Here is a 117,774-nt window from a genome sequence, read left to right as displayed (position 1 = left end):
ATAGTACTTTCCTTTCCGGTTATAGAAATGGGGGTGTCCATTAAGTATGATTTTCTTTCAAAGCCACTATCTAGTAGAATTTTAATGATTAACAACCCGCAGTAGAATTAATTCTCAGTATGATTTTTAAATGTATAAAGTTGCTGGCCAGTTGTGTTTTTATTTTACCCATTTGAGACAACAATATGCGAGATTCACGATACAATATATGGCAATATTCAACGTATGATGAAGATCACTTTCAAAACAGATGGCAATTGCTACTAATGATGGATACATTTTTAGTTTTCCTGTTTATTTTGAGTATGACATACATTCAGCATGTTCTATGCATGTTAATGGGGTTTGAAAGAAAGAAATGTTTTATTTAACAATGCACTCAACACATTTTATTTATGGTTATATGGTGTCCGACATACAGTTAAGGACCACACAGATTGTGAGAGGAAACCCGCTGTCGCCACTACATGGGCTACTCTTTCCGATTAGCAGCAAGGGATCTTTTATTTGCGCTTCCCAAAGGCAGGATAGTACAAACCATGGCCTTTGTTGAACCAGTTATGGATCATTGGTCGGTGCAAGTGGTTTACTCCTACCCATTGAGCCTTGCGGAGCACTCACTCGGGGTTTGGAGTCTGTATCTGGATTAAAAATCCCATGCCTCGACTGGGATCCGAACCCATTACCTACCAGCCTGTAGATGGTCTAACCACAAAGCCACAGAGGCCGGTGAAGAAAGTATATTCAACACGTTCAGAACGGCAGTTGCCATATCAGTATACTTATTATGTGCAACTCCCATTACCCACTGTATATTTCATGCTGAGGTGTCCTTAAACATTCATTCTATTCTCTAGAATACATGAGAAAACAAACACTAGCAATGAAATACATCCACCCCCTTGAGAAAACACTAGCAATGAAATACATCCACCCCCTTGAGAAAACACCAACAATGAAATACATCCACCCCCTTGAGAAAACACTAGCAATGAAATACATCCACCTTCTTGAGAAAACACTAGCAATGAAATACATCCACCCCCTTGAGAAAACACTAGCAATGAAATACAGCCACCTCCTTGAGAAAACACCAACAATGAAATACATCCACCCCCTTGAGAAAACACCAACAAATGAAATACATCCACCCCCTTGAGAAAACACCAGCAATGAAATACATCCACCCCCTTGAAAAAACACCAGCAATGAAATACATCCACCCCTTGAGAAAACACCAGCAATGAAATACATCCACCCCCTTGAGAAAACACCAACAATGAAATACATCCACCCCCTTGAGAAAACACTAGCAATGAAATACATCCACCCCCTTGAGAAAACACCAACAATGAAATACATCCACCCCCTTGAGAAAACATTAGCAATGAAATACATCCACCTTCTTGAGAAAACACTAGCAATGAAATACATCCACCTACTTGAGAAAACACCAACAATGAAATACATCCACCCCCTTGAGAAAACACTAGCAATGAAATACATCCACCCCCTTGAGAAAACACTAGCAATGAAATACAGCCACCTCCTTGAGAAAACACCAACAATGAAATACATCCACCCCCTTGAGAAAACACAAACAAATGAAATACATCCACCCCCTTGAGAAAACACCAGCAATGAAATACATCCACACCCTTGAAAAAACACCAGCAATGAAATACATCCACCCCTTGAGAAAACACCAGCAATGAAATACATCCACCCCCTTGAGAAAACACCAACAATGAAATACATCCACCCACTTGAGAAAACACCAACAATGAAATACATCCACCCCCTAGAGAAAACACCAACAATGAAATACATCCACCCCCTTGAGAAAACACTAGCAATGAAATACATCCACCCCCTTGAGAAAACACTAGCAATGAAATACAGCCACCTCCTTGAGAAAACACCAACAATGAAATACATCCACCCCCTTGAGAAAACACAAACAAATGAAATACATCCACCCCCTTGAGAAAACACCAGCAATGAAATACATCCACCCCCTTGAAAAAACACCAGCAATGAAATACATCCACCCCTTGAGAAAACACCAGCAATGAAATACATCCACCCCCTTGAGAAAACACCAACAATGAAATACATCCACCCACTTGAGAAAACACCAACAATGAAATACATCCACCCCCTAGAGAAAACACTAGCAATGAAATACATCCACCCCCTTGAGAAAACACTAGCAATGAAATGCATCCACCCCCTTGAGAAAACACCAACAATGAAATACATCCACCCCCTTGAGAAAACACCAACAATGAAATACATCCACCCCCTTGAGAAAACAATAGCAATGAAATACATCCACCCCTTGAGAAAACACCAACAATGAAATACATCCACCCCCTTGAGAAAACACTAGCAATGAAATGCATCCACCCCCTTGAGAAAACACCAACAATGAAATACATCCACCCCCTTGAGAAAACACCAACAATGAAATACATCCACCCCCTTGAGAAAACAATAGCAATGAAATACATCCACCCCTTGAGAAAACACCAATAATGAAATACATCCACCCCCTTGTGAAAACACTACCACTGAAATACATCCACCCCCTTGAGAAAACACTACCAATAAAATACACTCCCCTCTGGGAAAACACTACCAATAAAATACATCTACCCCCTTGGGAAAACACTGCCAATAAAATACATCCACCCCCTGGAGAAAATACTACCAATAAAACACATCCACCTCCTGGAGAAAACACTACCAATAAAATACATCGAACCATTAAGAAAACACTACCAATAAAATACATACATCCCCCCCCCCCCCCCCCGGGAAAACACTACCAATAAAATACATCCACCCCCTGGAGAAAACACTACCAATGAAATACATCCAGCCATTAAGAAAACACTACCAATGAAATACATCCAACCATTAAGAAAACACTACCAATGAAATACATCCAACCATTAAGAAAACACTACAAATGAAATACATCCAGCCATTAAGAAAACACTACCAATGAAATACATCCAACCATTAAGAAAACACTACCAATGAAATACATCCAACCATTAAGAAAACACTACCAATGAAATACATCCAACCATTAAGAAAACACTACCAATGAAATACATCCAACCACTAAGAAAACACTACCAATAAAATACATCCAGCTATTAAGAAAACACTACCAATGAAATACATCCAACCATTAAGAAAACACTACCAATAAAATACATCCAACCATTAAGAAAACACTACCAATAAAATACATCCTCCCCCCCCCAACCAAAAAAAAAAAAAAAACCCACTAGCAATGAAATACATCCATTCCTTTCCATCACTGTGGCTTGCTTGTCTGTTGGAGGTGATTACACACTTTCCATTAACACAAAACAAAATTAAATTGTATCAGGAAACAGGTTTATTTTATAAAATACATTGCATTTAAAAATACCACCTACATTAAAAGAAAAAAATTAAGCAATAATTTTTACACTTAAAAACAGTTCAACTAAAATTACAATAAATCCTTGAGTTACTATCTTACGTTTAATTCAAATTAAGAAAAGAACCTGAAATTTGTTAAAAACTTTATTATGGATTTGCAAATGAATATAATCAAAATGATTTGAACTCTATTATAGAAAGGTAAATATTAATATTAAATTTCATTCTAAGGTATTTTTATTGTTAAGCCTAGTTAACAGACACTGAATGATTTAAAATAGCCAAACATATTTCAAGGATTTAAAATAATTTAGTTGTTTTAACAAATATATGTAGGGGACAAGCACACATGATAAGAGGACAGTGTAAAATGGGTGATGGCAATATGTACATCAACAAGTATAAACTACATACAAACACCTTCAGCCTGAGATTGGTTCACAAAAACACAATAAAACATGTTCCAGTGGACACATCTATATATGAAGCAAACATTATCCGTTTCAATTTAATCTTAGTTTTTTTTCTCCACAGGTAGGGTTTTTATATAAAGTGCAATATCATAGTTTTACGGGTCATCTTAGGCAGTTTTACATGTACATGCGGTAACTACATGCAACTACAAATGAATTAATCCCACACATTTGCAGCATTCACTCAAAATTATTAAAATTGTAATGTGCCACTCAATGCAAAATGTTTTCCTCAAGTAAACAGAAAATTTTGCTATACATCCATGAAAATAGCAACCAATGCTTTGCAAACTTATGAGTAAACAATGTGTGCGAAACACATAACTTTCACCTATTCACTTTTCATTTAAAATGTTAGTTTAATTTTAGCAATAAAAGACAAAGAGAACAAAACCTAATTTCAAACTATAGAAAATCTAATCCATGCCAAGCAGTAATCTTTTTAAAATGAAAACCTCTTGCATTACTTACCGGTATGCTTTAATCCATTTACTGTACTGTATTAATGGATATAGGGCAACATAGGGGAAGTTTCGAGAACACACTCAAAACTCATGCAGTTTCTTGTAGGAATGTAGTAGTTTTTGTTCACTTCAAGCATTTAGCAGTACTTTAGTTCAAGCTCCATGCCATAGCCAGGTGTATTTTAGGAGAAGGTAATACCGGACACGTTTGTTGGTAAAACAGCATATTAATTTTAGATATAGTACAATCTGTCAATAAATGATATTCAAAGAATCAACTCAATTTGGCCTTTATACAGTTAAAATACATTGGTTTATTTTCCCAAACACTTGGTTTTAATTAACTTGATATTACTACTTATAGCTACATTAATTAAGATTCATTGCTATATAAGTAATTAAGGTTGAAACATTGTTGTCCTAGACAGTATACCTCAACTATATGGGCTGTCTGTCCAGGCAAGAGGTAAACGGCTAGTTGTCAGTGAGAACGTGGTATATAAAAGCCTTACACCTTCCCATTTAAATCACTGTAGGTAGGAGACAAGTATCTACCACTATGCTACTAAGTCCAGTTAAAATACAATGTACATGCATTTCTACACATAACAGTAAATGCTCTTTAGTCAGTGGCTGTTACACATGAGCTCTTTACAGACAAGTGGCTGTTACACAAGGGCTCTTTATAGACAAGTGGCTGTTACACAGAGGTTCCAATATATCAAGTTCAATATGATACTTGAACTGATCGGTAATAAATAACCAGCTTGAATACAATAACAGTTGAGACAAGTCATAAATTTAATATTTTTTATTGAGATTATTCACAAACAATAACACCAACATGAATCTTTGCAAGAAGGGGCTCCCACAAGAACCAACCTCCGAAATCCTCCCTAGCTATGGTGTCGAGCTTGATTACTGTCATTAGAAATAAAATACCAGTACCAAAACTGAATACAAAACATACACAATATTTAATACATATTCTCCAGTTTCAACTGATTGATGTTCAAAACCAAAAGCATTATACACTATGTAACGTCACCTTTAACTAACAAAAAAAGTTAAGTATATATCACATTGCTAAACATATCACCATTAAATAATACACGTAAATATATTTAAATTTGTTTACTTTTAAATGTCAAATTTTAATTACATGTATATTTAATTATTCTCAATGCCAACTTAACAAATTCTTGATTAAAATAATGTATAACATGCTTTATATTTCCATATAACATACATAAAACAAAAACTGATATGTTCCATTTTACCAAGAGATCATATAATTCAACTGTGTTCTGCTAATTATGCAATAATACAGTTAAGGTCCCTCCTATTTTATTTGCACACTGTTTTTTTTTTATAAACAACTGTATGTTTTTCATTTTGGGGTGGATGATGAAAACAAACACTATAAATATTTATCCTGCAATCACTGGCAAGATATGACAACAAGATACATTTCTGTATTTTTATATCACTGAACAAAAATAGCTTATTAGGACAGAACTACTTTTGCCTTAGTTATAATCTGCAAAGGAATGTTGACCTTTGACCCTGCAATGTTAATAAACAACATGGTGCTAAAATATCATAATAATTAATATCTTTAATTATAAAACACATTATTTGAATAAGAACTGTTTTGTTTTGGTGTATAAATATGCTAGGCAACAATGTCACCAATAAGCATGTCAAATTTATTTTTTGTATTATGTAGGATTGCAGGATAAATAAAACAACCAGTTACTGTTTTAAGATATTGATTTTTCCTGGTCAGGATAAGTGGTGAACACCACTTGGCAGAGCCTCATGGTGTTCGCAATTCTGGCGGCAGGAAAAAATTATAACTTAAAATAGTAACCAGTTCTTTTCTCTTCTTTTTTTTAACTGTTGAACAGTCATAAGACTTTAACCAATTTTTTTTTTACTTGTATATTCTAGATATCTCAAAGCAACAAAAATACTAATGAAATAAATATTAGAAATAAAGTTTATGTCTTTATGTAATTCTTCCATATAGAGGCCATGATTGTGGTTTGTTTTAAAAACTATTCTCACTGAAAACAAAACAAACTAAAGAGTGTTCTTGTGTTTACATAAATAAAATCATTAAAAAAAAACCCCTAAAAACTTAAAAAACACATTTTTACAATTTGTTTTGTCTAAACTACTGACTTAACATGGATAAATATAAATAAATAAATATTTCATTCAAAAATTTACATTTTCAAAATATACAAATAATAACATCAATTTTTCACACTATATAAACCTTTAACCACAGAAAATCAACAAAAAGGGATAAATATATTTACCACTTCACTGAGTACCATATTTGATTTATGCAACTTAAAACTATATCAAATGTTAAAGTTTAAGTGACATATTTTATTAGTAAAAAAAATTGTGACACATCACACTTTTAAAGTTTATCGTTGTTTTAAAACAAAATGTACATAGACGAAGTCTGAAACATAATAATAATAATAATAAAAAATTTTTTACAGAATATTTTTGTATAAAAGTGATCAAATACCAATGTTACTCGGCTTCTGTAAAGAATTCTGCTGAACATCTAAATAACTGAAAGCCTGATATTTTAACACAAAATGAATTAAACTCTGTTCTTTAAACATAAAACCTTTAAAACATCACACAATTATTAATTCAGTTACAAACAACATGCCACACCCTATTTTTAAACAAATGATATTATCTAATATATAACAATATTAAAGTAGCACTATCAAATTGAGATTTTCTTTTTTTGCAGAATTTTCAATTACTTTATAATTATAATACTATATACAATTTTTCTTCACAGCAATCATTATTATTGGGACATCATATTTTAAAATAATACAAGGATTTTCTCGAATTAAAATTATTATTATTATATTTAGTATGTAGAATTAGATTTTTCTGCTTATTTTAGTATAAAGAATACCTCTGTCAGAAATGTATATGATGTATATTATAGAACTGAATCTCCGACAGTGCTACTTTAAAGTAATTCAAATACTATATATTTTTTTAGTAGTTTACAAACAGAACAGTAATTTCAACAACTAGACAAAACACACCAACAACAAAGTCACTGTAGAAACAATATAGAAACATGGGCGGATAATGTTGTGGACACACAGTCTACAGATAATATTTATACAAACATATACAAAGAGAGCACTGTTTCCATGTACCGAGTGCATTATGCCAATACAATGAGGTGTACATGTGCCTTCATACTTTCACCAAGACTACACTATCTATTATATCATGTTGGACAACCAACAAGAATGAAAACCCCCTAAAAACACTACCAATTTTGTCCATAAAATCCCTGAAAAAGTTTAAAATAAAAAATGTAAATTTATGTCTAAGCTTGTGCATTACAATCGGAATTGGGCTCAAATCTATGGCATTAAAAGTCTGTGGTCGTTGGTACATTGAAAGATCATGCTTTTGAATTGAATACAAGATGCTTAAAGCAAAATAATCTGCCATTTAAAAATGAAATATAAAGTTCTTTCAATTCATAACTATTCTTGCATTATATAATCACCAAGGGTCAAAAAATGGCAACTGAACGGTGCAAAAATATAATGGCCCAAATGTTTTCTTCATAAAATATTTCAAATATTAAAAACTTAATTTTCTGTTTCATTTTAAAACCATCACAAAATTATTGCTGCAAACATGTGTCACTAATTATGTCATGAATTAAAACGTAATGTTTTAGCCTGCCATAGCATCTAAACCGTATAGTGAAAACGGCCTTGTTTAAATGTTAAATACAAAAGTTATTTTATACAATATATTTTAAATAAAGGGAATCTTGTTTCTTACTGTCAGAGTAATGATCAAGCAATAGCCATACTACAAAAAAAGATGCAAATGCAATGTATATATAAGTGTGTATATTTATAAGCACAAGGCAGGGATGAATGGACACTATATTTAACAGGACACAGGTAACTGGAATCTTATCCCAAAATCATATTACATTAATTATTGCATATCATATTAGAATTTTTTTTTTTTTTTTAAATAGAAATAAAGGTTTTTAAAGACTATTTTACAAAGATCTTGAACAATATTCAAGCCATGCGGTCTTGGTCTGATATTGGACCCAACACCATAACTATAGAATGCTAAGTATGAAAAAATACAGTTAAAGTATGCCATGTCAAAATAAAGAGTTTAAAAAATACAACATACACACAAATCTACAGATATGTCATGTGGCCATTTACATTCACTGTCTGAAATTGCAGGTAGGTGTATCTACTTTTGCCAACATTCAAGCAAACATTAAAACATGATGAGTTTTCTCATTCTTAGTGTAAAAAGGCCAAATTAAAAGTCCAAAATATCCCCCAGTATGGAACAGTTGTTGTCATTTAATTTAAGAGGAAAAGTATTTAAATTAATAATTGAAATCATGACTCAGACTGCAATTACGTAAATGTTTTTGGGTTTTTTGTGTCACCATAGCCTTAAACATAATAATTATTATGTACATATATATATATATAAAACAATTTAGCTTTGCATATTATATTACTGAGAATAACTAAAATAGGTGGATTTATACATTTGTTTAACCCAAGGATCTTCAATATTAAACTGAAATAGCCTAATAAATTAATAGATTCAAAAATAGTCAGATTACAATAAAGAAAACAAATCTGTACTATTTATGATACAATTCAGTTCTAAATAGCTTTTAAAATATTGAATAGTAATAATACCATTAAAGAGTGAAAAGATCTCAAGGAAATGGTGTCAAAACATAGAAATAGTTTCATTAAACATTGTGAAAAGTATAAAAACAACTCCCCAAAAAAGAATACAAATCATAAAACTGTAAATGTTATGGCTAAGCTGTATCTTATTTAATTTCACAAAACACTAAATTCTTCACAAACATATTACTTAGAGGTAATATGCTGATACAACTAACTAAATATTGTGTCAGGTCACGTGAATAAGAAACCATTAAAAAAGTGTTTTAAATTCTGTATAATATAATTTAAAGGTGGGATTAAAATTATTATCATGTTCAATTCCTAAAAAGCATGTTAATACACTTAATTCATTTTGCAAATGTATAAAACGGCTAAAAAGGAAAATCAATATACATGTTTAATGAGCAATTTACACCAGAAATGACAATGCCTAATGAAAAATTATAAAATTTTGATAGCATTTATACAAATAAAACTGCAAAATGTGCAAGAAATAAATCAACTAAATTCTTATTTTTAAAAGCAATGTTATGGTAAAAGAAGCAAATGCAACCAAACACAAAGAGTACCATTACTTCAACTGCACAATTACAAGTCTAATAATAATAAATGCAGGATGAAATCTGAGAATATAGTCTTTCCCTCAAATGAAAAAAAAAAGACCCCACCCACTCAGTGCTAAAAAACGGACCCTTAAATGATCAGTAATCAAAATACCAAAATGCAATTTTAGTTGTAAAAACTCTCCAAACAATATCAGAAAAGAAAATTATTGGTTCAACATCCAAAATAGCCCACAATCGCTCTTAAAAATAATCTTACCAAAAAAGAAAGAAATGTTTGAGCTACTTTGAAAAACATATTTCAAATTAAATCATTAAATACAAAATTGTTAACCACTATCAGAGATTCAAACAATATACAATTATGTGGTCGTTTAGAAAATATAATATATCAACTGAAAACATTACTAAACCAGATTCAACCAGTTTGTTCAAGCCATTCACTATATCACAGATAGGTCACATTGTAAAAATATAACAATCAATTTGCAGTAATATTTACAACCTCATCTTTAAAAAAAGTGCTATCAAATGAGCCATACATCAGGGATTGCTACTTATAATTCAAAGATTCATAAGTAAATAATAAGACCGAGTCAACTATCTAATGTGGTAACCTATCAGCTTCCTGTTGAATCATATTTGAAACAAAGACTTACTAATTACTTGCAATTTAAGGTACCTGTTACCCCATGTGTTGAAATCACTTCGACATAAAAAACTAAACTGCTCACTTCTAATACATCTTGATAATGTGAGACAAAAGTATATATGAGAAATCATATACACACAGGGGCTAAAAACTGGCTAGGTTTAAGTAGAATTCCCTTGATACTGCAGACAGTTCCAATCATCTAAAATGCATCACCAAAACGAACTCTACTAGCAGTCCTCGACATACATCACAAGATGACAATTTGTCAACAATTCTGGGTTTTTAAAAACCTACAAAAAGCACCCACCCAACCCAAAGAACCATCAACACATACCGTAATTTATTGTGTATTGCCCGCATGCACCAGATAAGCCACACTTGGCAATAAAGGTTTGCCCACTCTGATAGAAAGCCTACAATAGTTTGAACAGTCACTGCCTAACCATGTTACTTATATTGTAATTTTGCTCTGGGGGCAAGTGTAAATTAGTGAACACAATTTGTAAGTTAGAATTTCTATGACTGAATTAGCCCTCATTTGCGATATTAGACCTAACATGGATACCGGTTTTCCATTGAGCCCGATGACAGGCAAGAAATGAAAAAGAAGAAGGGTGTATGCACAGAGCTTCATATGGGGAAGTTGTGAACTGGGTTGTTAAACTTAACTCAAGTGTGGGAGGCAATAGACAACAGGATAATTATTGAATTATTGAAATCTTGGAAATAAGTGATAACAGGGATAGTAACGATGATGTTCCCCTATCTATCATAGAAGTGCAGCTGGAATGAACACAATTCCAGCTATCTCAAAGTACACTGGAAAGTTCGGACTTTAGTGGTGTATGATATCAATATATATCAATTTCAGAGTTTGTCAGTCTTGAAATAAATTTTGACATTTTGTTATATTCCGGTTTGGTTTTTTTTATTTCTGGTCTGAATGGGTCCAATAACCTGCAGTGGTAGATAAGCTGCAGTGGGAAATTTTAATGTTTCCAAACGTATATAGCCCACTGGCAATACACAGGAATTTACGGTATTCTACCTGTAACCACCATTACTAGTAAAATAAAGTAGCATATACAGAAGCAAAAGGACTTGGGAAAATATTACAAATGGTGTTCATCCTCAAAATCAACAATTAAGTTGCAAGGTTACAGACCCTTGTGTCCTCAAAGATACGCCATACCACTAATAAATATACATATGTAAAGCAACTGTTTGTTGAAAAGGATATAAAACAAAAACTTGAATTCATGTCTATTTAAAGTGAACATCTCTATTCAATTAACAATCAAATCAACTGCAAAGAGGAATGACAGGTCTGTACCATGCAGGTACCCAGCAACTGTAATGCAGTCTTTTAAATCCCGTATTATGTGATCACTGAACATGCCAGTAATATTAAGAAATCTTTAAAAATATATCAAATATACAAAAAGAATGTCAACTTAAAAGGAATATGGAATGCTTATTGAAAGTGGATCAGTTAACCGTGTCATCAACTCAGTGTTGAAGGGCCAAAACAAAACAGCCTAAGATGATGGTGAGTCAAGAGACACACAACAGATGTTAGTCAACATTATGCCATCAGATATTTCTGGACCTCGAGATGTCCTGGGCTGACAAAATAACAAGTGGTCAAAATAACGTTTCACCGTGTATGCGTAAACATACACATACACACAACACACACACATACACCACTCATACTTGTCTGTTTCATGACACTGTTGTGTTATTTATATCAAACAAATATTCTCGGCACTACAATAGACCGTTTCAGTAGAATTCAATGCAAAATTGGTATCAATAATTTGTACTATAATTTGTTTTCTTCATACATTAAGATTCTAAAATGTTTTGTTTTTTAATCTTTTTCTATCTATATACAATTATTTTGTCCATACATGTATATACAACATAAAAATAAGTTACTAATTGTGAAAGAAAACTGGAGACATTTTCAAATATCTAGTAAATTTAAAGTTATTTTTTATCAATGGAGTCTGTAATTCGTGTTCCGAGTTATCTCCACTAACTTCAAAAGAATTGTTTCCAGCAAAATGATGAATTACACAATGTCAAGTATCGGTCTGTGTGCAACATTACAAACAAATTGAGCAGAGACAAAACAAACAAGTTGAGGAAAGCTGGTGAAAATGCATGTTGATGATGCAGTCCATCATTTAGTAAAACCATGTGAATGAAACTCTAGATCTGACTTAGTAATGCAGTGAAAACTGTCAAAAGCAGGAATATGTGCTGATGATTGTGTGCATCAATAGAAATCACACAATTTGTCATGTATAATAAAGAACGGTTCCTGGAAACATATTTGTGGTTATGATACCATTTAACATTTTAATGCAAGCAAGTGAATGAAAATCTAAAATTGTGGTGATGTCACTCTGTCTGTCTATCTGTCCAGGACACTGAATGGAAATCTGTATTGATGATGTTGTTTTAATACAAGACTGCAGACGGAAATCTGTATTGATGATGTTGTTTTAATAGAAGACTGCAGAAGGAAATCTGTATTGATGTTGTTGTTGTTTTAATACAAGACTGCAGACGGAAATCTGTATTGATGATGTTGTTTTAATACAAGACTGCAGACGGAAATCTGTATTGATGATATTGTTTTAATAGAAGACTGCAGATGGAAATCTGTATTGATGTTGTTGTTTTAATACAAGACTGCAGAAGGAAATCTGTATTGATGATGTTGTTTTAATACAAGACTGCAAAAGGAAATCTGTATTGATGATGTTGTTTTAATACAAGACTGCAGACGGAAATCTGTATTGATAATGTTGTTTTAATACAAGACTGCAGACAGAAATCTGTATTGATAATGTTGTTTTAATACAAGACTGCAGACAGAAATCTGTAAATTGATGATGTTTTAATACAAGACTGCAGAAGGAAATCTGTATTGATGATATTGTATCAGTACAGGACAGCTAATACAAATCTGTTGATGTCATGTTAGTACAGGATTGCAGATGAAAATCTGTGTTAATGATGTTATTTTTTAATACAAGACTGCAGATGGGAATCTGTATTGATGATGTTGCATCAGTGCAGGACAACAGACGGAAATCTGTGTTGATGATGTCATGTTAGTACAGGAGTTGGATGGAAATCTGTTGATAATGTCATGTCAGTACAGAACTTGGATGGAAATAGTATAGGACAGCAGATGGAAATCTGTTGAGGATGTCATGTTAGTACAGAACTTGGATGGAAATCTGTGTTGATGATGTTGTTGGTCTTGTAACCCAGGACGGTGGATAGAACACTGTGTCTATGCTGTGGTCTCTACAGCGTATTTACTACCAGATGGATCATCAGCCTTCCAGAACTTCATGTTGGACATTTTCGTTTTCAGCTGGCTTGGACGATGCTGGAAGTATACAAATATACAGGTTTTAACAGCAATGAGGTAAACAGGATAATTATAGTTTAATTTTATTATTATTATTATTAATACAACGAGAGCAAATACATAGTCTCTCAAAATGTTTGACACTTCAAAGACAATGATTTAACAAATGGGGTGGGACAGGTGTTAAAAGTGTCTATCTATCCGAGTTTGATTCATGTTTTTTTTTTTTTTTGCTTTGTCAGGTATGTTTTCACAGAAGTATTATCAAATAATTATTAATTTAATAATTAAATAAAGGTAATTTTTATTCATATTACTTTTAAAAAGACCATGGTCGAGTAAATTTTTAGCAAAAGTTCCACCAGAACAAATATATCAGTGTTACAAGTTTTTGATAGGATAAGTGAAAGACATTAACAAAAAGTTAAAGATAATGTAAAAAATTAGGAAAGACACAGAGCTTGAACTTAACAATGGCACCAACGACAATTGCTGTCATTGTGATATAAATTGCCATAGGTGATGGGTTTCACTGACAGCACTTGTGCCGTGGGATATAAATTAGTGCCATTGCAGTAAAGCTCACCAATAATGGCAAAATGTATACAGCAAAATGTGTACACAATTCTGTACATTTGAAAAAAAAAAGAGAAAAAAAAAGTTTGTTTTGTTTAACTGGAGCACATCGATTAATTAATCATCAGCTATTGGATGTCAAACATTTGTTAATTCTGACTCGTAGTCATCAGAGGAAAGCCACTACATTGTTTTCTAATGCAGCAAGGGATCTTTTATATCCACTTTTCCACAGACAGGAAAACACATACCACAGTCTTTGACCAGTTGTGGTGCACTGGTTGGAATGAGAAAAAAACCCAATCAGCTGAATGGATCCACCGAGGTGGTTCGATCCTGCAACACAAGGACCTCAAGTGAGCCTCCATTTGAAAATGACTGCATACAGCAAAATATCCTTTCAGTTATTTTTATTAGCTATTTAAAATACAAAGTGCCAAAGAGGGGTTCACAATTGCCGTCGGTGGGTGGGCCGTTTCACCTACAGCAGTTTAAAAAAAAATTGCAGTGGGTTACAAATTTTTAAGTTCGAGCCCTAAAACATACAAGTATGTCGCCATGTTTTATAATATTATATAACAAAAAACAGTGCAATAGCATCCCTAATGTAAATTAGCAACTACTGCCAAAGAAAACTGAAGAATGATCTGCAATTGTAAGAAAATTAATGGGGATGGTCTGAACCAAAATCTATTTTGAACTTTGTGGTTGTGTTCAAATGCCTTACCTCCATAAGCCACAGTCCTGAGGCAGACGTGGGGTGTGTGTAGGCGTAGAATAACCAGGCACCTCCTCCACCAAACACCACCAGTAAGATGAGAACAATCGCAACCACTGCTCCAACTGGAAAATCTGAAATCATAAAAAACTTTCTGCCATGACAACAAACCATAGTGACATTCAACCATCCTAAATAAAGAAACAAGTAACATTCAGCAAATGTACTACAGAAACATGACAGAAATCAGATACTTTCAGCCAACATGGACTAGAAACCAAAGACATTCCATCATCATGATTAGATAAACTGGAGCCATTCAAACATCATACATGTAATTACTGAAACTGGAAACATTTGTAATGAGAGTTCTAAACTAGAGACATCCAATTTAACCATAATTACTGAAACTAGTGACATGCAGCCCTCTGAATTACAGAAACCAGAAACAGTCAGTCATCAGTATATATCTTTAAAAACAACAGTATCTCAGATCCACTACATGAGTACACCAAATGTTTGTCTTCATGAATTTCTGTTTATTTAAGACCATTTGTAAATACTCAAAGATAAGAAAATTCTAATCTTTAGAAGCAATCTGTCTGATACCTTCCAACTTATACCATCAGACCTCCCCATTTAAAGGGACACTCACTTCAAATATGAGCTGTGTGTATTGAAAAGATGCATACCCAACCCCTGCAATTAAGAAAATGTCTATGGCAAATAATATGCCGTCCGTGAAAAAACAGTGTCCACAGCATTTTTCCACGGCAATTTTGTTTGAAATTCTGGATTGTAAATAAATTTGAATGATTAATTTGTTATGTGTTGTTTGTCAATATGCTGTAAGATTTATTCATACCAGTGGTGGTATTCATTGATTAAAAGTTACATAACAGTTAACACGCGAATGACACGTGCATGTTCAAGAACAATGGGGTTGCAAGGAGATGACAATTTATCATATACAGCGTAGTCAGTCTGCAGTGACGTGCCAGCTCAATCTTTACATTTTAATTATATTATATCAAAGTGACAGAATATATTTAATGCACTATAGAATTAAAGTAATTTTCTTTAATAACAGCATAATTTCTGTTAGGAAATCTGTCACGAAGACCAAAACCCCTTTGAAGCCCACGTAAATCGGTAACGTTTGTTTTTTTGGGGGGTAGGCCACTTGGCACCAGAAAAGGGTAGCATATTTTGCCAATATAAATGACTGAGAAATTTTGATTAAAACTATCAAAATGATCTCTCTCTCTATATATGTATTTCTATAAATATCTCATCATCATCAAGTGACTTGTAGGAGTTTATGTTAAACATTTCACTGAAAATAAAGAATTTGTAATGTACCATAGCCACGGTTTAATGATGCATAAGCTGTCACCCACCTGCAATCCAATGGTCCCTGCAATGCATGTGCTATGAACAGTCAACCGAGTTCAATGATCTAATTGATACTTGCTTAATGCGGGTAATTTACATGTATTTACGATCATGCCCTACGATGCTGAGATTCAGATACTTAGTAATAATGGTGCAGTAACTGTTTTAATATTCACTTTTAATCTGTTTTCAGTTCACAAAGTATATTTTATTTTTAACAATAAGGAAAAAATCCATCTTGAAAAAAAAAATCCAATATAGTCCACGGCAAAAGAACTGCCAAAGAGAACGAAAAACTCTGCGGCAATCTCCATGGTAATGCCAATTGCTGTGGGCAATTGCAGGGGTTGCATACCTGGACCACCGACACATACAGACAGTTTAAGAAATGAAAAACGCATAATTTTTGAATTGACAATAAAACATGATTATTCCTGCTAACTGGGGGCAGCCATTTTTTAAATTTCTCTACCTTGAAAGGGAAGTGACGTCAGCTCCTGTCAACAACTCCTGTATGTACATTGTATATAAATGCAGTGATTTAAAGAAAGGGATTTCGCTTTTATCAGCCTGAATTGAAAAACAACATAAATGCCCTGATAATATAATAAACTATGTTACTAAACATATTTCAATGTGCATTAATAGCACGAAATGGGGTTACAGTATTTTTTTTCCTATGCAAAAATCCAAAGAAAAACAATGCATAGCCTACTAGTAAGCCTACACTGTAATTGTATGTTAAGCAAAAACGACCATCCCAGTGATAATTCGTTTTCTTTGGAACTTCGTAATTGGTCAGTTCTGTGAATTTAAACAGTCTACTTAATCAATAGTATTACAGAATAATTTACAAAAATAAACCCTGTTACTTGATGATGTCCATTACAATTTTAGGGGTGACCGGTTAGTCGGTGAGGAATATTTTAATTCTCTTCAGCAATATGGTGACATGGGTCATGATCCACTACATGCTAATACACTGTATAAGTAATAACATAAGTATCTACTTATTTTCCATACCATTAAACAAAGGCTAATGTTAGGACATGCCATAATGCAGCAGATTGGTAAAAAAAATCAGCATCACAATACCTTGTGATGTTAATGATACTTTTTGTGTCTAACCAGCGGAGACTATCAGAAAATGAAATTGCATTGTCTATTAAATCTACCAAATATACACCTGCCAATCGGGACACACAGGTGGAGGCAACAAAAAGAATATATCAATTAACTAAGTAAACAGTAATTTTATCATTTCATTAGCCTATGTAGGCATCTAAAATGAACTGCAGCTTAACGGACAAAACATGATATATTGTTGGACAGTATTTCAATTTATTTTGTAGCTAGTTCGACAATAGTGGTTTATTTTGTATTGGAAAATAATATATACTTATTGCTGGCTTACTATAATGGATATTATTACAGAACATTGCGATGCATGCCTGTTTCATCATTCTGCAAAAATCAACAGTTAATCAGTTCTAACACTAATACCTGATGTGATGCATTAAGTATTATGTAACAACTTGCTCACCAGATGACAGATTTAGTGGGGTGGAACAAAATGGCTGCGCCCATTACATATAATAGCCATCACAGGAATGATGTTTACCATTTTATTAATTACATTTACCAATATGCTTGTTGATTGTAAGCTGTATATATTAAATATTGTTGAATATATGCATACCAGTCCAAAAGCTTTGTCCAATCACTCCTTTAAGGGGAGCTATCACTCACCCTCACTCCTCATCACTCCCCTCAGTATACTTTAAGGAAAGTAATTGTTAGCTCCCTTTAGCAAGTGAATTTAAAGGTATTAGTATGTTAATATCTTAAATGGCTCTCCATAATCTAAGTTAGGGGAGCAATTAATAACTCCACTCATTTTGTTCATGGCAAGATCTGTAAGAGGATATTTCAAGTAATATGTACATAATACTCACGTTCATCTGGAATACGGCAGTGGGCCTCAGTCGAGTTCTGTGAAATAAACAAGAAACTTGTCAGCTGGACTAGTAAAAATTGTAGATATTAAAATACTTTGTAGAACTACTGGTTTTCTTCACAATCACTCTCAATATACTATATAGCATGAAGACTGTTTCTCAAGAAACTAAGGGCTATAAGAAATAACAAAATGGAATGTTTCCAATAATTACCGTAATCACAATGTACACCTTAATTACACTTGCCAACCCTCAGTATTTTTCTTTTATCTTCTTTAAAATATTAAAAACAGATCCATAGTTTTTAGATTTAGTGTTAAAAAGCTTTTGTCTTCTGACATACTTGTCAATAAAATTACAATAATCAGTGAAAGAGAAAGGAAGAATTCAATACAAAAGATACGTTTTTACAACAGGGATGGAACAGTCCTCCACCCGGTGAGTGTGTGGTACAGCACTGCTAACTCATAAGCAACAATAAACTCTAAATGCAAATATCAGTACTCTACAGCCAGTTTCTTAAAACCACATTATTCTATTAATTATAGATACACATGTACTGTATTCAGAACAAAAACATCTATTAAAATATATTACTATCCTGATAAAAACAAAAGAGTTGTTTTACAGTAGAGGCAAAAAAGAAGACAAACAAGATTGTAGCTGAAGTGTCGTGCTGGTCAACTGAAAGAACGAAACTGTGAAAATGCTAAGCAAGAAAAGAAAGGAATGTTTCAATAACAGCATGCCAGCTTCTTTCTTTAATCTGCAACTGCTAAATGGGACACACTGGACTGCAATCTATTTCAGGCATATCTGTCTGTGGAATCTGTTTCAGGCATATCAGTCCGTGGAATCTGTTTCAGGCATATCTGTCTGTGGAATCTGTTTCAGGCATATCTGTCTGTGGAATCTGTTTCAGGCATATCTGTCCATAAAAAAAATCTGTTTCAGGTGTATCTATTCGTGGAATCTGATTCAGGCATATCTGTCAGTGAAATCTGATTTAGGCATATCTGTCTGTGGAATCTATTTCAGGCATATCTGTCCGTGGAATCTGTTTCAGGCATATCTATTAGTAGAATCTGTTTCAGGCATATCTGTCTGTGGAATCTGTTTCAGGCATAATGATAATGATCTGCCTTTCTAATTTACAGCAACTGGTCCTATACATGCACTTTCCACAGATGGACCGGACATCCAAGAATCTCTGAAGACTAAAGAGAAAAACTTAAAGTTTTTCTAACACTATGTTTTCACACTTCACCCCTTTACACTGAGCTACATTTGTATTTTTGTTTTCTAAGCTACCTGTAGACATTGTAAGTGTCTGCACCGTGAATGGATAGGGATCGAGTGAACAATTTCCAGCAAAACATTACTAGGTTAATGACACTCCCGCACAAAAATAGAGACTGGCTATTGGGTGTCAAAGAATATGGTGATTTCCATTTTAAATAAAAATTGTATAATTATGTAAAACACAGTGTGTAGAATACAATAAAATATAAAGGTAAGTATATTTTAAAACTTTGTACAGAAATCAAAATGTTTTAAAAACTTTAAAATTAATTCTGGGTGGAATTTAAATGATTCCAAAATATTTCTGTTGGCAAATACATGAATACTGATTCTTGTCAGCTTCAGATGATTACAGTCAACCAAAATGTGGCATAGTTAGTGTACACAGTGTTCACACTATGTAATATAAATGAATGTGTCAAATGTGTGTGGCCAATGAAAGCACGGCTCAAGACTACCGCCTGTAGGAGAACTGCCACTATCACAGGACTGGCTTGACAGAATGAAGCTTGTTCGCAACCTAGCAGTTGTCGGATTCCATGGTAGACGTTTTTTATCATATAATGTTTTATTTTTAAAATTATTTACTAAATAATTTTCACATATAAAACATCCCTTGCTACTAATGGAAAGATGTAGCGGGTTTCCTCTCTAAGACTATATGTCAAAAATTTACCAAATGTTTGACATCCAACAGCTGATAATTAATAAATCAATGTGCTCTAGTGGTGTCATTAAACAAACAAACAAAAAATATCATGGTCGTGACTATACCAGTCTAGGGGTAACGACTGGGATGGAAAAACCCCAATCAAACAATGGTCCACTAAGGGTGTTTGATCCTACGACTGAAGCATATAAGACAAGCGCTCCACTGACTGAACTACATCCCAGCACACACAATTATTTCATGTGTAATTTTATTTATTAAAAATGCTCTATTAGAAACATTTTACAATGGCAGCAAACTCAGGACAGTCTCGTTAATTGTACATTAACGACAATAATTCATATACAGACATAATGAATCATGATGTCAAGGGAATCAAATATTTTCCCCCAAAAAAGTATTTATTAATTATGTACATGTATGTAAACAAAAATGGTAAAGGGAAATGCAGAGTATGAAAATGTTACTTCTATATATGTTCGCTTCATTTTTTTAGGTTGAAGTGCAACTACATGTAGCCGTGAGACAACATTTAATAAGCTGTGAGGATCCTTGAGGCAACATTTAATAAGCTGTGAGGATCCTTGAGGCAATGTTTAATAAGCTGTGAGGATCCTTGAGCCAATGTTTAATAAGCTGTAAGCAACCTTAAAATCCAATTTGCTTTAGTGCAGACAATAGCCACAGGAAAACCTAAAAGAGTCAGAGAAGATGAAATCTCACAGACTGTAATAATGTGAACCATAATAAAGACCTACCGTACTATTGTAACAGAAATAGCTTTTAAACAAGAATTCTGCGGATTAAATGTCTTGTCTACCATAAACGTATTCGGTGTCACTCAGAGGTATGTTCGTTCATCTCAATGCATGTTAAGTTTATTTAAATATTAAAATTTTATTTTAATAAATTTTTTAAACATGTGTGAACATTCATGGATGCAATTACATGTATGAAACAAATTGATTGATCTAAGACTTAATATTTAGTGAGACATGGACGTAATTGGAAAAACATATCATTCAGCTAATGGTAAAATATTTTAATTAAAATTCATACAATAAATATAGTCTAGCTCTTGTTTAAAACCATAAGGCAAAAATCTCAACATTTTGACAATCAAATGTTGACATCATCATGAGAAAACTAAACATAATAACCTCAGCAGTGCAGCATTTAAAACCATTAGTATAATAACACTTCAAATGAAAAAATAAAAAATAAAATTTTAAAATTAAAATGCATTGAGATGAATATACACAGGTGCAGCTATATGTATAAACCAAGTTTCACTGGTCTTGGATTTATAGGGTTTTTTAAAAATGGAGCTACAATGCGAAAATTTAACATTGAGCTAAACACTACAGTATTTTAATTAAAATTAAATTAAAAATTAAAATACAGTGTTATATATATATTTTTTTTTCTGTCAATACATACATGTAGCCTATATGCCCAAGCATATATTTCAAATTCATCTGGGTTATCTTTTTTGTTTTATTTATTTACTTTTACAATATACACAAAATGAATGTACTACAGGCGTCGAAGATGCCAACAGCAGGAGTGGGGTGGGATGAGATGGGGTGATGTGGGGTGAGGTGACTGATATATTAATTTGCCTTTCAATTGGGGATGCAGAGTTCAGAGGTAGGCAGTGAAGCGCACACTTCTTACAATATTACGGTAAGTGAAATCAACCATCTGCAATGCAGTTTCAAATTTGAACTCATATATTAATTTCGAAAATTCGAACTCCCTGAAATTCAAACTATTTCCTTGTCCCCTTGAAGATCGAGTTATCAAAGTTTGACTGTATATACATATATACATATACATGTACATGTACATGTACATTCCCCTTGAGAGAGATATACTGTATATATAATAAACTAACAGCTGATGACCAGGTCCCACTGTAAACCAGGATTTACAGTTTGTGAAAAAGGGAGTTAAACGAGAAAATTAAACATTAGAGCTACACAATGCACACAATTGCCATCGTCAGAAAAGTAATGTGTATATGTCTTTTGACTGTCAAGATGAGAGTGAGAGAAAAAACAAGAACAGGAAATAGACAACTATAGCTCATCCTACAATGTTCTAAATCAGATACATGTCAGTTGTTTGCTATCACTTAATATATTATTAAATGTAACTTCATATATATGCTATATATATTTATTATTAAAAAGACTATCCTGAGTTTGCTATCATTTTAAGATGTTTCTGACTCATATACCTACTAAAGTTACATGGGAATAAATACTCTTGTTTACACTATCAGTCCTTGAAATAATTTGTGAATGATAGATCAGGTCTTGTACTAATTACTTCATGGTGTTTTCCCATAAATGATACTATATTTATGATCACATTTTTGTTTGCAATGCCTGATTTTCAGGATTTTCTCAGGCAAGTAGCAATAATACTCAAAAGAAATAACAATTTGCTAATTATCTTTGTCATACTTTTTATCGTGCTAAAACCTATTACTAACACTATTTTTAATGTATACTAAAAGGCAAAAGTTATTGTGACATGGATTGTTTGGAGTAATACATTTGTTAATGGATTTATGGATGTAAACCAGACAAAATGTGCATGAAACAGCTTGAAGAAATGCAACCAAGCAGTTGCTGCAGTGATTGCATGCTTTGTGCAAGAAACATGGAATATTCGGGAGAAATCCTGTCCAGTGTTCACCATGAAAGGCCAAACATTCAGTCGCAAATCATTGCCACTTTGTGCAGCCTTCAGAAGTCCAGAAGTCAGAAAAACACCATTAGTGAACTGCTTGATGCAATTTTGTCATGCCACGCCTCAGTAAAAATGACATATTGTGAGTCACAGGGATGCTTGAATCTGGGACCTCGCAGCGTGACGTCGCACATCAATTCAACATCCACGTAAACACCATATGGCACTTATGTTAACGATATCAACAAACAAAACAACCAGGTCAGGGACCGTCCCCGTAGCTGCTGACCACCCGTAACAACCCCTCACCAAGACACATGGATCCGAACAGGTGTGCCTTTTTCATGGACTATTGCTCGTTTCCATACCTTCGGACATTTCTCATTCCATGTTATGTTTCATACATGGCAGTAAAAACTTATCATCAATTACCTTTATCTTTTGTGTGTCACAATAACTTTTGCCTTTTAGTATATTAACATCTTGTGGAATTTCATCTCGAGTGGAATACAGTTAAGTACAATCCATTCATTATAAATCCCTTGATATAATTTGTCTGCCATTTCTGTCATTTGAAAAGTCATGCTTCAAGATTGCTTTTCAATGACTGTGAACAGATGCTACAACTGTATCATTTAGTGCCAATAGTTAAAGTAACACCTGATTTAATTAATTGCCATGCTCAGGCTGGAGGTGTATTGATCAAACTGAGGCTAAAATAATTGTTTACATAGCATACTAGGCTATTCATATATTCTCTCCCCCACCCCCCCTCTCAGTTCCAGAGCACACTAAACCACTGCTGATGCTAGTGTTTTCTTTAATATGATCCATTAATCCCATCTTTAGTATGATCCATTCTCATGAGCAACCTATTTTGAGAGAAATATCAGTAAAGCTACTAATCAAAGTAAAGTTTGTTTTATTTAACGACGCCACTAGAGCACATTGATTTTTAATCTTATCATCAGCTATTGGACGTCAAACATATGGTCATTCTGACACTGTTTTTAGAGGAAACCCGCTGTCGCCACATAGGCTACTCTTTTTTATGACAGGCAGCAAGGGATCTTTTATTTGCACTTCCCACAGGCAGGATAGCACAAACCATGGCCTTTGTTGAACCAGTTACGGATCACTGGTCGGTGCAAGTGGTTTACACCTACCCATTGAGCCTTGCGGAGCACTCACTCAGGGTTTGGAGTCGGTATCTGGATTAAAAATCCCATGCCTCGACTGGGATCCGAACCCAGTACCTACCAGCCTGTAGACCGATGGCCTGCCACGACGCCACCGAGGCCGGTAGCTACTAATCAGTTACACTTACTACAGCTTCTTCCGAGGGCTAGACTTATCAGTATCTGTCCAACCTACACCGATGTTTACAGTAGCCCAAACTGAATTTTACCTCTCAATAAACTTATGTATAATAAAATTTATATTCTACTTCGACTGGAAAATGCTCTATTCTGATTAGTCATTTACCGTAAATTAACTATTAAACCTACATTAACCTAACTAATTTAATTAGCTGGCTTTATTCACATAGGGATAGGAATCTGTTTGTCAGTAACGATGACAGCTATATTTGACATTGGAACGCTAATGGAAATTTTCAATTCAGAAATAGGTATCCACCCCAAATGGTTTGAGGACAATATGGAACAGATTCATGGGGAACACAATGCCTGCATTACAAATCATCAAATGAAAATAAACAAAGTTAGTACATATTTTTAACAAGTCAAGTGTAAATCTAGCATTTACAATAGCAGACGATCATATTTTTTTACTCATAAAAAAACTAAAATATATATATTACCTCATTACCCCAGCGCGTATCACTTTTGATAGAATCACAGAATTTTATTATTTTTAAATGCCTACTACATTTTTTAATGTAATACATCGATACAAAAAACTAAAATAAAAACAATTCTTATAATTACAAACAGTACAGTTAATATTGTTTTTAAATTAATAAATCCCACTTTTCTTTGTCCATTTTCAGTAATGATATTATAACATCATTTTTTTGCACTTTATCCCACCTGTTCACTCTGCCTATTGAAAATAGTTTCAACTTTGACTACAGTTTAGTCATGGTAGAATGAAGATAAACATATTCTCATTTAATTTTTGAGGTAGGTTATCACAGATTTAAGAATGTTAAATGTTACATTTAAATCCTCACGCTAATGCATTTGGTTTTAAAATGACAATTAGCTTTAGTAAACCCACGATAACTTTAGTTGTTAAAAAGGCTCTTTTATTTGGAAGCATGTTTCATTGGCAGCACACTGAGGATAATCTCTAATTGACAAAATAGATACAAACTGGACAAACCTCCATAGAAGCTCATGTTATATTTCATTCACCATCTTGAACGAAACACAATTTAATAACCATAAAACTATTGAAGATAGTAATATAATGGAATTTAGGCTGGCAATTTTATTATTATTGTTTTTAACTGGTCAAACATATACATGTATGTGCATCTTCCTACTGACTATGTCTAACATTTATTAAGCTTAAAAGAATATTTCCATTGATATGCTTATCGCTATAAATACTTGATGTTTTTGTTTTTATATAGAAAAGATAAATCCAGGACATACATGCACATGTATTTCAGTTATTTTACTTGCAACATAAAAATACATACCTGTATTTTAGTGAATAAACTACTGCAGGTATTTAAATGACTGTTACTGTTTTGAGAGTTTGCAAAAAGAAATCGAGCCAAGAATTTTTTTAAAATAATAATGCAGAAGAGAAAACATATGCATGGAATTACTGAAGAAACAGAATATGTGATAAAGCACTAGCCTCAGGAGTATATGATAAGTAGTGTTCCATGGCTAGCATACCAAAGGCCATAAACAAGTGTAACAGACCCTACACTGCTACTGGAGTATATGATAAGTAGTGTTCCATGGCTAGCACACCAAAGGCCATAAACAAGTGTAACAGACCCTACACTGCTACTGGAGTATATGATAAGTAGTGTTCCATGGCTAGCATACCAAAGGCCATAAACAAGTGTAACAGACCCTACACTGCTACTGGAGTATATGATAAGTAGTGTTCCATGGCTAGCATACCAAAGGCCATAAACAAGTGTAACAGACCCTATACTGCTACTGGAGTATATGATAAGTAGTGTTCCATGGCTAGCATACCAAAGGCCATAAACAAGTGTAACAGACCCTATACTGCTACTGGAGTATATGATAAGTAGTGTTCCATGGCTAGCATACCAAAGGCCATAAACAAGTGTAACAGACCCTATACTGCTACTGGAGTATATGATAAGTAGTGTTCCATGGCTAGCATACCAAAGGCCATAAACAAGTGTAACAGACCCTACACTGCTACTGGAGTATATGATAAGTAGTGTTCCATGGCTAGCACACCAAAGGCCATAAACAAGTGTAACAGACCCTACACTGCTACTGGAGTATATGATAAGTAGTGTTCCATGGCTAGCATACCAAAGGCCATAAACAAGTGTAACAGACCCTACACTGCTACTGGAGTATATGATAAGTAGTGTTCCATGGCTAGCACACCAAAGGCCATAAACAAGTGTAACAGACCCTACACTGCTACTGGAGTATATGATAAGTAGTGTTCCATGGCTAGCACACCAAAGGCCATAAACAAGTGTAACAGACCCTACACTGCTACTGGAGTATATGATAAGTAGTGTTCCATGGCTAGCATACCAAAGGCCATAAACAAGTGTAACAGACCCTACACTGCTACTGGAGTATATGATAAGTAGTGTTCCATGGCTAGCATACCAAAGGCCATAAACAAGTGTAACAGACCCTACACTGCTACTGGAGTATATGATAAGTAGTGTTCCATGGCTAGCATACCAAAGGCCATAAACAAGTGTAACAGACCCTACACTGCTACTGGAGTATATGATAAGTAGTGTTCCATGGCTAGCACACCAAAGGCCATAAACAAGTGTAACAGACCCTACACTGCTACTGGAGTATATGATAAGTAGTGTTCCATGGCTAGCATACCAAAGGCCATAAACAAGTGTAACAGACCCTACACTGCTACTGGAGTATATGATAAGTAGTGTTCCATGGCTAGCATACCAAAGGCCATAAACAAGTGTAACAGACCCTATACTGCTACTGGAGTATGGTAGCCTATGTGGCAGCAAGTGTTTTCATTCTCAATATCAAGACCAAGTGTTACAATAACCACATGTTCGACACCAAACAGCTGTGGTACAAAAATGTGCTGAGGTGTCGTTAGACAAATATTCCTTTCCTTTCTTTAACATGGGTGCTTTTTAAATGCAGCTGCTTGAAATCTGACTGTATGTATGAGTTGAACAAATTTATTTTTAAATGTTTTCTTTTTATTATATTCCTGTTCTCATTTTCATTCTATTTTCTGTCTGTAATAAGGTGACTTCAAGCAAGAAATGAAAGCAACTTTGACTGCAATATTGATTTCCAGTGACATATGGCAGAGTCCCAGGTGATTAAACAAATTGACCTCTGTAATAAAGTAACTCAGTCTTATTGTTGTTCATGGCTGTAGCCCACTGTCCAGTGTGCCGCTCGATTCATTCCAAGCCTACACATTTAATACACAGGTGACAACCAAACGGGCAAAGACAGGTTTTCTTTACAGCATCCTTTTTCATTTTACATCTGTCAACCAAGTAAACATTCATTTTCTAAGGCCAGACAAGATATACCAAACAACTGATTAACAGAAATCATTAGATCTTTAATATGTTGGAAATTATTAATTGTTTATGAAAGGCAAAGTTATTAGAACATGCTGTCAGATGACAATATGTTATGACAAGAACTTCTGATGTGGATTCAAGACAGGTTCCAACTTGGCACCCTACCAACATTGTTCAACATTGTTCTCACCCTACCAACATTGTTCAACATTGTTCTCACCCTACCAACATTGTTCAACATTGTTCTCACCCTACCAACATTGATCAGACCCCACCAACATTGTTCAACATTGTTCTCACCCCACCAACAGTTCTTCACTCATATTTAGTATAACTCTTCCAAACAAATACTATTCATTTCTTGGTCACCTATCACAAAATCACCCCTCAACTTTATATTCTTTTATTATGGATTGAAAATTTTAAAAATAACAAATCAAAATGCTCACAAAGAAGGAAACACAAGAGAATTTATTTAAAAAAAAATTAATTTCAAGAAAACCGACTGAAAGGATAGTCCAAAATCATTAACCAATCTATCTGAAAACACACAATTTTTTTTGTTTACATTGTTATTTTAAGTTAATATAACACATAAATTACATTTTAATTCACTCTGCATGCATGTATAACGCAAAATTTGATTGGCTAATCAAATCCATTTGCGGCAGTAAAATCAGCATTAACATGTTGGAAATTTGAGGGATTCCCCAAGAGCCTCTTTACATATTCATATGCTTCTTCTTGCTGTTTATTTGAATGCAATTACTTTTAAAATACCAATGTTGAATCTTTTTTTGAAGCAAAATGCGTGCTCCTCTACATTTTATGACATAAATGCTGTTTATAAACATTTGTGTGATGTCATGTGTGTGATGTTGACAGGAATGCAGAAGTAAGTAACAGCAACAATGCCAAATTATGAATCTTTGTTATCAAGCACCAGTTGTTGTGATGAGTATTCAGAATAAGGGAAATCAATAATAATGGTTGGTATTATTGTTAATAAAACACTAAAATACAAATCAGCTTGCCCTATAATTATTTAATATTTTTTGTGACTTGAAACACGACAGTAATGACCAAGTTTTGTTTAACACTGCATTCATTCAAAAAAATGATTGTTTCCATGTTTTTAAAAAGGAAATGCATTTATTGAATTAGAATGAAGATAACGATGTTGTATTTGACCATTTGCGGATGTCAATGCTGGTTTTACAGTCACAAATATCTGTTTTATCATCTCCGCTCTGTGTCACCGGTAAAACTTAATTTTCGACTGTAAAACCAGCATTAACATTTGCAAATGGTCAAATACGATTTTCTTAATTTTCTTGCTTAAACTATTAATGTCTGCATATTCATGTGTTTCTGGTCATGCTAATCTTTGTAGTAGCTAAAACTAGATATTACCTCATAATTTGTTGTTACTATGTACAATGTAAAATCCACTTGGACTACTATAAATATCAAATGACCTGGGCCCCGTTCCATGAAAGAATTGTAGCTAAGATTTAATTGTAGTGACTTAAGGTGAGTTTTACAACTGGCACCGTAAACTTTACAGCCGTTCCACAAAGCAACCTTACTGTAGTCGTAAGTGCCCCTTTAATGATTAATATATTCTTTGCAAATAAGTTAAATAATAAATTGGTTACCGACTTTTCGGAACATCTTGGATGTATTCATTGGTATTGGACATCGATGAAGTAACTTTGTCAGTTTATGTGCTAAGCGAAAATTGCCGAATGCATGACATGAGAGTTATCTCCCATATTTTCGTGTGAAGGTCGCATGGTCTAGAATGTTTTTCATGGAACGCCGAGTTTCATAAAAAGGTATTTGGTATGTATTAGATCTATTTTTACACAATAAGTTAGTATCTTTCTTAGAAAATTATCAAATCATCATCTAACTGCCATGGTTGCGATGGTAGGTATTTACGGCGATAGTAGTGCTAAGATAGCTTCGTGGAACGGGTCCCTGGCCCCTTGCTTATTAAACTTTTAAAATTTAGACAAGTCTCTCATAACTTTTTGAGACTTTATTGTTATGGCAACGCTTACAAATTGCATATATGTAAAGTCATTAAAGATTTGAGTCTAGACTCTAAAGTTTTATATGCACTGGCCCAGAAGCAAACAGAAGCCGAGTTACTGCAATAGTTTCAGATGGACTGAAAATCTACATACCAGTATATATTTCTTTATTAAAAAAAAAATCAGTTGAAAAGCTGAAGTATCACAATGACATGTTAGTCTATATCGTACACCCATCAGCAGTATGGCAATTATGTTAGTTGAAAGAACAGCATATCACAGTCATCTAAGTGGGAATGATGTTATTTCTAAAGCCATCTGCAGTATTTCAGTTGCCTTAGTTAAAAAGATAGTATGTTTTGTAAAGCTGTATCTGAGGTATTGCAATCATCTTAGTGACAGCCAGGGAATGAAGTGACAATGACAGAGTACAGACTGCAAACATTGATCAAAGAAAACCATTTACTTCATCACACCGAGTCTTCCGGTTTGATTTCATCGGAGAAACGGTCAGGCCAATAACTTCCATAGTCGTCATTCCTTCTTGATTCGACTTTTTCGAAGTCCTGGAGCTATGCGGATATGCTACAGTCGAGGATAATAAACTAACATCCATTTTCCTGTGCGTGGATGTAACGGATGATGTTGGCTGGGTTGCCTCTATCGACACTGAACTTGATACCGGAGAAGTTGTGGAACTAATTGTAGAAGCTGTTGTTAATACCGACGAAGCTGTGCTCATTACTGTACTGGCTGGCACAGTAGATGACTTTGTTAGCAGTGATGAAGCAGTGTGTGTTGTTGTTGTCGGACTTGCTGTGGGCGTTACACTTACTATTGTTGGCCGTGGTGTCGGTACTACTGTAACCACTGCTGGCTTTGTAGAATTGCAGGAGCTCAGTGCTGATTGCTAAGAGAACCATGGTTAATAAACTACATCACTCTCCAAACATTATCATAAAAACAAGAATTTATTTCCCGTTACTATACACCCATGGGTAAATGGTTTAAAAAGGCGTCTTTTTTATTTGCTCTTAATATGGACAGATAAAAAAAATAAAGGGTAAATTGCAAATTCTGAAAAATGAAGTTTCGATAATATTCAGCTTGTAATTTAAAAAGAACAATCTTAATAAACCAGTACCTAGACAATTAGCAATTTTTTTTTTACAATTTTGTTTACATAAATTATAATTCCTCTTTATTAGCAATCATCTGCATAATTTGTTAAAATAAATGTATGACAAATGATACATCTATGAATTTCAACTGGCAGTACGTAAAGAATGTCAAATTATGTAACAATGCCGTAGCGTTTTGTATTAATATTGATCAAATGGTAACTGTGACATTTAGTCTGCAGAATATGTTGTGCTGAATGTCTGCATTCCTTTAAAACAATTTCACCACAATGTTTAATAACACTACTTTTAGATGATACATTATATATATTTCTTTTTCCAATTTATTTCGAGTTTATGCTAGCACTGGCTCCCACCCAGAATATGTTAACACCGACTTCTCTGTTACTGACCATTAAACACTGTCCTGGACAGACAATGCAAGTAGCTGTGGTGTGCCCAGGACAGCACGCTTGAATCTTGATTACAAGCATAAAAAGAAATTGAAAACAAAATCCTTTAACAGGGCTAAAAATCCTCCGATTCTAAACATTTTCAGAGAAGAACTATCAATAGTGTCCGTATATAGAATTCTGAGGCATATGCTACTAATTGTATATGGATTAAAAAAAACCCCAAAAACCTTACTATTTACTGGAAAGAATAACCAATTTGTCAGTAAAAAAAACCCCCAACTAACAGTTTTTTTAGTTGTTGGTTCCATTTTTTTCTTCATAGTCAGTGGTTTTTAGGTGTCTTACCAGCCCCAAATTTAGCCAGCAAACATTTCGCTAATGTTCGCAAGCTATTTGATTGGTTTCCAATGTGGCCATTTGGTTTACCGTGAACCGCACAAACCAGTCTAGCGGACGTTTTTTCCGCTCGGTCTGGGTGAACGCAAAAAAAGAGCAGGTAATTTAAGGTTAGGAACATAATATCAGTGAACCAACATAGAAATGTTTGATGTATTACTACATTTGGGAAAACTTAATTACTGTCTATTGTTATTATGTAAGAACTGAACAAATATGTTCCTTTCGGTTCTCTTCATTGGCAATTTGGTTCATAGAAATGGGCCAACCACCGCTTGGCTCCAGGCCAGATTTTTGAAATGTTTCACGCTAATCCAAATAGATTTGGATGTTTTATGCTTGCGCAAATCCTGGCACGAATCGGATTCGGAGATTCGTGCAAATTTTTAGCCCTGTTTAAGACATATAATTCAAATAAACTTTGTTTAACAAACTTATTTTACACAGCTGTCTGCTAATACTACATATATGTACATGTATGTATATAACCTGATCAACTATTTTTAACATGCAAATGCTAGTGGTTAGCCATGCAATGTTACAAAGAATTTCACAAACATATAAATCATACATGCATTAACAAATTTGCAAAGTTTCCTATAATGTTTGTTCTGTGAAGACAAAAATGGAACAATATTTTAAAACACTGTAACACAATTTGAATAATAGTACTAACATACTGTCTGAAAATGTGGTTATAATAGTATTAATATACTGTCTGAAAATGGGGTTATGCTCTTTAAGCAGTATATTAAGAAATGTTATCCAACTAACTACTGCATGTAGCATTAGAGAAAACAAAACTATAAAAAAAGCAATATATTTTAATTGAAAGTACAGAAATGTTCACAGGCTTGAATTAAAACCTGTCACATTTCATACAAAGAATATGGACATATCGAAATCTAAAAACAATTATATATGATTAAAAAAGGAACTTAAAATCATTACTTCTTCAGTGAAATTCTCTAATCAATTTTTTTTTTTCAAAGAGGAAAGTTTTTAATCAGCCAAAAATATATTTAAAATAAATTATGATATAAAATCAGCTGCTTATTAACAAAAAATAAATTATTCCAAAGACAGAAAAGAAAATTAAAACCAATTTAGATGAATGTAGTTTTAAATGGACAAAAAGATAGAAACTAAGACAACATAACTACATCCCTGTATAATGAAAATACATGTATATAAAAGTGCAGTCTAACAGGATGGAATAATGGAAAATAAAACTTACGATATGACTACATCCGCGTTTGAGCCACTGCTCTCTTTTCCAATCAAACCCATCAGAACACCGGTTGACGGCATTACACCACTGACAGTTGAACTTTATGTTTTTATGATTCACGCATGTTTTACAGTCCGATACAATGTTGCATGCTGAAAAAAAATAAATAAAAAATTACACTGAATTAAACACATGTACACTTAAAAAACCCACCTTATTATCAACAAGAACAATATCACATTTACCATATTTTTAAATGTTCACTTATCTATGTAATGGGAGGCCAGACTTCAAAGTGTTAACAATAACAATACTTACTTGGCAATGGTGTCAAAATAATGACTGTCCCCTGTTCGATCTGATCTAAACCAAACGACACTCGATGGTATTCATAAATTGTCCGTCGTTTTACTCCTGCAAGAAAACAGGCAAGATGATTAAAGAAAATAAGTTTACAAATAGTTATTTGCATTGCGTGAGACTTAAGTAACCACATATCAACAATTATTATTTATATTGAAACATGCCATGAACCAAGCATGTAAACCATGTCGACAGTGCAGTGGTTAAGCCATCAGACATAAGGTTGCTAGGTACTGGGTTTAAACCTGGCCCTGACTACCATCTAGTAAGTTTTATCAGCATCTAGGAAGGTGAATTGCCACTGCACCAACTTTCTCTCTCACTCACAATTAACCCACTGTCTTGGACAGACAGCCCACATGGATGAGCTGTGTGCCCAGGAAAGTAACTAATTGATACAAACACACAAATTACTTTTTAAAAAACATCCATTTTATCAGGTAATATGCATTTCCACAGAAAAAAAGCCGTGAACTAACCATGTAAGGACAACTATTATTTGTACCAACCATAATTTTTTAGTACTGTGTCAATGTAGAATGCATCAGAGAGACCGATCTTCACTGGGTGGTTCTTTTTGGAGATCGATGCCACCGAGATGGGAAGCTGCAGAACACAACACAGACTTTAAACATGTAATTTAAAGCTAGAATCTTGCCTTACCATTTGTGTGACAGCACAGCACACTCTGTCCGATATACTGAGCCTCCACACATATATCACCATTCACCAATGCTTTCATAAAACATACAAGTCTGTCAACATATTTTTAAAAATTACTCATTAACAACAACCAACTTCACCCACCCTAAAAAGCATCCTACTACTGTATTTGACAAGGTGCCCAACAACTAATTAAGAGTTTAAAGTCTGAACCACATTGTTAACGACTACGATAAATTACTCTCCTACTGACATCGTGAAAAAACCCATTACACTGACATAGATTCCACATACTAAAATGTAACCATGTCACCTATATCGACTTCGCTGACATCTCCTAGAACAAAAAACATGTAATTTGTCACTGTGTGCCATTTTGCTTTTTTATGTAATACTCAAGAGTGGTGGAAGCCTCTGAAGTATGTGACATAATTTATATAACACCATGATGATCGCCAACATCATAACATGCCATGATGTTGTTAGATTACGTATGTCACATCCTTCCACCCGTCTTCGAGAGTATTCTATAAAAAAGCAAAATGGCAGCCTACATGCTTTTTGACCTGGGAGATTTTAATGAAGTCGATATACAATTTGTAGGTGACATGTTTACCATCTAGAATGTGGAATCTATGTCACTGCAATGGTTTTTTCATGATTTGTGTCTGGACAAAATTTTCAGGACATCTAAAGGTAATAAAAGGTAGGAGAGTAATTTATTGTAGTTGTTAACAATGTGGTTCAGACTTTAGGTGGGCCTATTTCCGGACAAACACAGGAACATGTTAAAATGGAAAACACCACATTTTAAGTGAACCTAGATTTGCAAGTATATCCAAAGAGAAACGAAGAATGATGTGTGCCAGTAAAACAAATTAATATGATCTACTCTAAATGGGTAAATAATAAAAACGTGTTTGAGGTGAAACATTATAGTAATTTAGAACTGATATATTTTTTGGAAAGGTTTTCAAATTATATTTTTAAAATAGTTTAAATAGTAAAAAAATACCAGGAATGAATTAACTGAGGTGACATAAATTTTGCATTATAAAAACTATCTATAGCAAGCAATTATGTAATTCTTAACAAATTAGTGAACATAATATATATTAGAATGATAACTGGGAATAACAGATCTACAGTGATCGTAAATAATCAACTTACAGTTTTGTAAAGGAATTTGATTGTACCATCATTCATTAGGACAACTTGAAAATTAAAAGCATCAGCTGAAAGTAAAATTACAATAGCTACAATATGAATATTTAATTAAATGTCCACCAATTGAATCAAATTGTGTTCGTTAATAGTTTGTGTCTGCTCCTGACATTACTACTACTTAAGCACACCGAGTCCACAGAATTAAATGTGCCACAAGAATTTATTACCTACAGCAATTTTAAAATGTTTTTCTTGTCACAAACTGCTCACCTATAGACATTTTGAGTCTGCCTACAGCAAATTTAAATCAGTAACTGCTGCAACAAATAAATATGTAACTTATAAAGCAAACATTATCTCCACAGGTGATGACAATAATTTGTATCCAGTTGTAAAAACTGCCATCAGTAAAACCCTGACCTATGGCAATTTATATCGAAGCTACAGCAACTGCTGTCGGTGCCACTGTTAAGTTTAAGACCTGCGTCTCTCCATCCATTTGTTCCTTATTAACAGTTCATAATACACTTTTAAAAACAATGAATGAATGAATGAATGTTTAACGACACCCCAGCATGAAAAATACATCAGCTATTGGGCGTCAAACTATGGTAATGCAAATAAATAAAGTGATGATCAACATCAATATAAAAATTCAAGGTTTAAACAAAAACAGTGTAAAGAACTGTGCAAAAACACAAATATCACAGAATTTTACGGATACTGAATTTTACTCAAATCTTCAATTTTGTGCTGTATTGGCCATTCTCAAAGAAAATGTTACACCCCTGCACCACGGTGAGGTTACAGCACGCGCAGAGGCTTTTAAAAACAAGACAAATATATGAAGAAATTGAGCTAAAACAAAATAAATACATTCATTCATGTACCTAATTACAAAGAATTTTTGTTAAATTCCATTTCATAATTGGACTGTTAATGTTAGAAAAAGCAAAACATATTTTTTAAAATCCATGCCATTAACATAAAATAACATTCAAATTTAAAACATGCCGTAAGTTCCTTACAATCCGTGACAGAAGTTGGGATTACAAGTCATTACTTATATCCTAAACCAATCATGTAAACTAAACATTTATGTAAACACATACATGTAAATCCAAATGTACTTTTCTTTTTAAATAGTAATGATCAATCTTTAAATAACAACCTGCTTAGTTTAAAAATTCAAAGGAATGTAGCAGATTAGTGTTAAATTGGGCCAATTAAAAAAAAAAAAAATCTGAAAAATTGCCTTTCCATGGTTACTTTACAAATACACATAAAAAAGTATAAATGTAAAGGATTAATCTGCATTTTAGTGAATACATTTTGAACTGTATTTGGTACATGTAAATTCAACTTCAGCTTGTTACAGGCAGATGACAGATTAAATTTGGTCAATTACAAACACCTTGCTAGCAAAGACGGGCAGTCTGCAGGAGCCAAAACCTCATGCAAGAAAACTTCAAACAAGACAGGAATGTTGTCATGCCTTATCAAACACCAAAATAAACAAAACAATAAGAAAAGTTAACTGGTAATTAATACATCAACTGACTTTTTAAAAATTCTGATGTTGCATCCAAGACACAAAATTAACATTGTTAACAAAACACGTAATGAAAGATTCCATGCATGGAACCAGAGTTCTAACAGGCATCGAGTCAACTTCATCCTTCATTGGCAAACAAACTTATACAGCTGTGTCACCAATATTAAAAGTACTTGGTCCTTTTATACAACATTAAAGAATATTTCTAGTTCAGACTATTTTCACCACATCTGGTTATATGAAATTTATTTTTGAGTGAATGATTGTCTACAAATGTGTCCCATCATTCACCCACCCACCCCCCAAAAAAAGATTCTAATCTGACCACGTCATGAGTAAATGCTTATGTTCTTATCCACCATTCCTTGTATTATTACTGTGTGTGTAGCAACTTAACAAAGTCTGCTTAGGAAATAGGGCTTCGTTAAAAAAATTAAGTATTTTTTAAAGTATAATCAGAATTACTATTACAAGTAAGAAACTGTAGGTTTCAAACCAGATGTCAACCCTCGAAATCTGCCATGGCAATCAGTACTGCTGCTGCAAAATAGATCTGCAATAGCAATTTTATTGTTATCAGGTATTTACTTTGTTTTTACATGTATCTGTACTAAATTGCCATTGTAAGATGATATGAATTTTGAGGGCTAAGAAGTACAGTTGGATGTTGTATAAAGGACATGGACTTTTAACGAAGGTCTACAACATCAAAACCTAGTTAGTGGAACCCAGTACTCTTTACTACTGACCTAAAGAATGAGTGACTTCTAAACTTCTAATTAATCTGCCGCAGAGAACTCAATTATAAAATTATATTTAAAAAAGCAGTTAACAAAATTAGTACAACCAACAGGAATTTACCAGACTTGTTACACTTGGTGTTTATTTAACAAGATGTATATATCAGTTTCCTTCACTTTCTCCACTAATACTGAGATATACTTAGTACTGGAAAACAATAAATGGACATGCATGTAAATTCAATGGATATGAAAATAACCCAAACTGCTTATGTAATGTGAAATGCAGCAGCTAATTTTAAAAGATTAATAATTAAAAAAGTTACTTCATGCTGTTATTGTTCTTAGTTTAATAAAGATTTAAACCTGTGAACCACTTGAACAAGTTTGAAAGTAAGCCAAACATTTGCTTTGGTTACTCATTTTTCTGCTTAGAACTAGTGTGTGATAAAACTTTCAAAATGTTGAACCCAGACTAGACTTAATAATTAATAACCAGTCACACTGATCTCGGTGGTTCGGTTGTGTAATGGTCGAGACGTTGGACTTGAGGCAGGTACTGGGTTCATATCCCACCTAAAGCAATGGGGACTTTTCCTTCCAAAACTGGCACTAACCCAGGGTGAGTGAACCAGGCCACTTCACAGGTGTAATTATGCGTGTGTCTCCAAAGTGTACATGTATGACCTCAAGTGAAGGAGGATTATCCTGCAAGCACTGATGGGTCCATGTACTTAAGTTGAGATCATACCAAAATTGCTTGATTGACAGTAAGCATGGAGCACAGCCCTGTCAAGTGGTCCCATACCGAAAGAGCAATTTGTGGTGTCTTTAAAAAACCCCACCTTATCCAGCTTGGAATAAGGGCTAGTAGATTTGGATAACACCTTATTCTAATATGTACCATATAGTGATTGCATATTTATAAAAATGTTTTTTTAAGCAGAATACTTTAATTTTAAAATGAATGCCTTAATTTCATCTCGTAAACATATAAGATAAGAACAATCAATCATGAACGTAGTTCGAAACAAATGTATACTTTTTGAAATGATTTCAAAATACTTAACAATGCAAAAAGAAATAAGGGCACTGTTCTTATTTTCAAAAGAAACATAAAATTAAGCACACAAGACCATTAATTTCCAGACACCAATGCTATTGACTCTCTACATGCCATGCTTGTTGGGGAACCAACTTACATAATGTCCTCTTTCTTTGAGTATCTGTAAATGGCAGTAATTAGTTTGAATGATAGTTGAAAATGTGTAAAAAAAAAAAAAGTCAGATGCTGAAAATGTTGAGATACCAATGTTACAAATGAATCTAAAAACTGACATGAAACACTGTAATGAAGCACAAAATGTCGTATCCACTAAGTCATACATACAAACTACATGTCCATACAAAGCAATATATGTCCCCTACCGGGCCTAAATTTAAGGGACATAACTGTGAAAAATGGGTAAATCGCCATGAAAGTTAAACTTGATCTGTAACAGTACATGATAAAGCCAGGGCTTCTAGAATTTTTACGAAATCCACTAGCCATGGGATCAGTGATTAAAAAAATGTACTAGCCATGATTAAAAATTCACTAGCCCTACTTTACTTAATACAATTTTACTAATAGTAATAATCAGATACGTTACCTAAAGAGATTAAATACACCAATATTGGGGTCGTGGTGGGAGCAGCATATTCATATTTACAAAATAGACTTAAATGCAGCATTTAACTCTTTTTTTTTTTCACTAGCCATCAGGCATGTCAATAGTAGTTATTTACTAGTCCAACATTGAATATCACTATCCATGGGAGTGGGGCTACCATAATCTAGAAGCCCTGTAAAGCTAAATACAAAATTTCATCTCAGTATCTTCAGGTATTGCCATTTTTTTTTTTTTAAATGAGACTGATTTAAAAAAAAAAATCTCCTAAGTTCAAGGGTCATAACTCTGTGACAAATGGGTAAATTGCTATGGATGTCAAAACTGACCTGTAGAATACCACAATAAAGCTACACACAAAATTTCAGCTCAATATTTTAAGGCATTAAAAAGGTCTGCAAAACACATTTTTGTATCTTATATGTTCAAGGGCCATAACTCTGTCTAAAATCAGTAAATCACCATGAAAGTTAAACTTGATTTGTAACTGTATATGATAAAGCTATGCTCAAAATGTCAGCACAATATCTCAAACCATTGTGAAAAAAACCCATCTGGAAAACTTTGTGTGATGAAACCTATAGTCCCCCTGATTGGACTGGTAGGTTAACCCTTTGAACCCAATGTGCCGGTATACCGGCTTGAAGACACGTGTGTCGGAGACCTGACGCGCCGGTATAGCAGCTTCCACGTGGTCTTGTTTTGTTTTGCTCCTCACTTAGCAACGATCAGCCAATCAGCTATTTTTTTTACATCTATTGTATGGCTGACAAATTGAATATTAGAGTTCCGGTTCCTAAAGCTACAGAAAAGTTGATTTTGTTACGTTGGGGCATAAAATGAGTCGTAAATTTAGTACTAGTGAAGTTGTAAAGTTGATCGAAGCTAGTGATGATTCAGGTGAGGACTTAGACAATGACAGCTATGAATATTCAGAAAGTGAATCTGAACATGTTTCAAATGATATGTCTATGAGTACACATTTCATCGCCGACTCGGACGATCCAGACACTGGGAGTCCAGTGTATCCATTCCCGTATGTAATGGGAGGTCAGGGTTCAAAGGGTTAACGTGACCACAACCTCAAAATATTACTCAGAGTAGCATACATTCCCACAATATAAATGTTTCATGCTTCCCAAATCTTAGCATATGTATGCACATACATGTATATAAGAAGATAGAGGAACAAAAATAATCTAAAGCCCATTCAAGGATTAAATATGTTATAAAGATATTTAATAATAATAGCAATCTGAACAATAAATGCCTACTTTAAGGAGTTAAAAGATGACAAAAACTGATTTTAAAATAGCATTAAAAACACAACTAAATTAAAAATAATAATTTCTGAATATACAGTGAAACCTCTTAGGAATTCCCTCAAAACCGGACATTTTACAGTCCCTTTTCAAAAACAGTACATAACTTAACCTCTCTAAACTGGATGCTTCTCAATACTGGACATTTGTATTGGTCCCTAGGGTGTCCTGTTTAGAGGAGTTTTGCTGTAGTACCAAATGTAAACAATTTTGAAAGTAAATATAAATTTTTAAATTATATTTTCTGCAGACAAAAACAAATATTTTTGGAGGTTTGATGTTGATCAAATACTGCAGCTTTAAATGGGTATTTTTATTTCCCATCACTATAAAAATGTTATGAATTAAAATATTTTTGTGTTTCATTTATTAGGTAGGTACATTATGCTTAAATGTGAGGTTCTGGGGTTTTAAAAAATATATATTTCTGATACATTGTCAACAGGTGAAAATAACATTGGACCCCAAAAATACAGAACAATTTTCAGGCCTTGAAAAGTAGATGGTTACAGTGAGTTTTTCATCAAAGAATAAAGACAAGAACAGTTTATTAGTACCACTAAAATGCAAAATTCCAAGAAAACCCACTGATTTTTATCTCCAATTGTTATTAAAAATAAAACCCAAAGTCTTCTGGTGCACAGATTCCAATGACAATATTCTGTAATGTTCTGTATACAAGCAAATGAATTTGAATATCTGCAGAAGTACATGCACTTAAGCACATTCAGTTATTACTGCAGTGTTAGATACCCAACAATGTGGTGTAATCTTTGATTCCATACTGGTTGTAAATAATAAGGAGACTACATGTGCTGCATTCAAATCACACTGTCAACAAAGAGAAGTGAGTTACAAGAGTATCGTAAAAATGTGAGAAAAAAATAAAAAAGAATTAATCAATAGAATAAAGTGCCTGGACTGGGTCAACCTTAACAAAATAGTCTGTGGTAGCTTGAGAAAATCAATGAAGCCATTTTTTTTTTTTCATTTTTGTCCTGTGCATTTTTTGTTACACATTAGTTTTTTTCTTGAAATAAATTTAAGTCATGGAACATTAATTTGATTAAATCACAGAACATTTTATTAGTGATCAAAATATTTTAAGTCACATTTGGTTTACAATATGAGAGAAGAAACAATTTAATTAGCTACAAGATCGTTACCTCTCTCTCTATAAATATATATTTCATATTAACAAACAAATAAAACAATACCACATTCTTCAACGAATTAGTTGTAAAGAAGTGGCTGAAATTAGAAATCACACCATAATTCCATTAATGGGGATTGATCCTACGACCCATTCACCTACTTAAGAGCTCCTGATTACAGCAAAGCAAACTAGTTAAAGCTGACCCAGTTAAAGAGGTAGATCAATGAACTACAGTGAGTGACGTGGAGTGAGGTGATTTAACCATCACCATTATTATGAAATGAATGCTCCAAGTATGTTTAAAATAGTTTTACTAAACATACTTGTGTTCTGATCCTGAAGAAAGACATCTCTCCACTGTACAACAAATCGATCACCTGTAAAAGACATTTCAAAAAAAAAATTATTACTCACTTACTACTTAAATGTCTGAACCAAATTGTTAACAACTACCATAAATTACTCTCCTACCTTTAATTACGTTAGATTCCCCTAAATTTTGTCCAGACAAATCGTGAAAAACCCATTACAGTGACACAGATTGTACATATGAGACTGTAACGATGTCACTGATATCAACCTCGCTGAGATTGTATAGGGCAAAATACATGCACTTTTTCACTGTCTGCCACTTTGCTTTTCTGTAGAATACTCTTCAAGAGGGGTGGAAGACTTCTACGTATCTGACGTAATTAATCTGATGTCATGATGAGTGCGTTATCATATCAATCCACCCTTTTTGAAAAGTATTCCATAAACAAGCAAAATAACAGATGGCAGAAAACTGCATGTATTTTGCTCTATGCAATCTTAGTGAGACTGATATTGGTGACATCATTACAGTCTCGTATGTGGAATCTTGTCACTGTTATGGTTTTTTCAGGATTTGTGTCTGAACAAAATTTTGGCGGAATCTAACAGTAATTAAAGGTAGGAGAGTAATTTGTCATAATTGTTAACAATTTGGTTTGGATTTAGTCACTTATTAGACTGTCAATTGCTGTAGAATTATACTGGAAATAAAGTGATTGTATTAATTTTTGTCTCATTCCTTAATATTTTTGTTGTGTGTCGATATTTTATTCACTGAGGTTGATTTTAGGTTTAAAGTAAAGAAAAAACACATTTTATAAAATGATTGGAAGGCATTTGATTTGAAGTACACTTGCTGCAGTTCAAATATGCAAGTATTTTCCTACAAGTGCTAGACCAAAGAAACATTTGGTCTAGAGTCAGAGATGAAACCAACTTGTCATACATAAGCTATAAAAAGGGGTATGCCTAAGTCAGCCTGCCTAAATCTGATTTTTTTTTACAGATTAAGCTAGCAGTTTTTAACTGAATGAAAACAACTCATTTTGGGTGGGCCTCCCTATAAGATATGTTCCGACTCGGTTGTCTATATTTTAAATCTATTCATTGATATTTTCCATGTTATCGTACGTCTTTTTCTGCATGTTGAAATTATACAATGTTTATTTATTGGCTCTGCTGTTGTCCCAGGTTGAAATTTCCACCACCTATTTCATTAAATGTTTATATTAATTTTACAAAAGAAATAATTTGTCATGATTAATCCAATTAAAAAACAAAAAAATAATAATTCTGAAGCACTGGCAAAAGAAACTTACATAGCCATGTGTATTTGTTTACACTGTCAATAGAGATAGTTCCATAATTTAATTTATATCTATTTGCAACGTTATCAAATCGGAAAGTATGTGATCTGTTATTTTATTGGATACGCTATCTATTATATGATAAATACCTATAACTCGCATTTTACACTTTCTCATAGCAAGACAAAAACGAATGATTGATGAAAACGCTGCGTAAAAATAGTGTTACCAAAATCATCATAAAAGATATCAGATGCTTTCCCCATGGTAGTATCGAAGTTTGCCATCAGTGGTGCAATATACTGTGTTGCTGTCAGCCACTGATGTAGAAATGGACTGGCATAGATAAAACCTGCAAGTGGAAAAATAAAAATAATGTTCAATAGTAATTTTATCAAAACAGTTGATAGAAACAATAGCAATTTGCATGTATAAGATTAGCAATTATAACAAAAATGTTTTTAAAAGTTTAACAATTACTTGTTTTTCCAATTCAGTTTAAGACTCTGTCATTATAAATATCACTACATTAACAGCTAGATATACAGACATGTACCATAAACTGCTGAAAGTCATATATGACTTAGGGTGTCAATCACAATTACAAAAAAAAAAAAAAAAAAAAATATTGTATACTTTTAAGAAGGTGTCTTTGCACATCTAAAACTGTTGATAAAAAAAAAAAAAAATTGGTTTTAAGTTATTCAAGACAAGTGTCTCTTTTTACATTTATGTTTGGTCTTCTCTGAATAATATTAATATTAATGTTAAATGTCAGTCATTCTGTGGTTTAGAAAAAGACTAATTTGGGGAATTGAGATATAAATCAATTGTGGACTTTCAAACTCAAGACCCAAACTGCATGCACTTTGCATGGTGTTGAACAATTCTAGATTCAAAATGAACACCCAACTATTAATAAAGTTTCAATGACCTAAACTTACATTTTTGTAAATGCGAAACTTTAACGCAAAAGTTGATGCTTCAGAAAAGCAGTATCTTTACTTTGCCTCTTTATTTCTCTCTCTCTCTCTCTCTCTCTCTCTCTCTCTCTCTGTGTGTGTGTGTGTGTGTGTGTGTGTGTGTGTGTGATTTATACGTCTGTTTTGTTTACCCTGTGTTTATAACAATAACTGCTGATGGCAATCTGTTAAAAACATGGATCTCACTTTACATTCATGTGTGTTCCAGAACTGATCATAAGGCAGTGGGTGGAAGACACACTTCTAACTCATTAAGTTGTATTTATTTTTCCAGTGTTCCAGTTACTGTTAATATTTTCTAGCCATAAACACTACAAATGTTCATTGTGATCCTTGGGGAAAATATAAGGCATTATGTTGCATTATAGCTACATGTAAAAGCTACATGCTGAATATAAAGATTATGGTTTACAAATATAACAATACTTGTATATAGATTAAGTCTGGTATAACCTTCTACTCTTGACTTCTAGTGTTTTGGGCGCTATATGTAGATCATATAAACATGACATTTTCCTTGGTGGTACAATTTGATAAAGTGACCAGATGATTTGTCAATAAAAATAAATAGTTTTTGAAACATACCCTAGAAATCATCAGTAGCTATTATTCAATACCCTTATGAAAAAGACAAAGGAATCCAAAGCACCAATATCTTAGGTTTATGACATTTTTACATGATTTTGTATACGTATCTATGTATATACAATATAGGACTCAACAAAATTCCTTCATATTTTTCCAGATTCCATTACACCCAAATAAAATTCCCTGTATTTTCCCTGAATCGGACCAAAATTTCAAATTCCCTGAATTTTCCCTGCAGGGAATTTTTAAAAACCATTTTCCCCTGTTTTCCCTGTCCCTTGGGTATCGTGATATAGTAGAAACTGGCTGAAACTAATAATATAGGAACCCATACAACTGCTTTTATTTCAAACTCTAGAAATACATGTATATCTCATCTAAAAGAAAAATAATTGAAAATATTACAGGACTGCACTTGTACTAATTAGAAACACTTACCACCTGTCGCCACGGTAACTTTTGTTATATTGTGGCCGTAAAATCGAAATTTAAAGCTGAGTGGAATGGTCTGTAAAGAAAATATAAATCTCATTAGTGATTGAAGTGGTTTGTTTTACACTAGACACCCCCAAAGTGTTTAACACAGCACACTGTGTGCAACCTTTACAGTAATTACATGTGATGTCAGTGTGCTGAAGCAGTAACATCAGAAGAATGTCATGTTTTGATGCAATAAACAACTGAAAACGTTCTTATACTGAAAAACAAATTCTGTTATTAATATTATGGCAATGATCAAAAACTGTTTATAAGAGGAAATGGCAAGTTGCACAGTAAATTATAGCCACAAATTCTAATCAATATTAAAACAAAGACCAACAAAAAATTGTATTACAGTGACAATGATTCACAGTTTGCAACAGGAAATAGCAAGTTTTGCACAGCAAAATACAATCATAATTGTAACAATAATAAACAGTCTATTGTGTTCCAAATATCCTCAAGTAATCAATAGTCGCGCACATAAGAACAAACAGTAACGTCAACATGTGTAACTGAAAAGCAATAAAATAAATAGTATTGACGTAACTAGTTGGTCAAGTTCTGTGCATAACAGTTATTAATATCTACTGCTGAATTCATTTGCCGAAGAAAGTTTTTAAATAGAACCCACTTTTGGCATACTACGTAAAACGTAACAAATAATGTTCAGCAATTTTTGTCTCTGGAACCTTGTACTTGGTTTTAGAGAAAAATAAATTTTCCTTGATGAAAAAAACAAATGATGTAAATCACTTATTAAAAATTGAAAATGTTTTTTATATTAGACATATTCAACAGACCAGAAATTGTTGTTTTTTTCATTTGTTCATAAATGTGACGTCATTGGTTTGCACATGTTCATGAACTTTAGAAAAAAATGTGGCATGTGTAACTATTGCTTACATTCCATGATATACAAAACAAATATTAAATTTTTATTTTAGATGTGAGTGTTGTAAATGTGGATCAAGTAAAATGCATGAATAACACCCACATTTATCATAAATTATTATACTCACATGAATTTGTTTTAGAAAGTTACATGTGACAAAGATAATAATTTGATCCTCCTATCTCAGACACTCACTAAACGATACTTTTATTTTTATTTTCTAATTCATGAATGTAATGTTCACATTAAGACAAATACATATCAGCAGCTATTACACACATGTGCTTAGCCCATGCTACAAAACAAACCTACTGCTACATGTTCCTGTCAAGAATAATGTAATTTAGTGGTAGAGCTTTCACCTATGGTGCAATGGCTCCTTAGTTGATTGGCCCATCTCAACTAGTGTTCCATGACTGGTACGGAAAAGTACATATATAAAAGATTACTTGCTCTTTTCAGTAATAGTAGCTTATGTGCCAATCTTGGGTTTTGTTAAATAATCCTTTTCTTTCTTCTTATTATCAGTGTTTCATTCAAATGCCAGTTTGCCAAGAAAAGGAATATGAATTACATGCATTCTGGTTTATAACCAAAAGGGCATAAAAACATAAATATGCACATGCACAAACCTAACCTCCCTCCCCCCACACACCAATTCTTAACAATCTTTAAAACTGCTCCAAATCCTCAATACAAATGTATGATTTTGGGCCTCAGATGCAAAAACAAAAATCATGTATGCCATCCAGTTTCCTGGAACATACATGTATGTATGTATGTATGTATGTATGTATGTATGTATGTATGTACCCAAGCATTTGACATATGCCTTTGCACTAGCCATTATGTTCCTAATTCCCACTCTTCCTTCCAATATCCTTCCTAAAGACCAACACCGTAGATACATCAAACTAGTTATCAATAGTCCTCTGGGGAAATATTGGCTTTCCAAGGTTGCAGATCCTAACAATCCAAATTAACAAGAACGCAGTGTTCGATACATTTTAGAGTTCTTCAAAGATGAAAGAAGACATGTATCACCACATATACGAACGTAAGGCTTAAATATTGATTAACAGCAAACACTATGTACATTTAGCTTCGGGTCTTATACATGTATGGCTTCAGACCAGTCTGTGTCAACTATGTTTCTCTATAAAATCCACTAGCCATAGGATTAGTTATTTTCAAAATTCACTAGCCAACGTAACACGAGGCCCAGAGGTCATCTGAGTATATTCACAAATTTATTTTTTCTATCTGTCATTGCTTGGCATTTTCATGTCTTAGTTTTTCCCCCTTTTGGGTCCCACCCCTCAGGGGGAATGTCAGAATGAGCAAATACACAATTTTGTTTCTCCATGGGCCAAATTTGGTTTTTCTGTATAACTTCACCCCTTAATGAGGTACAGTTATGCAAAGCTTTGTATATTCAATTTGATTCCATATCTTCCCGAAGCTTTGATTCTTGCGGATTCAAAATTCCAAATATTGTGAAATACTGACAATCGAACAAACTACATGTATCTGGCTGGCGGTCAGTGTCAATAAACAATCAGTAAACGATAGCCTACACAAAATGTAAACTTGCATTAATGATTTCCCTAGAAATTTGGCAAGGCATGGTAGACCAAACACTAATGGGGCATTTTCACCATTTTCGGGGCACTTGTTTTTCATAAAAAATACACAAAAATTAATTGAAATAAACATTAATATAATTTATGTGCTTGCGTTAATAAATGAATGGCAAAAGATATAAAAGGCATATTTTATTAATTAATAATACCTTTTTAGGTGTTTTATAAAGGCAATTTTAGAATTAATTATTGATAAAGGCTTGTTTATCTCAGGGCAGCATGGTGCTGATTAAGACAAGATGGTGCTAGACTATTGAGGCATGGTGCTGCACCATGCTAAAACAAGCTAGGGAAAACACTATGCATTCTCTGTCAGTCTGTGGATTTGATGATCACTGACAGGCCACTATATGTTTTACCAAAAACATTCAAGTATGCCACATAATTAAAAAGAAAATCAATAATTTTGGTTAGCAATGAACAGTGCTTGATGTAACGATTATATTTTTGACTTTTCGAGGATTATATTTCTGAGCTAAGTCAAGAATATCCATTCGTGTTAAGTGTTGATTTTCTATTGGTGATCAATGATAATTTTCAAACGTTTATTTTAGTTGTTTTGTGATCTAACTGAAACTCAATTCGAGAATAACTAACTAGCTACAAGGAATTACAAATTATCTGTCCCGAGTGAATAAACATTGTAAAGCCAAGCCTTTGGCAAGTCTTTTCACAACATTTATTCATGAGGGACAGATAATTCTTAACTTCTTGTGGCGAGTTGGTTATTCTCTTTATTACCAATTGTCACTTTTAATTGATTTTTAAGATAAATATTCCTTTGCTGTCTACAACAAAGCCATTATCCATTACGTCATATAAACTTATGCGCATTACATGACACAATGTAAGTGACGTCATGACATAACAATGTTCTTTTAAAGCCAAATGTTTATAATACAAAATAATATAACTGTGGTTGCATTAGAAAATAAGAATTTTTCTATGCTACTAAAGCTGTTTCGTATGAAAATATACCATTTCATGAAATAAATTAGTAAAACATTTCTCTAAATATTTGTAGATCGTATGACATACATGTACATGTGTAATCTGATTCACGAATGGAAACACTAAATATGAATGAAAGTGAAGTTCTAGCTGTGGCAAATAACTAACCAAAGTTCTTTAGCCAACCAATCAGTGATTATAGAAGCCAAAATATGAAAATATTACCCCATATATATGAGCCCATATGGTTAACAAGGAATTCTCTTGTGGTATAGTTCAATTATTCAACCCATGTACATATTAGAATGGGTTTTCCAGCTACACGGCAGTGTATTATTCAAATTCTTGTTGACTGCAATTGAATAGCTAGTTGAAATGAGACAGTACATGCATTGAAAACTTGAATTGAAAGACAATCATGATTATTTATTGAGATAACACTAATTTTGAATCATTAGTCCTAAATCAAATTACGAACGACAAGATATCTTCTGTTGAATTTGGAACACTATGCCGAGATGTATGCTACTAGTAACCTCCAAATCTCTGAAATCTCTTTGCAACCAATGCAGTGAATATTTATATGTTGTTTCTAATTTCCCTTCCTGAGCTGAATATTCCTTTACAAACTGCATCCGATATGACACTTGATGAATCAGTTTCCACAAGATATTAGAGATTTCAAATTTGATTCAATTCGAACATTTTTTAATATTCAATTTAAAATTCAATAGATCAGAAATATGAGATTCGCAGGGCCCTATCCCAGGGAATCTGACATTAATGACATTCACAAATTAGATAAACTATCTATTGATTATAAATTTATGAAGACTATAGTATTCGGCTATAGCCTTTCTGGAAATAGAGAAAATATTTTTAAAAATTGGGTTAATTTTCTCCTTTTGGGCCCCACCCAGTCAAGTTCATGCACTTGTTTTTCCATGTGCCAATCAAATTTGCAACAAAATTTGGTAGAAGTTTGAGAAGATTTTTTGCTTAATTTTTCTCTTTTGGGCCCCGATTCCTCATGTGTCAGAGTGGTCAGAACAACCAAATTCATTCATTTGTTTCTCCATATGCCAAAGAAAGAGGTTTCCCTGAAAATTTGGTTGAAATTGTTAAGTGGTTTTGGAGTAGAAGTTGGAAGAAATTAGTTTAAATGCATTTTTCTATTACAACTGCATTAAACTTCACCCCACCTCAGGGACAAATGGGGCACCCAACATTAATGACATTAACCAATTAGATAATACTGATCTTTAAATATACAGGCAAACCTGTTCTAGCGGCCACCTATAATCAGCGGTCATCTGCCTTAAGCAGCCATTTTTTCCCCCTCCCAAACGATTTATAATGTAAATGCACCTGTAATAAGTGGTCACCTGTCTAACGCAGCCAACAGCCACCTAAATCGGATATTTTAACAACAGCAATAAGGTGCAGTAAATAACCGATCTTCACACCTTCAGGAATACTAGTACCCATTCAGTCCCGAATCTCTACTGTGTAGCAAGAATCCAGGACATTTGCCCCCCAGGACATTTGCCCCCCAGTCCAAAAATGGATAGGTGGACATTTGCCCCCCAGTAGAAATGTTGGCTAGGACATTTGCCCCCCAGTAGAAATGTTGGCTAGGACATTTGCCCCCCAGTATAAAAATTGGTTTAATTAACAACTTAAATTACTAACCCTAACCCTAACCCATACCCATGTGCTTTCTAATGTGCTTTTTCAACATGTGCTCAAAATGAAAATAAAGTTGTTCACAATATTTAGTGTTTTTGTTTCATTTTATCAATATAGTAGGTATCAACTGGGGGGCAAATGTCCTAGCCAACATTTCTACTGGGGGGCAAATGTCCTAGCCATCATTTTGACTGGGGGCAAATGTCCACCTATCCATTTTTGGACTGGGGGGCAAATGTCCGTATTCCGTGTAGCAATTAAGAAAGTATGATTCTGCAATGCATCTAATTGCCTCTGGGCAGGCTACACTTGACATTTGTAGATTCACTTACTATGACAATACACAGCATGAAGTAGGAATTAAATAATTAAATTGAAAAAGGGATTTAATACATTCCATTTGCATTTTTTTTAAAGAAGACAACATGTCAAAAGTTGCTTTATAGTCAACTGTGAAGCACACGTCCACTGATTAGAAGTACAGATGGTAAAACAAGAAACAACAACAAATGTTTTAAACACTATATATGTGTCAACCTGTAATCAGTGGTCACCTGTCTTAAGTGGCTACTTTTATCTACTCCTTTGTGTGATCGCTTAAGACAGGTCTGACTGTATATATAAAAAGACTATTCAATTATGGGAGTAGAGAAAAAGAATTTTTTAATTGGCTTAATTGGCTTAATTTTGGGCCCTGCTCTCAGGCTCTTGGGGTGAGGGGGCAGAATCATCAAATTTACTCCTTTATTTGAAGCTTCCCACAAAATGTGGCTGGAATTGGTACGGTAGTTTTGGACATAACCCAGTGATAAAGACCTTGCTTGATGTGTGGTTGGTCTAGGATCGATGGTGGGCTATTTTAAAAACAACCCAAATCTGAACAAAAAACGTTATAATTTTACCTGAAAATTATACCAGAGATCCATGGGGGTCACATCACCTCCCTAGAGAGGTCCAGGAGCAATGTCCTTGTGGAGTTTAGGAGCCAAAGCCCCTGATGCTATTGCTTTTTTGTATTTTAAAAGCACTAAAATGACTGTTCCACTGAATGTTACCTCGATGTATGTAGTTTTGTCATTTTCTCAAAATATCTTATGTAACTGTATTAAATTTTTTTTACTAGCCATAGGGCATTGTAATAATACACCATAACTATTTACTAGATGGACTGTAAAAAGATGCTACCTATGGGCATTCTAGAAGTCCTGCTCAAGCAGCCATCTACACATTACAGAGGTGCATCAAAACTTAATACTTAATGCAGGCCAGTCTGTATTCTATGGCAGTAAAGGATTAGATAATAAATAGTTAAAAGTCTATTTACTCGAGGTGCCCATTTGAGGTTTGACTGTAAATGCAATTTAATCTTGGTTTAATATTTATAACCAGTCATTGTGAGTAGTGGACATATTACAAAACATTATTTATTAATTGTGCAAACATTGTGCATATAGACTACTCAAAATAAATTAAGGCACTAAACATTTTCACTTACTTAATTTTATTGAAAATGTTTTAATATAAACTTTATATTTTATATATATTTCAAAAAATGGTATTGGACAGAGACAGAAAAACAAGACAATGCATGATGTACATGTATTTATCATATATGTTATATTTTCAGTGCAATCAAAGTATGTGATATTTTTCAGATAACTTTGCAAATTAGATGTAAATTAATTGAGGTCACGTCACTAGGTTTATTGACATTTAAGCAAACATACCAGGGTGGCACTCCATAATTGACGTATGCATTCATAGTCATCAAATAAAAACATTTCAATAGCAATTTTACACTGAAAGTATCCAGCGTTCAGAAAACAAAAAACACTATGCACTATTTATTTTGGTGTAAGGACATCCAAAATGATGTAATTTCCATTCAAAAAGACACCATGCCACATATTCTTACATCATTTGAATATCAAGTAATGGTAGACTGGAATTAAAAGTTGCGTGTACAGTTTACAAAAATATGTTGTATTAAGCTTGAGATTATATGATAAAGAGATTATTACCCTTGTGTGTTTCGGTATTGTCAATATCATATATTAGGAATAAAAATAACGTATTATGGGAGCCAGAGGCTCACATAATACAATTTTTATTCCTAATACATGATATTGACGATACCGAAAAACACTCTGGTAATACCCACCCTCTCTTTCTCTCTCTCCATATATATATTATTAAAAGTTGCGTGTACAGTTTACAAAAATATGTTGTATTAAGCTTGAGATTATATGATAAAGAGATTATTACCCTTGTGTGTTTCGGTATTGTCAATATCATATATTAGGAATAAAAATAACGTATTATGGGAGCCAGAGGCTCGCATAATACAATTTTTATTCCTAATACATGATATTGACGATACCGAAAAACACTTTGGTAATACCCACCCTCTCTTTCTCTCTCTCCATATATATATTATTAAAAGTTGCGTGTACAGTTTACAAAAATATGTTGTATTAAGCTTGAGATTATATGATAAAGAGATTATTACCCTTGTGTGTTTCGGTATTGTCAATATCATATATTAGGAATAAAAATAACGTATTATGGGAGCCAGAGGCTCGCATAATACAATTTTTATTCCTAATACATGATATTGACGATACCGAAAAACACTCTGGTAATACCCACCCTCTCTTTCTCTCTCTCCATATATATATTATTTGGAAGTGATAAGATTACAGTTTATTACTAGCCATGGATTTAAAAACATAATTAAATAATGTTCAGCTGTACTGTAGTCTCACACAGGTTCCATCTATATGAGTCATACTAGCTTTACTACCACAGGAAAGTAAGGATACGCTGTATAAAAGGTTGCTATTAGTATTACATCATTTACTTTGCAGCCTTTGGTACATACATATAGTTTTGTTTACTTTTCAGTATAGTGAAGCAAAGCACATTAAAATGGACTGCATATCCTAAATAGTATGGTTGAGCATGCTGAATGGGAACAGGAGGTTTTAAAAACATTATTTCCATTTTACATGTAGATCGTAAACATGGTGTCCTCAAATTGTTTTAATAAGTATAGATGTATGCAGTTTATGGCACACTGCCAGCACGGTATGTTTATATCCAAGGTGACTATTGATCAATACCCGACAACCGTAACATGTATACATGTGTGAGCTCATTAATAACTACTGGGAGTTGATATTGATTTTCAATGAATGACATGACATTGTTGTTTAGTCGCTAAAAACAAAAAACGCACAAGATAAATGAAAACAAAGAAGGAATCAAGTGGCAACACACTCTGTAAAGCAACAGATATTCATATTAACATAACACGGAGACATCTACAGTATTTGCATATAAATGGCAAAGTACTAGTGTGACACATGACACTAAATATAAAACGTGAACAACTGATAAAGCTGTGTGGCTGTCACGATTAATTCACTCATGTGTATCAATATCATAATCAGTTATTTTTAAACATACCAAGGGTTGTTCCAGATTTCATCAGAAGCAGTGGGCGGGAGGTAATGTTTTAGTTATACACGTACATTGTATACCTATCACCCACAAAATGAAATTTACTTTAAAATCACAATATGTATACCATACATACTTTAGTAAAAACCTACACAGCAGACATAAAATAATAATTATAGTGTCTCCCACCTACTGCCTTATGATCAGTTCTGGAACACACCTGAATGTAAAATTGGATCCATGTTTTTAACAGATTGCCATCAGCAGTTATTGTTATAAACACAGGGTAAACAAAACAGACATATAAATCTCACACACACACACACACACACACACACACACACACACACACACACACACACACACACACACACACAACACACACACACACACAGAGAGAGAGAGAGAGAGAGAGAGAGAGAGAGAGAGAGAGAGAGAGAGAGAGAGAGAGAGAGAGAGAGAGAGAGAGAGAGAGAGAGAGAGAGACAGAGAGACAGACAGGACAGACACAGACACACAGACATACAGACAGACAGACAGACACACGCACTATTCATTATACAGTAATCAGTATTCGAGATTAACGGTATCCCAGTATCCCGGGGATACCAGAATTTAATTTTGGATACCAGACTTCAAGAACCCAGTATCCCACCGGGATACCATATAAGGTTCTTGGTTTTATTAATCCTGCATTTTTATTTTTTGCTGAAACAGTGAAAGTCGTCATTTACTGGTGAAGTTAAGTAACAGTATTTTTGAGCTCTTACTCAGTCTAATGCTATGCCGTAACAATATCTCCCCCAACTCGTACTCAGTCTAATGCTAGGAACCGCTAAATCGCTATTGTTCTTGTTGGATGTTTCCTCCCTTCAAATTTTATTCGAGATATTGATCGATTCCACATCTGCAGAAAATTGATATAGGTAGGTTTATCGTTAGTAATGTCAGAAACACTTATTGATTACTGCTAAATATTAATTTATGTCAATAGTACGCAAAAATAGATGCAGCAACTATTTTTGCCAATTCCGTTTGATTGCGAATTTCACGAATTCTGCGATTTTGATTGCGGTGTAGCAATAGATTGGGAACGAGAACGGTGTCGTCCAAATTTGGTATGATGTTATTTATGAATTTCATTTAAGTGGGATACTAAATTATCAGGTGGGATACCAGCTTTTGAATTGTTAGTATCCAACTGGGATACTGCCCAAAACTTTTAATCTCGAACACTGGTAATGTACATTGAATGAAAACCAGGCCTCTGAGATTTGTCTTTAACATATAAAAATGTAGTGCGTCATGTAGTGCGCGTAAGATTATATGACGTAATTAATGGCTGATAGCTTTGTTGTAGACTGCAGAGGAATTTTTACATTAAAAATCAGTTAAAACTGACAATGAGTAAAAAGAGAATAACCAACTCACTACGAGGAGTTACAAATTATATGTCACTCGTGAATGAATGTTGTAAAACCCTTGCCAAAGGCTCAGGTTTACAACTTTCATTCACTCGGGACAGATAATTTGTAATTCCTTATGTAGCTCGTTAGTTAAGCTCTAAGTAATCTATTTCCTTTTTCTGTAACCCGTTATTTGGCCAGTAAATGGTGTCCTAAATTCTGTACAAAAAAAGAGTTAAGTTTCAAGTACAAGGCTGTCAAAAAAAGATGATTATAATGAACTTACAACATTTTATGTTAAAAGGTAGATGACGCAAGTGAAAACAGTCTACTGTGTTTTAATGAACTGACTGCTCCTGGTTCCCCTCCCACCATTTCACCTGCAACGTGAACACGGTGCAAAAATGCACGTACACCGTCACTCAGTAGCATGGTATGATAAGCTTGAATGACTAAATTAAATTGTTTAAATCTACCTCAGCATAAAAAATACATCACTTGTCAGTCTGCTTTCAAGACTACAAACATGATAACCTACATGTACATGTATATGTCAAGTCAATTTCTACACGTTTCAGTGATTTGTAAAGTCAATTTCTACACATTTCAGTGATTAGTGAAGTCAATTTCCAAACATTTCAGGGATTTGTGAACTAGTACAGTGCCCTTTGACAAGTTGAAATATAAATATAAGTACATGGTGCTTCAAAAACAGTAAGCAATTTGAGATGATCTGCATCGAGATTTGTCTGAAATATATCTGTACATGCATACTGTTTATGGATGATATACCCATGTTCACATAACAAATGGCTGGTACTTGGGAAATATTTAGAGTGTAGACTCCAAGTCCAACTTCTAAGAGGTCATTCTAACATCATACAATTAATCAGTGGCACTTGTGTGTCTGGCATTCATTTGGCACACACTCAGAAAGGCCACTACATGCACACATTCATATTTTATAATGTACTAGATTGTAATTTGGCTTGGTAAATTGCAATCATCTAGGATTTCTCTCGCTAAAATTTGAATTGATGCCCATGGAATTTAGAATCATTTCACATAAAACAATGATTTTGATTACATAAGAGTGATGTGAGGTTATCAAATCTGGCTTCGGTTCTGGTTTCGACAAAAGAATAGTTTTGGTTTCGATTTTGGTTTAAATTTTGGTTTTTTATTTATCTTTTAATAAAATTTGGTCTGGAAGTAAGAAACCTTAGCAATGGTCATACTATTTCAGTCTTTAAAAAATATACAACGATAAAACATGAATAAAAAACCCCAGGATATGGAACAATCGTGTTCCAGGCTTATGGAACTAGAAAATCTCCACGAGTAGTCAGCCATAATAGTCTTATGTAAATCTCCACTAGTATCACTAGCCTAAGATCACCCCCCCCCCCCCCCCCCCCCCATTTTATGAAAATTCTTTCAATATATAAAATAAACAATTTATCAGCAGTCTTGTTTTGCATCGAAAAGAAAAAAGTAGGCTAATAACAGCTCGGCTGAGGTGTGAGTAAGAATCAAATCATAGATGGCCGAGGTGTTCCAAATGGGTCAACATTTAAGTTCTCAATTAATTCCACCTTTACAACAAGATCGACCGACATCATGACAATTGTGTTCGTTAGTAACTGGATTAACTTTAACAAACAATTTATTAAAAAATCTTAATTATCATTTTGTTTTTCAATTGCAGTGCTAACAGTGAATCAAATACCTACAATTATTTCTTTAAGTTTACAAAAATAGTAAAAACCCACTCAAAATACATTGACCAAAATATCAGTACAAATCAAGGGTTACATCACTTATTAAAAATCCAATATCAGGGTTTCTGCAAAACAAAAATGGGGGTATGGCACTACGGAATTGACTTTTTATAATGCAGGTGTTGAAGGAACCTATAGACAACGAGGGTTCGGGGGGGTTCTCACCCATAAAGAAAATGGAATTTAGGATCCCGTAGACATGTTTTCCAGCCATCTATGATACAAATTCTTTGGTCCCCATCACCATCATTCGTGCACACTAGAGTTGATTTAAAAAATAAAATTCTTTCACATATGACAAAAATATTTGGGAAAATAGTGTCCAAGCATTATAAATAAAACTGTTCCAATAAAATATATCCTGTTACTGTTAGGCTGTGGATTTTTCTCCATTGAATCCACACATTAATCATACAGTAATGATAATTTTTAAAAAGGTCAAATAAAAACAATAAAATATGCAAAAAAAAATTATATTTTGGGGGATGGCATTTTACCCATTTTACCCTCTGGCAGAAAGCCTGAATATTATACAATGTTCCTATTGTATAATAAATATTTTGGTATAATTTATATCCAAAACAAATTCAATTAAAATGAGCAAATTATTTGAATGTATGTTTGAAAGAAATAATAAAATTTAGCAGATCCTAAGATTGAAGTTTGTCTTATTTAACAACACCATTAAAGCACATTGATTTATTAATCATCGACTATTGGATGTCAAACATATAATCTTAGAGAAGAAACCTGCTACATTTTTTAGATCCTAAGATATACATGTACATGTAAGAAAACGTCAAGTGGATATGGTGTGGTAAAATAGATATTAAATTCAGTGACAAATTATATCAGCCTGGTTTTTGCCACGTTAAAACAGCAATTATTTTGGAATGCAAATGATACTGCACGATGTTCAAAATGTTTTCTGAATTCAGTGATCAGTATTACAAAACTCAAAATTATGAATCACATATCAAAACAACCTCTGAATTTAAGAAGATCTCCAAGGAAAAATAATAACCTGTGGGAAAAATCCCTGAATGTACAGTAGTCCACAACAAAAAAAGTCCCACGGATAATTAAAAAGTCCATGGTAATCTCTACAGCACTGCCAATTGCAACTGCAGGGCTTGCATAACTTTTGATATCTAGCAGTCGTGGAAAGCTGAGTGGAATGTGAAATTCCCAGTAAGATAATAGTGGCATTTTAAAACTTAATTTAATTAATAATTTTTTTTTTTTTTTTACATGCCTTTATTATAACATTCAGTGATCACACAATAAATCATGTTTTATTGATCTAGGATCTATATAGTTTGACTATTGGATATCAAACAGTTAATAATTCTGACTTAATGGGAAAATGTAGTGGGTATGTAGTCTCAGAGAAAACCAGCTACATTTCCCCCCACTAGGTTAGTCAGCAATAAGGAATCTGTTAGATGCACTTTCCCAGTGACTGGACAACACCCCACACATTTTGACATACCAGTAGTAAGGCACTGGTCAGGATGGAGATAAAAACTATCATAGAAAGTGTCCACCAAGGGGGCTAAAAACAATCAAAGAAAGTGTCCACCAAGGGGGTTAAAAACTATCAAAGAAAGTGTCCACCAAGGGGGTTAAAAACTATCAAAGAAAGTGTCCACCAAGGAGGTTAAAAACTATCAAAGAAAGTGTCCACCAAGGGGGTTAAAAACTATCAAAGAAAGTGTCCACCAAGGGGGCTAAAAACTATCAAAGAAAGTGTCCACCAAGGGGGCTAAAAACTATCAAAGAAAGTGTCCACCAAGGGGGTTAAAAACTATCAAAGAAAGTGTCCACCAAGGGGGTTAAAAACTATCAAAGAAAGTGTCCACCAAGGGGGCTTTAATCTTACAAGTTACCAAAATACCTTGGGCAAATGCTTTTTAGACGGAGGCAGATCCCACTCTGGAATATGCTGAATTACTAAAAAAAAAAACAGCGTAACACCGCATACATCAGCCCTTCACGTTTGAAAAAATCAGGTGAGTAATAAAGTAATCTTCTCTTAAGTTCCAGGCGAGTGATCTGCATTACATATGTTGAATAAAGCTTGTACACAATGACACAAAGAAGTTTTAAATAGCACTGAAGCAATATAATTATACTAGTATTCAACCACTAGTGTTAAAGCAGCTACTTTTCAAGCCACCAGGGGAGGCGTGCTATAACCATGTTTTTATGTTGATTGTAACAAATTATTCTGAGATAAAATTCGGGTGCACCTGGGCATGTAAGCACATGCATGATAACATAACAAGAATACAATGTGATGATTGCATATGGACTTACAACTGCTGTTCGATGATTTTCTGACAAAGTTTTGTGTCTTTTTGCATTTTTCAGGTCCACCCAGTGATCAGTCACACTTTCAGGTACAATCCTCGATTCATAATAGGCATGATTATTCTACAACATAAAAAAACAAACAAAAGTGTTAGTAGGTCAAACTGGATTTTAGTATCTTTACCTCCCAATAATTTCATATACATGTACAAGAAAAGAAAAAAATGCTGACAGAATTTTGTTCAATAAAATATTTATCATTACAAGAAATTTATCAAATTAAAATAAAATCTGTTTTTAAAATTTGCATTTGGCGAATAGGAGAGCTAGTCCTAATCAAAAGAATCTAAAGAATTACAGAAGGTATTATCCTTAATGAGCAGCAGTGTCATGACAGAAGACTGTATATGGAGACTGTATTGTGAAGCAACCTACAGAAATAGCAGCTATTGCAACTCCTTTCACTCAAAGGTAAGCCTGTGGATGATAGGTAAGTTCACAATGACCTACATGTAAATGCTAATCAATGGGATTGGCAAGTTGATGGCACTGTACAATGTTTCTAATTAATGCCAATAATGACAGATTTGGATACTGCACTGGAAAGAACATCAAACATACTGTGTGGGCTGTAACTCCATTGTAGAATACTTTGCAAAAAAACACTGTAATATGACATTTTATAAGTAAATTATTTGAAAAAGACAAATAAGATCAACTATTTTTATACACAGGTACCAGTGAAGTCTCAGTAGTACAGTCAAGCCAAGTAAAACGTTAAGTTTTAAGGGTACTTATCAGATTTAGAGAGGACTGCAAACACGACTGGTTTTGAGGCAATTTAGATGGTTTACCAAGTCTGGTTTTCAAGAGTTTCTTTACAGTAGTAACGGCTCATAAATGGTTCCCTGGTAATCCCACCAGTACAGTTGACATTTTGTTTAGCATCGCGATTCAGATTATGTAAATCACTACATAAACTAAAGTCGACAACAGGACATTCCTTCACCATTGGTAATGTTTTGGTTTCGTAACACTGGGTTATATATTAAAAAAAGAGGTATAATACTGGTTTACGTAAAACACTGAAAACCTTTACCAAGACCTACACCCGTGGTGCATTTCACATATATTTGTTTTACCTGTGTTTGCAAAACCACGCTTTTTACATGGGTTACCTGCAAATCTGGAAAGGGACATAAGCGAGGAATAGCTTACACTTCATCATTTTGGAGTTGAAACCTCATTACCAGCATATTATTAGCATTCGCGTATGAAATGGGGGATCAGCTACCTCCTCCCCCCACAGTCTGGGGCAAACCATATTCGGGCAAAAATGATAGGAGCTGTTTGGACAAAATGAGCTGGCCTGAAAATGTTTCACCATCATTTTACTCACAATATTAGTTATAATCCATGTAAAATGCATAAAGAACCCCACATAACTGTTGGTAATAATGCAAATATGACTAAATGTTGTTATCCAGAATCAGGCATTCTCCTTTAATTCGGGCAAAAATCAGCCTGCAATCCCCCAAAAAATAAAAAAGAGACCTGTGGGCCTATCTTGCCTTTTTCCCCCTTTATTAAGACGAGACAAACACGAAAGCATGTCATTATAAGACTGCAGTCTTGTGTTAGACATCCATTGCTTTGATACCCCTTTATTAAGACGAGACAAACACGAAAGCATGTCATTATAAGACTGCAGTCTTGTGTTAGACATCCATTGCTTTGATACCCCTTTATTAAGACGAGACAAACACGAAAGCATGTCATTATAAGACTGCAGTCTTGTGTTAGACATCCATTGCTTTGATACCCCTTTATTAAGACGAGACAAACACGAAAGCATGTCATTATAAGACTGCAGTCTTGTGTTAGACATCCATTGCTTTGATACCCCTTTATTAAGACGAGACAAACACGAAAGCATGTCATTATAAGACTGCAGTCTTGTGTTAGACATCCATTGCTTTGATACCCCTTTATTAAGACGAGACAAACACGAAAGCATGTCATTATAAGACTGCAGTCTTGTGTTAGACATCCATTGCTTTGATACCCCTTTATTAAGACGAGACAAACACGAAAGCATGTCATTATAAGACTGCAGTCTTGTGTTAGACATCCATTGCTTTGATACCCCTTTATTAAGACGAGACAAACACGAAAGCATGTCATTATAAGACTGCAGTCTTGTGTTAGACATCCATTGCTTTGATACCCCTTTATTAAGACGAGACAAACACGAAAGCATGTCATTATAAGACTGCAGTCTTGTGTTAGACATCCATTGCTTTGATACCCCTTTATTAAGACGAGACAAACACGAAAGCATGTCATTATAAGACTGCAGTCTTGTGTTAGACATCCATTGCTTTGATACCCCTTTATTAAGACGAGACAAACACGAAAGCATGTCATTATAAGACTGCAGTCTTGTGTTAGACATCCATTGCTTTGATACCCCTTTATTAAGACGAGACAAACACGAAAGCATGTCATTATAAGACTGCAGTCTTGTGTTAGACATCCATTGCTTTGATACCCCTTTATTAAGACGAGACAAACACGAAAGCATGTCATTATAAGACTGCAGTCTTGTGTTAGACATCCATTGCTTTGATACCCCTTTATTAAGACGAGACAAACACGAAAGCATGTCATTATAAGACTGCAGTCTTGTGTTAGACATCCATTGCTTTGATACCCCTTTATTAAGACGAGACAAACACGAAAGCATGTCATTATAAGACTGCAGTCTTGTGTTAGACATCCATTGCTTTGATACCCCTTTATTAAGACGAGACAAACACGAAAGCATGTCATTATAAGACTGCAGTCTTGTGTTAGACATCCATTGCTTTGATACCCCTTTATTAAGACGAGACAAACACGAAAGCATGTCATTATAAGACTGCAGTCTTGTGTTAGACATCCATTGCTTTGATACCCCTTTATTAAGACGAGACAAACACGAAAGCATGTCATTATAAGACTGCAGTCTTGTGTTAGACATCCATTGCTTTGATACCCCTTTATTAAGACGAGACAAACACGAAAGCATGTCATTATAAGACTGCAGTCTTGTGTTAGACATCCATTGCTTTGATACCCCTTTATTAAGACGAGACAAACACGAAAGCATGTCATTATAAGACTGCAGTCTTGTGTTAGACATCCATTGCTTTGATACCCCTTTATTAAGACGAGACAAACACGAAAGCATGTCATTATAAGACTGCAGTCTTGTGTTAGACATCCATTGCTTTGATACCCCTTTATTAAGACGAGACAAACACGAAAGCATGTCATTATAAGACTGCAGTCTTGTGTTAGACATCCATTGCTTTGATACCCCTTTATTAAGACGAGACAAACACGAAAGCATGTCATTATAAGACTGCAGTCTTGTGTTAGACATCCATTGCTTTGATACCCCTTTATTAAGACGAGACAAACACGAAAGCATGTCATTATAAGACTGCAGTCTTGTGTTAGACATCCATTGCTTTGATACCCCTTTATTAAGACGAGACAAACACGAAAGCATGTCATTATAAGACTGCAGTCTTGTGTTAGACATCCATTGCTTTGATACCCCTTTATTAAGACGAGACAAACACGAAAGCATGTCATTATAAGACTGCAGTCTTGTGTTAGACATCCATTGCTTTGATACCCCTTTATTAAGACGAGACAAACACGAAAGCATGTCATTATAAGACTGCAGTCTTGTGTTAGACATCCATTGCTTTGATACCCCTTTATTAAGACGAGACAAACACGAAAGCATGTCATTATAAGACTGCAGTCTTGTGTTAGACATCCATTGCTTTGATACCCCTTTATTAAGACGAGACAAACACGAAAGCATGTCATTATAAGACTGCAGTCTTGTGTTAGACATCCATTGCTTTGATACCCCTTTATTAAGACGAGACAAACACGAAAGCATGTCATTATAAGACTGCAGTCTTGTGTTAGACATCCATTGCTTTGATACCCCTTTATTAAGACGAGACAAACACGAAAGCATGTCATTATAAGACTGCAGTCTTGTGTTAGACATCCATTGCTTTGATACTGGTGGTAACCAATCAACTTTGTCAGTACTAAATATAACATCATCACGATTTCGCAAACACACAAAATTATGTCAGGTAGTTTAAAGAGTTTGCATTCACGACTGTTTTAGTGTTAAATTTATAACAAAATATAATATTAATGCAATTCATTATATATATTTTTAGCAGAATAAAGAGAAATTTTGTTTTTGAAAATTATCTGTGAACGTGATTAAAATACTAAGTTACAGCAATACTCAGAACAGTGTGTAAAGTGGTTTACCTCGTTTCTATACATAAATGTGCATCTAAAATAAAGGCCTTTAGACAAAAAATAGCTGGGGTAATAAATAGAATAACAAACTTGATACCAGTTATTATAAAATTTATGTCCTGAATGAAATAATTTTCATTATAAAACTGGTATCTTGCTTATTATCATGCCTTTTGTACACCTACATGTTTGAAAACTACAAACTAACGGGTGCAGAAATAGAAAATATGTCACTAGCCTGCTGGACTAGAACCAACTACATTTAATAACCCGCCAGAATTTCTACTAGTCTGCCAGACTATAACAATATGTTACTGTTTAACAATATTATAATATACAGTCTTCACTTCAAATGATAAATATGCATTTAAATAAAAAAAATCATTATTAAGGACACTTGGTAAGTGATCAACATCACATGGCAAACGAAATCAAGTCCCAAACCTTGATTGACAAAAAATAAATTTTGAAATATTCTGGTAAAAGACTAAGTTTTTCACATTTCTTTCATATAGATTTACAATATTCAAGGGACAACCTGCAAGTATTTAACAAAACCATCTATTCAGAACACACCAATAACATACTTTCATTGTAAATATGCCATTTCTAGGGGAGTCCGGCGATTTCGCCACCGGTCGATCTCGCCCGGATGGGATCGCCGTAAATTCCATATACTGCTGGGCGAAATCGCCGTACTCTATATACATATAAGCAGACGGGAATGTCACTGTTTATTACAATAAATTGGTTATTATACTAATATTTAATTAATGTTTTGGTTTTGATACTGTTCTTTATTCCCAAGATTTAGTTTTTTCTGTCATTGCTTTTGTTCAGTTTACTCCATATCAGCAAGGTTGGGCGAGATCGCCGACGTTTTGTTTACCATTTAATTGTACACTTACTTATTGTTTGAGAACATATTAATGTAACAAATTAATAAAATTCAAACTGAAACTCCATCTGTCTGTTTTCTGTCTTATTATTATTCAGTGCATGTTTTGGGTTTGATATTGGTTTCTCAAAAAGTTGGGCGGAGTAAACAGAAACAAAAAATAATAATATATAAACATCCACACAATGAGTTTATAAGGTAATTAATGTTAGTAATATAAACATTTTAAATCATAAAATTCCTCTTTAGTTAGATATATATAGTACGGCGATTTCGCCCAGCAGTATATGGAATTTACGGCGATTTCAACCGGTGGCGAGATCGCCCTACTTCTTTCTAGGCAGTACTGACCGGCTTTGTTTTCAGAATGTTATGCTTGCATAGTTCAAAATTATTAATGCACTACATGTATTGTGTATTTCGTCATCTTTTTTAACCATTTGTTTGAATGGTTTCGAGTTTTGGCATGTGGAGTCGCAGATTTGCTGGGGGAAAAAAATTGTCAGTCAGAAAAAGACAGATCGCCCATCAAACTGGTAGTTACATTTTAAAACTCATCTGTCAGAATTTTTACTCGCATTTGGCAACATGTCTGATACAAAAAAGTTGGTACAATGTACAAGCTCACTCATCTTTTATGTACCATTGGTTAAAACGGAGATATTGTCAGTCTGACATTCATGGGTATTTGTTTTGCTGAACCGATTAAAGTTTTAATATTTGTTATTTTACTAAAGATTTCAAGATATCTGAAAAATCTTCTTTTTTTTTTTTACATGATTCCCTACTGTGGGATAAACATTTTCTGTCTTTTTTATTTCCATCTTCATTGAATGAATCGATTGCATTGATATCTCCAGCTGATGAAAAGTAGTTTTGTTTTTGTAAAGGCTGTGTATATATTATTTGGCACCCCAAATTTTTTATTTTAATGATGAACACTACCACTTATAAGTGGTGATAGCACCAAAAACATTTTAAGTTTTTAATATTTTATAAAGAATTGCTGAATAAACAAATGACAGTAAGTAAAAATCATCAGTTACGACCAATTAAATCAGCAATTGAGGATAAAATATCAGACACGAGTTAGTGGACACAAAAGACAGATTGACCGTTCTGATCACATGACATATTTGGCACCAAATAAGTGGTGTTTTTGTCGGAGAGTGGCGAAATGATAAAAATAAAATATTTTCATTGCTCAAATAAAATATAACTTTTATTGTGTATTAACCATACAAATGGATACTTGATCTTAACCAGCACAATGGCCGTCGTTGAGATATATATTGCTGTAGGCCAGGAGCATCACTGTAAAGCTCCTCAACGATGGCAAAAAGTACATTACCTGGTGTACATCATCTGCCAGTATATAACATTTGAAATATGTCTACATACAGCAAAATAACCTTTCAGTCATATTTACTTATTGCAAAATTAACTTCATTAAAAAATGTTGTATTCAGGGTCAAAATTGCCGTTGGTGGGCTATTTCAGGTACAACAATTTCTTTTAAATTAGTAAGTATGTGATTGGTAAGTTCTGTGATTTTAAATGGGACAATCGACATAACAGATAGCAACCATGCAATTAAGAAAATAACCACGGCAAAAAAAAATGCGTCTGAAAAATAGTGTCCACAGCAATTTTACCAATAACATGTTTTCAACTCTTGGTTGTAAGTAAATCTGAATGAAAAGTTTCCTATTTGTTTTGTTTGCCAAAGTGACATTACAGTTAACATGCACGATCAAGAACAATGGGATTGTAAAGGGATGACAATCTATCATATTCAGCTTAGTCAGTACACAGTGACGTGCCAGTTCAATATATGTACATCAAAGTATTAGAATATAGTTAATGCAATACAAAATTAAAATAGATTTCTTTAATAACAGCATAATTTCTATTAGGAAATCTATCACCAAGACAGAATGCTCCCTGCCTCCCAAACCAAAATAAATAGGTATAGTTGTGGGATTGTTTTTGGTTTAGACCACTCGGCACCAGAAAAGGGTAGTTAGTATATTTGTTCAATATAAATGACAGAGAAAATGTTATTAAACTATCGGCAAATATACATATCTCCATATATGTACATCTATAAATTATGAAATATATATCATCATCAGACCGACCATAACACTTCAAGTGACTTATAAGAGGGTATGTACTGAAAATGAAACACCCATACTGCACAATAGCCATGGTTCAACAATGAATAAGCCGTCATCATCCCCACACCCATGATATCCAGTGGTCCCTGCAATACATGTGTTATGAACAGTGAATAGAGTTCAATGACCTAGTTGGAACTCGCTAAATGCTGGTAATTTACATGTATTTACGAACATGACTGATGGAGCGAATATTCATACTTAGTAATTACGGTGCAGTTACTGTTTTAATATTTACTTTTACGAAGTATATTTTATTTTAACAATAAGGACAAAATACATCTTGAAACTAAAAATCTAATAGTCCACAGCGAAAAAAATTCTGCGGAGAATAAAAAACTCCACGGCAATCTCCACAGTATTGCCGATTGCCATGAGGAATTGCAGGGGTTGTATAGTAATATTACAGAATTATTTACAGTAATAAACCCTGATGGTTGATAATATGATATTGCAGGGGTGCAAGAAGTACTTTCCCACTCGTCAAATGCAAGTACAAATTCTGATGGGCGATCTGTCTTTTTCTAACTGACCAGTGTTCGAGATTAATGGTATCCCAATATCCCGGGGATACCAGATAATGTTGTTGGTTTTTTCATATTTAATCCTGCATTTTTATTTTTCGCTGAAACAATGAAAGTCGTGATTTCATTTATTGGTGAATCTAAGTAACAATATTTTCGAGCTCGTACCTAGTCTAATGCTATGCTGTAACAATATCTCCCCAAACTCATACCCAGTCTAATGCTACACTGGAATAATAAGACTGGGTAAGAGTGTAGCAATAGACTGGGAACCATTGTCGCTATTGTTTTTGTTGGATGTTTCCTCCCTTCAAATTTTATTTGAGATATTGATTCCACATATAGCTACAGAAAATTGATACAGGTAGGTTTATCAGTGTTCTAGCTAGCAATGAATAGAGGGACGCTGTGCCCTGCCCCCGTTTTGTGCCGCCCTGATGTGTTTGTTTCCGCCCCTCCCCTGATTATCGCCGCCCTGCCCAAATTCATTGTCAAACAAAAATACAAAATCTTGCTTTCCTCTCAAAGTGTGTACAGTGTTGTTACGAGTCTGAATTCCCAACTATAAAACGTTTGACAATACATTGTTTGGCCACAGTTGTGAAAGCCAACAGCAGTAACGTGGTATGTTTTTTTTCTTCTATTGTTAGTCGATATGACTGCAGACGAGCGGACAGGCAGTCTTACAAAGCTTGAATGCGAAGTAATCCTCATACCGTCACGCTCATAACCACACACCACCTAGCAAACACCTAGTTGAAAGTAGACCATCATGATAAACTTTGACAGAAGTAAATTTTTTAAAGTAATTTTTACCTTTGCAAATACCCAGACCAAGATACATATAGTTTTAACTGATGTCAGTAGTCCTTATCAATGACATATTGATAGCATCTTTATAATATGGCACAGAGTAAACTAGCAACACTGGTTATTTGGTCTATGTAGGCATAACTGTGTTTTGTTAAAAGCATGTCTGCAAAAGCTATTTAATGAAATCTATCTAGACCTTGACATGCAATAAAAAAGAAATCAAGAAATGAAAAAAAAAGGAAAATGATTAGAAATAAATATAAAGAAATAAAAGAACAAACAAATTAAAAAATTGACATACGGATATTTTTGTAAAAAGTTGCTCACTGCATTTAAAAACAGCTAAATTATTTCATTTATTTATTTTAAATTACATTTGGGCATGATATTAAATGGTATAAATACTATATATAATAGAAAAAAATAATATGATTTTTTAGGTGATCCAACCTTTTGTAAAACATTTTAATAGTTAAAGTTTGATTTTATTTAACGACACCACTAGAGCATATTGATTTATTAATAATCGGCTGTTGGATGTCAAACATTTAGTAATTTAGAAATTTAGAGACAAACCCGCTACTTTTTTTTCCATTGGTAGCAAGGGATCGTTTATATACACCATCCCACAGACAGGATAGCACATACCACGGCACATACCAGTCGTGTTGCACTGGCTGGAACGAGATTTTTTTCAATAGTGTCTATATTTAGTACATTAGTACAATAATATTGTATACTGCGATGAATGTACTGTCTCATCAAACATCCAAATTTAAGAATAATAAATCTGGGTTTAGAAGATGATTGTCCCCCTCCCTCCAAAAACGTTTTGTAAAAGCATAGATATTCCTACACATATGATATTTAAAAATGTAAACAATTCGATCATATCCAGCACTTGCCTCAAAAATAAGATTTACGCGTTAAAAATGCCCTACAATTAAATTAGCGCCCTGCCCCATCAAATATCTAGCTAGAACACTGTTTATCATTAGTAATGTCAGAAACACATAGATTACTGCTAAATATTAATTTATGTCAGTATTACTCAAAAATAGATGCAAATATTTTTGCTGATTCTGTTTGATTGTGAATTTCACAAATTCCGCTATTTCGATTGCGGCGTAGCAATAGAATGGGAATGAGAACAGTGTCGTCCAAGTTTAGTTATGATGTTATTTATGAATTTCATTTAAGTGGGATACTAAATTCTCAGGTGGGATACCAGATTTTGAAATGTAAGTACCCAACTGGGATACTGCCCAAATGTTTTAATCTCTAACACTACCGACTGTTATTTTAATTATTTATTTTATATATTTTTTAATTGAATCTGTGACTCCACATCAGCCATCCCAGCAAATACAAACAAATGGTTCACCGGCCTCGGTGGCGTAGTGGTTAAGCCATCGGACTACAGGCTGGTAGGTACAGGGTTCGCAGTCTGGTACCAGCTCTAACCCAGAGCGAGTTCTTAAGTGCTCAATGGGTAGGTGTAAGGCCACTACACCCTCTTCTCTCTCACTAACCAACAAACAACTAACCCACTGTCCTGGACAGACAGCCCAAGACAGCGTGCTTGAACCTTAATTGGATATAAGCACGAAAATAAGTTGAAATGAAATGAAACAAATGGTTCAGAATGATGACAAGATATACAATATCAGGGCTAGCTCTGGCACTCATCAAATTCACCAATTGGGAATTTTTAAAGCAGTTGGTGAAATTTATTTTAGTTTTGGCAAAATAATTTCAATTTTGCGAATTATTTTGCTCACCCAGAGCTAGCCCTGAATATACATACATGTGCCACATTCACAATAGCTAACTTCAGAGTAAAATTATGGTAAGATACATGTTTAAAGTTTGTTGTGTTTAACGACACCACTAGAGCACATTGATTTATTAATCATCAGCTATTGGAAATCAAACAGTTGGTAATTTTTACATCTAGCCTTAGACAGGAAACCGGCTACATTTTCCAATTAGTATCAAGGGGTCTTTTATATGCACAATCCCACAGACAGGATAATAGCACATATTATGCCCTTTGATATATACCAGTCGTAGGGCATTGGCCGGAACAATGACTTGCTCGAGAAATAGGCCAATGGGCCCACCGATGGAGATCGATCCCAAACCGACTGCACATCAAGTGAGTGTGTAAGATACATGTATGCAGGTCTTAATCTAGAACTAAATAAGTAGGAGAAGTGACTTCTCCCTTCCCAAAAGAAACCGGAGAAGTACAATAAAATAGGCGAAGTGAACATTTATTGGTACATTTCATAATCATTAAATGTTTCGCGTTCATTCCGAGTTAGACACTCTTGTTATAGCATGGTGCGGCACCATGCCTCAATACTGTAGCGCCATCTTGCCTTAATCAGCACCATGTTGCCCTATGATTAAACAAGCCTTTTTCAATAATTAATTCCAAAATTGCCTTTATAAAACATTCAGAAAATATATTATTAATTAATAAAATATGCATGTTATATATTTTACCATTTATTTAATAAAGCAAGCACATTAATTATATTTATTTTTATTTCAATTAAAAAAAATTGGTCTTAATGAAAAAAAAGTGCCCTGAAAATGGAGAAAATGCCATGCCTTGCCATATTTTTAGGGAAAACACTAAAATTTCATTATCAAATACTAATTCTGATTATAAAATGTAAGCAAAACAATTAAATATTTTCATTAAAATGTAATGTTCAGAATTAAATAAATGATAATTATGTTGTTACAAAAATAATAAATATTAATGAGTATTTAGAGGCACTGATTTTCCGCGATCGCGGTATCGCGGACAGAATAGCAGAAATACCTATCTGAAACGGAATTCCCGATTTTTTCCAAAACATTATTTAACTTTAAATAGCGCATTTGATTAATTAAAATTACTAGAAACTATGGACACCGACATCTGCCTGTGCTACGCTACGACACTAGTACCTTTGTATGTTATGCCAAATGTTTAATGTAGAGTATCTAGACGTTTTACCATTCGTGTTTTATTCGCTTATTCCCGGCGATTTAACGGGAAAAACCGAACATTGTGAGCTAAAATTGTCCGATATTTACTCAAGTGAAAGATATATTATGTTATGTTTGCTTATTAATTTTTAACATTTGCGGCATTGCCATATTTCCGATCTCACAAAGGAATGCAGTAATTGCATATTGTATGCCAGGCTTTGTAAATTATACAAGGGAAGTGGTTTATAGTGTGATCGTTTGTAATTATTTTCCCAATCATATCATAAAAACCGAAAATGTCCAAAGTTTGTGTCGTGGCGTATTCACAAGTTAAATTCCCGTGTTTTGCCTCATTGCATATTTATTTATTTTATACCAGCAATTAATTGCGGTGTGTGTGTATGTGTGTGTGTGTGAGTGAAACAAAAACAGAATTTGTTAAATACTGAAACGGTAAAAACCCGGAATTTGTAACATTATGAAACGGAAAAGGGAAAAATCTGAAACGGAAAATCAGTGCCTCTAGTATTTTCTAGCATTACTGTTCAAAATGAATTTGTTTGAGAACTAGACAGTGCTTGACTGGTTAGTGCAGATGTACAGACTGGCACCAAAGTAAAACCACAGACCAACAAGGTGTTATGTGAGCCGTGGCACTACACAAGTCGGATGTTTTGGCATTGTTCTGTGATTTTGTTTTTTAAATTGGATTTGGTCCAGATTACTCACTACTGTTAGTAACTCTGTCATTTGAGCAGACTTTTGCCGAAAACACCAGGGCTTCATTTCGTCCGCTAGAATAGGGCCTGATATACGCTTTGTTTTATTTGAAGCAAAAACATTAATTAATACAAAAATGTCCTATCATCCACAATAGTTTTCATCCTTGATTACAAACTACAGGTCTACAGATCTGACCTTCAAAGTCGTTTATGATTTACAGCTTTAAAAATTATTAAGTATAATAACATTTACCATTAAAATTTTCTTCTTTGTCACCGATTCTTGAGTGGTCCTTGATTTTGCCAGTGACTCTGTTGTGGTCAGTCTTGTAGTTGTAGGATGCTTGGTGCTTGTAGTCTGTGTAGTCGGCACTGTGGTTGTGACTGGCACTGTAGTAGTCACCTTTGTAGTAGTAGTGGTGGGGGGAGTTTGGGTGGACGTACTTGTATCTTGTCCTGTAGTGTTATCCACAGCTCGTCGGTAACGGGTATTACTATGCACAGACTTCAAATCCAACACACTCACAAAGGCATCCAGCTGTGAAGACTGTGGAACATCGTAAGAAATAAGGACATCTGAAATCAGTTTAAAAGCAGTTTTTAAACACAGAGTATTAATAGGAAATACACCAGCAGAACATTGCATTTCATTTACAAGACAACATGGAATTCACTTGAAAAAGTGGGTTTAAAAAAACAAAACAAAAAATTATAGGAACCCGACCGTCACCCTGTAGGCTAGCCCGAGTACTCTGACTGTAAGAGAGCTAGACGGACATTTGGACATAAACACACTCTCATTACAGTCAGAGACCAACCTATGTCTTTTTTTGGCAATTCCTGACTACCAAACGGTAGGCAACGAGTCCTGCTCTAATACCACAACAATCCTATGTTAGACGTCAAATACCTTTACATCAATCATTTTCGAGTTAAGTGATACAAAAAAATCCACATATTAATCACTAATACACATACTACAGAAAGAAACCCGACAGCACCCACATTCAGCTACGCTTCGTGACACTCCGTCGCAACAATTGCAAAGCTCGGCGATCTATTTCGAGACGTAGACCACGTGATCGCGCACTGGGCGATTCCGCCTTGTGCAGCAGTTACAGGGGCCGTCTCATATCAAGCGAAGTTACAACATGGAAGAGTTGGCTAATGCCGTTTTGGATGAATTTGGATTTCATTACGTCATTAAACCAAAACAATTACACATTATTGATTCCATTTTGAATTTGAAGGATACATTTGGGGTGTTATCGACAGGATACGGCAAAAGTATGTGCTACGTACTGCCTCCTCTTATGAGATGACCCCTGTAACTGCTGCACAAGGCGGAATCGCCGAGTCTCGAAATAGATCGCCGAGCTTTGTAATTGTTGCGACGAAGTGTCACGAAGCGTAGCTGAATGTGGGTGCTGTCGGGTTTCTTTCTGTAGTATGTGTATTAGTGATTAATATGTGGATTTTTTTGTATCACTTAACTCGAAAATGATTGATGTAAAGGTATTTGACGTCTAACATAGGATTGTTGTGGTATTAGAGCGGGACTTGTTGCCTACCGTTTGGTAGTCAGGAATTGCCAAAAAAAGACATAGGTTGGTCTCTGACTGTAATGAGAGCGTGTTTATGTCCAAATGTCCGTCTAGCTCTCTTACAGTCAGAGTACTCGGGCTACCTGTAGGCCTACATGATCATGTACCTAGAAAAAATTAAAGTACAGATATATATATTTATTTTTTTAATATACTGAGTACTATTATTTTAATATATGTTCTTGAAACATTTTAAGGCATTACACTAATTACAGAAGAAAAAAAATATCTTAAAAAAAGAAGTTCTAAGCAAACTACGCCAAAGAAAAAAAACCCATAAAAACATTTTAATTTTAATGATTTATTGCTTCTATATTTGATCAGAAACAGGTTAGTAAGCAGGTTGTAATACATATACATTAATCAATTATGTCTGGCTGACAGTGCGTAACGACGTACCCACATGATCACAACATACACCGATTGTCAATGTGATACAATCATAGTCATACAGGTAACTTGGGTAATCAAGGAAATGGAATACCGACTCACTTCTGTTTATTAAACATTCTGCGTATTATCTCAATATATATATATATATTAATCTAGTTATATTCACTAGTTTATTTATCCATACGAAAATAAACAGTACCTGTATTTCCTGCCGAATGAGTCGCAACAACAAACAGAATAACAAAACAACTGACGCAAAACATTTCCACTGGCTTGCTCGCCATGTTTCTGAGCTTTTGTAGTTAATTCCTCCCAAGAGTTTGCGCATCAGTGTACTTCCGAAAAAGCAGTGGTAGCAGTGCACTCTATGTGGGTCATGACTGTCAAGTCTTGAAACGTGACTTGCTTCTAGTCCTAATGTAGTATAATGATCATAAACAAATAATTATCATAAACAACAGCAGTGATGCTAGTGTAATCAGCGTACATTGTTTTTGCTATAATAATACATTAAAAAAAAGTGCTCATGGGTGCACAGAGGGGTGGCGGGTGGATCAGGGATCGAACATCTTCTGCTCAAAGCGAAGTTTCTTTTTTTTAAATATATGTTCATGGGGAGCTTAACTCGATTCCCTAGAAACTTCGCTTGCCACAGTCTAGACCCCCCCCCCCCCCCCTCCAGTGGATTAGCGGTTAGTGAGAGAGAAGGCGATGTAGTGGCTTTACATCTACCCACTGAGTCGTTAAACTCGCACCGGGGTGTGAACCCAGTATCTAGCAGCCGTATGTCCGGTAGCTTAGCCACGACACCCCCGAGGCCGGTAAGATTCTTGGGTCGTAGGTGGACCCATTCTCTGATTGGGTTTTCACCGTCCCATCCAGTGCTCCACAACTGGCATATCAAAGGACGTGGCATTACCTGAAAGTGCATATAAAACAGGGCCGTCGGAGCCGGGGGGGGGGGGGCGCTAGGGGTTGGTCTAAAGCCCCTGCACTTTTTCAAAATATATATTTTTTAATCATATGTACAATCAAATCCAAGCATACCTAATTTACATGTAGGCTATAATGTCCATGACAACATTAGGAACAAAATAAAACCTGATCAGAATATGATGCTCCTATTGCCAAGAAACACCATATTCAACTTGGTGTACTAGTGTTCTGTTTTGTTTTGTTGTTGTTTTGGTTATTATTAGTTCGTTTTATTTGGTTTTTGTTTGTTTGTTTGTTGTTTGTTTTTACCAAACCAATAAGGTATGTTGCTGTATTTAAAGCTTCTGCGTGTTTAATTCGACCAGTGCAATATAGTGATAAAGTACTCCATCACTGATGAAAAATTATCATTTGCATATATACAGTGTCAGCGTTGAAAATAAACAGGAAAACCATGGTCGCCAGCAAGGCCAGTTGAACAAAAATCTTACTAGCTCTTCTCAAATTCAACTAGCCCTCCAATTATCACAGTGATATTTAATTACACAGCCAAAATCAAAACTAGAATGTTCTTTGTTTAATAATAACCATGTGCTCACTTTATATAGTCCATCTGCGTCAAAAGGAAACCGATGAATTGGAATGTAACTACATAAAAACATGTTATTAAGTTTTAATCCTATATCGACTCAAATGTTTTCAAAAAGACATACAGTATAAATAAAAATGTTTCTTTACAAATTGCTATTAAATTATACTGATTAAATATCATTTTAATACCGGGGTGAAGACAAAACGCTAGAACAGCCAAAATATACAGCTTGACTTGCATTGTCAACTAGTCTGAGAGTGGCAGTCTTCTTTGTGGCGATGCAATAGGGATGAAATAAACTGTGTGGCGATGCAAGAGGGGTGAACTCTCCAGTAAAGGATTTCCTACAGGCGATCTAGATAGTGTGTGTGTGTGTGTGTGTGTGCGCGCGCGTGTGTGTGCGCGCGCGCGCGTGTGTGTATGTGTGTGTGCATTTAATTTGGATATCCCCCTGCGCGTGCTGTAACCTCACCGTAGTACAGGGGTGTAACATTCTCTTTGAGAATGGCCAATACAGCACAAAATTTGAAGTTTTGAGTAAAAGTCAGTATCTATCTGTGATATTTGTGTTTTTGCACAGTTCTTTACACTGTATTTTTGTTTAAATCTCGAATTTTTATATTGATGTTGATCTTCACTTTATTTGTTTGCATTACCATAGTTTGACACCCAATAGCCGATGTATTTTACGTGCTGGGGTGTCGTTAAACATTCATTCATTCATTAATTTAATTTGGATATTGTAAATAGGCTACTACATTAGTAAGCTACTAATAAAATAAATATCAAAAGGAAAATAAATCTGTGAATTTTTTTATTAATATTATTAATTTTTTTTAGATAAATAAACGATGTACTTTGTTATCACATTTAAAAACATAAATACGTACTTATTGTTCATTACAGTAATATTTGGACTGTTATAGTCTTGGTGTCAAGACTTTAGGTCGTTTTTATTTCTTTTGCGTTTCTTGTTTAACTGGTACCATACTCGTCTGACGCTAAAATTGATGGTCGCCCAACGGATTACCTTTGTAAAACATTGAGTCGTCCTTAGCCAATAAAGGTCGCCACGGGCGATCGGGCGCCTGCCAATTTTCTACCCTGCAGTATATGCCACAAGGTGTTCAATAACTTCAATAAGGGTCTACACTGGTGAGCGATGTTTATGCGGAGGGGGAGGGTCGAGATCAAATATATTAAAAAACAAAATCCAGAAAATTTGTTTGAGCAGGAAGGAGTTCGATCTCCCAAAACTCCTCGCCTGCACACGCGCCTGCTGTCTCCCTTCAGACGACGTTTACCTTCCAAGCACAAAAAATGTCACAGAACCAAAACCACGGGCGTAGGAAAGTGTGAGTGTGTGTGTGGGGGGGGGGGGGGGGGGGGGGAGGAGCACATACATACACACATACAGACATACATACATACATCATATACACATACATACATACATACATACATACATACATAGATACATAAACCTGTCCTAGTAGCCCCATTAAATGTTTACTATTATACAAAATGGATATTTTAACAACAACGATAAGGTGCAGCAAATAACCGATCTTCACACCTTCAGGGATACTAGTACACATTCAGTCCCAAACATCTCTATTGTGTATCAATTAAGATGAAATGCATCTAATTTCCTCTGGGTACGCTACGCTTGACATTTGTAGATTCACTTACTATGACAATACACCGCATGAAGTAGGAATTAAATAGAAAAAGAAAACAAACTTGTTGAGAACGTTTAATTTAATACATTCCATTTGCATTTTGTTTCTGACGGAGACATGTCATAAGTTGAATTATAGTCAACTTTGAAGCACACATCCGTTGATTAGCACTAAGCAGTACAGACGGTAAAACAAGAAATCACAACAAATGTTTTAAAGACTATATATATATAGCAGCCTGCAATCAGCGGTCACCTGTCTTAAGCGGCCATTTTTATCTACTACCTTGTCTGACAGCTTAAGACAATAAATACATGTATACATATATATAAAAAAAACCTTTCCTGTCCTGGACGGAGGAGCCGGCCGATGCCGGCACCTGAGCCCAGGACAGGCGTGCGCTACAACAGCTTGCTCTGAATGTGCACGTTAAACAATAATTCCATTTCATTCCATATATATATATATATATATATATATATATATAAAACCCCACATCGCTGTTGCAACAAAGTGGGGGGGCATATTCCCCCCCCCCCCCCCCCCCCCCGCTTCCTACACCAGTGATTTAAACGTTTGTATCGAAACAGCGGTAACCATTCCAGTGCTATGTCCAGGCGGTCACAACCTAAACACCGGCTTCGGTGGTGTCGTGGTTAAGCCAATCTAATTAAAATTAGCTCCACTATTACATGTGGATCTAACAGCAGCCCGTTGGAGCTCATGTCCAGTTGACCTTTCATTCGACCAATCAAAACCTTACTTGCAAAATCATGCCAGTGATTTGAAAAGAATTTGAAAACATTCGGGATTATGCCGAGGGTACACGATATGATTCGGGTGAATTACGAAGTATGCCGGAAACTAATTTCAATATAAAATGTTTATAAAATTAGTTTCAAGACGAAAAAAACCCCGTTATGGTATAGCCATAAACTCTGTTTATACTAGTATACAATCCAGAGTTTATTACTGCACTTTCCCCCCTGTTTTTTTAATGTTGAAATAGACCAACAAGTTCGCCTATTACATAAATAGTCTCGCCCGATATTTTTAGAATTTGTATGCTCCCGAATAACGCTATAAACGGCGAAGTGTAATTGGTCGATATTTGAATTGTTATTTATAGATGAAATATCACCTGGACATGGGAGTCCACGCAGTGCTGTTAGATCTACCAGGGTAGACCCAGTAGAGCTAATTTTAATCAGATTGTGGTTAAGCCATCGGACACAAGGCTGATAGGTGATAGGCACATGGTTCGCAGAGGCGGATCCAGAGGGTGGGGGGAAGACCAGGGGGACGTGTCCTCCCCCCAAAAAAAACATTTATCAAGTGCCCTCAAAATGTTCAAGTGCCCTTTTTGTTTGTATAAAAATTGTTTTGCACCTAAGCATTTTTAGCTGCAGATGTGTGTCTGTGTTGCTGAGTCTCAATGGGGTTCACCACATTGTCTAACGCGAGTAATGAGCGCCTTGAAGTTGCGTGATCAAAGTTGCATAATGATAGCCTATATAATAGTTTTTGCTTTAAAATTGTAGGCTATAGATTTTCAAAATTACTAATCAACAAAAGACTCGAGTGTTTGTTTTTATTATTATTTTATTGGTTATTTTATAACAGTGGGTTGTAAATGGCTAATTTTGCTATTCAGATGCCAAGAAAAGACGTTTAAAGCCATCCAATTAAAACAAAAATTCCCGGGGACGCATACCTAGACATCTGGGGCACTGCGCGCACTCGGGCAAGGCATTTCGTGCTTTACTTAATAAGGACTCTGATCATAGCCCCCCCACCCCACCCCCACCCACACCCACACCCACTCCCCCCCCCCCCACACACACACACAACCCCCGCTCCGACGGGTTTGTTAAAGATCCATTATACATATTTTGTGCTATGCTGCGTTGTTTAGGCTGTGCTATGTTATGCTAGGCTATAATATTATATTATATCATGGTATTTTATGTTACATTACGACATTGTTATGTTGAATTATGCTATACTTCTTTATGTTATATTGTTATGTTATGCTATGCATCTTTTATATATGTTATATGTGTGGCAAAAATGTACTTTCTATAATTATAACATAATAAGCTTAGTTTTGTATTTCATGTCCCATAACTTCTTTTCTTCAGTATATTTCTTTCTGTACTTGGCTTGTGTGGTCAATTTCATATTTCATGTTTTACCTGTGTGGTTAGTGAATACCTGTGACTTATATATGTTATATGTGTGGCAAAAATGTACTTTCTATAATTATAACATAATAAGCTTAGTTTTGTATTTCATGTCCCATAACTTCTTTTCTTCAGTATATTTCTTTCTGTACTTGGCTTGTGTGGTCAATTTCATATTTCATGTTTTACCTGTGTGGTTAGTGAATACCTGTGACTTATATATGTTATATGTGTGGCAAAAATGTACTTTCTATAATTATAACATAATAAGCTTAGTTTTGTATTTCATGTCCCATAACTTCTTTTCTTCAGTATATTTCTTTCTGTACTTGGCTTGTGTGGTCAATTTCATATTTCATGTTTTACCTGTGTGGTTAGTGAATACCTGTGACATTTCTTTCTTTATTATAAGGACTATTTTCATGTGCTGTCTGTGAATGTCTTTAGTTTTGATTGGGCTGCTGACCATGACATGATCAGCTGATGTTAGAAGGTAGCCATTCTGCATTTATTGAGTTATACTGGATGGTGATTTATTTTGGGCTCCAGATATTTTGGTGTCCTGCATCTTGACATAAGAATTTATGTAAAGGTTAGTCTAACTTAATATATTAAACACATGTTATATTAATATTTCCTAAATATAATGCAATAAATATAATTAAAGTTATAAACAGTAAAATTAGTAATGTTATAAGCAATGTTGAAGATAAACTTTTAAGTTGGGTATTCTGCTTAATATTTAAAGTAACTTATTTATTATTAAAGTTATTCCCTTTATATTATACATGTTTCTTTTCTTTTGAGTATTTGGAAATTTTAATAATTGTAAAAGGGTTTATCTTAAATATGTATTTTATTTAATCTGTTTAAAAGAAGTTATTTTAACTTCAGGTTTACAGTAGTCTACAAATGAAGGTGGATATGGATGAACAGAACATCTTAAACCTCACGGGTTTGGTAATGTTATTTCATTTTATGGTATCTGATACTCTTGAGTTGAACACCAAAACAATTATGAACAGTATTCAGAAACTGAGTAATAAATCATACAGGTAAGTTTGGAGGGTAGTTACAAAACGAGGTCATGGGGTAGGGTATGATCAAGAGTTACGCACTTACATATATATATATATATAAATTTTTGTTTCATAAAATAAAACAGCCTGTCTGGTCATTTTGTTTAAAAAAAAAGAGAAGATTTTTCTATTATATATATATATATATATATATATATATATATATATATATACAATAATACATCTATTTATTAAGATATATGCATATAGGCCGGTGGCTTTGGAGCACTCTGGAGGGGTAGCACAGTATCTGGTGTGACTGGTAACAGGTCGTTTCGCCCCTGTTACTAGATCACCCGTGTCGTTTCGAACCGGATCCATTTGTACTGTTAACTGAGTCGGTTCGCCCCCATGTAGGGTAGTTTCGCACCTTTTTTCTTTTCTTTTGTTAATAAAAACAGTTATTCATTGCTTTATCATATATGCATAGGGATTTTTTTTTGGGGGGGGGGGGGGGGGGGGGGGGGGGTTACACACTGCCGACGATAACCACAGAGTTTGGTCTAATACGCGGATAGTTTATACTAAAATTTGAGAAGATCTAATTAATTTTTCTTTTCAGGTTGAAACATCTGCTAAAAAATAATCCCCTAAAACAGTGTCATACAAGACGTAAACTGAATAATAAGTACATTTTAGCATACTATATTATCATAAAGAACAGGAATAAAAACAAAATATTTTAACTGAAATGCCAAAATGTAATTGGCGAATACATATTTAGATTAGCGAAAGAAATTGAAGATTGGCGAATTTTTTGGCGAACAAAAATAGCCACCAGGGCTAGCACTGTATCAACTTGTAGTAAAAGTGGTTTTAATATAATTATTGTACATTTATCTATTTTGTCATTATTATTGACCAGAATGTTACATATCAATGTATTATCATGTTCATATGTTAATTATGGTAAGATTAATTCGTACAGTTTAGATATGCATACAGTTTAGATAGTCGTATCTCATTAATGTTTTAAATGAATGATTGTACATGTATTTATTTCGTATAATTTTTACCTTAATGTATATTTTTTATACATATAATATATCATTCTGATATGAATTATTGTAAATACGTATATTTTTAGAATGATAATGGTTATACTGTATATTTATTATTGTTATTTATTATTGTAGAGATGGGTTTCGTCTCCGTGATCTACAATAAACTGTGCAAAGCTACATAACCGGTTGTTATCATTTCCTACACTGAGCACCCTGTTGCATATGTGTTGTTTTATTGTGTTAAATTATATTAAAATTACTTTTTTCTCTCACTAATCCGTTCTGTCCTGGATATAGGCACGTCAAATACACACACATACACACACACACACACACACACACACACACACACACACACACACACACACACACACACACACAGTGAAACCGCTCTAAACCGGACACCTATGGCATCAAGAGATGTCCTGTTTTCAGGGGTTTGCATTGATACAAAAGCGTTTTGTTGTATTCTATCGTTTGATTCTGCTGGTATCCTGTTCATATCCGGCTTTATATATGTACTGAAGATGTATCAACAGATAATAACCCAATAAAGAACCTTCGACTTAGATATTTTTACATTTGCTTATATACTTTTAAAACTTTTAATGATTTTAAGTTTAGCTGGACCTGTGGACGTTCCATATTGAAAATTGATATGGCAAAGCCAATATTACTTCATTTTGCTAAATAAACAAATTCAAAACAAATAGGAAGACAATGGATTAAATTCATTGTTTTGTCGATCTTCAAACTATAAAGATGTTTGTTAAAGATACCAAACCTCCTCTTGATCTTTAGAGAGAGAGAACTCTCGAGTGAGTGAGTGTGAGTGTGATGTCAAATGCTGATTCTAACTATAAAGTGCAAATAATGTTATAATTAACACACACCTATATTATGACATGCCTAAGTGGAAAATTCGTCATCCGTAAAGCGTCGTCAGCATCCGTATCGTTCAGATTCCAGATAAGAGTAAAGATTTCAGACAATTTTAAACTTTGTTGAAATTTGTTTTGTTTAACCACAACACTAGAACACATTGATTGATTTATTAATCATCGGATTTTTAATGTATTTTTTTTTTAATTTTGACACATGGTATTAGATTAATATAAACCCATTGCATTTTTCCATTAACAACCGTGACGGGATCTTTATTATGCACTTTGATGGACAGAACAGGACATACAACGGCCTTTGATATACCAGTCGTGGGGCACTGGTTGAGACGGGAAAAACACATTCAGATAATGAGTCCATTGAGGTGGTTCGATACTGCGACGCTAGCACACAAGGCAAGCATTCTACCGACTGAGCTAGATCACGCTCCCTATGTAGGCCTAGTCCTTTTCCGCATAAGGCCAATGCATTGATATGTAAAGAGGATAGGACATAACTTGGTTACTGTCTTAAGAAATACATAAATATTTTAATTTTATTTCCACAATATCTACTTATTTCAGTCCAGCTCCCACCCCGTTCAACATAAGCTGTTCCTACAGATACAGCAGTAAATAATATTTTATAGATCTATACGCCAGTACATACCACGGCCTTTGATGTACCAGTCGTGGTGCACTGGTTGGAACGGGAAACACCCAAGTCTATAATGAGCGATCTCATGCGAGCTCTTTACCATTGATCTGCATCTCGCCTCTCGTTGAGACTGGGAAAGCCAAATTACGTTTCGCCCCAGGACACAGGTTCGTTACTGAGGGCAGCAGGTTCGTTACTGAGGGCAGCAGGTTCGTTACGGGTACATGTTGACTGGGGGAGCCAAATTACGTTTCGCACCAGGGCACCAGATTCGTTACGGGTACATGTAAACTTCGTGTTCCTCGAAACGATTTACATATGTAGAACTAATAAATGATTTTAACCCTCTTCCCCACCCTCCAGCCCTTTGCCCCGCCGTCCCTGAACAATCATCTGAAAGTAAATTAACACAGAATTTACAATGGTTAGCTTTGCAATCGCCCTAATTAAAAAATTGTGAAACATGGGAGATGACGGTTATAAATTAAATTTGGTCAAGACTGCGTATTTGAATTCTTGATAATAAAGAACGATCTATTTCGGCAGGGATGCACTAAATGAATCAACCAGCAATAGAAAAAGGTCTAGACAATCCACAAAATAAATTAAATATATTCGCCATATATTGCACGAATTATTTTGTATCATTTGCTTTGATAGAATTTACCTCTTAGTAGCCTTGCAGCTCGTCTGGTGTTGGCGGATCAATACACTGTTAGCAAATAGACTTAACATTCGGAGAGATGTCATTAAAATAAAATTATAAAATATGACCCAAAGTAAAATGTAAAATTAGCACCAAAAAAAAAAAAAAAGATGGCAGAAGAAAAACGTGAAATTTGTTTGAGGCTTATCAAAATGTAACTTCTTGGGATAGTGACTGCTAAATATAGGCCAGTGTGTACGGCATTTCATTACTCACCTGGTGTGGTAACATATGTCACATGGGAAAATATTGAGGAGACCTTTTAATTCTAAGGGCGGGACGTAGCTCACTGGTAAATCGCTCGCTTGATGCGCGGTCGGTTTGGAATCGATCCCCGTGGGTGGGCCCATTGGGCTATTTCTCGTTCTTGCCAGTGGACCACGACTGGTATATCAAAGGCCGTGCTATCCTGTCTATGGGATGGTGCATATAAAAGTTTCCTTGCTCCTAATGGAAAAATGTAGCGTGTTTCGTCTCAAAGACTATGTCAAAATTATCAAATGTTACCAAATGACATCCAATAGCCGATGATCAATAAATCAATGTGATCTAATGGTGTCGTTAAACAAAAGAAACAAGCAATCTTCTTGTAATTCTGACCGGCCTCGGTGGTATAGTGGTTATGCCGTCGGACTTCTGGCTGGTAGGTACTAGGTTCGTATCCCACCTGAGGCAATGGGGGATTTTTCATGCCAGTGCTGGCTCCAACCCAGTGTGAGTGCACCGCTAGGCTCAATGGGTAGGAGCAAGGCCACATACACCGAGCTTCACCCACTTCACGGGTGCGATTATGGGTAGTTTATATACGGTGTTTTTTTAAACTGTAATCACGAAAAAAGAAAGAAAGAAATGTTTTATTTAACGACGCACTCAACACATTTTATTTACGGTTATATGGCGTCAGACATATGGTTAAGGACCACACATATTTTTGAGAGGAAACCCGCTGTCGCCACTACATGGGCTACTCTTCCGATTAGCAGCAAGGGATCATTTATTTGCGCTTCCCACAGGCAGGATAGCACAAACCATGGCCTTTGTTGAACCAGTTATGGATCACTGGTCGGTGCAAGTGGTTTACACCTATCCACTGAGCCTTGCGGAGCACTCACTCAGGGTTTGGAGTCGGTATCTGGATTAAAAATCCCATGCCTCGACTGGGATCCGAACTTAGTACCTACCAGCCTGTAGACCGATGGCCTACCACGACGCCACCGAAGTCGGTCTGTAATCACGAAGTCACACACTGCAATGGCAATATTTAAGATTTCTTTCTTACTGTTAACGGTGATGTTACATGGAAAACGTACAAAAACCACCACAGGCGGACATGCGAAAAGGTGAAGTGTGGCGATACAAAGTTAAAGTGTGTTTTGTTTAACGACACCACTAGAACACTTTGGTTTATTAATTATTGACTATTAATATGTCAAACATTTTGTAATTTTGACATGCAGTCTTAGAGAGGAAACCCGCTACATTTTGCCATTGGTATCAAGAGACCTTTTATATGCACCATCCCACAGAGAGAATATCACATGCCATGGCTGGAACGAGAAATAGTCCAATGGGCCCACTGACGAAGATTGAACCTATACCGACCGCGCACCAATCGAGAGCTTTACCACTGAGCTATGTCAAAGGTGATGTTACATGAAAAACGTACAAAAACCATCACAGGCGAACATGCGAAAAGGTTGTGAAGTGTGGCGATGTTGCAAAATGCCGCATGAATGCTTGGGCCTTTAGCCCTGCAGACATTGACGTTTGGTATTAAGCCGTGTACAGGTTTGTTTCACAGTTAAATTACACATTTCGGTATCTAGAGTAAATTCAGAATGGATTTCTTTCAGAGCCATTTAAACTAGAAAGGGGCTGTAGACAAGGCGATCCTTTGTCTCCTTATATATTTATTTTATGTGCTGAAATCCTCGCTATCATAGTAAAAAACACCAATAATATAAAAGGTATCACTATAGATGGTGAAAAATATTTAATATCGCAGTATGCAAACGACACTGCAGGGTGTTCTATCTATCCTAGATTATTATGCACAAATATCTGGCCTAAAAATTAACTACACCAAATCAAAAGCTATTTGGATAGGTAGCAAGAAATTTTCAAATGAAGTTTACCATCACACTCGATGGAAACTAGAATGCGGCAGTACACAGTTTAACCTTCTCGGTATTAACTTTTCCATTAACCTAGAAGAAATTATTGATTTAAATTATAATCCCAAGATTATCAAAATACACAAATTAATGAAGCTATGGTCTATCAGAAAACTTACTGTTTTAGGAAGAATTACAGTCCTGAAAACGTTAATAGTTCCTAAACTAACATACCTACTGAAAACATTACCAAATCCATGCGAACGTTTGCTAAAATATATAAATACATTATTTTTCCAATTTATTTGGAATAGCGGCCGTGAACAACTTAAAAGAAAGTTAATAACGCAAGACTATAAAAATGGTGGCATCAAAATGATAAATATAAATAATTTTATGACCGCTTTGAAAAGTTCGTGGATCCGACGGATATTTTTAAATAACCTAAAATGGACCATTTTGTTCGAAGCTTCTACAAATATATCAACACGTGATTTAATTATATATGGCGACCATTTTCTATACTGTAAAAAAAGTTCCATACAAAATACATTTTGGAGAGACACATTGTTTAGTTGGTTAAGGATACAAGAAAAACAAATTCCAGTAAACGTAGATGATATTCTCCAGATCAACATTTGGTTCAACAGTAAAATATGTATAGATAAAAAGCCATTTATACTAAAACGATATATCTCAAAAGGTATTATCTTTATTAACGATTTGTTGAAAGAACAAGGAGACTTTCTAACATATGAACAGTTCATAGAGAAATACGACATAATTACCAATTTTCTGGAATATGATTCATTGGTCAGTGCTATAAAATCATTCATTTACAACCTAGATAATTTAAATGATGACGTTTTTATAGCATTACAAAATCCTGTTCTTCCATATAACTTAAAGGTTTTGTTCAAAGATCAGAAAGGTTGCAAACATATATATGATTTACTGAACACTCAAACCACCATTCCAAAATCACAAATAAAATATTTTAAGGAAGGATATATCTATGATATATATGATTGGGAAAAATATTACATTCTACCCTTTAGATCTGTCAAAAGCACAACATTATCTTGGTTTCAGTATAAAATCATACACCGAATTCTTACAACTAACAAATTTCTAAATATGATTAATTATATTGATTCCAATGCCTGTAGTTTTTGCAACAAATCACCTGAAACCACACAACACCTTCTATTTGAATGTAATTTAGTACATTCTCTGTGGAAAGCAATAGAAGAATGAATAAGAAATGAAACTGGAATTAATATCACTCTAAGCAGAGACATAGTTATGTTAGGCATGATCAACAACGAAAAAGGTGATTTTGTAAATTGGCTGACTATCAACATAAAATATTATATTTACAGTATGAAAATACAAAAAAGAAATTTACATGTCAATGCCGCGAAAAATATTCTACAAAATAATTTTGAAATAGAAAAATATATTTATTACCAAAATTGCAACTATGAAGCATTTCATAAGCAATGGACACCCTATAAAACACTCTTTGAAAGAATGTTTTAATTAAAAATAATACTTTGAAAGTTCACTTGGAAATAGAGTACTAATTAAAATGTCATTCTCTAATACTCTCTCAATATCCCCACAACTTCTTTATACTTATCTACTGCTGTTGCACCCTCTCTCTCTCTCTCTCTCTCTCTCTCTCTCTCTCTCTCTCTCTCTCTCTCTCTCTCTCTCTCTCTCTCTCTCTTTTCAGATTACATCTTGTTTAAATCATAAATTGTGGCATAAAACTGCATCTTGTACTAAATACTTTATTACTGTTTTTAATTATGTTTGCAAAGTATATTTAACTAAGAGGAATGTATGATGCATAGATGTAGTTCAAATGTGCGTCTATCATAAATAGAAGTTCTCAATAGTGAAAACCATAGGACATCATAAAAATAAGTTGTTAATAGTGAAAACCAGGGGGCACAGGAAGGTGAACAGGAAAAAATCAGGACATATTAATTTTGCGGCGTAGAGTTATTGATTTTTTGCCCCTTAATCATAGACGCAAATCTGTGTAACGATTCGTCCAAATATATATACGAGTCAATAACGCGGCTTGAATTGGAATTGAGTCCCTCTGGCAGCGTCTATCATTTTTTGTCTTTTTTCTTTTCCTGGCTGATTCTGTCTGTCTGTCATTCCTCTCTGTGCCACTGTATATAATCTCTCTCTCTCTCTCTCTCTCTCTCTCTCTCTCTCTCTCTCTCTCTCTCTCTCTCTCTCTCTCTCTCTCTCTCTCTCTATCAATCTATCTGTCTACCTATCCAAGTCTGTATGTCTGTCCATCCATCCATTCATCCATTCATCTGGGCCTATCTACCTACCTATCTATCTACCTACATACCTACCTACCTGCCTGCCTGCCTATTTATCTACCTACCTACCTATCTACTTCTTAGAAATTGTGTAGTTATATTGTAGAGCGCTAGCGCTCTTCTGAGTTGTGGTGGGTCGCAGGATGGATCGCCGTCAGCAGATTTGAATTTTGTGTTCCTACCTACTTACCTTGCGCTGGCATCTATTGTCCTGTGTTAGACCCTGTAGGAAAGTATACGAAATCCCTTGCTGTTCTTCGGCAGGAATGGCGTGTGTGGCGGCGATGGGTTTCACATCTCTCTCTAAACCATTTGATTTCGTTTGAATATTACAGATGATTCCAGAACCAAATTAATTAAGGGCAAGGCGCACAGGACAGCTGTCCGACCCCATAGGTACAAAGACTTTAAAAGTTAAAAGTAGATTGTATGAATACTAGCACATCATAGCCAAAGGTATAAAGACGTTAAACGTAGGTTGTATGAATACTAGCACGTCATAGCCAAATGTACAAAGACGTTAAATGTAGGTTGTATGAATACTAGCACGTCATAGCCAAATGTACAAAGACGTTAAAAGTAGCTTGTATGAATACTAGCACGTCATAGCCAAAGGTACAAAGACGTAAAAGTAGATTGTATGAATACTAGTACGTCATAGCCAAAGGTATAAAGACGTTAAACGTAGGTTGTATGAATACTAGCACGTCATAGCCAAAGGTACAAAGACGTAAAAGTAGATTGTATGAATACTAGTACGTCATAGCCAAATGTATAAAGACGTTAAAAGTAGGTTGTATGAATACTAGCACATCATAGCCAAAGGTATAAAGATGTTAAAAGTAGATTGTATGAATACAGAAAATCACGTCATAGCCAAAGGTAAACATTTTCTAGGAACGGTCGGATAATTGGAACCACAACTATTATTTTGTTTGGCCTAAGTATCAATGTAGAAATCCAAATAAAATATTTACTGCGCTTGTCATATAAATGTCATAAATAGAATCGGTTTCAGTAGTGTTCATTTCAGTGGATATCTTTAATATCTAGGTCATCATCATGTCCATGTAAAAGCCAATCGAATGACTTTAAATCGATCTCAAAATAAATGTGGGATATTACGGTGAGAGGTCACAAATCATTCATGTATATGTAAAAACTTTATGTTAAATAATGGCAAGATACTTTACCAATGTTATTGGTAAAAACATACGATTTTGTTAAAGTTATAGTCGTGGTTGTGTTTTTCATTAATAATAAAATGTTAAATGACCATGAACTAGATTGGATCTTTGAAAATGTTAATAGATTACGATTTTGATGTTGACAATAATTATTACACACAAAACATAACGCTTACATACAGAAATGAAGATTTGATAACAAAAATCATAAATAATACATACAGGATGAAATCTAATGCATGCGTGGGATTATTGGATTACCAGACAAAAACCCCTTTTCCTTTTGGTCATCTCTCTGACTTAATAGCCAAGACGTACTTGTCAATTATTGACTGAAAAATCCATAATGATCTGTCGAATGCAGACAGGTCTTAAATTTAAACGATCATCTCCTCCATTGACACAGTGCATTAGATTTGCTGACACAGTGTGAATGGTTCTGTTAAGGACCGAGTTGGTCAATATCGTGTATCTAACGTGATACGGAATTTCGATTCCCCATTAGCCATTCCGTTGAAAAGTATCGACAGAATTTTCAGACCAAGCTATAACGGCGACGACTTTGAGAGCCCTGGCTTTGGATCACGACTTTTTATCCCCAGTATCTGGCAATAACGGAGCCGCCGGTACGAGTGTTTTACGACGTGCCGAGGTTATAAATGTTTATCTGTGTTTCATGGGGGTATTCGAGGCACGTATGTTAATCTGCCGCGCTGCTCAGGTCAAGCAGACGGCTTCTTTTCTTACGAGACAACGGCGATGACATTTTCTTGAAACGATACATAGATCGTGTCACCTGAGACTATTTAGTACATCGTCAAACACAGTCCTGGCATTCTTTCTGTGATTAACAACTTATTCAAACAGGACTTCATATAACAACGACCCAAAAACCCTTTTTAAAAATATAAAATCTTGTATTAATTGATTTGTTAAATATAATATGTAAATTTATAATTTATAATTTCCAAACTACATTGTGTTGTACGTGTGTATGTATTTAATGAACAAAATATTATTTTTTAATTTTGCCCCAGGGATTTAAAACTGATTTTAAATTGACTGTTGTGATGTTCAAAATATAATTGTTTTCCGGTCAGTCTCGTTTTCAATTTGTTTGGCTAGTACATAATGTCTGTGTGTGTGTGTGTGTGAGTGTGTGTGTGTGTGTATGTATGTATGTATGTGTGTGCTTGCGGGTACGTGCGTGCGTATATGTGTATGTATAAGTGTATGAATATCTGTATTTTGATTGTATGTCAGGGTTTTTTCTAGTATATACTGTACAAAGATATAAACGCACAGACATGCACATGGGATAGAATCCTTCTTGACATTACAAATTGTCTCATGCTGTTGCTGGACTTGAACCTGTGGCACCTTACAGACTTGTGTGTATGAATGAATGTATGTATGTAGGTATGTATGTATAGATCTGATGTACGAGTATCTATATATTGAATGTATGTCGGGTTATACTATTGTATCATGCCGTTGCTGGGACTCAAACCTTAGGCACCGAATTGCCCGCAGTTCCCAAACTAGCACCACGTAGGCTCTAACCAATCAGCCATCGCGACATGTATGTACGGTATGAATATACATCTCCTGTCTGTCTGGACTAATTAGTGTTCCAGAGGTCACATAGGATTTGAGATTCGCATTTATCCCAAATCTTTATCATACCTGTACGAAACACGCCACAGAAATTACGACACAGAAATAGCATTGTGAATATACGTGAATGCGACGTTACTGGATTTGACAACTTCTTGTTGACATACATGTGGAGAAACACCGATTTACAACATGTCGTCTTGTTACGAACGTTGGATACATCACGGTCGTATTCATTCATACCGTCTATTTAACAACATGAACTTTTGTCGGTACATGTCCGACAGCCAATATCTTCTTAAGCCGGGCAGTCAACACACAACTATATTCCATGTTGATTTAGAACCCACCAACTTGGCGATTATACTACGTGTGTGTCTACTGCATATTTTATACGACTCGAGTTAAACTGAGGTGATCCGTTGATCTATCATGGAAATAAATGTTGGCATACAAAAGTGTTAATTTTCAATCTGTTACCATAGCTACCGGAGGCAAAAATTCCGAAGTTTAACCTCTTCCCTGAATGCTATCTTTTTAGTTTTGAATATCCCGCATCTAACCTATAAGAATTTTTCGATTATAATGCTATCTTTTTAGTTTTGAATATCCCGCATCTAACCTATAAGAATTTTTCGATTATATACATATAAAGCTAATAAGCAAAGGATCGTTTTGGTCTGTATTTTCGCCTAAACGTAATTTAGAAAATCAGTAGGCCTACACACGATTGCCGTATTCAGATTTCATTTTCTGAATTTAATTATTTAATATCCTCAAATCATGGGGAATTTATTGTCTTAAATGGAAATCCTTCATTCTGGTCGATAATAATTAAGTGTTCAAGAATTGTTTACAGACATATCATCCACAAAATAAATGAATATTTAAACCATACAACCAGGCGTAAAATAATAATTATAGTGCTCCCCCTCCCCCTCCCCCTCCAGCACACACTCCAACATGATCACTTAACAGCCTTACTGTGCATACATGCACATTCTATCGAACTCTAGATTGACCTGCTATTCCTGTTCGTGATTCAACAATTAGTTCATGATTATTGCAGAAAAGAAAATAGCGTGGATGATTGTGTGTGGATAAGAAGGCAGTACAGATAGGTTAAAGGCACTGGCATAGCCAGGATTTTATATTGGGTTTGTCTACATGCTATTGGGCATAATGCACATATACTCTTCAAAAGAAGAAACGCAAAACCACATTGTCGTAACATTTGGAGAATTGATTTAATTATTGAATGGTGAGTCCGATAATTACCAAATGTTGCAGGATTGTTCACAATTCACTCTAGTCCATTGTGAGTAAGTGATAGGACACACCACCAAGGTCAAGGTCATCTGGAGTCAATACCGGGTGTGGCCTCCGCGTGTGTTGACAACTGCCTGGCACCGCCTGCCCATTGAAGCAACCAGAGTACGGATGACGTCCCGGGGGATGGTGGCCCACTCGGCCTGCAAAGCTGCTGCCAGCTCGGGCAGGGTCTGGGGCTGTGGTTGTCGCTGTCGGAGGTGTCGGTCCAACTCGTCCCATAGATGCTCAATTGGGTTCAAATCTGGTGATATCGATGGCCAAGGAAGGACATTAATGTTGTTGTTCTGTAGGAAAGCCGTTGTGAGACGTGCTGTGTGAGGCCTGGCGTTGTCATGTTGGAACACTGCGTTGGCGTTGGCCATAACTGGAACGATGTGTGGCCGGAGGATCTGGTCAATGTAGCCCTGTGCAGTCAGGTTGCCCTGCACGTGGACCAGGTCAGTTCTGCCAGTGTGTGAGATGGCTGCCCACACCATGACACTACCCCCGCCGAATCTGTCCACTTCCTGCACGCAGTTTGCCGCATAACGTTCACCACGACGCCTATACACGCGACATCTTCCATCATGACGTCGGAGCAGAAATCGGGACTCGTCACTGAACCACACCTGTCTCCATCGCAGTTGAGGCCATTGTCGATGAATCTGGCACCACTGCAGTCAGAGTCGGTGTTGTGGTGTTAAGATGACACCTCGAACTGGACGTCTGGCACGAATTCCTACCTCACGTAGGCGGTTCCGTACGGTCTGGTCGGATATCCTGCGCAAACCTGGTATTGCTGCGGCTGTGGAGGTGGCAGTAGTCAATCGTTCCCGAAGGTGGCGTACCCGGATGTAGCGGTCCTGCCCGGGGGTAGTGACCCGTGGTCGTGTTGATCCATTTTGCTGGTAACGGTCCCACAGTCTGGAGATGGTGCTTGGGGACACATGGAATGCCCTGGCAACGGCCGTTCTGGATTCGCCTGCGTCTAGTCGGCCGATGGCATTGTTTCTCTGCGGTTCACTGAGACGTGGCATGTCCTGGATTGTCAACTGTCGGCCAGATACAGAGGCCAGGCAAGCGAACACCCTGCACTTTTATACTGTCGGTGTTCATGTTGCACGTGCAGACAACGCACGTGCAGTGGTGACATGGTTTGCACGTGGCTGCGTTTTTGCGAATATTCACATTTTGAAACTTTATTGTACAGTAGCTGCATTTTATCGAATGTAACCGTGGGAATGTGTTTGGGACATGCAATGACCTTATATTCACAAAGCATGAACCGGTAGGAAACATAAAATCGGAGTTATAACCCATTTGTACCCTTTTGCGTTTCTTTTTTTGAAGAGTATATATAAGGTGGTGTGGGAAATACAAGAGGAATGATGGTCCCCTTGGTCACCACGGACTATCCCAGCGGGTACAGGTGTTATGCGATATGTGAATATGGCTGCCTGTCCATTGTCATTATAAAAGGTTGTAATGTTAGAATATCGATTCCAGAATAAGACAGTGAACAGATAAATACTTTACAGGTTAGTATCTGTAGTTTTGAATGAAGTTTAGATAGATATTATTTTACAGATGCAATAGACATTTCTGTAATGTGGAATACGTTGTATTCAAAAGTTCTACATACAGGTTATTCCTTATGTGGATACTCATCCAGTTCTACATATGAATTATTCCTTTAATGGACACTCATCCAGTTCTACATATGAGGTATTCCACAAGTGAATATTAATCCAATTCTACTTACAAGGTATTCCTTAAGAGGATACTAATACAGTTCTACATAAGAAGTATTCCTCATCCAGTTTTATATACTTGCTCATTCACTTCTGTGTACAAGGTATTGCATAAGTGCATGTTCATCCAGTTCTGTGTACAGGGTATTGCATAAGTGCATGTTCATCCAGTTCTGTGTACAAGGTATTCCATAAGTGCATGTTCATCCAGTTCTGTGTACAGGGTATTGCATAAGGGCATGTTCATCCAGTTCTGTGTACAGGGTATTGCATAAGTGCATGTTCATCCAGTTCTGTGTACAGGGTATTGCATAAGTGCATGTTCATACAGTTCTGTGTACAAGGTATTCCATAAGTGCATGTTCATACAGTTCTGTGTACAAGGTATTGCATAAGTGCATGTTCATACAGTTCTGTGTACAAGGTATTCCATAAGTAAATGTTCATCCAGTTCTGTGTACAAGGTATTCCATAAGTAAATGTTCATCCAGTTCTGTGTACAAGGTATTGCATAAGTGCATGTTCATACAGTTCTATGTACAAGGTATTCCATAAGTGCATGTTCATCCAGTTCTATGTACAAGGTATTCCATAAGTGCATGTTCATACAGTTCTATGTACAAGGTATTCCATAAGTGATTGCTCATTCACTTCTGTCTACGAGTATTTCATAAGTGGATATTCATTCAGTTCTACATATTGGGTATTCCATAGGTGGATTATCAATGCTGTATTCATGCAATGCAATGTTTTTTTTATGCAAATGCAAATGCTCACCAATGTACAAGGTATTTTACAAGTAATACTTCAAAACTTAGTACTTCAAAAATCATTTAAAGGGAAGTAACTAAACTGAACTTGCATTTAATTGATCATAAACCAATACAAGTAATTCTTGACAGTAGACACACTTAATTAGAATATCACTAGCATCCATTTATGTCCAAGCAATGTCTTTATGACTTAAGGGTTGCATATCAGTTAACTACTAAATAATTCTTCTTTTTAAACAAAATAAGAACCAAGCCATATATCATTTTATATTAGTTATAAATATTTTATTGCATATTGTGAAAAAATGTAAATGGATTAACAAATCATCATATAGATAACAAAATCTGAATACTGTTGAACAAAAAAACCTCTTAATTAACTCTTTTTTAATACTAATTTGTTATACATTTTTGTCAAGGATACACAAAATATACTTTTAGGTCATTTCACTGATTCCATTATTTTATAGTGCTCTCAGTAATGCAAGTAACAACCAACCCAAAAGAAACAAAGGTCATTGTATATTTTACTACACCAAAATTGAGAGTATACATTATGGCAAATTGTGATCAAGAATGTTGGTTCAAAGCTTAAGTGCCAAATAGTAAAAAGTCTGGTTTTGGAAGGTATCTGGTTTACTGGCGTTTTTACGGAGGCAAAAACATTTGTTTTATAATTCTGTTCTGTACAAAAGTGACAAATTATCAAAATGACCACCTGTCAAATGTTGATAAAATGGTGCATTTATGACATTTTAATACACCTATGTTTCACATTACGTTCCGACATTCCCCTATTCCCCTCCATTTTATTACAAATTATATAGATTTTATACAATTACATGTATATCAATAAAATAGTGCAATTTGATTAATTCAATGACAAATGAGAGTGAAATTTAAATATCATTTATAGTGAGCAAAAGTCAATCTTCTACATCCCGAGAAATAAACATAAAATTACACACACAGTATTGCAAAATTATTACAAAATAACAAACTGGATGTTGTATACATGACAAACGTTTTGCCCCACATTTCATAACGGACAAATGACATGCCTTTCTGCTAGATATACATGTACCATAGTAGAACAGCAAAAAAAATTAAAACAAAATTATTACAAACTTTAGGGTAGACATTTTGAACATTCTAATATTTTGACGGTCAATTTTGGCACTATTTATCGGCAATAATGTAACTCTACAATGCTTTGTGAATAGTAACAATAATACTGGTTTTAAGGCAATGACAATTGAGAACAATCAAGTTTTAACAAAACACTGACAATAAAAACAACAGACCCCTCAGTCTGGGTAATGTGTATGGTACAATGGAGCTCTGCCAGCCTCTACAAAGAGGTGAGAGTAGCATGCATAGACGCCAAAACCAACAGCAAAACAATGTACAAATGATGTTAAACACATTTGTGATTGGTCATTGTTTGGGTGCCATTTTCAAATGCAAATGCTCATTGTTCAACAGGCAAGGGCTAAGAAACGGCATACAATCGAGGTATTTTTTGCTTAACAGTGGTTGATGCAAGTGAAGGTGAATTTTTATGGATTCCAATCTTAATTACAAAGACTAAGTTTGATCTCTCCGTTTCTCCTTCTCTTGTCAAAAAAAATGCATTTTGCTTTTTTAAAAACAGAGCCACTTATTGCATGGACAGCAAAGCAAACATGAAATCACTAGTATAACATTAATACGAGTTACAAGAATACTGTCAGCTATTCCAGGTATTGGCATATTAAAACAAACCACCTCACATCACATAGTAAACTGAACTATGGAAGTCAGCGACACACTAATATTAACCATATCAGCCAGTGACACATTACTATTAACCACATCAGCCAGTGACATGAATATTAACCATATCGGCCAGTGACATGAATATTAACCATATCAGCCAGTGACACGTGAATATTAACCATATCAGCCAGTGACACATGAATATTAACCATATCAGCCAGTGACACATGAATATTAACCATATCAGCCAGTGACACATGAATATTAACCATATCAGCCAGTGACATGAATATTAACCATATCAGCCAGTGACACATGAATATTAACCATATCAGCCAGTGACACATGAATATTAACCATATCAACCAGTGACACATGTTACTTTTATCAGCCAGTGACACGTGAATATTAACCATATCAGCCAGTGATATGGATATTAACCATATCAGCCAGTGACATGGATATTAATCATATCAGCCAGTGACATGAATATTAATCATATCAGCCAGTGACATGGATATTAACCATATCAGCCAGTGACACGTGAATATTAACCACATCAGCCAGTGACATGGATATTAATCATATCAGCCAGTGACACGTGAATATTAACCACATCAGCCAGTGACATGGATATTAATCATATCAGCCAGTGACATGGATATTAACCATATCAGCCAGTGACATGGATATTAATCATATCAGCCAGTGACATGGATATTAATCATATCAGCCAGTGACATGGATATTAATCATATCAGCCAGTGACATGGATATTAATCATATCAGCCAGTGATACATACCCAAGAATCATACTACCACACATCAACCTGAGTCATGGAAGCCAATGCCAAATATGAGCCCAAATATGACCAAGCAACAAGACACTAACATGAGCCACATGTCACATTTTAACTAGAGCTATGCTACCTACAGGTAACATAAGCAATGCCAAGCAATAAAAAAATATTAATATATGCTAGACTAGTATTTATTACATACCTATTCAACCTTAATATAGTGATAAAATGTGTTATTTTGTATCGCACGTATGTGTGATCTGGACCGGAAATTTATTTACTGACGTCATATATGATTTACAAATTACATCAAATCGTATTTGAAACATTACACAAGGCTATCGCAGAATATGATTCTTAATGTTAAGTAAATCAATTTAACAAAATGTTATGATGTTAAATTAAAAACTGTTTTTGTAAAACATAAAAGAAGGACTTAGAAGGTATGTAATAAATAGAGCACTTCACATATGTTGTTTTCACTTGCTAGTTATTGCACTCGTTTATTTACGAAGGAACATACCACTCGTACAGTGTATATATTCTTGTGCAAAATAAACTTATGCAATAAATAGGAAGTGAAAACAACGTATGTGAAGTTGTGTATATTTATCATGCTGGATTCCATCAGACTACCAACTGAGTAGAACAATGTTTTTAATACTGCCATCTTGAGTATTTAATACTTAACGTTTTATAATAGAAAAGCAACTTAGGTTTTCTTCCTATATGAGGCGCCATTCTTTAATTTCTTAGAGATCTTGTTTACAATCTAGGTCACATTCAGTACTGATACCGAGGTAAATCACCCCCAAAATACCTATATCGATACCGAACGTCAAATTTCCATACTGCCCTGCTCTAGAGAGGTGACAGGCACCTTAATTATTAAAGAGTCTGCGGCATTGTTTTTCTTTACTTGGTTTATTTTATGGGTCACTGGTCTATAAATACTTTTGGAACAGCCCTAAATTATGGACAGAGAGATCCGGCTAAGGCCAGTCCCTGTGCCCAGTATAGGTGTGCACTACAACAGCTTGCTCTGAATGTGCACGTAAAGTCCTTTTTAGCCTTAGCCTAAATTTGAAACATGAATCTGCTATCGTAGTAGCTGCAGGCACAGATGATGAATCTTGAGATTCACTACCTCCCGATTTGGTGGTAAAACATCTTGACCGTGATTTTCACTGTCGGAGAATATCTCTCAGTGTAAGACTTGCTATCTGGTTTCCTTCCAACGCCATGTCCATGGTCCGGTGAGAAGGTAAAACAGCAGGCTTCTTTTTCCGTTGTCCCATAAACACATTTGGTCGCAGTCGACCTCTTGATATCGGAACTGATATTTCCTGTTCTGGTGGATTAATCTGAGGACTGTTGCCTAAATAGAGATCCTGAAATGTCTGTAAGTAAAGAACATTTATTAGATTTTCCAAGCAATGACAGCTGACATACAAAATACCATAAACTATTTTAGGACTGGGGCTCAACTTTTGAGTCAAGACTGATAATGTCATGCAAACTTCATGCATTTGGAGTCCAAAGACTGAAATCTGAGTCTTGAGCAAAGAATTCTCACATTCTGACTCTAAAGCTTCAGTTAACTACGGGCTCTGTTCTATTTAAAAAAAACCCGTTTCATGTCTTAACTCCATTGTTTCCTATAAAAGAAAAAAAGAAATTTTATTACAATTTGCCTTCACTTGGCAACATTATTCTGCCTATAACTACTGGAATTAATCAACAGAAAAATATCCCCGGAATACTCTTTATTTCTTCTAGATGAAAACTAAAATTAAAAAGAACAATAATCACATAACAAAAACCAATAACAACATATCATAAAACCTCAGTGAACACTGGTACTGTTAAATTAACTTAACTAGTAAATGTTTACTAACCTGTAAACCCTGAAGAATATTACTTCTATCGGCTTGCTCGTGAGTGTGTTTCTGACTAGACACATTTATGCCTCTTGGATTGTGACTTACAGTACGTTGAATAGCAGTATTTTCTAAAAGTATGACAAAAATAACTAAACAGACACAAAAAACAAAACAATATGTAAACAAGTATGTAAAACAGCTGAACATATTTCATTTTACTGTTATGTTATACAGTGAAACCCCTCAATACCGGACATCCATGGGACCAAGTAAAATGTCCGGTTTTTAGAGGTGTCCGGTTTTCAGGGGTCTGCCTGAACGGAAATACCTTCCGTTCTCCATAAAATAGGGAAAGTGTTAAAGTGTTTTAAAACAAGAACAACCAGAATATGTTGAAAAATGGTGCATTTATGAGCATTTAGAAAAATAAAAACAACGGAGAAACATATGCTTTTGCTTACTCTTTATTTCGCTAAACAAACGTTTAAAAACCCCCCCAGCTAATTCACACAATAGGAAGGCAGCAAATTAAATTCCCTGTTATTTGTGTCAATCTTTGAAGCAAATCATGAGACATGTTTGTGAAGGATCACATTTAAGACCTTAAAACACACTCGTAACTTAATAAAGACATCTAACCCAAACCCGAACTCCGCTAATGTTAACCATAATTACAACACAATCAATGTGTTTACAGTAGTTAACTCCATACCAAAGCTTGCGATCAGTCCTTTTAATTGTTTATTGTCAAGTTGCTAATCTTACCAGCTGAGCGGTACCTGTACTGTATGCAGCGGTGATTACACTGATAACAGCGATCTCGAGCATGCGCATATTGCACTAGCCATCGGTGTTCACAGAAAGGTGGGCGCCATATTGATTGGTATCGGTTTGATCGTCCGGTTTTCAGGGGTAGGATTTACACTAAGTTGACACATTGGGACCGAATTGTTTGTCCGGTGTTCAGTTTAGAGGGGTTTCCGGTTTAGAGGGGTAAAATATAGTGTTAAAAGATGTGTAAATCACGGGACCGCGGAAAACGTCCGGTTTTGAGGGGATTCCGGTTTAGAGGGGGTCCGGTGTTGAGGGGTTTCACTGTAATAGCTAAACAAATATCTGGTGATGCTGTTATGTTGTAATAAGTATACAAATATCTGGTGATGCTGTTTTGTTGTAATAACTATACAAATATCTGGTGATGCTGTTATGTTGTAATAACTATACAAATATCTGGTGATGCTGTTTTGTTGTAATAACTATACAAATATCTGTTGATGCTGTTTTGTTGTAATAACTATACAAATATCTGTTGATGCTGTTTTGTTGTAATAACTATACAAATATCTGTTGATGCTGTTATATTGTAATAACTATACAAATATCTGTTGATGCTGTTATGTTGTAATAACTATACAAATATCTGTTGATGCTGTTATACTGTAATAACTATACAAATATCTGGTGATGCTGTTATACTGTAATAACTATACAAATATCTGTTGATGCTGTTATGTTGTAATAACTATACAAATATCTGTTGATGCTGTTATATTGTAATAACTATACAAATATCTGGTGATGCTGTTATACTGTAATAACTATACAAATATCTGGTGATGCTGTTATACTGTAATAACTATACAAATATCTGGTGATGCTGTTTTGTTGTAATAACTATACAAATATCTGGTGATGCTGTTTTGTTGTAATAACTATACAAATATCTGTTGATGCTGTTATGTTGTAATAACTATACAAATATCTGTTGATGCTGTTATATTGTAATAACTATACAAATATCTGGTGATGCTGTTATACTGTAATAACTATACAAATATCTGGTGATGCTGTTATACTGTAATAACTATACAAATATCTGGTGATGCTGTTTTGTTGTAATAACTATACAAATATCTGGTGATGCTGTTATATTGTAATAACTATAAAAATATCTGGTGATGCTGTTACCCGGTATATTGTAATAACTATACAAATATCTGGTGATGCTGTTATATTGTAATAACTATACAAATATCTGTTGATGCTGTTATATTGTAATAACTATACAAATATCTGGTGATGCTGTTATGTTGTAATAACTATACAAATATCTGTCGATGCTGTTATATTGTAATAACTATACAAATATCTGTCGATGCTGCTGTTATATTGTAATAACTATACAAATATCTGTTGATGCTGTTATGTTGTAATAACTATACAAATATCTGTTGATGCTGTTATGTTGTAATAACTATACAAATATCTGTTGATGCTGTTATATTGTAATAACTATACAAATATCTGTTGATGCTGTTATATTGTAATAACTATACAAATATCTGGTGATGCTGTTTTGTTGTAATAACTATACAAATATCTGTTGATGCTGTTATGTTGTAATAACTATACAAATATCTGTCGATGCTGTTATATTGTAATAACTATACAAATATCTGTCGATGCTGCTGTTATATTGTAATAACTATACAAATATCTGTTGATGCTGTTATGTTGTAATAACTATACAAATATCTGTTGATGCTGTTATGTTGTAATAACTATACAAATATCTGTTGATGCTGTTATATTGTAATAACTATACAAATATCTGTTGATGCTGTTATGTTGTAATAACTATACAAATATCTGTTGATGCTGTTATGTTGTAATAACTATACAAATATCTGTTGATGCTGTTATGTTGTAATAACTATACAAATACTGGTTTAATTCTGTAGTTGAGTTATGTTAAAAATCACATTACACATTTGTATGTAGTGACATGGCTAGACATCATAGAAATGAAATAAAGCATTGCAATGTCCTGTGTTGAATCTTGAAGACATTTATCATATGCTAAAATAATAGCTTTTAGAAAAATGTATTAATTGTGCATAGTTATTTCTCTTTTCAAACAACGAGAATTTGGTAAGAGAGCACATCAAGCAAAGGTAAAGTCTAATGGAGTAGAACATCAGCCCTGGTATAAGCTGTCCTATACAAGTGTCTGTAAATGATCCCTGCTTTCTATTCAATGGGAATGGCCTATTTAACCTCTCACTCTCAAAATAACTACCTATATTGATCAATACATATGTTATTTCAAATGTTGTTTGACAAATGAAAGTACAAAACTGGGCATATTCTCAATTATTGTAAGCAAAAATCAGTATTGAGCTATATTACCAAAACTGGGATGAACACAAAGGCACTGAGTATACGGAATAATACTAAGTAAGAACATGAAAATATATTATTTTAATAACTTTGGTCAAAGACATGTTAGTTTGTTACAGTGGCTATAAGTTCAGTATTGGCTTTTTCATATCACTTCAGATTATGGCACAATTTCCTCCATATTTAAAAAAAAAGGAAAAAAGTACTAATCATAGCACAAGATTTTGGAATGAGTTTATTTATTTAATGACACCTCAACGTATTTTAAACTACTTATTCAGTGTGTAACATACAGTACTAAACCAAATAACTTCCGGCTGGGTCCAAGTTCGAGATGCACCCAACTTCTGATAGAGAAGTGAACACTACAAGTCCTGTGATTGGTGATAAATGAGAGTGTTTTGGTTGTAAAAAAAAAGTTTCATCTGGGCAAAACATGTATGCAATTTTATTTCATCTAGTACTACTGTGTCAAGTAGCCTTGTGCTTGAAACATGTATGGGGTACTTGTAAAAAAAAGTACTCAAATTGTGTGCGGAACTAGGGTAGTCATAGCTTGACCCCCAATTTTTTCTGATTCACTTTAAAGGGACACACCCTAGTTACGTTTATTTGTTAACCATTACGGTGTTGTTTTTCGCTATTAAACCCCATTTTTCACAAATAAAATTGCACTTTACTTACATTTTATTATTTAGAATACACATTTCCATTCACCTGAAGTGCTTTTTGGTAATCCTGATGTTTGTAAAACTACGAAATGCATTTTTTGCATGTTTTCACAAAACGTGTTGTCGAGAAAAAACCGTTAAGCAAGCGAGGTCCAATCTATTTTCAATGTCACAGACGTTGGTATATCACGTGACCGTTATCATTTTGGTTCGGTTTGTTTTCTCGTGCACGGTTCGCGCAATCAACATCCGATTTGTTGTTGTTCATTTGTGAGATTTTTCTTCACAGTTCGTGAACATTTTCAGTAACAATAAAGTTCAGACAAGTAAGTGTCTCAATACAAAACGTTACAAACCCTTAAAACCAATAATTTTGCTAAGTCTTACGATATCTGGAGAGGGGATACAACCAGGACAGAACAGTTGGAACATGTCCAGGAGAGGTGAAACGAACGCACCCCAAGTCTGTGAAATTTGTCGTGACGTAGGCATTGTTGTGCTTCTACCGGTGACATCAGAATACTAACTTTCAAAATTATTTCAAGCAATTGGGACATGGGGATTCCCATGGTATTTATCGATATAAAACCTGCTTTTTCACTCCATTTGATAAAAACGTGATCTAAGTGTGTTACAGGTTTGTAGATTAACCAAATTATAATTTATTTTCGCTGGATGGAACTAGGGTGTGCAGCTTTAAGGGTGAGGGGTGGTAGTATTTATATCCGTGGCATTAATGTTGATTGATATGCTGCAGGTAGGAGTTTTAGCCACATATGTTACTATTGTCGTCTATGGGATTTGATTTGGTAGTATACACCCTATAGCACATATTCAGTGCATAATAAAAAATATTATGATTTTTTCATTTTATTTAATTAAACTATACTGGTTGATTAATTAGCCATCACTCGACCATGCAAGTTCACAATGACCTTGACCATGACAATAATCACTGTACATGGGCTCTGAATGGAGTTTGAATCAAAATTAGAACTGAGGAAAAGTTGGTTTTGGCCTATATACCTGTAATTCATACATGTACTGTAAATATTTCAATAATTTCTTATTACATGGTATTTGACTTGCTATATACAACTGCTCGTAAATATGGTATTATATATAGGCAACCTGAACTAAGATTTTATATAAAAATAACATGTTCCAATAGTGGGTTAATGTCTTTAGTTTCCATTAACATACATGTAGTTAATTTTTCATGTATGAAATTCTGAAAACTCAAATTTGTAAAGAACTTGATTTTTATTGTCATTTTGACATATTTATCGGATGCTAAGTTATATTTTAGACAAATTTGTAGTTTTATTCAACATTTTAAGTAAATTTGAAGAAAAACTATACCAAACACATAACTAAATTTGTTGTCACTATTGTGCCTTCTGTTCTTATTTATACATAACAATAAGCTTATTAAACATATATCTTTAGATCTCCAAATCAAGTTTTTTTTTAAATAATCACTTAGTTTGCTTTCGTGAAGAGCATTTTAAGTTTGTACTAGATTCAGAGTCAATTTTTTCAGATTTGGTTATCTGCCTTGGGGTAAGTTGATAATTTATTTTATTATTATTAAAGCTGTATTACCCAATGTTACTAGTTAAATAAAATGCTGGATTACAGATTGTAGGAATACATCCAATATACATATTGTATTCATCTGGATTAGAAAATAATACAAGAAAACAGATGTTCGGGTAATTATGTCATTTAAAGATAGTTTTTTTCAGTAATTAATCAAAAATAAATAGATGAAAGCTGGATGATAATTCCAGATATCACAAATATAAAACCTCCAACTACAGTAGGCTATAAATAAAATATAGTCAGGAATATTGGTGGCTGCCAATGGTTTTGGTGGTTCATTATGAAAATCAGCAATGGCCGATGGATTTGAAATTCCCACACCTGGTAACTTGAAGACACTCACAACCCAGCATACAGGATTTCCTCCCAGCACTAATGTTTAGAACGTTAAGTCATTACTTCATACAGGTACAGTCATGTTGGTGTTTCCTTCCTCAGACAGTGTATTTTGTTTACTGATATTTCTTTGATGTGCCTGTTAAGGTCTTCATAATCTAGGGTTTAGTCAAGTGCATGTGTTTTAATGGAATTCTTTAAAGGAGTAGAGGTACTCTGACTATCTTGTTGTCTCTACATATATACCTGAGTACACACACCCAACTGACAGTAAATATCTTCAGGAGTTTTATTTTAAAACATTTTGTTGTTTAATATGACATATTGCATTTGTACAAAACTGTATGCAATATATATGCCTTATGAGGTGTACATTACATTAGATTGCACTGTAGAAACAACAGTTTCAGTGAGTTTGTCAGTTTATTTCAGAATACACCAGATCCTGGTTGTCATAAAAACATAGCTGGACACTTTTTGAAAAATGTATGTTATCAGTATAGGTAGTACTAAACCAAGTAACTTCCGGCTGGGTCAAAGTTCGAGGTGCACCCAACTTTTGATCGAGAAGTGAACACCACAAGTCCTGTGATTGGTGATAAATGTGAGTGTGTTGGTTGTAAAAAAAACCAAAAACGTTTCATCTGAGCAAAAAATGTATGCAATTTTATTTCATCTGGTACTACTGTGTCAAGTAGCCGTGTCCTTGAAACATATATGGGATACTTGCAAAAAAAAGTACTCAAATTGTGTGCAGAACTAGGGTAGTTATAGATGCTACCTGTTATCTCAGAAATGAGCAGCTTTACCCTTGTTTTTTCAGATTCACTTTAAGGGTAGGTGGTGGTAGTATTTATATCCGTGGTGTTTATGTCAAATGATATGCTGCTGGTAGGAGTTTTAGCCACATATGTCAGTATTGCCGTATATTGGATTGGATTTGGTAGTATATATACACCCTATAATGCTTTGTATTTAGAACTTTTGTACAGGTTTTATTATCACAATGTATTACACATGGGCAGATTAATTTACTATCTATGTCAATGGCTACGTTAAGTATGATGAGCCCTCTCCCCACAGTATCTACTTACGATTGGCTACTCTGCTGGGAATTGGAGGTTTGTTTTCCATCCTGGGCGGTGCACTGCCACCAGGTGTCCTCAGTAAACCAATCACATCAGAGAGTGTTCCTTCACTTGCCATGTCTCCGGCCTGATAACCTTCACCTTCAGCAGGTGTCGACTCACTGTTTGTGACTCTCCGCCCGACCTCGCTGCGTTCCAAAATGGCCAGCTGCTGTCCGACCCAGTCTCGCTGGTGGTCAGCCTTACGCAGAAGGTGAGATCCAGGCAACGAGCGGTTGGACGACACTGAGCGCTCAGATGTGGTATCCAACATCATCCTAAAATACAAATAATCACTTTTCATTCTGACCCTTTGAAAGAAGATTCTTATATACCCTTTAGAACAAAAGTTGTATGAAAACATACATATTCAACAACAAGACCAACTGATTAAATAATTTTATTTTATTTTAGTTACATTTCCATGCTTATACCCAATTAAGTTTTGAGCATGCTGTCCTTGACACAGACCTTAGTTATCTTGGCTAGTACACTTACACATTCCTGTTGAGCCAATAAAACTCACCACAATATTTTCTTCTTCTTCTTCTCTCGTTGTTACCCTTTTTCCTTTTTCTTTTTTAAAAGTCCTGGACCATAAGGCGTGCATAAAAGGAAGTACTATTTTATTTTGATTTGTACCTGCATATATCAGAATAGAATGTAATGTGAGTGCGTACGTATGTGTGTGTATGCGTATGTATGTGTCTATGTTTGTATATATGTATGTATGTTTACACATGTATGAATATTAATTTTAAGATAAATTGTAAGGCGGTGTATCAGGGCTCCCCAACCCTGGCACTGTCAAATGGTCTGGGGACAATAAAAAAATAAAAATAATAAAAACTACAAAAAAAACCTCACCACAATATGAACTCAATACCTATGAGCCAAGGGTTGAAAATTAGCAGTCGCCCGGTTGTTTGTGGGACCTTTATTGGCTAATGGCGACTAAGAATTTAGTTAAGATAGTCTGTTGGGCGACCTTCGATTATCACCTAATGCAAGGTAATGGTAAACCACTATGAGAGATGTACCCGAGGTTATCACCTAATGCAAGGTAATGGTAGACCACTATAAGAGATGTACCCGAGGTTATCACCTAATGCCAGGTAATGGTAGACCACTATAAGAGACGTACCCGAGGTTATCACCTAATGCAAGGTAATGGTAGACCACTATGAGAGATGTACCCGAGGTTATCACCTAATGCAAGGTAATGGTGAACCGCTATGAAGAGATGTACCCGAGGTTATCACCTAATGCAAGGTAATGGTGAACTGCTATGAAGAGATGTACCCGAGGTTATCACCTAATGCAAGGTAATGGTAAACCACTATAAGAGACATACCCGAGGTTATCACCTAATGCAAGGTAATGGTGAACCGCTATAAGAGACGTACCCGAGGTTATCACCTAATGCAAGGTAATGGTAAACCACTATGAGAGATGTACCCGAGGTTATCACCTAATGCAAGGTAATGGTGAACTGCTATGAAGAGATGTACCCGAGGTTATCACCTAATGCAAGGTAATGGTAAACCACTATAAGAGACGTATCCGAGGTTATCACCTAATGCAAGGTAATGGTGAACTCCTATCACGAGACATACCCAAGGTTATCACCTAATGCAAGGTAATGGTAAACCACTATAAGAGACGTACCCGAGGTTATCACCTAATGCAAGGTAATGGTAAACCGCTATAAGAGACGTACCCGAGGTTATTACCTAATGCAAGGTAATGGTAAACTACTATAAGAGACGTACCCAAGGTTATCACCTAATGCAAGGTAATGGTGAACCACTATAAGAGAAGTACCCGAGGTTATCACCTAATGCAAGGTAATGGTAAACCACTATGAGAGATGTACCCGAGGTTATCACCTAATGCAAGGTAATGGTGAACTCCTATCACGAGACATACCCAAGGTTATCACCTAATGCAAGGTAATGGTAAACCACTATAAGAGACGTACCCGAGGTTATCACCTAATGCAAGGTAATGGTAAACCGCTATAAGAGACGTACCCGAGGTTATCACCTAATGCAAGGTAATGGTAGACCACTATAAGAGACGTACCCGAGGTTATCACCTAATGCAAGGTAATGGTAAACCACTATGAGAGACGTACCCGAGGTTATCACCTAATGCAAGGTAATGGTAAACCACTATGAGAGATGTACCCGAGGTTATCACCTAATGCAAGGTAATGGTGAACTGCTATGAAGAGACGTACCCGAGGTTATCACCTAATGCAAGGTAATGGTAAACCACTATAAGAGACGTACCCGAGGTTATCACCTAATGCAAGGTAATGGTAAACCGCTATAAGACGTACCCGAGGTTATCACCTAATGCAAGGTAATGGTAGACCACTATGAAGAGACGTACCCGAGATTATCACCTAATGCAAAGTAATGGTAGACCACTATGAAGAGACATACCCGAGGTTATCACCTAATGGCACTCCTGCTATTTCCATACTGGAGGGAGGTCTGTGAACAGGTGGAGCGTTTCTTGGTAGACGTCGATGGAGTGATGGTCGTCTGGCTTCGAACACTGTGACTTGTGGTCGTGTGTCTATGCGAACCCCGACACCCGGGATTACTAGCATGGTCTGATCCTGTGACACAGTACTCTCCACTTCAGAAGTGGACTGTGGTTCAGAAGTTGTTCGTGGCTGGGATCTATGAAGATTCTTGATAGTGTTAACAACATGTATTGAATTCTGTCAAATAAATACAGTGACAGTAAGTTGAAACACTCTTTTGACAAAGAATATTTGTTTAAAGACACTTCAGCATATCTTATTTAGAATGAGAGAGGAAACATAATTACTCCATCCAAAAAACAGCAAGGGATCTTTTATATGCATTTTACCATAGGCAGGATAGCACATATCATTACATATGATCATCCCACCCTATCAATTTTTGTTGTTGTTGTAAATCCTTCAATGTGAATACAAGTTAAAAGTGTGGTTTTGATGAACTAATGATATGGAATAAGATAAAACAGTGAAAAAGATGTAATTTTACTGAGTTATTATTTTTTTGTTTTAACAGTTTTAAAATAATTAAAAATAGCATACCATAAATCCTTGAATAGAAGTCTAGACTTGTGTATTTTTTGCAATGCTCTGAGACCCGGCCTCTATTCAAGGTGGGCTTATTGTTTTTATGCAGACTTTCCTAACATAGCGTTGTTGTAAAGACATCTTCTAATGTAGGCTTCCAAACATGTTTGTACATGTAGAAACTCTTATCTAACTGAGAAATGTTCTCGTCATTATGATCATAGGCCGAGCTTTTGAAGTCATGTAAAGAAAGTGACGGTTATAATGTGGTCGTTAACCTGATAAAGCAACAACAGCAGAAACAGGCTTTTATGTGAGGCAGGCCTCTATTTGTTTCGCAGCACTCTCAGACCCGGTCTCTAATCGAGGCAGGTTTCTATTTGTTTCCTAACTCTCAGACCCGGTCTCTAATCAATGCAGGCTTCTATTCAAGGCAGGCCTCTATTTGTTTCACAACGGTCTGAGACCCGGTCTCTAATCGAGGCAGACTTCTATTCATGGCAGGTCTCTATTTGTTTCACAATGGTCTCATACCCGGTCTCTAAGCAAGGCAAGCTTCTATTCAAGTCAGGTCTCTATTTGTTTCACAACGGTCTGAGACCCGGTCTCTAATCGAGGCAGACTTCTATTCATGGCAGGCCTCTATTTGTTTCACAACGGTCTGAGACCCGGTCTCTAATCGAGGCAGGCTTCTATTCAAGGCACGCCTCTATTTGTTTCACAACGGTCTGAGACCCGGTCTCTAATCGAGGCAGGCTTCTATTCAAGGCACGCCTCTATTTGTTTCACAACAGTCTGAGACCCGGTCTCTAATCGAGGCAGGCTTCTATTCAAGGCACGCCTCTATTTGTTTCACAACAGTCTGAGACCCGGTCTCTAATCGAGGCAGGCTTCTATTCAAGGCACGCCTCTATTTGTTTCACAACAGTCTGAGACCCGGTCTCTAATCGAGGCAGGCTTCTATTCAAGGCACGCCTCTATTTGTTTCACAACAGTCTGAGACCCGGTCTCTAATCGAGGCAGGCTTCTATTCAAGGCACGCCTCTATTTGTTTCACAACAGTCTGAGACCTGGCCCTGTGCTTATAAACCGTAAAGTCTAGACTTTAATAAAGTCCAGACTTTAACATCATGGCAACGCCATTCAAATAGCATTACGTTAAAGTCTGGACTTTATTAAAGTCTAGACTTTAAGTTTTATAAGCACAGGCCCAGGTCTCTAATGGAGGCAAGCTTCTATTCAATGATTTACAGTAATTAGTCTTACCTGTTAGGTTGAATGTCCACAACCAAGCCATCAATGGGACAAGTTGGGTGGGAGTGCAGGAGCCAGTTTTTAATACAATCTTTGTGAAACTGTAAACAAAACAGTGTCATACATACAATCCACATCACCATATTGGCAGATTCCTTCTTCAATACAAACAGGACTATATAAAGAGAATAAGCAGGCCCTTAGACTTAGTTGTTGAGGGTGGCCACTGATTTGAGATAACAGCTGCTTTCTCCAACCCCAGAATTAAAAGATCAGCTGTTACAACATACTCTTCTCCAATTCTAAATGAAAACTTCTCACTGATAACCTACTTGATAATCACCACCATAGTAATTATTCTGCAATCAAATGTCCTACTGTCATGTCATGATGCTGGTTAATAAGGTGAAAACCTTCCGCAAAGCTGGTCAAAGTACTTTTCAACAGAAAACTGAATGATTGCAAGAAATATTTATATGTTATTAAAATAAATGTGTTACGTTAAACAACTGTTTGCCATTATTCATTATCCAATGAAATAAAGATGTTATTTAGAAATGACAGGAAGGAACTTTCTTTAGCAATACCTCCGCATATTTAATTTTGTTAATCCCATAGACAGGAAAATATATACAACAGCTTTTGAAATACCTGTTTTGGCCTATTGGCCAGGATAGAACACCCCCCCCCCCCCCCCCATCCCTAAAAAGTCAATCAAGAGCAATCAATCCGCCGACCTACTGCACTTCAGGCACGCCCACTGCCACTGAGAAACATCCTGTCCCAGATGCTATTTGGATGCCTCAATATTAACTAATTACATTATTACTATATTTATGAGATGTCTTTTAACACCCGGCCTGTTACCTTGTGATTACAAGGCAGTTTCTTGATTATCTGCCCTGGTTCATAGCCTCGCAAACAGACTCGGCACTGAACACCTGGTGCCAAGATAGAACCTGTATTTCGCACCATTTCAACCGGAAGAGAATCAATTAGTGACTCTGATATTTGGCTTGGTTGCTGGGCTGTCTCACTGAAAAGGCAAAAAGATATATTATTATTTAAGATTAACACTTAAAAATCATCTTCGCACTATTAGTTAAAGGCTCCTCCAGAATGGCTCAGTAGGAATGTCTACACCAACCTACATAACTGAAATATGTGCCCTTTCTTCTTTCTGTTTCAATTATAAAATCTTTAACACTTGTGTGTGTGTGTGTGTGTGTATGCATGTGTGTGTGTGTGCGTGCACGCGTGTGTGTGCATGTGTGCAAAAGAGAGATTAACCTCCTTAATTCTGTTTCTGTATACATTTTGTAAATATCTGTGATCAATAAACAATCCAGACAACATTAAACAAATTAAATTAAGTCTAAAAACTAAAGAAAAAGAAATGATCTTTTCACTATATCCAGCACCTTATCAGTTGTCATGTATTACACATCTTTCCTTTAATCTATCCTTTAAACAATGAGACAACAAACTGTTGATGGCAGACAAGTCAGTCTATCTATATAAGCTGTAAAATGTCTTTCACATGCTCTTTCTAACATACAGGACATAATGTACACAGCTTGTGATACACTGGTTATAGCACTGGTCGGAATATATTTGTAATGGATATACTGAGGAAATTCTAAGTAATTTGTGAGACCAACCTGTCAAGCTGCAGTAGAAGGTCATAGTCTGTGGAAGAAATGTCTCGGTTCATCAAGTCTTGAGTGACAGCTTGAGGGAGAGCCACCCCAAATGTTCTCTCTACCGACCGCCAGCGCTGGTTGCGTTTCTGAACACAAATATACAAACACACACAAAATCTTACTGTTACATAAACAACAAGGATACCAGTGCATTTATTATTCAACACTCTAAACCACACATCATAATCACTACATGCATAACACCCCAAAACCAGTGACTAAACAATGTATTAGGCGTCATCATACAAACCATTAACTGTTAATTTTCTTTCTAATGCACCAATACTGTTTCATTATTTTTAGTATAAGTATGTTAGCAGTAGAATTTTGTATGTGACCAGTAATTACTATTCTCTAAAAATGTAAGATGTAATATTTCAAAACTAACAATAGCAAGTTGTTTTATGTTGTGTAATGATTAAGAATTACTCACATGCCGAAATTCAAAAGCATGGTTTGTGTGCATTGGTGTGTTGAAGCAGAGCTGACACAAATAATAATCCATGCAATGAGAGCATCTGAAAAGACAAGTTTAAATGTATGTGCTTTATTAATATATTAAACTGAAGTACAGGCATGAATTCGATTCATATTTAAAAGGCATGGTAGACTACCAATAAATGTAGTACAGATATTAAATCCAAAACAAATTCTTCAAAACAATAGCTGACTACACAAAGACTCATGCTTATAGTACTAAACCAAATAACTTCCGGCTGGGTCAAAGTTCGAGGTGCACCAACTTTTGATAGAAAAGTTAACAACACAAGTCCTGTGATTGGTTATAAATGTGAGTGTGTTGGTGGTAAAAAAAATTAGTTTCACCTGGGCAAAAAATTTATGCAATTTTATTTCATCTAGTACTACTGTGTCAAGCAGCCTTGTGCTTGAAACATGTATGGGGTACCTGTAAAAAAAAGAAGAGTAAAAACTTTTTGTGCAGAACTAGGGTAGTCATAGACGCTACCTGTTATAACTGAAATGAGCAGCTTCAACCCCAATTATTTATGATTCACTTTAAGGGTGAGGGGTGGTAGTATTTATATCTGTGGCATTTATGTCGACTGATACGCTGCAGGTAAGAGTTTTAGCCACATATGTTACTATTGTCATCTATGATGGGATTTGATTTGGTAGTATACACCCTATAAAGCATTTTGATGCTAATTGCCTGTGACTAGTGCTACTGTTTACTATATGTCTTGAGTATTGCCAGCAACTAGCTTTTAAGTAGGGGATAACTATGTTGTATTTGACCATTTGTGAACGTTAATGTCGGTTTTACAGTTGCAAATAGAATTTTAATGATGCAGTGGAGTGGAGATGGTAAAACGAATATGGTCAAATGGTCAAATACAACATAATTATCCCCTAAAACGCAGGCCACATACATAAAAACGATCCCATTGTCAACTTGTCCTCATAACAAATTTGAGTTTAACCAAATTCAAACACATATAAAAACAATCTCATTTTGATTTAATTAACTGATTACTGATGTATATATGTTAGACATCACCCAATCCAATGTAAAAGTTCTGCAGTTTTCTACTCCCCCTACCCACCCTCACTATCTCCACCCTTGTCGTTTTCTTCCTCATATGTTCAAGTCTATGTAGGTCTGTTGTATCTTAATATATATCAGCTTGTAAAATGTAGGGAGAGGTCTTAATGTAGGCTAAGCCTGTTGACCAATCTCATTATGTTTTGACAAATAAATATCGGAGTTGGGCAGTATACCATATATACCCTTTGGTATTGGTATCATATCAATACTGATTTACCATACCAAGCAAATTTCAAAATATAGAAATTTCGATATAGAAAAATGTTATCTGCCATTTAATAAAGCACTAACAATATATCTGATGAACGCAAAATAGCTAAAAAGAAGAGAGAGATGAGGGCCTTGTGTATGGAATTTAATTTTATTTAATTCAAATTAGCGGATGAGACTTAAGTTGGGCATTTAAAGCTGAGAATACTGAAAATATCGCTCGATATCGGTGTCAGTATTGTTTCAATACCGAATACTGTACTGATACCGAGGTAAATCCCCCCAAAAATACTGATACCGAACCTGAAATTTCAATACTGCCCAGCTCTAATAAATATAGTTTGAACCAAACCTGTAGCACTTCCCTTCAATGGGCGCTATGTGACAGCTGCGACAACAAGTTCCGAGATGTCGGTCCATCCTGACTGCCGGGGACTGCTTCTCACCCGTGGCATTTCTGAACTCCATCTTGAGTAGATTTAGAGGCCCGAAGTCCTCGCGACATATTGGACATTTGATTTCCTCCTTTCCAAGACCCTGCTGATGTTCGGCCCAAATCTTCATACACCGGATGTGAATACTGTTACCACAGCTGAACCTGTGGAATATGAAATAAAAATGTAGTTTGTAGAAAGACTCTCTCACAGCGCATCACATATCTATTATTTAAATATTTCTCAATCAGTTCTAAAGCAACTGTTTTAACACTGTATAGTCATTCAAAATGGTAATGTTTTTGTGTAGATATATGGATGGGCCAAGCTGAGCAATAGATGTAATAAAATATTTTATCACAAACTGTGACCGAGTGTATGGAGTGTACTGTAAATAGTCGGCATGGTTATGGAAAGCACAGGTTTTGGTTTTTTTTTAAACTTTGTTAACTGAAATAATTTTACCTCAAAACAGTTTGCATATTCTACACAAAATTTGTGTATAAAATAGTGATGATTAAATTAATATATTTTTCACATTTCAGCATTCATTCGACCTTGTTTTAAGAAATAACTTTAGCAAGACATTATATACAGTGTGTGTCCAACTACCCTAATTAGCTAATGAGTTTTACTTAAATACAGTTTTAAGTTGCAGATGATAATTCAGACCCATGTCAACACTGTACATGCTTTGAAAGGAAAGCAAGATTTTAATTTTATTATTTTTTGTTTGGCAATGAATTAGGGCAGGGCGGCTACAAATGCTGCGGGTGGCACAAAATAAGGGTAGGGCACAGCACCCTTCTATTTATTGCTAAGCTAGAACATTGGTGTAATGATAGGTATGGGGTTCACATCCCAGTACCAGCTCCAACCCAGATTGAGGTTTAATAATGACTCTGTTGGAAGGTGTAAGGCCACTACATAGACTTCTCTCTTACTAACAAATAACCATTAACCCACTGACAATACAGATGAGTCACTGATGTGTGTGTCCACAGCAATGTGTTTGAATCGTAATATTCACAAAAATCATGATGGAATGAATGTTCAATTTCAAGAAAACATTTAATAACCTAATTCTTTAATGTTCTTCTTTTACATGCATAAGGCAACCCATGAATTTGGTACTCAAATTATCAAATGATTCCTACTACATGTAACTATTTAGGATTAAAGGAATATTGTCACAGACTACTGACCAATTTAATGGCTTAACAAAATATTACCTGAACAAAATAATTTTATTTGTCAATAAATGTACTTTATTCAACCATCTTCATAACCACCACAAAACTAAAATTGCCGAGAGCATTGACATGGATTTCACTCCATCATGGTTCAGTTACGGTCTCACTACACAGATGTCATCTGCCATTGAAACCCATGTTAAATTGCCCAACTTCAAACGAAGATTGCCAATAGAATGAGTTCTCGTTGGCACTAACAACATACACCATTGCGAACATACATTATATTAGCATTTATTTTCACTCCAAAATTGAGAACAGTTTGAGTCTCAGTTTTTTGCAATATGACTGCATCTGGCTGTAGTACCGGTCCGAACAGGTGGTTCATTAACCGATTCACTCTGGCTGTCACTTGCACTATATACCCATGTCCCAAAATGTCGATGCACAATATTACAAAATAACATGGGCAAAATACAGCCAGAAGGCTTACCATTAAACATACATATTGTTTTAATTCTTCACCATTTCCTGGAAGTGAATATGTGAACCATAACATGTGTCACAATTAGGAACTATAGTGGACCGTGATCAATGAACTCTCACCCGGAAGTGATCCGTGTAGTGAGACCTAAGGTGATGTGAAAGCTAGATTTAGTTTCCAACAATTAATGTAATTTTTATTTATTATCCATTTTTAGAGAAATGAGGTCCTTAAATTTGTGACGGTATGCCTTTAACTCCCTGACTAGCAGAACAAATGCAATTGCACTGACTTGCAGTAAGTAACTGGAAGATGTTTTGACAACAGCTCTTCCTGGCAGATAGGACAGACATCATCCTGGGCAATGTCTCGCTGCTGCATGACCTCACGCCCGTCTGCGGCACTTAACACCTTTTTCGACACAGGTTTCTTCCGTCTCTGCTGCTGCCCCATTTGTCCATGCAGCACCTCATTAATTTCTCTTTCAACAAGACCTAACTGCCATGTTACTGAAAAAACAAACAAATCCAGCAAAGTTAAAAAAAAAAACATGCATTACTAAAAATAATATGACATGTCAAACGTTCATATGAATGGTTAAAAAAACCCACTGGCACCACACAGGGTACTTTTTTTTAGCAGCAGCAAGATGTTTTTATACAAACATTCCAACAGATATGAGTCATATGACAGCAAGTAACAAGTCTTTGATATGCAAGTTGTGGAGCACTGGTTGGAGCATTGGTTGTAAGAGATAAACCTCTGTGGGTTTACTGGAGGGATCAATCTGAGATTGTTGTATGAGGTAAACCTGTGTAGGTTTACTGGAGGGATCAATCTGAGATTGTTGTATGAGGTAAACCTCTGTGGGTTTACTGGAGGGATCAGTCTGAGATTGTTGTATGAGGTAAATCTCTGGGTTTACTGGAGGGATCAATCTGAGATTGTTGTATGAGGTAAATCTCTGGGTTTACTGGTGGGATCAATCTGACATTGTTGTATGAGGTAAACCTCTGTGGGTTTACTGGTGGGATCAATCCGACATTGTTGTATGAGGTAAACCTCTGTGGGTTTACTGGAGGGATCAATCTGATATTGTTGTAAGAGGTAAACCTCTGTGGGTTTACTGGAGGGATCAATCTGAGATTGTTGTATGAGGTAAACCTCTGTGGGTTTACTGGAGGGATCAATCTGACATTGTTGTAAGAGGTAAACCTCTGTGGGTTTACTGGAGGGATCAATCTGAGATTGTTGTATGAGGTAAACCTCTGTGGGTTTACTGGAGGGATCAATCTGACATTGTTGTAAGAGGTAAACCTCTGTGGGTTTACTGGAGGGATCAATCGGTCATCGTTGTAAGAGGTAAACCTCTGTGGGTTTACTGGAGAGACCAATCTGATATTGTTGTAAGAGGTAAACCTCTGTGGGTTTACTGGAGGGACCAATCTGATATTGTTGTAAGAGGTAAACCTCTGTGGGTTTACTGGATGGATCAATCTGATATTGTTGTAAGAGGTAAACCTCTGTGGGTTTACTGGAGGGACAATCTGATATTGTTGTAAGAGGTAATCCTCTGTGGGTTTACTGGAGGGACCAATCTGATATTGTTGTAAGAGGTAAACCTCTGTGGGTTTACTGGAGGGACAATCTGATATTGTTGTAAGAGGTAATCCTCTGTGGGTTTACTGGAGTGACCAATCTGATATTGTTGTAAGAGGTAAACCTCTGTGGGTTTACTGGAGGGACCAA

General features: G+C 35.1%; 2 protein-coding genes across 4 annotated transcripts in view; both read right to left on the bottom strand.

The window, feature by feature from the left end:
• Positions 1-5,174: 5,174 nt before the first annotated feature.
• On the bottom strand, positions 5,175-74,235 carry LOC121380547 (plexin domain-containing protein 2-like). 3 transcript variants are annotated; one of them, XM_041509403.1, is made up of 15 exons: positions 74,113-74,235; positions 72,170-72,492; positions 59,454-59,570; positions 45,266-45,335; positions 43,486-43,608; positions 41,961-42,014; positions 38,692-38,715; positions 35,198-35,262; positions 33,874-33,970; positions 33,320-33,415; positions 33,008-33,153; positions 30,304-30,747; positions 18,395-18,431; positions 15,054-15,178; positions 5,175-13,768 (listed from the first exon to the last, which is right to left on the bottom strand). In XM_041509403.1, exons 1-15 carry the CDS (start codon positions 74,195-74,197, stop codon positions 13,670-13,672), a joined length of 1,905 nt encoding a protein of 634 aa, XP_041365337.1. In that variant the 5' UTR covers positions 74,198-74,235; the 3' UTR covers positions 5,175-13,669. The 3 variants fall into 3 exon arrangements, with proteins under 3 accessions (XP_041365337.1, XP_041365339.1, XP_041365338.1); XM_041509405.1 differs by lacking the exon at positions 30,304-30,747; XM_041509404.1 differs by lacking the exon at positions 38,692-38,715.
• Positions 74,236-97,697: 23,462 nt separating this feature from the next.
• LOC121382378 (E3 ubiquitin-protein ligase Zswim2-like) overlaps positions 97,698-117,774 on the bottom strand; it is a 26,392-nt gene continuing 6,315 nt past the window's right edge. The window contains exons 4-13 of the mRNA XM_041511966.1: positions 116,318-116,534; positions 114,267-114,512; positions 112,571-112,655; positions 112,096-112,223; positions 111,302-111,470; positions 110,447-110,535; positions 108,549-108,791; positions 106,066-106,376; positions 99,195-99,307; positions 97,698-98,696 (exon numbers count right to left, since the gene is read on the bottom strand). Coding sequence (XP_041367900.1) covers positions 98,481-98,696; positions 99,195-99,307; positions 106,066-106,376; positions 108,549-108,791; positions 110,447-110,535; positions 111,302-111,470; positions 112,096-112,223; positions 112,571-112,655; positions 114,267-114,512; positions 116,318-116,534 — 1,817 coding nt within the window. The 3' untranslated portion in view covers positions 97,698-98,480. The remainder of the gene's footprint in view (positions 98,697-99,194; positions 99,308-106,065; positions 106,377-108,548; positions 108,792-110,446; positions 110,536-111,301; positions 111,471-112,095; positions 112,224-112,570; positions 112,656-114,266; positions 114,513-116,317; positions 116,535-117,774) is intronic.

Source organism: Gigantopelta aegis, chromosome 9 (genome assembly GCF_016097555.1).
Source record: "Gigantopelta aegis isolate Gae_Host chromosome 9, Gae_host_genome, whole genome shotgun sequence".
NCBI classification, from domain to species: domain Eukaryota; kingdom Metazoa; phylum Mollusca; class Gastropoda; order Neomphalida; family Peltospiridae; genus Gigantopelta; species Gigantopelta aegis.
Note: the sequence above shows the minus strand (reverse complement) of the source record. Positions and strands in the feature narration are given on the sequence as shown.

What these genes read in the sequence shown, in the direction of transcription:
- LOC121380547 (XM_041509403.1), bottom strand. Translation starts at nt 74,197, where the DNA reads ATGGCGAGCAAGCCAGTGGAAATGTTTTGCGTCAGTTGTTTTGTTATT. An exon ending in TCATTCGGCAGGAAATACAG is followed by an intron (nt 72,493 to 74,112) that starts GTACTGTTTATT and finishes AACTGATTTCAG; the next exon opens with ATGTCCTTATTTCTTACGAT. An exon ending in CACAGTACTAAAAAATTATG is followed by an intron (nt 33,416 to 33,873) that starts GTTGGTACAAAT and finishes GTTTTCTTGCAG; the next exon opens with GAGTAAAACGACGGACAATT.